Source organism: Cervus canadensis, chromosome 1 (genome assembly GCF_019320065.1).
Source record: "Cervus canadensis isolate Bull #8, Minnesota chromosome 1, ASM1932006v1, whole genome shotgun sequence".
Classification (NCBI taxonomy): domain Eukaryota; kingdom Metazoa; phylum Chordata; class Mammalia; order Artiodactyla; family Cervidae; genus Cervus; species Cervus canadensis.
This window is the reverse complement of record NC_057386.1, coordinates 87,080,570-87,224,748: the sequence shown is the minus strand read 5'-3', so window position 1 is coordinate 87,224,748 and position 144,179 is coordinate 87,080,570. Positions and strand designations below refer to the sequence as shown.

At 41.0% G+C, this 144,179-nt stretch overlaps 1 long non-coding RNA gene and 1 other non-coding gene across 2 annotated transcripts; both read right to left on the bottom strand.

The window, feature by feature from the left end:
* Nucleotides 1-56,913: 56,913 nt before the first annotated feature.
* LOC122452798 lies at nucleotides 56,914-101,659 on the bottom strand. Its single transcript, XR_006272853.1, has 3 exons — nucleotides 101,571-101,659; nucleotides 58,687-58,768; nucleotides 56,914-58,104 (listed from the first exon to the last, which is right to left on the bottom strand). It is a non-coding gene; the product is annotated as an uncharacterized LOC122452798 (long non-coding RNA).
* On the bottom strand, nucleotides 80,169-80,241 carry TRNAR-CCU. The gene has a single exon. It is a non-coding gene; the product is annotated as a tRNA-Arg (tRNA).
* Nucleotides 101,660-144,179: the final 42,520 nt, after the last annotated feature.

The window sequence follows — 144,179 nt, the reverse complement described above, 5'->3', positions numbered from 1 at the left end:
TCACCACCAGACACATCACCAACTGGGCATTGTTTCCACTTTGGCTCAGCCTCTTCATTCCTTTTGGAGCTATTTCTCCACTCTTCTCTAGTAGCATATTGGGCACCTCCCTACCTGGGGAGTTCATCTTTCAGTGTCATATCTTTTTGCCTTTTCATACTGTTCACATGACTTGCTCCTTATTCAAATATCTGGTCTTCCCTGTTGGCTCAGATGGTAAAGAATCTGCCTGCAGTGCAGGAGAGCCAGTTTCGATCCCTGGATTGGGAAGATCCCTTGGAGAAGGGAATGGCAACCTACTCCAGTATTATTGCCTGGAGAATTCCATGGGCAGAGGAGCCTGGCGGGCTACAGTCCATGGGGTCATGAAGAGTCGGACATTATTGAGCGACTAACACTTCACCTCATATCACCAACCTGGGGAGTTCATCTTTCACTGTCATATCTTTTTGCCTTTCATACTGTTCACATGAGTTGCTCCTTAGTCAAATGTCTGGTCAGGCCTTTCTTGACCACACTAACTAAAATAGCATTCCTCTATCTCTCTTACTCTCTCTTTATGTTCTGTGTTATTATTTTCTTTTTATTCAAAGTACTTTCCACTACCTAAAAGATACTTTGTTTGTTAAAAGTTGTATGATATCTCTCCTACTAGTAAGCTCCTTGAGCACACTGACCTTGTATATTTTTACTGAATCCCTATGCCTAGAACAGTATCTGGTAGGTGAGTTTATGTGAAATACTCTTTAAGGTGAATAAATGAATGCAGACATGGTCACCTGTACTTTGTACTTTGAAGATACAAATAGTCAACTTTAGAAAGCTTCACTTAAGCATCTTTGAATTTACAGTTTGCATATATGAAAAATTTGACTATTTTTCAGTCAGATCATTGTACTTCTAATTTTCCTTATCCCTCTTACTGATGTTGAAAAATTATTTCTTATTTTAATCTTAAATAGTGATACTGCAGCTGGTAACCCCATAGGCACATTTTTGAGAGAAAATGGATAACTTCTGTGAAACCCTTTGAGCTCCAAGAGAGATGATAACTACGTTCAAGATATTTGTATTGTCATAATTAATTAGTGTTATGCAAAAGTGAAAGAACCACACAGCCCAATCAGTGTCATGGGAATAAGACCACCCACCCGATTTTTTTTTTCAGTTACTTTTATTAGTTGGAGGCTAATTACTTCGCAACATTGCAGTGGGTTTTGTCATACATTGACATGAATCAGCCATGGAGTTACATGTATTCCCCATCCCGATCCCCCCTCCCACCTCCCTCTCCACCCGATTCCCCTGGGTCCTCCCAGTGCACCAGGCCCAAGCACCTGTCTCATGCATCCCACCTGGGCCGGTGGTCTGTTTCACCATAGATAATATACATGCTGTTCTCTCGAAACATCCCACCCTCGCCTTCTCCCACAGAGTTCAAAAGTCTGTTCTGTACATCTGTATCTCTTTTTCTGTTTTGCATATAGGGTTATCATTACCATCTTTCTACATTCCATATATATGTGTTAGTATGCTGTAATGTTCTTTATCTTTCTGGCTTACTTCACTCTGTATAATGGGCTCCAGTTTCATCCATCTCATTAGAACTGGTTCAAATGAATTCTTTTTAATGGCTGAGTAATATTCCATGGTGTATATGTACCACAGCTTCCTTATCCATTCGTCTGCTGATGGGCATCTAGGTTGCTCCCATGTCCTGGCTGTTATAAATAGTGCTGCGATGAACATTGGGGTGCACATGTCTCTTTCCGATCTGGTTTCCTCAGTGTGTATGCCCAAGAGTGGTATTGCTGGGTCATATGGCAGTTCTATTTCCAGTTTTTTAAGATATCTCCACACTGTTTTCCATAGTAGCTGTACTAGTTTGTATTCCCACCAACAGTGTAAGAGGGTTCCCTTTTCTCCACACCCTCTCCAGCATTTATTGCTTGTAGACTTTTGGATAGCAGCCATCCTGACTGGCGTGGAATGGTACCTCATTGTGGTTTTGATTTGCATTTCTCTGATAATGAGTGATGTTGAGAATCTTTTCATGTGTTTGTTAGCCATCTGTAAGTCTTCTTTGGAGAAATGTCTGTTTAGTTCTTTGGCCCATTTTTTGATTGGGTCATTTATTTTTCTGGAATTGAGCTTCAGGAGTTGCTTGTGTGTTTTTGAGATTAATCCTTTGTCTGTTGCTTCATTTGCTATTATTTCCCAATCTGAGGGCTGTCTTTTCACCTTACTTATAGTTTCCTTTGTAGTGCAAAAGCTTTTAAGTTTCATTAGGTCCCATTTGTTTATTTTTGCTTTTATTTCCAATATTCTGGGAGGTGGGTCATAGAGGATCCTGCTGTGATTCATGTCAGAGAGTGTTTTGCCTATGGTCTCCTCTAGGAGTTTTATAGTTTCTGGTCTTACATTTAGATCTTTAATCCATTTTGAGTTTATTTTTGTGTATACCACCCACCAGATTTATAGGAACTCAGATCCTATTAAATGAATTAAAATCATTCAAAATATTATACACGTGAGCATCCCACCATATGACAACTGAATTATTTTTTAGGTCCAGCACCATCTCTACACAGAGAAAGATTCACTTGTTATCTGTCTATATCGATGTGAGTGAAGCACTTAGTATATATTTGGTTTTTTTTTTTAAGCACAAAAGAAAAAAATCTTCATGGTGGCAATATTGTGTAAGGTTTGAAAGGGCAGTTTAGGGCAGCTCAGTGTGGAGCTCTTTGCTTTCTTTCGTCATTTGGCATTTGTATGGTTTAAGAGCTGGATAGAGGCTTCCTATCCTATACTGAGTGTGGTAGGCAGAATAATGGCCTCCAGAGTTGTCGTGTCCTGATCCTTGGAACCTGTGAATATGTTAGGTTACGTAGCAACAGGGAATTAATTCATATAAAATTAATATTGCTTATCAGCTGACCTTAAAATGGGCAAATTATTTTGAATGATTTGAGTGGGCCCACGGTAATCTGCCTGCAATACAGGAGACCTGGTTTCGATCTCTAGGTCAGGAAGGTCCCCTGAGGAATAAAAAGGCAACCCACTCCAGTATTCTTGCCTGGGAAATCCCATGGATAGAGGAGCCTGGCAGGCTATAGTCCATGGGGTCACAAGAATTGGACCTGACTTAGCAACTTAACCACCACCAAGGTAATCACAGCATCCTTAAAAGTGAAAGAGGAGGGCAGAAGAAAGTGTCGAATGTGGTCATGTGAGAACCAATGACCATTTTTTACTTTGAAGTGGAAGAGTATCATGAGCCAAACTCTAGGGCAGCCTCTAGAAGCTAGAAAAGGCAAGAAAGTGGATTCTCCCTTAGAGCCTCCAGAAAGGAATGCAGCCTTGGTTTTAGCCCAACCCTGGTTTTGATAGTTGATGAGATTCTATTTAAAGTACAGAATGAAGATGGCAATAGGACTCACCTATTTCTGACTTCCAGAACTGTAAGATAACAGATTTGTGTTTTTTAAGTCACTAAATTTGTTGTAATTTGTTAAAGAGTAGCAATAGGAAACTAATATACAAGGCTCATTCATATCCCTGTAAGACCCTCCTTTGGACCTACCCAGCATTATCTGCCTTTCCTGTTGTATTTCTGCTCTTCTGCTTCAGTGAGGTCGGTTTCCTCACTCATGATACACACATTCTCACTCTCTAGCTCACTCCCAAACTCATCCGTATGTGGGTTTCTATGATTGAGAAAGAACTTCTCCCTCTTGCTAGGATAAATCTGTGTGAACCTGGCTTGTTCTTCCCTTGACTACTAGATCAGCCTTGATGGCCCTAAATCTTCAGGTGCCCAGATGTTAAAAGTTTAAAGAAGATGAATTGAATTTCTGCCATGTACCAGTACTGTTGTCGTGAAGATGAAGAAGATTACAAGGCTTATTTTTAGGGACACACATGTTGACTAGCTGAAGAGAGATACACAGAAGCAATTAGGAAACAGCATGCCATATTCTTTAAATGAAATATGTTTGGAGTACTAAAGGAATGGAGGAAAAAGAATGACTAACTGCTTAATGGGGTAGATACAAGGGTCACAGATTGGATTTCATTAAAACTTCTCAGGTGAGGGAATGTGTGGGCTCACTCGTGAACGATGAGGCAGCAAACATATCCAAGGCCTCTGCTTCATTTATGAAATAGGCATATTCCATAAATATCAGACGAAATGTAAGATTATTTTGCTTTACTTTGGAAATAATAGTTGGCAAGTCCTAACTAAAGTACAGAGTAAAGATGGCAACCCAACCCCCAGAGACAGATCTGGAGCCTGGCAATGCTTTCAGGGGGCACCAGTAGAGCCTAGCCAGTTCAGCAGTCCTTGAATCTTTGTGTGTGCAGGCAGAGCAAGATTAATGTGGGCAAAGAAAGTGATTCCAACAACATTAACATACTGATTGCAGTTAAGTGCACTGCTTGTTCAACAAGTCTTCAGTAGACTAAAAAATATTTAATTAAAGTAATGGGAAATGGAAAACATCTCTTATTCATGATATTATAAAAATATGTTTCTCATGTCTTCAGCTAATAGTTCTGTGTTTATGATTCTCAAATATTTCTATCTCTAGTCATTAATTCTCACTTTTAGTCTAGTCCCTGATTGAAAACCCTTATAGGACATTTCTAATTAGAAGTTCTGTCATTAAATAAGTGTTTATATACCTAAAACCAAATTAATATTATCTAAGAGCCTGTGATCTTTTCCCAAATCTCAATTTCTTTTGTAGGTATCACTAATATTATAATCCTCAAGATTTTCTAAATTGAGAATGAGTTACAACAAAAAATTCTGGAATAGTTGTCAGAATTTTGGGGTTTTAGTTTAGATTCTGCTGCTCACATACATACTTTTGGTTCATTCACATAACCTTCAGGATCTATTTCCTCATGGGCAGAATGAAGGGCCTGGGCTGGAAGCTAGGTGACTCACTCATGTATTTAACAAATATATTTTCAGCATTGACAATGTGTTGGTCAGTCATTAGCAGAGCCTGCTGTGGGGATATGATTGACTGAGCTGGGCACAGATCCAGCATCATAGACCTGTTCTCTGAAAGACCCCTGCATCAGTCTTTCACTGTGTCCATTGATTCTGTCCTCAGGGTACGTCTGGGTGGGCTCTTGCTTCTGTCTCACTTTAGTCAGAGAGGGCTCTTACCATCTCGTGCTGAAGTGTCTGCCAGAGCACTTTCTTTGTCTCTTTGCATTCTCCCCACACTAACCCATGCTGCACAGTGTACTCTTAACAGATGACTCTCCTCCTCAAGAGTCTGATACCTCCTATTGCTTCTTATCGACAATGTCTTATTTTTCAGACTCTTGTCAAGGGTCCCTGTACTTTGTCCTTGACTGTGTGCTCAGTCACTAAGTTGTGTCTGACTCTTTGTGACTCAATGGACTATAGCCCACCAGGCTTCTCTGTCCATGGTATTTCCCAGGCAAGATTACTGGAGTGGGTTGCCATTTCCTTCTCCACGGGATTTTCCCTACCCAGGGATTGAACCTGCGGCTCTTACATTGCAGGCAGATTCTTTACCACTGAGTCACCTGGGAAAGTCTGTATGTACTTTGTCCTTACTTCATGTCTGCTTTTATCTCTCTTGTTCAACATGAAACCTAATTTTTGTTAGGCCAGTCTCATTCTTCACCAATCACAGCTCACACATACATCTCTGCACTTGGTGAGTCTCCCTCCTGAGACACTTCCTCCCACCTCACCTCTTGACTAATGGTGCTCCCTCAAGACTCAGTGAAAGTCCCAAATTCTCTAGGAAGTCTTCCCCAGAACCCACAAGCCACCATCTCCATTCTCTCATTTATTTTCCAAAACCCTTTAGTGTATATTTTTTGTATTTTGGACATTTGGCTACAGAATGTTATAGCATCCTCATGTGTAGGTCCTCAGCATGATAATATGCTTGGAAACTCTTTAAGCACAGGGACAGTCAGATGTTTTCTGTGGCCCAGCCCAGTTCAGGAACATAAGAGTCAAGGTTAAAACTGTTGTTGTTGTTCAGTCACCAAGTCATGTCCGACTCTTTGTGACCCCATGTGACCCCTGGCTGCAGCATGCCAGGCCTCCCTGTCCTTTACCATCTCCCTGTGTTTGCCCAAGTTCATGTCCATTGAATCTGTGATACCATCCAACCATCTCATCCTCTGTTGCTGTCTTCTCCTTCTGCCTTCAGTCTTTCTCAGAATCAGGGTCTTTTCCAATGTCATCTGTTCACATCAGGTGGCCAAAGTACTGGAGCTTCAGCTTCAGCATCGGGTTAAGACTATGAACTTGTAAATCTGGTGGCCTGAGCTCTTAAGGTGGCTTCACATTTTCCTGGCTGTGTGACCACAGGTGATTTACTTACCCTCGCTGAGCTTTCTGTTTTCTTATTTGCAAAACTGGGGCAACCATATTACCTGCCCCAGTTACTCACCAGTTAATGTGAGTAAAGGGTTTAGAACAGATCTTGGAATATAGTGAGTACTCAAGAAGTTTTAGCTATTATTATTTCATTGAATTATTGTTAGAATTAAATGGAATAACTTATGTAAAACCCTCAGCATAGTGCCCAGCCTGTAGTAAGTATTCAATTAAAATTAACTGTTGTTGTTATTATTCTTTTTAGCAGATGAGGGGGCTTTGTGGAAAAGAAAATAGCTATAGTCAAAATTGTTGTCAAATATTTAAAATTTATGAGGTACCATAATTTTTTATAGTTATAATCTCTATTTTTTAAAGATGAGGAAACTGGGGTTTAGAGAGGTTAAGTAACTTGACAAAGTCACACACCTAGAAAGTGATGAAGAAGATTAAATACCTGGGAAGCCCAACTGCAGAATCTGTACCTTTTAAACCAATATTCTTATGTTCCTGGTCCTGGACTAGGCAATTTAGGGGAAATTTTGATCTGTTAATGAAAATAAGCATGAAATTTGGATTTTCAGTTTGGATTTTCCTATTTCCCATCCTGGCCTTACCATCTGGGCAAGATATTTTATCCTTCAGAGATTATGTTTCCTTATCTGTAAGATGGAGATGGTAGTACCTCCTTCATATGATTGTAGTGGGAACTAAAAAAATAACATAAGTAAAGCTTCCAGCATAAGACCTGCACTTTAGTAGGTATTCAGGACATTTTGGACTCCTTCTTTCTCTCTCTTTTGAACATTTTAGCTAAAAGTTGTACATTTTAGTGCTTTTAATTAGTCTGTGATATGAATTAGAATGCAGCACAGCAACCAGATAAGCAACCCATGAGACTAGGCTTCTGTTGCCCTGACTTTGTGTTATAAATAACCAAACATGGCTGGTATTCTTGACATGTGAACACTTGGGCACAACTTATTCATGACCATTATCCAGGCAGTGTCCCTAACTAGATGGAGTTCTTTCTACAAATTGTGACACGTTCCAGCAGGGAAAGCCTTTTACCCAGCAGGTGGGGGTGGGTAAAGAATTTGAGACTGCCAATATAGTCTCAGTTGGGAATGCTCGGGTGTGCATGTGAGGAGCAGAGAATGCCGGCACTTTGAGCAAGCATTTCAGTAAGCCTTTTGAAGGTCATGTCCCTCTTTGATGAGTATGCCATGGGAATTTTCCAAGGATTGTTTTACTTTAGTCTTTGGACTGAGTTGGTGGCACACAATCTGTGGTTGAAAATAGCTTAAGTAATTAGGATGGAGAGAACACTAATGTCCCAAGATGTTAATAAAGCCAGCCACTAAGAATTCATAGGTAGGAATTCCCTTCCCAAACTTGATTCCTGGGGACAAGTTATATGATATATTTCAACAGTGAGTAAGAGAAAACATTAGTCTCTTGCATATGTTGTAACCTTCAAGTAGGCATTCCAGAGGCTATACTTTCCTTTTTTTCCTTTTAAAAATTTAATCAAGACGTGTTACCTTACACAGAGTGGATGATCCCCTGTGACTTCACTGCTCTCTCTCTCTCTCTCTCAGGAACAACTGCTGGCTGGCACAGTCAGCAAAGACAGCACCTTGGGTTTCCATGTGCTTCCCTGTTCTGTTTCCCGTCTGATCTCTTATTTCAAGGATCCTTCATAACAGAAGCCTATCTCATTTCATGGGATTAATTTAGGAATAAAATCATTTCCTAAATATATCCTGCATAATACTTTGCATCAACATATTTGAAATATTTCACATCTGTGATAGAATGAAAGCAGTTGATCATTAAGAATAAAACCTTCAACATTTCTACAGATGTGGTGATTTTTATCAGAGAGACTAGATTAAGCCAGTAGTGCTCTAAATGTAGATTCTGGCTCTACTGCTTATTAGATGTATTGTCTTAGGTGGGCTGTTTAACATATCTGAGCCTCTTAAGGCTATCATGAGGGTAAAATGAGATAATACATGTAAAACCATAGTGCAGTGCCTCTCAATAAAATCACCTATTTTAAGTACTGTTAATATCAGTATTACAGTGGTCTGCAAGGTTGGACTCTCCAAGTGGTAAATAAGATGGTACTTGAAAAGCCCCTTAGTACTTGAAATTGACTAAGCATATCCTTTTGAAGAAACTTGCTTACCTGTAAAGAAAATGGTTGGATTAAGAAGAATGGGATTATTTTTCTGCCATTTAAATGGGTAGGGGAACCACAAAGGGGAAAAGGAGTAGGAGAAATTGGTTGATGGTATTGTCATCTCTGTTAGTCTCTCAATTTGTCATCTAGTAAAAAGATGACATCATAAAAGAGAAAAATTTATGTTAGATTTGCTCAAGCACCTGCTTCTTCACAAAGTCTATGAGGATTCCATCTGTTTGTCCATCATTCATGCATCCATCCATCTAAATATTTATTGGGAAGAGAAGGGGACAACAGAGGATGAGATGGTTGGTTGGCATCACCAACTCAATGGACCTGAGTTTGAGTAAACACCAGGAGTTGGTGATGGACAGGGGAGCCTGGCATGCTGCCAGTCCATGGGGTCACAAAGAGTCAGACATGACTGAGCGATTGAACTGAACTGAACTATATTTCAGGGACTGAGTATTTTACTGAAGCTGCAAAGGGGTGAAAAGGGATGAAAGCCAAGTTTTATCCCTTAAGATATTTACAAACTGGTAGGGGGGACAGATATGAAAACAAATGGTTTTGGGACTTCCCTGGTGGTACAGTGGTTAAGAATCCATCTTCCATTGTAGGGGACATGGGTTCGCTCCCCAGTCTGGGAACTAAGATCCCACATACTTCAGGGCAGCTAACCCCTGTCAGTGTAACTAGAGAAGCCTGCACAGCACAGCAACTAAGCCCATATAGTCTAGAACCTGCACACTGCAACTGCTCGTGTGTAGCAACAAGAGAAGCCCCCGTGTGCTGCAACTAGAGAAAGCCTGTGTGTTGCAATGAAGAGACCACATGTTGCAACGAAGATCCAGCAGAACCAAAATAGATTTCAAAAAAGAAAGAAAGAAAACAAATGGTTTTAAGGCCTTTACAGAGTACGAGGGGAGAGGAATGTGAAAACAAATGATTTAAAAGAAAATAAAGATAAAGGAACATATGAAATAGCAAGGATACTTTTTTATTTGGCTTTTACTGAATTCTGAGCAGTTTGCAAGTGTCAGTGCATCATTGTAGTACTAACAGCATTTGAGTTATAAAAAGAAGATACTTCTACATGAAATGTACATATCTGTCACATGACACATTCTGACTTCAGGAATGAGAATAGGTAAAAATTTTGTACCTTGCCCTGAAGAGAATACAGAAATTGAAAGAATTTTTAAGGACTCTCTCAAAGCATCCTCAAATGTGCCTTTCTGTGGAGAGGCATGTAAAGATTTAGGAAAGGTCTTGCTGGGATTTAGCCTCCTAAAGTATCAAAGATGGCACCTCCTAATGGGTTAGGACTCAGTTGTTATCACAGAGGAGGGTGTCATTGAGCACAGAGCTGACAGTAGGTTGACTCTTGAGTGATAGGCCTGAATTCTCCAACATACCCAGCCCTAGTGAGTATTCCATGCCGGAGGCTAAAAGGAGCAGTGCAGGCCTCGTCATAGGTCCTTTACTTGCTTCTCCAAACAAGGGTCCTCCAAACCCAGTTCAGAAAGTCAGTGTCAGGAAGGATGAAACGATTTAGAGCTTTTCCATGAGAAGAGGCTGGGAAGAGCCATTGTTCCAAAGTCTGAGATAAATGAACTGCTGGATTCCTGCTGGGAGGTCACCAATGCCTGAAGATCACGTCTGATTATTTTTGTGAAAGCACATCTTTGTTGACTTCAAAATAAGTAAAACTTCAAAGGTGATAATCTAATAGTTGTGTCATTGGCTGCACCCTATGAGCTATGGACAGACACTGAAACAGGCAGGAATCGGGCAACTTTCTGGACCACAGATTAAACCTGTGAATGTGCTGCTGATTTCAGTGTGATAAGTGCACCAATAAAAAGCTCTCAAGTTTTCAGAAGCATGAGAGGCATGATGGATAAAACCAGGGGCTTTGGATAGCTACTTTTATTCCTTTATGTAGACGAATTAACTTGGGTAAATAACTTCTATGAGCCTATAAAAGCACTGAGAACATTTACTTTAGTGGTTGTGAATATTAAGCTATATGATATGGCCCAGAATAATGCCTGACGAAAATCACTGCAGACAGTGACTGCAGTCATGAAATTAAAAGATGCTTGCTCCTAGGAAGGAAAGATATGACAAACTTAGACAGAGAGACATCACTTTGCCAAAAAAGGTCTGCCTAGTCAAAGCTATGGTTTTCTCAGTAGTCATGTATGGATGGGAGAGGTAGACCATAAAGAAGACTGAGCACCGCAGAATCAATGCTTTTGAATTGTAGTGTTGGAGAAGACTCTTGAGAGTCCCTTGGGCATCAAGGAGATCAAACCCGTCAATCCTAAAGGAAATCAGTCCTGAATATTCATCGGAAGGACTGATGCTGAAGCTCCAATACTTTGGTAACCTAATATAAAGAGTCAACTCATTAGAAGAGACCTTAATGATGGGAAAGGTTGAAGACAAAAGAAGAGGGTGACAGAGGATAAGATGGTTAGATAGCATCACTGACTCAATGGACATGAATTTGAGCAAACTCTGGGAGAGAAGGACAAGGGAGCCTGGTGTGCTGCAGTCTCTGGGGTTGCAAAGATTCACACTTGACTTAGCAACTGAACAGCAACAACACAATGCCTGGCAAAGAGAAAAAGAAAAAGGATTTACTTCTAGATTTTTCTTGTTGGATATGGCAGCCAGCCATTAAGTAATTCTCCAATGATTCATTCTCAAGGTATAGCAATAGTGAACATTTATTGAATGTTTGCTATGTATCAGATACTATACTGGCTGCTTTACAATGTTATCTCATTCACTCCCTATAACAAGCCATTGAGTTAACAGTATTATCCCTGTTTTATAGATAAGGAAACTGAGCCTTAGAGAAGTTCAGTCGTTTACCTAAGTTCACAGGTTTACCTAAGTATTAGAGCTAGGATCCTCTGCTGGGTAGTCTGACTCTGGGGCACATGTATCCAGCCACGATATCATGGCATACATGGACTTGATAAGTGAGAATGCCTAGAGCTTGTGGCATTCTCTCCTGCACTGTGAGGACGGCTGTGGTCTGCCATCAAGAGAGCCCTGAAGGGAACATGCTACCATTCTGGGGTCTGGTGGTTGAGAGATTTGTGAACATTAGGCAAAGACTTAGAATTTCCACAGACTGGCAAGGAAGGGACTGTATTGTGTGGTTTGAAGTGTAGTGTGAATGGCGGGCAGAGTAAAGGTCATAGGAGGACTGGCTACTGTCACAAAAGTAGCAGCTGCTGTGTAACTAGAAAGGCTAGGGAAGGGTGGTGGTGTTGAGGTCCTTCACTATTCAAATTCATGAGGTAATGGGGTGATATCTATGATATCTCATGTGTATGCACAGGGTGATGGACTTTAGATTGTATGGTTTTTATCACTCCAATTGTTTTTAACGATATGAAGATTTTCTCCTTCTGACTGTATAAATGGATTGGTGAGGATGTTGGGTCTGGGGACTCAAGGAGGCTGTTTCACTCTGTGTAGTCTGAAGTTGTCACAGTCATCTCAAAGTGGTTGCTTTGATTGAAACACCCTTCTCAAACCTTTCTTATCATTTTGTAGTCCTAGCCTTTCGTTTGAGAAAAGAGAGTTTGTTTCTTTTCTTCAACTAGAGATTATTATAGCTGTGTTCAATGATATTAAGGATGTAACTTATCAGACAGATATTAATACTGCCAAATATTGGGTAGAATATGAAGGAACTGGAAGCCACAATCCTGTCCTCAGGGATATTTTAATTTCGATTAAAGAGAAAACCAAAACACCACTAGCAAAGCTTAATTGCAGTTTTAAGGATTAAGATTACATCTAGCAAAGTGGAGTTAATGCAACCCTTTATGAGGAAACTCATGAAATTTTACTGGAAAAATTATTTCAGCATTTACAGTTCTGAATACTTGACATTTGGATGTGAGCCTAACTGAATGCTTATGAACAGAGAATGATGGTTAATAACTATTTCTCCAAAGAAGGTTGAAATGTTTAGGAGGGATAAAACAAGGCCCTTTTAAAATTCAGCACATTTACTAATAGATGAGGGAATAGATAATATGGAGCACAAATAGTAATGGAAACCTTATTCATGATAAAGAAGAGCAAATGGTGCTGGGTTGCCTCTGTGTCAGCTCAGGGAAGTCATTTGATATCTTTGAACTCAGGTAAGAAATTTTTTAAAAAATTACTGAAAGATTATTTTCCATGCATTTACTAAGAGATTTACATATGCCATGTCATTTGGTTCTTACTATAATCCTATGAGGCCTTCACAGGTGGCGCTAGTGGTAAAGAACCCGCCTGCCAATACAGGAGACATAAGAGATGCAGGTTTGATCCCTGGGTGGGGAAAGGAAATGACAACCCACTCCAGTATTCTTGCCTGAAGAATCCCATGGACAGAGGAGCCTGGTGGGCTACAGTCCATAGGGTTGCAGAGTCAGACATGTCTGAAGTGACTTAGCATCCACGTGAGCGCATGCGCGCACACACACACACAGAATCCAATGAGGTAGATACTGTTACAGTCCACATTTTGAAATGAAAGCCCAGAGAGGTTAAGTAAGCTGCCCAAATTTGCAGCTACTAATTAACAAATCCAGAGATCAAACCCTGGAGTCTCTGACTCTGAAGCTGTTTTTGACCATTCCTCCCATATATTTTATGAGGATGGTGGTTGGGGAGTAATGTAGGATTATTACATTCAGCAAACCTCAGTGATAGGGTTCTACAATTATGAATATTGAGGATTTAATGTGATTTATCTGGAGGTGACTGAAGCTGTTTCTCTGGCCATGATTAATTCCCTCACAAATGCCCCACAGTTGCAGGTGTTAGAGTTGATGTCTTGAGCTCAGCCAGATGTGGTGAGTAGAGGAGACTCAGATCCAGAAGTGGGATCTGGTGAGGGACTATGATGATGCAGTCATGGGCTGTTTAGTCAACCATCTTTTCTCCTGTGTGCTGTGGTCTCTTCAACTCAGATGGATTAACTCTTTGGCCAGAAGTACTTCTCAGCCTCTGGTATTTCTTAACTCAATAGAATATTTTACAAGCTTCAAAAGTAGACTGCATAATCACCGTATCTCAAAATCAGTTCCCTGCCTCAGAGGCTACTGACAGGTTTGTTTACTTTTGGATTCTGTGGGTTAAGTACTGGAGCAAATAATTCTTAAAGAATTTTTTTATTTCATTCAGTGCTTTTCTGTCTCTCTCTGCCCTTCTGATTCTTCGCTCGTACCCTGTAACGTACTCCTTTCCTCCTCCTCGTTCTGGCCTTCTTTCCTGGTGACCTCTGAGAAATGCTGTTGAGTGATTTTGTCAGCACCATCTCATAACCCAGAGGTCTGTACTGAGTTGATTCCTCACAGCTTCTTGAGTGGAGATGTGCAGGAAAAGCTAAACATAGCGTGCTGGTCTTTGACTGGGGCTTCCGATCTACACACTTGAAACCAGCAATCCCTGGGCACTGTGGTTCTCGCTGGTATTCAGGCCTGAATACAAATCAGACCTCCATGTTCTTCAAGAAGTGTCAGCATTCATGAAAGTTGAATATAAGTGAGCTACTCTTATTTTTATAATTTCATTTAAATAATATAATTTATTATCATAAATTTACATGTTACTCTACTGCAAATTAAGCCATACCAGGCTTAGCTCCAAGCACAAAGTATATCCCTTGTGAATATGATCATTTTCATAGAGACTCTTAGGAGGGACATAGATTGTATTTTATATTTTAAGAAGTCATTTATTTTCAGAGAATTCTGGGACTCAACCACTGTGATTATTTGTCCAGTCTTCCCAAGATCCCACAAAGCAGGCAATGTTGGACTAGATGGGATAGTGCACTCCATTTATTTATTCACTGCATATTTATTGAATACCTCCCTGTTCCAGGCGCTGCTGTGTGTTAGAGCTGTGGGGAGAGTGGAAATGAACTGGGATTGCTGCCTTGACTGTAGAATGTGTCACTTGACTCCACACCAGAGAGCCCAGGTGGTCAGAAGTAAAACCGCTTAGCAATGGACACAAGGGAAAATGTCTTCTGGTGAAGCGGCTGATTTGACATTGAAGAGAAATTTATGACTGAAGCAAAACAGGGCCTGCAGACACTCCTGCTGATTTAGGGCCTCCTCCCTAGGGTTGCCTGCCCAGGGCAGCCTCCTACCCTTTAGAACTGGGGGTTATTTTAGGTGCCACCAACTGCAGGGCCACAAGAGGGTGCTTTCCTCCTTTCAGGTTATGCCTTTTGGAAATGCAACTCTTCACACATCTTAAAGCCAAGTTTCCTGGGTCTTGGCAAATTCGGTCTATTCAGTGTGGGCCAGCAGACTTGATTCTAGGGGAAGAGAAAGGTGTAGGTTTGGAAGTGTATGTTTGTTTATCTAATACCTGTTTCTTCCACTGAGCTGTGAGCTCTAGGACCGGGTCTTGACTTTTTGCTCATCCCTCTTTTCCTGTGTCTGGATTAAATTCTGGCACATACAAGGCCCTTAGTGAATATCTGTGCGTTTAAAAACCTGATCTCACTTCAAGTCTTACTTCTCAGTGATTTTCAACTTTTCTGTATATCAGAATCAGCCAAGGTCAGCTGGCCCTGGGATTCTCATTCAGTAGTCTGGGATAGGATTGGGAATGTGATTCCAGAAAGCTCTGTGGTATTCTGATTTGAGGACTGCTGTCCAGTTGTTCCTGCCCTGTACATAGAAATTTCATCTTGTTCCTCTGGACTTTGGAGCCTGTGGTTCCCCAGCTGCTTGAGTCTGGGCAACACATTTCTTTTTCTTAAACTTTTTATTTTGTATTGGGGTATAACCAGTTAACAATGTTGTGGTAGTTTCAGGTGAACAGTGAAGGGACTCAGCTATACATACGCATATGCAGCCATACATATCCATTCTCCCCCAGACTCCCTTCCCATCCAGGCTGCCACATGACATTGAGCAGAATTCCACGTGCTATACAGTGGGTCCTTAGTTCGTTATCCAGTTTGAATATAGCAGCACATTCCTTTTTCTTTAGCATGCCCCTGATATCCCTTCAGTATGACCAAATCTCCTCTCCTCTTCCTGTTCCTCTTCTCATGAGCATCCCTTCCTGTCATCCCATTCTATAGGAGAAGGAGATGTTCCAAGAAGCCTTCACCTGCTGGTCCAGGGAGGACACCTGGGAAGACACTTAAAACGTAAGAGCTTGGTTGCCACCCGCAGGATCAGCCTCTTTTGAAGGCTGGTGTTCAGGGCCATCACTGATGGATGATACCAACTTCAATTACACTTAAACATACACACTGATGCTGGAATAGATACCAACCTAAAGTTGATAAGAGCCCTTCCCTTATAACAGAGGCTGATAACATGGTCTCCTGAGAAGATATTTGTTCTATGTTTTTAAGAAGGAAATACATACGTATCATGATGCGTTTGGAGGAGAGTTAAGGGTTTTTTTTTTTGTTTAAACTGGAAAAACTTATTTGAAAAATATATGACAGAGAAGCAATTAACCTTTTTAATATAGAATAAGAAATTATGCTTCAATAAAAAACCAATTTTTATACATACTTAACAATGTTGAACCTCGTTCATAATTAATGGAACAGTTAAATGAGGTCTTATTTTCCCCCATCAGGTTGACAAAGATTAATAATAATATTAATCGTAAAAGAGGAGTCTTTTTGTTATATGGTTTGGCATTGCTAGAGTAGCACAGGTGGTACAAAGAGCTTGGGCCTTGGAGGCAGATGCCCCCGTACAGATGCCCCTAAACCTGAATGTCTACCTCATTTGGTGTATTTGTGGACAAATCAGTTAACCTCTTTGAGTCTTAACTTCCTTATGTACAAGGCTGGAGAGTGATGTTGCCTTTGTAAGGGTTCAAAACAAGCCTACCCCAGATGTTACACTTTTGCATGAGCATTATCTTGAGAGGCAATTGAGACTCTATGGTTCAAGAGAAACTATTGCTACTCCCTTTACTACCTAGAAGAATTTAAATTGGGCACTTATCCCAGAAAAGTTATTACTGAAGATAAATTTTTATCAAAACATACCCATCTATAGGCCGGACACACATCTAATCACCAAATTTCAGGCCCCCAACCCATTCTTTAGCTCAGGGTGGCACGTATACCTCATTTTACCTGTCTCTGACCTTCTCATGTACATGGGGTTCCTATACTAATGAAATTAAATTAGATTTTCTCCTGTTAATAATTTGCTTCATGTCAATTTAATTATTAGACCAACCAAAAGGGCCTAGAAAGGTAGAGGAAAAATTTTCTTCTTTCCCAACAACTTCACAGAGTTTTAAAATAGCCCACCTCTGGGCACAGTTGCTTTTAGTTAGTTAAAAGTCATCAGCTTATATTCAAATGTCACTATAAGCAATAGAGTTTGACACTTGTATTTGAAATTTTATTTTAAGGATTTTGTAGAGGAAGCTGTTTTGTCCATCATGCAGTGCTCCTCTCCACTGGAGAAATTCTTATTTGGTCTTAATATCAAGAAGTTTCACTTCTCCTGCTGTGCTTTAATCTTATGGATTTGGTGATTTGTATACCTGACTGGTTTTCCTTCTTTGAACTAGCTGCTAGAAAGCCTGGAGCCAAATGTGTGGTCCATCAGTTTCATACATCATTATGGTGTACAATCTTGGCCTCATACCTGGTTCCATTTATACACTGTCATTGTTTTGTTCTGTTTTTTAGATTTGCTCTCACTTTTCATTTATGTTATTGTGTTTTAAGTACTCTAAGCTGCTTTTTTAGCCTTTCTGAAAAGAGACAGGATAAAAAAGTCATCACTAAAAAAAGAAGTAAACACATTTAAAGCAGTTTTCACAGTGCCTAGCCAATAGTAGGTACGTAACATAAAAGTTAATTTTATATTTTCTTAAAAACAAGTCTAATTATCATTTGTGGACACAGATTGGCCCCTTGTGGATTATATTAGAAAGGATGTGGAAAAGTGATTTTTACCACAGACAAGTATCCCAAACTGGAAAGGTATTCCCACACTAGGTAATGGTAGGTATAACTCTAAAGCAAGCTGAGAGCCCAAATGGTCCAATCTCTGCATGGAGTCCCCTATAAGTAAGCCCAGCCTAGACCACAAATTATTTAAAAGTGATTTCAGTCTTTACTTGGGTCTCTCAAAGGACATGAAAGTGGCACTTGTTCTTATCCATCAGCTGCATATCATAAAATGTGACTTCTTTTCCTTTCCAGTTTTCTTTCACTTGCTACCACCCAGTGTATTCACTGACAACTAGATTTACCCTCTCTTACACCCACCTCCCAACTCTTTATTATGTAGACTGACCAAGCTTCTCTAATTAGAATTTTCCTTTTTTCTCACGCCTCTCTGGACTTCTTTCCCGCTACTCATTCTCTGATTCTATATTATAAAAGATTGATGAACTAGGCTGACAAAGACAATTCTTCTGCTTGCAGGTGGGTTGGGGAATTCTCACCTGTTAATAAATCTTCTCTGTCACCTAGGAAATAAAGGGTGATCAGTATGTGATACAGTCCATGGGGTCTCAAAGAGTTGGACACAAGTGAGTGACTAAACGCACGTGTGCACGCACGCACACACACACAGACACGCACACACACACAAAATGTGTGATAGAAGAAGGGAGAACTTTGGAATGTGGCTCTAGCTCAGGAATACATTCAGGCATGTTGGGGCAAAGGTCAGGGCTTAATTCTTCTGGTCCTGCCTTTACCAAGGCTTCCCTTGCCCAGAGTAAGGGACTTTATGACATCTGTAACTTGGAGGTAGAGTCATGATGCCCTTATGTTGGATGGAGTTGAAGCTGTTGGTGCAGAGTACAGGAATAATTTGTTGTTCAGTTGCAAAGTCGTGTCTGATTCTTTACAACCCCATGGATTGTAGCATACCAGGCTCCTCTGTCCATGGAGTTTCCAAGGCAAAAATACTGGGGTGGGTTGCCATTTCCGTCTCTAAGGGATCTTCCCAACCCAGGGATCGAACCTGTGTCTCCTGCATTGGCAGGCAGAATCTTTATTGCTGAGTCACCAGGGAAGCCCTAGAGGATAATGACGGGGGCAAATGATCTGTCCTCCTCTTGGTTTCCTGTGGACTGCGGGAATGGCCATCTAGGCTTGCCTCCCTCTGGGTGGGGTAAGCTGAGAGGACACAGTCTTAAATTCATTATACCCAGTTTGCTAATGCAAAATGAGGCAGCCATACACTAGTTACTTTCTTGCTCTGATAAATTCAGTCAATTTATTGTAAACCTATATGCTTATTTATCTTTCACATCAGCTTCAGGGTACCTAAAGTCTCTGATGTAAGGTTCACAGTAGAAGAGAACCAGAATGAGAGCTAGGCCAAGTCAAAAAATTGAGCCACAGAAATACTGACCCAGTATTGTGGTTAATTAGTTAATATGATTCCTTTCACATTCTTTTCTTCAGTGACTGTTTATTGAAAGCCAACTTGCCAGTTCTTCTAAATGCTGAGGACATTAAGATGATAGACCAATGGCCCCTGGTGTCCAGGAGCTATAGTGTAGATAGTAAGGGAGACCAGCCTAAGAAGGATAATCAGAAACATGGTGTTCAGTGCCACAATTGAGTTATAAATGAAATGTCTTAAGAACCCAGAAGAGGGAGAAAGACTAACTTGAGAGAGTCAGAGAGGAGGAAACACTGGAGTTGGGGTTTAAGGATAAGGAGTCATTTGCTAGGGCTTCCCTGGTAGCTCAGTCAGTTAAGTATCTGCCTGCAATACTGGAGACCTCGGTTCGATTCTTGGGTAAGGAAGATCCTCTGGAGAATGGATAGGCTACCCACTCCAGTATTCTTGGGCTTCCCTGGTGGCTCAGCTGGTAAAGAATCCACCTGCAATGTGGGAGATCTGGGTTCGATCCCTGAGTTGGGAAGACCACCTGGAGAAGGGAAAGGCTACCCACTACAGTATTCTGGCCTGGAGAAGTCCATGGACTATAAGTCCATGGGGTCGCAAAGAGTTGGACATGACTGAGTGACTTTCACACACACACACACACACACACACACACAGGCGTTTGTTCATTTGCCTCAATTATATTTACCTGATTTTAGTTTGATCACATGACCTTATTAATATTAGAAAACACTGTCTAGCCAAATGCAGTCTTAGCATTTGGTCTTTTGATTCTGCAGTTAGTGATAGACCAGAGTGGAATTCCTGGAATGTTCTTCTGAGCTAAAGAATTTGAAAGATGTCATACATAGTCAGAGACAAACCACATCCTTAGGGCTTAGCAGATAAATGCTCTGGGACTTTGTTAGTGAGGATTATGGGAGACTTTCACTTGGGCCACCCAGTATTTACTTCCTGTGGCAGTAACACCATGTAAAATATATGCCAGTCATATGGGAAACGGTGGCCACTTCAAGCGTGGATGGGGAGCTCTAGATCCAGGACAGATGGACAGAAGTTGCTGTTGCTTGGGATGTTGGGAATGATGGGGGCCCAGCACATACAGAAGGGATTTCCCTCCAGCAGGAGTAAGGTTATGGGGTCACAGCATGAAACTGAAGGTCTTGCTGAGCACTTGCTTCAGAATCACCTCCAGCAAGGGCAGCATGGTGGCACTCTCTCTCTTTGGCTTTCCTTAGCACAGCAACATATTTCTTTCCATTCTTTAGAAATAAATTCTGATTTACAGCTTTATATTTCTTTAGTGTCTGTTATCAAAGTGACCATTAAATACAGAGTTTTAGTGACTAAAACAGTTGGAGACCACAGCCAGACTGACAGCTTTAGGAGAGAGTTTATTTTCAATTTTTTTTTCCCTCCAGCTTGGCTTTAGCTTTACATTAGATTGTAATAATCATAACAAAGCTCCCCCCTACCTTTAGTTGAAAGCACATTGCGACCTGGACTCTTTCTGGGACTTTATTTATGGCAGAATTCCATACTATTTTAGAACTTTTATCTTCCAGGTTGTACAGCATTCTATGGGTCTCTGTTTTCTGTAGCATTTCAGAAACCAGTTCAAAACAACATGAATTTTCTAAGGTGCTAGAAGGATCTTTAGGAAAAGCAAATCTCCCCGCCTCCCCTACCCTGCCCCATTGTCTGCATTGATGTGGCTCTCATTGTGTTAATACTGGAATACACAGTAAAGTGGGTTAGTTAAGCTGTTGGTTCTGGAGCCTTATTATCTGGGTATATTTCTCAACTTAGCCATTTACTCACTGTGTGACCTTAGACCCCTTACTAAACAATTCTGTGTAGCAATTTTCCCAGCTGTGAAGACAGAACAATGGTAGTGTCAACCTCAGAGGAAGGTTTTATCAAGTTAATCCTCAAGGGAGGATTTATCAAGTTAAAAGTACTGAGAGCGCTTAGAACAGTTCTTTGCAGCAACAAGTGCTTAACTGTTAGCTGTTGTTATTAGCTCAAAAGCTAATGAAGTTATCTATAATGGATGAATGATACTGAATGGTCTAATAGTCATCAAATAATTCCACTCTGGTTGGTCTGCATGTACATGCTTGTTAATGGTACAGTTAGGAGATTTTAAACTCTAAACAACTATATTCAATTGGCAACTACTTAGAATTATAATTTCCTAGTAGCCTAGAGCATTGAGTTTGTACAAGTTGAGCTCTTCTTGAGAGTATCGGGATTGGAGTCAGACTGTCTAGTCAAATACCAGTTCTATTACTTATGTAGCCTCTTGATGGTTTGGTCCCCTCATCTGTATAATGGAGATAATTTCTCACAAGATTGTTGTAAGGATAATGAATATAAATGTTTGGAACATGTTCCAAATATTCACACAGTTGTCGAGGGGGAGGAGAGGAGGGATTGATGGATTGTGGGTCAGGTTTGTTTATGACTAGTTCCCTGGTAACAAGTGATCCGAGCTGGGGATTTGCTTAGGGCGGCAGGCATCTGACAGCAAAGGGGAAAGCACTCAGTCCTTTAAAACTTCAGGAATGTTGAGAGACATTACAAAACTCAGAAGGGCAAATGGCAGTTTGTTGCTGTCAGTATTATAAGTGTAAGGGTGGACACTTCAGTTCAGATGAATCATTCTGGATGTGTCCTGTCTCGTCCAAGAATTTCACTTGCATAAGATGGGGCGACATCAGCAGAGAAAAGAAAGCAAAGGACCCAGTCTTTCTTCTTACTCCTGGAAATAGTGACAGTGGCAGTGCTGTCTTGGGGTTTATTCACTGTTACAAATTTCTCAAACTGTGATGGGTATAAAACTCAAATATGGAACTTGTTTGAAGGCCGTCTTTCAGAGTCTCATCCACAGAACTTCAATAGGCTGTCGGCATAGCCTGGGAATCAGCTTGTTTTCAGACTCTCTAGGTGTTTCTGATGCAGGTGGTTAGACTACACTCTGAGAAAGATGCCTCTGGTGAGACTGGGCAGAGTGAATTCCCCTGCAGAAGGCGACTGCCCGTGCCTTGGCGTTTTCCCCAGCATGATGGTTTGCTTCTGGAACTCAGAAACAAAAAATCCAGTTTTGCTTAATTTTGAGCCAAAGCACTGTTTAATAACCAATGTTATTTGTTAATTGTTTCTCACAACACTGCACGGATGACAGTATTAATTCTGTTTGACACAAGAGGAATCAGGGACACAAGGAAGATTTCTTTAAGGGTGCAATGTGGTTTGGTGCAAGCATGAATTATGGGCAAACATTATACGGGTCCTTCAATTTGTCCCCAGCCATCTGGGTATTGCTAAACACATCTGTTCCTTCTCCTGGAGAGGATGTTCCAGTGCTGCCACACGATTTAAATTATGTCAAGAGAGAGGGTTCCATTTGTCCACTTCTCTGGTGCGTAGGGACGACTCCCCGGAGCCTTGGTTCGCCGGGACTGGTGTTTATTCAGTGCCTGGGTACTTAACTCTGAATTTTGATTTGGGCGTTTGCCAGGCATGATATTCTGCCAAGGCCTTCCCAGTCTGTTCTCTGCTGTTTTGCTCCTGAAGATTTACAGCTAATGAAGGGATAAAGAAAGGTCACGGCGAGAGGCGGCAGCATGTGGTAGTGACTCATGGTCTGGGCCTGGTGAGGAGCCAGTTTGGGTGGAACGCTCCACTAGCTGCTGCGCTTGTTTTCACGTGGCTCTCTGCCATGGCCCTGCAGGAAGCGGTTTCTCGCCTGTTGCCCGTCAGAGGGAAAGCCTGGTCATTCTCTCCATCCCTGTTGTTATGAACTCAGCTGAAGCCAATGAAGCCTGGTGGCCACTTGACAAAGAATCTTGTGGAGTAGGAGCTCAGGAGACAGTGGGATGGGCCAGTCCTGGAAAGGGTCAGGTCTTCAAGATTAGCCACAGATACTTGCCAGGTTGACTGTGGGACTGAAGGGAGTCAGAGATGCTGGGACTGGCAGGCAGGGTTTCTCAGCCTTGGCACTACTGACATTTTGGACCAGATAATTCTTTGTTGGGGGGAGAACTGTGCTGCACATCGTAGAATGGTTAGCAGCACCCCTGGCTGCTACCCACTAGATGTCAGTGGCACACCCCATGCTTCCCCTCTGCCTCCAATTAATGCAACCAGTAAAGTCTCTGGACATTGCCAAGTGCCCCCTGGAAGCAAAATAACCCCTGATTGAGGACCACTGTAGTCTCGTTGAATCCCAGGCATGGGACCAGTGTTAAGAAGATCCACTGCCCATCCTGTTTTCCTCATCCTTTTTCATTATCATCCCTAAAATTTATTGAGCACTCACCATGGGACACATACTTGATTTTGCATTTGTTATCTCATTTAATCCACACGACATCCCAGGATGAAGAAATTCTTATTGTTCCCATTTTGTGAAAAAGAAAACTGAAGTTTATAACAGTAACTTGCCCAAGGTCGCACAGCTGGTAGCTAGGGCTTACGCACAGGTTTAGGTGCCTCTTCCTCACCCTGTTGCCGTATGTAATGGAGCCATAATATGTGGGAAATGCTGAGATGCAGGGTAAAAGCTGACATGCAGCATAAAAAGGGGGCTACCGACCGGAGGTAGGACCTCCGCTTCAGGACTGGCATTCAGGGTTATAAACTGTAAACTCTGTGGAGATAATTAAGAGCTTGGATAAACTTGGCTACTATGTAGTTGATTCAGATAGAGATCCAGCTACTGGATGCAGGTCAGGGCTTGATCACAGCGGAGCCTCTGCCTGTGCCCAGCTGTTGTTTCCTGTCGCTGTCACTCCACCCCTGAGATAACGACATCTGATGGGATCCCAGTGTGCCTTTTTCATTTCAGGTACTGTCCGTAGGACCATGGTCTCCCACCCCAAACCCCAGTCCGTCCTTCTGCTTGAATCACTGCTGCTTCGGTTTAGCTCCAGCTGCCGAGTGCTGCTGAGTAACCAACATAAGAGGTTGCCCATCACCTCTGGTGCACTAAAGGTTCTATGACATGGCAACTGAAGCTGATGTGATCTCTGGTCTATGTAAAATAGTTGTGATTTGTGGGAACTGATAACTCTGAATTAAATACCAATAGTCAAGAGACAACTTTGGGAAGGTTTGCCGGGCAACAGTTGAGATTTTTAAAGGAAGGGTCAGGGCTTCTGGGGGTGTGCTTTCCTCAGTATTAGGGGTACCAGGTAGAGGTGTGGAAGATGTTATTTGAAACCAAAGTGAGCCTCTTCAGTGGGCCTTTAAAGTATATTTTACACTTAGTGGGGCAGAAGAGATTTTGGAATGCACAGTTGTTTTGTAGTCTGCTTGACACCTAGAACCAAATGGCCTTTGACGTTATCAGACAGCATTTGCTTCAACTACATGAACTTTTGCCCACATCCAGTCAACGTGTAAACTCATGTGTGATGTGAAAGCTGTGAGTATCTTTGCAGAGGGAGAATTCCAGCTGACTTGCAGAGGGCTTACCTGAGGCCGGCAATAGTGTAAGGGGTTCTTTTTCTTTTTGGCTGCACTGGGTCTTCCTTGCTTTTTTTTTGCAGGCTTTCTGTAGTTGCAGCAAGCGGGGGCTCCTCTTGGTTGGGGTGGGCAGTCTCCTCATTGCAGTGGCTTCTCTTGCTGTGGAGCACTGGCTTTAGGCACGTGGGCTTCAGCAGTTGCATCATGTGGGCTCAGCAGTTGCTGACTCATGGGCTCTAGTAGTTTTGGCTCACAGACTTAGTTGCTCCACAGCATGTGGAATCTTCCCAGAACAGGGATCGAACCAGTTTCCCCTGCCTGGCAAGATGGATTCTTATCCACTGAGCCACCAGGGAGTCCTGTTTGGGGACTTCTGCTGCCCTCGGGCCTGATGGGTGCTGATGTCCTGCCAAGCTTCCTCCATGTGTTAGAGTATACCTTGAACAGTCACCACACAGGCTTCAGCCTTCCTGCAAGACTGAAATCATCTCTGTGGTTGCCCTGTGTTCTAAATTCCCTCTGCCCTTCCCTGGTGGTCGTGCCCTTTCTAGAGGATATTGGGGTTGATACTTGGCTGGTTTAGTGAGGTGTCATGTGAGTATAGCAAGGCTGCTCACTGGAAACTTTTCTGCTTTTGCTCACTGTCTTGTTCCCTTTAACATATCTTTTAAATATTAGAAAAATAATACAAGTTTATTGAAGACAAATTAGAAAATGCAAATAAACAACACAGGAAAGGAAAAGAAAAATCACCTTTTAATCTTATAACTCAGATATAGCCTCTGTTAACATTTTGGATATGTTCTCATGTTTTTGTTTTGCTTTTTACAAAGGGAGGAGTTAGAAGAAATTGCCATAAGACTTGTGGCGTATTCTTAGTGGAATATTCAAAATGATGCTTAAATAAATCTTGATTTCTTGGCAAAGGGGTCCTGATAATTTTTGACAACATACGTGGTTTTAGAAATCTAAATAAGAAATGCCATATATTTTTCTCCTTGCTGATAAAGGGTGTATCTACAGGAGATAGTGTATGTGCGTGCATGTGTGTGTGTGTGTGTGTGTGTGTGCATGTATGTATGTAAATGGAATGTCTGTGGCTCCTGAAAAAGAAATTCTGTTGCTGGATTTGCTGACTCACTGCCAAGCCCTGCTGCAGGCAGGGAACAGATTCTGAGTTATTCAAGCCAAACATTTGGCCCTCATGTTTTATTGGCCACTGTGACAGACTTCTCCTCACACCTCACCTCCTCACGTCTTCCTTGTTGGCACGTGGACATATCTGGCATTTTGTTCATTTTGCCTCCTCATCCCCTCCTATTTCTTTCAGTTCCTCTTTAGCCTTTCTCAAATTTGTATCAGTACCACCACAGTTCCCTAGTGCACAATGTTAGAAATACCCAGACACTTCCTTCCTGAGGTCACTGCAGGAAATCACTGTCTCTTTCTAGGACCCTGTCTGTGCATGCTGTGCCTTTGCAAGGCGCCTGATGTAATGGAGGCTGGAAGACTGACCCTCATTTGTTCCCAGTCACTCATGGAGTGGTTCTCCGTTTCCTTTCCCAGCCCAAAGTAGATCAGGGCATCAAATGAACCCTAAGTTTTGTCGCACTCTGAGGTGGACAGGCTTGGTGAGATGAGGGAGAGGAACTGTACGGCTTCATTGGATGATTCCTTGCAACACTGAGTAGAAGATAGTTTTATACTGACTGGTATGACCAGTAATGCTGTCACTGAGAGGATGCATCTTAGGATCATAGATTTAAAAAGTTAAAAAAAGAAGTGTTTAGCTCTAGTTGGCACAGGGAATGATACTGTAGCTTCCTTGCCTTAACGGATCACGAGGTATGAAGGAGACTGCAATGACATGGGCTTTATAGGAAAAACTTGTTTTCTTGCTCTGTAGTGTTTTTCCCCCTCCCACAGCCAGTTTTTTGGTTTTGCTGTTGGATAATTTTGGAAAAGATCCTCAGCTAAAACAAGGCTATCACTAATTGCTTTCTAAGTCCTAATAATTGTCATTCTAAATTTTCATTCTATATGACAGATCATATAGCCACTCATTTATACCTTACAAAACCTCCGTGGGAGGATCAATCACCTCTATTTTACAGACATGGAAACAGAGTATATACTTTAAGAAACTTACCCAAGGTCACATAACTGGTCACCACAGCACCAGTATTCTGGCCAGGAGTCTGACTTCAGAGACTGCATTCTGCTCCACCTCCTCTTGCAATAAATCAGGTGGGAGACTCTGAGTTCCAGACAGAGCCTTACTGTGTTATCTCAGGCAAGTTAGTCACCTCTCTGGGCCTCAGTTTCTTCATTTAGCTAAAATATCCTGTGATGTTATGGATGCATTTATGCCATTCTCCTTCCCAACCCTTCAATTCTTGGAATGCAGGTCGGAGAGAGAAATGCAATTTGCCTCAGAAGAAATCCAGACTTGGTTTTGCATCCAGTGCTTCATTTGGTCTTGATTCCATTTCAACTGCAGGAGAGAGATGCTATTCTACAGTGGAGGGGAGGGGAGGTCTTTGTTATAAGCAGAGATGACTCCCTTGGGGCAGCTAATCTCATTGGACTAATCCTACTGTTATGAAGAAAGGTTCACTATAACTTTCACAAGAAAAGATTTGAGAGAGGGCAGTCCACAGAAATGGAGACAATTCTTCAGTCAGGAAGTGCACTATTCCATGTTTTCAATTTTTTACTCCACAGACCCGGGACATATTTAAAAGGAGAGACAATTTGGTTCTGAGGATGAAGCAGTGAATTGGCTGAGGGAAATGCCTTTTTCCTGCTGATTTGCCACATGTTCCCTATAAGTTATTTGACCATTTTAGACTTCTGTTTCTTTGGTGAGCTTGCTATGGTAAGGCCTGAAGAATCACCTCTGCAGATACTGACTTATGGTCTTGTTCAACCTCAGGAAGTTAGGTGTCTCAGCATCTCATCTGTCTGTAAGTCTGCCAGGGGTCCTGCTGCCCTGGTCCGTACTAGTTGAGCAGCATTTTCTGACTCCTGTGGTGGTCTGAGTTAATTCCAGCAGTGTGGGGATGGGAGTGTGCAGAGAGCCTGGTCTGAGTAGGAAAGCTGCTATAGACTGGAGCCACATAGTTTCCCTCCATGGTTCTTGTCCTGTCTGACGATGGCCTCAACTGAGATTGAGCTCTCTGTGTGACAATGGTGATAGCAAATATGGCGAATGGGAAAAAGCTTTTGACTTTGTAATGAGTCACCATAATCAATAAAATAGCTTACTTTATGACATAATGTGTGGGGGACTATGCGTACATTTGTAAAACTTGTTGGGTTCTAGCTGTTACACTAAACTTAAGACTGGCTTTCTAATTCTTTATCTCCTGGAACAAAATCCATCCCTCTTCACCTTTTACCATGAATATCATTCCCATTACCTATTGTCATGGTCTAGTTTTTAGGGGGGAGAAATTAAGCCTCAGTTTCTTCTCTCATTCTTTTTACAATGTCTTTGTTTTCTGACTTTTGTTCCGTGCACTGCCAGACTCACTCTTGTCTCTGCTTCTGACCTTTATAAGAATGTCTCAAGACTCAACTTCCATTAGGTGAGGTTATCATTCCATAAATGTCTAGGCAGTGTGCCTCGGAGGAGAGAAAATCTTTGCACTGACATTGGAGAAGCTGAGCACAGATACTGTGCTGAGGTGGAGTGGCAGGGGATTATGCCAGAAGGGAAGGTTGGCGTCAGATTGAGATAAGTCCCCTATGTCACACTGAAGGGGGTAGATTTTAAGCTATAAACAGCAAGAAGTTCACAGAAGGTTTAAACAGATCACACGCACATGCACACACACACACATACATCCCACACCACATGGATTCAAGACTTGCTTGATTACATTTAGTTTATAGTTCAGCACAAACATTTGATAAGCACCAGTTTTGCATCAGGCTCTGTAACAGGTGCTTGGGGTACAAAGATGCAGAAAGCATCATTCTTGCTTTCAGGGAGGAGACAGAACTACATCATGACATAACAGTATAAGAGGAGTTCAGATTAAGTGCTTAGTCATTTACACTGAGGAGGACAATTTTTAAGATTTAAATAAAAATACCTGTGATACTGGTGTGGGAAGAATAGAAATCGGCAAAGTATTAACTGTAAATTTCTATGCAGTGTTGGTTGTCTTCATTATCATGATGTCTCCTGCCAGTTTTGGTCCTTTTGATTTGTGAAACCTGGTATTTCACACTTTAGGAAATGCTACCCATTGGATTTCTTTCTAGGATTCAGTAGGTAACATCTATTTGAACAGAAAAAAATAAAATGAGAGTACTAAGGGAAGAAATCAGTTGGTGCCTGGCCAGATTTGATTTGTATACCATGAGCCCTTGCCTGTTTCCAAATATTCTGGGTAGATTGTTTGGAGATGGTCCCAGCTGAGACGTCTTATGAATAAAAAATGTTGCTATAATTAACGTCTTGCAGACTCAAGTTACCTTTTCCCAGTAATTCACTTGTTATTTATGCTTAGAGACATATATAATATCAAATTACCTAAGTGGAGAGGAGGAGGGTAGGAAAGAAAACCAAGCTCTGTTGTAAGGATCAGTTGTCAGAATACTGCTGACTTCATAAACCACTCAGGCTTTTTTATTCCAGGCAACACTTGATGTATTTATAGCCTTGAAATTTGGTTACCTATCACTTAGCTTATATGTGAGTCACTCATGAAATATATGCACAGAGACCAGATGTACTAATTGCAAAGCTAGAGCACAGGTGGGAGAGCCCTGTTAAGACCCCTGTTTTAACAACAGTGGCAAATTGTGGGGAAAAGGTCATTTATCATTAAATGACATTACGACTCAATGGCAGAGCTTTTGAGTCTGGATTTAGAGAGCTATTCAGCTTTGCTCCTGTCAAGCTGGGCTCCCTGTCTTGGAGTCACAGGTTTCTAGTTTGATGTGGTATGCTTGCTTCATGGAGTGAGAACCGCAGGGAGAGGATAGTGGTGGGGAGGATGGTAAGGGAGGTTACAGGAGAGGGAATAAAGAGTTGTTTGAGCAAAGTCACTTGTGGTAACTTAATTTGGCTTCAGAAATGACATTCTGACCTAGCTGTCAAGAATTGCTTTGCATTTATTTATATTTGAACTTCCAGATTATTCTTTTCCTGGAATGATTTTCCACTCCAGACTCTTACCTGGTGAAATATGATCCATCTCTCAAAATCCATCTCAAAAGTGACTTCCTTCATGGAAATACAAGTCTTACATTTTCTTTCAAGCATGTGCTAGTATATTACATTCAAGCTGAAGGTATTATATTTAGGAGGAAGAAAAACTTCAAGTTAAAAGTGAACACATTGTCTGGTATTTAACAAAGGTACATTTAAGGTTATTTCATTGATTATTTCTAAAGCTTTCTTCTGTGACTTGTGAAATTGTGGTTTCCACCTAGCATTAAGAGGAATGAATTAGTTACATTCAGGACAGATGGCATACTTTCCTCTCCCTGTGCTTGTCCTTATACAGAAAAAAAAAAAAAGAACCAGATGTTGGGGAATTTTCTTAAATGAAGTTATATATTCAGGAACCATCCAGACCTGGAACATTATTCACTCTACTCTGAATTTGGGTGCAGTGTTTTTTCTCTCGACTTTACTGAGTGGTCCATTTCAGTTGTGGAGACCTACTTTCGAAATGTTTTGGCAGCAGAGAAACTGAAAGTCAGATAAATTATTAAATTACAAACAGTGAGCCCCAGTATTTAAAATCAAACCTAACACAAACTAATGTTTTCATGCTGTTTAATAGATTCGCTCCAAGCCTCCTTTTGAAGGTTGAATGACGGCTAAGTGCACCTAACAGCTACAGAGGGAAAACTCCCCCTTGGCGTTTGAGACTTTTGTGGAGCTAGAGTCATATCTAGGCACAGGGAGGGTGAAATCCCTGCAGCTAGTGCTGATCACGGTTGCTGACAGGTCTTGGTAACTGTGCTTCGGAAGCTGCTGGCGATCACTGGGAAGGATGTGGAATTACGTGTGTGTTAGTTGCTCAGTCATGTCTGACTGTTTATGACCCTATGGGCTGTAGCCCACCAGGCTCCTCTGTCTAAGGAATTCTCCAGGCAAGAATGCTTCAGTGGGTTGCCATTCCCTTCTCCAGGGGATCTTCTTGACCCAGGGATTGAACCCTTGTCTCCCGCATTGTGGACAGATTTTTACTGTCGGAGCCATCAGGGAAGCCTGTGGAATTATGGTGTGCCCAACTCTAGAGCTTTTCAGTTGGAAAGATTCAGCCACATTCAGTCAGACAAAACATCCATTGTACTCTCCTCTGCCTTAATTCCTTCATTGTATACACAAAGACTTCATTTAAGAATGGCTGAAACTTGAGCTGTCATTCATTCATTTATTCATTCAAGAGAAAGTTATTGAATGCATATTATATTCTGGGTACTGTGTGAAGTGGAAAGAAATAAATAGGATCTTTTCCTACCAACCTCCTATCCTGTCCAGGCTGGTGTGGGATGAATTGTTCTTGGTGAGTTTATAGGAGGTCCTGGAGATTAGCAGCTTTTTCTAAGGTGCTCATGTATCATTTTAAAAACAATTAAAAAATATAAGTAAACTACGAACATGGTTTAAACTAAAAAAAAAAAAGTGTGAAAGGGTTACTATTGCAAAATTGCACCATCACACTCCTAACTTCTTAGAAACTGACACCTTTAACTATTTCTGCTTTTAGTTTGTTTGATGTTACCTTCATATCTCTAAAAGCACACTTACTATATGTTTATTATTTTTGGCAGCATTGCATGCTTGTGGGATCTTATTCCCCAAACCAGGGATCAGACCTTCACCCTCAGCAGTGAAAGCACAACATCCCAACCATTGGACCACTGTGGAATTTCCACTACATGTTTGTTTATTCATCTACTATAGACATTTTATAATGATACCCTAGCAAAATTACTGCTGAGAGGAGTTAGAGGGTAAAGGAAGTGTTTTTTAAAAAGGCAGGAAGGTATGGATATCCTCATCTTAGAAAGTAAATGGTCAAGAAATTAAGTCCGTCGTTGACTGACCAAGAAAAAGATTTAAGTACATTATTTTGAGTTACAAAAGTAACCTTTACAAGAACTAAAAATAGTAATATAATAGCATTACAAAAATAAAGAAAGATGAATGAACCAGAGTCTCATCTACCCTTTTATCAGGAATCAGCCTAAATTTACACCTATAATGTCAACCCTAAAGAAGACTTTATGCTCTTGAAGGACTGGGGTTTTTAGTTGATTTGTTTATGTGGGAAGAGAGATGGCTCTCTTTTTATGCAGACTTTCTTTACACCTCACCTTTTACACCTCCAAGTGGGTTTGCCCCCCTTCGAGGAGTTTGAGTTTTCATTTCACCTTAACTTGGAGCAAGTAAATCACTCGATAATCTTGTGCTGCTTCTCATTGTAGTTTCCTCCTCAAGGATTTTGCATCCCTGGGCTGGAATGGAATCAGGCAGAGCCCCAAGGTTTGTCTTTGACAAGCCTGAATCTTCTCCACAGAGGGAAATATCTGCTTTGATGCTCATTTTTGGGGGGCCTGAATCAATGTGTTTGGGATTATGGCTGGCTTTTGGGTTGCAGAAACAAGACTTGACCTGTTTTATTCAAAATTATATTCAAAATTATAATGAATATTTTTAGATCACATCTGATGAAGAAAACATTCAAAATATGCATACTCATGTAGAAATTACTTCAGACCAAATGTTAATTGATGGATCCATTCGTTCCATACAGCTAATCTTTATTGAATGCCTAATACTAGGAACTGATAATAAGAAAGAATAAGATACTTTCTCCAAGAGGAAGCCATAGCAGCTGTGGAGGCAGTGAATTACCTATACAGAGAATGATTATTACTATACCCGTTTGCTTTGCATTAGACAACTCCAGCATAGCTCTGTAGCCAAAGGTTTTTATAGCCAATGCTACCTGCCTGCTAAGTTGCTTCAGTCATGTCCGACTCTTTGAGACCCTGTGGACTGTATCCTCTGTCCATGGGGTTCGCCAGGCAAGAATACTAGAGTGGGTTGCCAATCCTTTCTCCTGGGGATCTTCCCAATCCAGGGATTGAACCTGAGTCACCTGCATTGCAGGCAGATTCTTTACCATTTGAGCCACCAGGAAAGCTCTTTATTTCCAGTATTTTCCTGTAAACAGGAGTTTTAAAAACATGACCAATCTGATATGTTTGCAAAGTGTAGGTTTGTTCATTTAGGTAGACCATTTCACAGCATGTGATTGTTTTGATCTATCACTATGTGTCCTACATCCTAAAAGAGACTAAAATGGATTGGCCTGTGTTTCCCACACTGGCAGCTTAGAACTACTACCGATATTGTACATTGTTGAGTTTGAAGTGTCAAAGAGAAAATTTTCATTTTAGAATTTAATCAATCATTCTTTATTTTTGCTCTAAGTGAAAGTGAAAGTTGCTCAGCTGTGTCCAACTCTTTGCGACCCCATGGACTATACACAGTCCATGGAATTCTCCAGGCCAGAATACTGGAGTGGGTAGCTGTTCCCTTCTCCAGGGATTCTTCCCAACCCAGGGATCAAACCCAGGTCTCCCACATTGTAGGTGGATTCTTTACCAGCTGAGCCAGTAGGGAATCCCAAGAGCTAAATATATACTATATTGCACACTTTTAGATCTCGCCACCTTCTGAACGGAGAAGGAAATGGCAGCCCACTCCAGTACTCTTGCCTGGAGAATCCCATGGACGGAGGAGCCTGGTGGGGTCGCACAGAGTCAGACACCACTGACGCGACTTAGCAGCAGCAGTAGCAGCAACTCCTTTCTGAAAACAACACAAAACCCTACTTTTTATTAATTAGCATGATAATCTTTCCAAAGGTGACTAGGAAATTGTTTTAGGTTAGTTCCTATTTAATATAGTTCCCTGAATGAATATTTATTTTGCAGTGTGAGATTTGCCTGTTTCTTATTAGAAGCCCAAGTGAGAATTCAGTGTGTGTGTGTGCATGTGTGTCTATGTGTGGTGGTGGTGGTGATGGTGGGGACATCCATTACTTTGAAATACGTCAGTATAACTCCTTATTCTTATTCATTATTATTCATTTGGTTCCTATTACAATATGAATAGGAGAACAACATTTATAGATCACTTAAAACATTTTACTAGAAGAAAGGGTACAAATTAGCCTACTTGAATCACTAGCTTTGCAGAGGAGAATGAGCAGAAGATATATTTAATCTTTCATCAAAGACTTTATTCGAAATTACTAATATACAGTTTCACTCAGAACACTGTGAAATGAGTTATTAGAACATTTAAACATGATCATCATTGTTTTTATTAGCAGCATTATTCCTTACTCCTTTTGTTAGAAAAACACCCTGTGGTGTGTGCAGATCTGTTTAATTGCAATGCTTTTATATTTTTCCTCAAATGTATTTGACTTATTTTATAAATATTTCAAGTATGTAATTGCTATTTTGCTTTAACAAAAGTCACAGATGTATTTAGATAATCTAAGGACTTAGAATCCATTTGCTCCCATGTCAGGTTTATAGGAGAGCTAAGTATGATTTGTTGACTTTATGACTTTATGGACTTTATGGACTAAAGGAAAGTCTCTCACCCCCATAACCCTCTGCTGTACATTTTCAGAATGAACACCTAAGAAATGTAGTGAAAGCTGTGATATCAGATAGACTTGGACTCCAAGCTCAGTTCTTTTACTGAATAATTGGGTAACCTTGGTCAAATCCTTTATCTTATTTTAGGCCCTGAAATGTTTTGCAGATATTATTGAATATGATAGTGTCAAACCTGCCAGACTAATATGAAGATAAATAGATAATATTAGGCACCTCACAGAGGGCCAGGCAAATAGTAAGTATTCAACACGTGAGATTTCTTTTCCTGTTAGCTTGTTTTAATTGATAAGAAGAGTCTCAAGGTACTGATCCCAATCAGCAGAGATTCATCTGCTTTCTAAAAAATTACTGGGACTAAGAACCCCTGATTTAACCTGGGACCATCTCTTCTCTTCTGTATGCTATGTGAAGAAGTATATCTTTATCCTCGTCCACCCTCATCTTTGTGGTTCAGCAGTGATCACAATAGCAAATATGAAGATGTAGTGGTTGTCTGGAATGGAGAAAAGTGGAGCCAGTGTAGAATCCAGGGCTTGACTAAGGGTGCAGGGAAGTTTGGATGAGGTGGACTGTCTGGGAATCCAGAAAAGCAGATGCCTTTGCAAGGCTATTCAAGTTGGGGATAGAGGGGACAGGGCAGAGAAGCAGGCAAAGGTATGGTCCTTCTTATTTGGGCAGAGGCAGCTATGTGTATCTTCAGAGAATCCATCCCACAGCCAGTGAATGTTATTTGCTCCCGGAGAGTATCTGGTAAATTATCCATGTTTTCGTCACTTCACTTTGTAGCTCCATGCCTGAACAGTGCTCACTGACACACTTTGAAGTGAAACTGGTTACTTCAATTAATGGTATAGTCTAGTGACTTCCCTTCCAGATACATCTTTCTTAAGGCTTTGTGCTGGAGAAGGTAAGCTGCAGGCATGAGCTCATGTGGTTTTCGTGTGCTGCTGTCCTGCTGTGGCTAAAGGGGTAGCTTTGTCTTAAATGCAGTGCCTTGAAAATGTGGGGTGTTCAGTGCTTTCTCTGGTATTGTTGCCCAGAGAATGAGTAGGTTGACTCTATTTGTTGTTATTTTCCCCTATACTACTTCCCTGGGCCAATTTGCAACCCACTCTAGAGGTGTGATGGAAATTGAAGCGGCAAGGCCAAATTTCCATTGACTGTCAGTCATTCTGACGCCTGGAGAAACCAAAAGCTGCCCTGGGGGTTTCTACCCACTCTGGACTGAGCTGAAAGGATCACCAGGCCTTCCTGGGAGTGGAAACCTTTTCTGCACCTCTCACAGAGCCCTGTGCACTGTCGAAACCACAAAATAATTGCTCAGTAAATGCTTTCTGGATGAATAAAAGTTTCTTTGAGACAGGCTCTTTTCGTATTTGCCTCTTACACTTGTCTGCTGTGCTTATCATTGTCATAATTGCCAATATCATCATTATAGTTGTAATCAGTAAGAAACATCTATCAGGTACTATGCTGCTGCTGCTAAGTTGCTTTAGTCATGTCCAACTCTGCGACCCCATAGACGGCAGCCCACCAGGTTCTGCCGTCCCTGGGATTCTCCAGGCAAGAACACTGGAGTGGGTTGCCATTTCCTTCTCCAATGCATGAAAGTGAAAAGTGAAAGTGAAGTCATTCAGTCGTGTCCGACTCTTTGCGACCCCATGGACTGCAGTCTACCAGGCTCCTCTGTCCATGGGATTTTCCAGGCAAGAGTACTGGAGTGAGGTGCCATTGCCTTCTCCCAAGTACTATGCAAGGTGTGGTAAAAAGGAAAATCTAACAACATACAATCTAAGTGGAATTTGCAGGGAGCAGGGTTGTTAGTTTTCAGTAATTAAGTCATGTCCAACTCTTTGCAACCCCATGGACTGCAGCACTCCAGGCACCTGTCTTCCACTATCTCAAGGAGTTTGCTCAAATTCATGTTCATTTAGTTGGTGATGCAATCTAACCATCTCATCATCTGCTGCCGCCTTCTCCTTTCACATTCAATATTTCCCAGCATCAGGATCTTTTCCAATGAGTCGGCTCTTTGCATCAGGTGGCCCAAGTATTGGAGCTTCACTGTTAGTCCTTCCAATGAATATTCAGGGTTGATTTTCTTTAGGATTGACTGGTTTGCTCTTCTTGCTGTCCAAGGGACTCAAGAGTCTTCTCCAGCATCACAGTTTGAAAGTATTGGTTCTACAACACTCAGCCTTCTTTAGGTCCAGTTCTCATATCCATACATGACTACTGAAAAAAGCATAGCTTTGACTATATCGACATTTGTTGGCAAAGTGATGTCTTCCGCTTTTTAATACACTGTCTAGGTTGTCATAACTTTCCTTTCAAGGAGCATGCGTGTGTATGTACTAAGTCACTTCAGTCACGTCTGACTCTTTGTGACCCTATGGATCATAGCCCACCAGGCTTCTCTGTCCATGGGATTCTCCAGGCAAGAATACTGGAGTGAGTTGCCATGCTCTCCTTCAGGGGATCTTCCCAATGCAGGGATCCAGCCAGTGTCTCTTATGTCTCCTGCATTGGCCATCAGGTTCTTTACCACTAGTGCCACCTGGGAAGCCCCTCCAAGGAGCAAGTGTCTTTTAATTCCATGGCTGCAGTCACCACCTGCAGTGAGTTTGGAGCCCAAGAAAAGAAAATCTGTCACTGCTTCCACTTTTCCCCCTTCTATTTGCCATGAAGTAATGGGACTGGATGCCTTGATCTTAGTTTTTTGAATATTGAGTTTCAATCCAGTTTTTTTCACCCTCCTCTTTCACCTTCATCAGGAAGCTCTTTAGTTCCTTTTTACTTTCTGCCATTTGAGTGGTATCATCTATGTATCTGAAGTTGTTATTGCTCCTGGAAATCTTGATTCCAGCTTGTGATTCATCCAGCCCAGCATTTAAGTTAAGTAAGCAGGTGACAATATACAGCTTTGTCATACTTCTTTCCCAATTTTGAGCCAGTCATTTATTTCATGTCCAGTTCTAACTGTTGCTTCTTGACGTGCATACATGTTTTTCAGGAGACAGGTAAGGTGGTCTGGTATTCCCATCTCTTTAAGAATTTTCCAATTTGTTGTGATCACACAGGCAAAGGCTTTAGCATAAAATTGAAGCAAAAGTAAATGTTACTCTGGAACTCCCTTGCTTTCCCCATGATCCAGTGAATGTTGACAATTTGATCTTTGCTTTCTCTGCCTTTTCTAAATCTTGTTTATATATCTGGAAGTCCTTGTTTCATGTACTGCTGAAGCCCAACTTGAAGGATTTTGAACATAACCTTGCTAGCATGTGAAATGAGCACAATTGTACAATAGTTTGAACATTGTTTGGCATTGCCCTTCTTTGGGATTGGAATGAAACCTGACCTTTTTTAAGTCCTTTGACCACTGCTGAGTTTTCCAAGTTTGCTGACATCTCGAGTACAGCACTTTATAGCATCATCTTTTAGGATTTGAAACAGCTTAGCTGGGATTCTATCATCTCTGCTAACTTTGTCTGTAGTAATGCTTCCTAAGGCCCACTAGACTTCTCATTCCAGGATGTCTGGCTCTTGATGAGTGATCACACCGTTGTGGTTATCCATGTCATTAAGACCTTTTTTTTTTTTTTTTTTAAATATTCCTCTGTGTATTCTTGCCACCTCTTCTTAATATCTTCTGCTTCTGTTAGGTCCTTACCATTTCTGTTCTTTATCATGCCCATCCTTACTTGAAATGTTCCCTTGATATCTCCAATTTTCTTGAAGAAATCCCTAGTCTTTCCCATTCTGTTGTTTTCTTCTATTTCTTTGCATTGTTATTTAAGAAGACTTTCTTATCTCTCCTTGCTATTGTCTGGAACTTTGCATCCAGTTGGGTTTATCTTTCCCTTTCTCCCTTGCATTTTGCTTCTCTTCTTTCCTCAGCTATTTGTAGAGTATCCTTGGACAAGTACTTCGCCTTCTTGTATTTCTTTTTCTTTGGGATGGTTTTGGTCACTGCCTACTATACAGTGTTTCAAACTTCCATCCATACTTCTTCAGGCTCTGTCTACCATATCTAATCACTTGAATCTATTTGTCACCTCCACTGTATAATCATAAGGGATTTGATTTAGGTTATACCTGAATGGTTAGTGGTTTTCCCTACTTTCTTCAATTTAAGTCTGAATTTTGCAATAAGGAGTTCATGATCTGAGCCACAATGAGCCCCAGGTCTTGTTTTTGCTGACTATATGGAGCTTCTCTATCTTTGGCTGCAAAGAATATAATCTGTCTGATTTTGATATTGGCCATTTGGTGATGTCCACGTGTAGAGTCATCTCTTGTGTTGTTGGAAAAGAGTGTTTACTATGGTCAGTGTGTTCCTTTGACAAAATTCTGTTGGCCTTTGTCCTGCTTCATTTTGTACTCCGAGGCCAAACTTACCTGTTATTCTGAGTGTCTCTTGACTTCCTATTTTTGCATCCCAATCTCCTATGATGGAAAGGACATCTTTTTTTTTTTTTTTTTTTGTAATATTTTTTGGTGTTGTAGGTCTTCATAGAACCAGTTAGCCTTGAGCCTTAACTGACTTTTCATTCCTAGAGCCTAGCACGGTTGAGGCACTGCAGGCTGTTGAATGGTACCTGCAGGTGTGAATGTGCAATAAGAACAGATGGGTGAAAATGCTATGAGAGCTAAAGAGTAAGCTTTTCCAATCCATTTTTCTTTCTTTGCATCAAACCACCTCCTTGGCACCTCGCATTGCACACCTGACGAACTCTGTTTTTGTTTAGTTTGGTAAAGGAATGCATATTGCCTCTCACTGCTTGGATCTGTTAAGGTGAGCTCAGAATGTGCTGCTGCTGTAACAGGATCTTGGCTGCCTTGAAATTTGCAGAGCGAAGAATTCTTTCAAATACTAGGAATAGATAAATACCCTGCTCCTGTTATTTCTCTATGTCCAGGACACCCACTAAAGTCAAGAGGAGCTAGGGGTTGGGGGTGGGGGGCGTGGAATAGGGGTTTTTGTTTGTTAATTTGAATTTTATTCTGTCATTTTACTCTGTAGGGTGATTCTGAAAGAGGAATGCATTTATAAAGCTATTAATAACCATATTTCTCCCCTAATCATTATGATTAAGTCGTTGATACTGCCAGGTGCCTGCAGCTTCCATCACAAAACCTTGAACAATTTTGCTTTGCCATTTGACTACACTTGAGATGCTCTGACTGACTCTGCCAGAGGAGTTGCTACTGATTTTCTTTCCTTCTTTGTTCAGTTGATTTAAATTCACACCGAAAACAGAGAGTAAAGTTTAAAATAATATTCTAAATCATAAAAGTCATTCTTCAGTTATGGAACAATAAGTCAGCTTTCCTTTTATTAGACTATTCCCAAAGGTTTTATGGTCAAAATGTCACAGCTTTTTTCCCCCCACATTTTCTCTTCTTCCATCTTGAGTATCTCATGATCCAATCATTCATTGCAGCCTGTGATTCCTGATATCTTATTCCCCACATTGTATTTTCTGCAACAATGTCCCATATCTCCACGGATTAACTGCTACTCTCCCCCAACCCCATCCCCTGCCACCAACAATATTCTGGTGTACATTTGGTAACATCACAGAGCTGGGCAGAGTACAGTCCCTGGAGAGAGCCTGCCTAGTTTTGAGGCCCAGCCCTACCATATACTAGCTTTTTGACACTGGCAAAGGAGAAGCCTCACCAAGCCTTCATTTCTTCATCTGAAAATTAGAATTATATAGCTATCACCTTGGTTGGTGATGAAGATGAAAACTTTCCCAGCACATTAAAAGTACTCATTGGAGCACTTTTGTTGCTTATGTGAAAGAGGAAAGCAGTCCTCAACATCCAGGAGCTGGACAGACACCAAGGGGTCTTAGTGCTCTCATGTTAAACAATTTCACAAACCATCAACATCAGACAAGGCCACTCTGTGACTGTAGAGGATTAAAGAAAGCAACAACAAGAAGACTACTGTGTAACCATGTTTGAACACCGACAAAATATGGATGTTGTCCAATCCACAGACATAACCAAACATTTCTTTATCCTGGCTAATGTGAGTGACTGTGGGTTCTTTAGCAATTACAGTTTCAACCTTGCTCTAGTCTTCCTTCTTTTTTGGAATGGTGGAGTGCTGTACAGCGCAGCATGTGACACTCCCCAGCCAGGGATAGAGCCCACAGCTCTAGCAGTGGAATCGCAGAATCTTAACCACCATACAACCAGGGAAGTCCTTGTCTTTCTAGATAAGATTTATTAAGATAGTCATAGAAGTACTCCCACTTCCTGGTAGCATCCAATCTAGAGGACAGCCTACTTCCTTAATCCCTCTCCCAAATTATCTAACAGAGCCCAAATTATGTAAGTCCTTTTTAACACTTTCTTATGAGATGCCCTGTGCTTCCTCACTGGTTGTGTTTTCCCCATAATCCTAACATATTCAACTATAGGTATATTTCTGGTGGTCTCTAGCTGGAGGGCTTTGACAGTATTCCTTTTGATAACCATGAGTCACAGGATTTAAACACATATAGCATAGAGCAATGAAAAGGACATTTGGGGACCTTGTGCAAATTATTTAATATCTGTTAGTTTTCCCATTTGTTGAAAGTGCGAGATTACGTTCATGAATTCTATGGTCCTTTTCAGCACCGGCATGCTGTGAGGTCTGTGTCAGATACTTACAACATTAGCAGTGCCATGGAACAAAAATAATTAACATAGGAATGCTCTCAAGCTTCCTGTCTTTCCTAGGTTGCCAAAGAGAATCCTGTAATTACCAACCTAATTTCTCCCTTCCTCCCACCTGTTTATGGAAAAGCTCTGCCTTTATGGGAGATAGGCTAATATGCTAAGAATAGGAGGAGAAAAAGGAAAGAAAACCACATAGTCTGGGGATGGAGGAGGATGTTTTCTGGGGATCACAGAGGCTGGTGGAGAGATTTAAACATCAAAAGGACGTGGATGAGAGAAGCATGGAAAAAAGGAAAGTACTATACAGATCATGTATGTAGATACTCTTTATTGCCTTTAAAAAGGAAGCACATAAATAATAGAATTGGTTACTAAATAATTTAGCTTGTTGAACTGTACTTCCTGAAGGGAGTGCTCCTCAGAAACTGAACCATGCGGGTCTCTGAGTTTGTTAGGGTTTAAGCAGTATATTTCTCATGTAGTCAGAGAAGCCACCAAACAGGAGGCCTCTTTCTCCTGGAGGGCTTGCCATTTTATAGCTAGTGAAGGAAATAATGACTTCCCAGGTGGCTCAGTGGTAAAAAAAAATCCACCTGTCAGTATAGGAGACGTGGGTTCGATCCCTGAGTTGGAAAGATCCCCTGGAGAAGTAAATGGAAACCTACTCCAGTATTCTTGCCTGGAGAATTCCATGGACAGAGGAGCCTGGTGGGCTAAAGTCCATGGGGTTGCAAAGAGTCAGACACAGCTAAGTGACTAAACCAGCACCACCCAAAGGAAGGAATAAGTTTTTTTGCCCATGTTTCCAGCAGGACCCAGGATTTAACCACATACAACTCCTCCTGATCTCCAATTAGAAGGCCTCACGGAGACCAGGTCTTGTGTAGATAATAAAATATGCTTAAACGGAGCTGGGTGGAAGGGGCAGAAATTAGTGTCATTAGCTGAAAGTTTCTCCTGGCAAGGTGTTCATGAGGTTTAGTTAACTAGAGCTTTTAATTTGCATGGAAACCAAAGGAACTCATCTTTGTCAGATCAAGTAGGGTAACCAGACATTCTGGTTTGCCCATGATTGTGGGGATGTGGGACTTCAGTGCTAAAATCAAGGATTCCTTGGCAAATTGTGGTTACCCTCATTAGCATTCTTTCTTCATTGGCTCAACTTGTTTTCCTTTCTTCATTCTGTTATAGGATTAATCCTTCTTTCTAACATGTTCCTTGTATACCAGATCTCTGCCAGTAATGGAGTCCCAGAACTGGAAGGGATCCTCAGATGTCATGAAGTCATCCTCTGCCTCCTGGTGGGTTTCATTTAAATGGTCCCTTCAGATCATCTTTTCCCAGTGACAGGCTGGGCAGGGCTGTCCACAGGTAATGAACAGGTCAATGTTATTTCTATAATTTTATAATCTTTGCTATTTGCTATTTGAATTTCTTACATCCTATCCAGGTGTTTTTTTTTTTTTTTCCCCCTAAAAAGTCGTTATGGGATTGGAAGAGAGGCATTGCTGCCCAGGTTTTTGTAAGGGAATTGTGAGGGTGTCCTGAGTTTAGAACTGTAGAGCTCTTATTTAGCAGCAATTGTGATTGAGATGGGGGAGCTTCCCAGGTGGCACTAAGTGTTAAAGAACCCACCTGCCAATGCAGGAGACTTAAAGAGATGTAAGTTCGATTCCTGGGTTGGAAAGATCCCTTGGGGGCATGGCAACCCACCCCAGCATTCCTGCCTGGAGAATCCCATGGAGAACGGAGCCTGGCGGGCTACAGTCTGTGGGGTCACAAAGAGTCAGACATGACTGAAGCAACTTAGCATGTATGATTTAGGGGAAATTACTGCTTTGTAATGGGACATTTAAATAAAAATTTCCAGGACTAGAGGTCTAAACAGGGTTCTGTGTTTAGTGGATTCCTCCAAATTGCTGTTATAACTCTAAGGAGATTGACTTGCCTGGTTCTTAGATGAGAAAGTTGCTGACATTTCAAATTCTACTAGTTTTACTTAGATTTGGCTGAATTTCAGTCCTTGGCTGGCTAATTCTTTATAGTGGGTTTTCTCTTATGTCTTATTCAGATATATGTATGTCTCAATAACTTGAGTTTCAGAAAGTGTGATCCATTTTGTATATATACAGCCCTTTTCTATCTTGGCCAGGGTAGATAATTTGTCTAATCTCAGTTGTTCAAACTGCTATTGAGTTCCAGTCATCTTCTCTTGGGTAAACTGCAGAGAACTGGTTCAAACACTCAGAAGAGAACTCTATTTGTCAAAATCTAGATCCCAAACCTTGGCTCAACTTAATACTTCAAGATATATACATATATATTTTGTTGTTGTTATTGGTATATAAATGATTTTGTCCCAAATTTATAACCAGTACATGTTCACTATAGTAAAATTTGTAAAATATAGAGAATAATAGGAAAAAGAGAAAAATTACCCTGATTCTACCCAGAGGCAGTGACTGATTTGGTGGGTATTTCTTTCTTTCCTACACAGCTTTGCTTGTTTTGCATATCACAGTATTGCACCCTTCTTTTTTTCCATGTGAATTATAACATAAGCTTTTCCCGCCTGTTTTACCATGGATTCTTTTTTAATAACATTTTTTGTGGTTGCTTAACATCCATGGAGTGCAGAGGCATTTCAGAAAGGACATGACTTAGTGGAGGAGACCACAACATACACATAGAGTCAGCTTTGAGCATGTTCCCAAATTAGTACGGCAGGGGTATGAAATCTATGGGCAGCAAGTTGTCCTCAGAGGGTGGGAGCAGTTGTAGCATATCTCAGCATGGCTTTTCTTGCTCTACACTGAACCAGATGAGGCACGTGGCTTCAGCAGATACTCTTCATAGAAGGTCTCTGGATCTGGAAGGTTCCACAACCCTTTCACCAATCTTTTGCATTCTTGGAAGAATATACATCAATAAGCTATACACTTTTGTTTAAGATAATTATTACTACACTGAACTTTCCTGGAACCAACATCAACAAGAATAAGTGATGTTCCTGCCTTGGAGGATATGTCAGTTACCAATTTATTGCCTCACAGTTGCAAATTTGTCTTTCATTGTCTTCTCTGAGAGAGTGGATAGTATAGTGTGTGTGCTCATTTGCATCCGACTCTTTGTGATCTCATGGACTGTAGCCCTCCAGGCTCCTCTGTCCATGGGATTTCCTAAGCAAGAATACTGGAGTGGATTGCCATTTCCTTCTCTGGGGGATCTTCTGACCCAGGGATCGAACCTGCATCTCTTGAGTCTTCTGCATTGGCAGGCAGATTCTTTACCACTGCACCACCTATGAGCCCTTTAAGTGTTTTTTTCTTTGCCAGGTGGCACCATGTTAAGCTTTGTCAGTAAACAATGCTTGAGAGACATTGCAGGAGGAAAGAATTTTCCTTTCCAGTCTGGCCTTTGCTCCCTAGGTAGGTTCCTGGAGTGATGTGGTTTCTCCAGCACTTGGCTCTGAGCAGCACCTATCATACATGGTAGCCAGCTGTACCCAGTGACCTGCATGTTACTCTTTCATCTCTTCTTAGGTGGTTTTGTCGTGAAATCCCTCTAGTGAAGCCATCTCCCTGTGAAGACCTTTCCCAACGCACTAGAGAAGGAATTTCCTGCAAGTTCCAGAAAGCAGATTTCCAGCATATTTGGTCAACATGACACCATCACTATTTCTCTACCGTTCATTCTGTCTGTGCGCTCTCCAGTGAAGTCTGGGTTGCAGCCCTGTTTGAGGAGAGGCTGAGATTGTTCCTTAGTTACTGTGTCTTAGCCATGGGGATTGTAGCTCCTCCTTAATTCCATATCCTTTAGAATTCCTTTTACTTCTTTGTGGCCACTTCCCTTTTACTCCAATCTGCTGATGTAGTTAGTAGTTCTTTATATTAAACATTCCTGTTAAATCACTACGTGTGCTCTTTCTCCTGATTAGACCTAGATTAATAAAGGGGAGGAAGCAGAGTGACAGCCAGAGTGTCTGTCTCTCCCTTTCTAGCATGATGGAGAGGCCATTTCCCTCATTAGTTACTCCTTGACTCAGCCTTCCTGAGCCCCATATTCCTCATCTGTAAAATAGTGTTAATGATATTAATAGTACTTGTCTCACAGAGTTCTTATGAGACTTACAAGAGATAATGCATATAAGTTATTTGAAATGTTGCCTGGCATGTAGTAAGTGTTCAGTGTATGTTATTTGTCATTATAGTTTAATCTCGGTAAATCTGTCATTGAGTTTGATTGGAGGACCGCAAGTACAAATTCAATTACTGACAAAAGCATATACCACAGTGTGCTTAACCGTTCCCATATGGTAGACATTTGGTTGTTTTTGCTATCTTATTATAATAAACAATGCCATCATGAACATCTTTATGTATAAAACCCATTTACTCTGGGATTATCTTTCTTTATGAGGGAATATGGACAGTCATTTATCCTTAGGGAAGTGCTTCATTAATATGAATTCTGGCCTGGCCCAATAAGGGAAGTAGAATTAGAAAGTATAGAATAAATCATGTTGAAGATCTCAGTGATTCTGAGATATCACCAGCTTCTCAAGAACCTCTTTATGACTGCTCCTTAACATGTAACAAAACTAAGATTTTCTTTTTGAGGAAATGCTAATAACTAATATTCAATAAGTAATCATAGTTCTTAAGATTTTTTTTTTGTTCTAAGTTAGATACCTTGAAGGTGCCCGTTCTCAGCCAATCAAATTAGTCAGTTTTATTAAAATGCCAAATGTTTTAGATCAAACAATTTGGGGATAGAATTTCAAGAATGACTTAATGTTGTGTGACCTTGGGCAATTTATTTTAGCTTTTGTGAGTCCTAGAAAAATTCTTTTGGCTTTTTTGAGATGCAGTTTCCTCAAAGTAAGATGGAGATAATCTCATATTAACCCATTAATTAATTCAGTTATTCAACAATAGATAGTTGTTGAATAACTATCTATTGAGCTTTTTTTCCTATGTGCCAGATACTGTTCTAGGTGCTTGGGGGTGCATCAGTAAAAAATAAAATCCTTGCCCCAAAGAATTTTATGATATAGTGGAGATGGTGAGAAGGAGGGGGACAGATAATAAATGATAAGCATGATGCTTAACTAAATTTTACAGCATGTTGAAAGATGGTAAATGCAGTGGAAAATATAGTCGAAAAATAAAGGAAGAGGAGAATTATGTGTACTTGGAAGAGTTGGGTTTTTTAAAGGATAGATAGGGTGGGCTTTATTGAGGTAACATTTGAGAAAAGTCTTGAAGGAGATAAGGCAGTTAGCTGTGTAGCTTTATGGGGAGAATTATTCTAGGTAAAGAGGAGTGTGTGGACAAAAGCTCTAAGGCAAGCATGTCAGGAATGTTTGGGGAATAGCAAGAACACTGTTGCTGAAGCAGAGTGAGTGAGAGGGAAAATGGTAGGAGGTGAAGTCAAAGAAGAACAGTGCCAGATCATTGTCAGAGCTTTGCTTTTTATACTGAATGAAATGGAGAGTCACCATGGGTAGCAGAATGAACATGATTAGACTTACATTTTGTTAAAATCACTCTGGCTTTTGAGTGAGAATAAACTCTGGGGGTTGAGGTTGCTATTGCAACCCTGTCTCCATCATTTTTCCTTCCACGTGGAGGAGACAACATGACAGTTGGAATCATGGGGCAGTGAGGGGGCTTGGAGAACCCCGCAGAAGTAAGGCCTGGGGTTGGGGAGGTATAGGCTGGTGGGCCAGCAGCTGAGAATATTGCAGAGAGGGTATGGTGTGGAGGTGGTAGGCAGAACTGGCCAGCATGGTGGGGGTGGGTCAATTATATTGAGCAAATTAGTAAATTAATTGTGCATGTAAGTAAATATAATGAGGATAATAGAAGCCAAGTTTCTCACTGCTGGAGAAGGAATTAATGAGCACAGAAAGGGGAGAGTCTAGAAAAAACTCTGGAGTGTTGATTCACTTGATCTCTTTCTCAACATAGTTATATAAGTATGTGTATCCATAAATACACATATACATCCCTCCTAGTTCTGTCAACTGAGAGGGCTTAGAAGCAATGGCATCTAGAAACTATGAGTATGATGAACAACCAGATACTGGTGTCTAAATAACCATCCTGCAATAAAAGAAGCTAGGGATCCATGGAGAAATGGCCAATGGCTGATTCCAAGATGGAGGCATGACCTGAAACATCTTATGTTGGAAAATAAGGAAATACTCAGTGAGTGATGGGGACATTTCAGAAGGACACAGGAGCTCCCACTGGCCAAATCAGGGACAACCTTAGCATTAAAAGAGGGATAATAGATCACAACTCATTGAATAAGTCAGGAATCCATGAATCCATACATATACATAAATAAATGAAAAGAGAAAGCTTGTCTTTCTTGTAGAATGCCAACTAATAAATGTAGCATGAATAATGTAAATAGAGAACTGTGATTTGGAAGCCTGAACAGATTTGGTTGATTTTGGCTGAAATAGGAAATCAGCTAAGGCTGAAGGGTGAAGATTCCATGAGGAACAGGGTATTTCAATATAATCTAGGAATAGCTCTTCATAAAATATCAAACAATTACCAAGACAAAGGAAGTGGAGAAACTTGGCAGATATCAATGTGGATAAGTGACCAAGGTTAACATCACCAGTGTTGTATGGATTGATGTTACATATCTTTTATACTTTTATGCCATGAAATTAAAAGGCTCTTGCTCCTTGGAAGAAAAGCTATGACAAACCTAGACAGTGTATTAAAAATAGAGACATCATTTTGCCAACAAAGGTCCATATAGTCAAAGCTATGGTTTTCCCAGTAGTTGTGTGCAGATGTGAGAGTTGGACCACAAAGAAGCCTGAGCACTGAAAAATTGATGCTTTTGAATTATAGTGCTGGAGAAGACTCTTGAGAGTTCCTCAGATAGCAAGGAAATCAGTCAGTCCTACAGGACGTCAACCCTGGGTATTCGTTGGAAGGACTGATGTTGAAGCTGAAGCTCCAATACTTTGGCCACCTGATGTGAAGAGCTGATTCACTGGAAAAGACCCTGATGCTGGGAAAGATTGAAGGCAGGAGGAGGAGAGGGTAACAGAGGATTAGATGGTTGTATGGCATCACCAACTCAGTGGACATGAGTTTGAGCAAACTCTGGGAGATAGTGAAGGACAGGGAAGCCTGGTGTGCTGCAATCCATGGGGTTGCAAAGAGTCCGACATGACTTAGTGACTAAACAACAACATCTTTTATACTCAGTGTATGTATCTCAGTGTGATGCACTGAGAAGAGCATGGCATTGCTTCTGTGGAATTCTTGCCAAGAATAAATTTCCTGAGCCTGATCATGAGGAAACATCAGACATTCCATGTTAGAATTTGCTATGGTCTAAATGTGTTCCTCCAAAATTCACATGCTGGAATCTCAATACCCAATGTTATGGCATTAGGAGGTGGGACCTTTGGGAGGTGCTTATGTCATAGGGGTGGAACCCTTCTGACCAAGATTAGTGCCTTGTAAGTGAGGCTCCAGAGAGATTCCTTAGCACCCTTCCATGATATGAGGACACAATGTGAAGATGTGTACTATGAACCATGAGAGGGCCCTCACCACGAAACATGACCATGCTGGTGCCTTGACCTTGGATTTCCCAGCCTCCGGAACTGTGAGAAAGAAATGTTTGTTGTTTTTAAGGTATCCAGTCAATGATATTTTGTTTTAACAGCCCTAATGAACTAAGAGGTTATCCTACAAAATGTACCATATGCTATGGAGTGTCTAGTATGTGAGAAATGGGGAAAAACTGAGGAATTGTTCTGGGTCAAAGGAGATATAGTATTGTAATAGCTAAACACAATATGTGTTCTTAAGAGGATCTTGGACTACAGAGGGAAAAGGAGCATTCTTGAGATAATTAATGAAATTTGAGTGAGATTGGGTGGTATAGTAGTATTGTCTCAGTGGAGCCTGGTGAGCTACAGTACATGGGGGGTCACAAAGAATCAGACATGACTTTGTGCACATACACACACACAATGTCAGTTTACTAATTCAAAGAGTTGTATGCTGGTTATATAGGAGAGCATTCTTGTTTTTGGAAAATACTTGTTACGGGGTGCTTTGAAGTGATAGGACTTACTCTAAAATAAAGTTCAGAATATTTTGTTAAAATTATTTCTAAATAGTTTTATTTCTAAGAGAAGGCTATTGGAGGTGAGAGATGATGGTGACTTAGACCAGGGAGGTGACAGTGGCATTGGTGGAAAATGGTCAGATTCTAGTTACAATTTGAAGGTAGAACCACAGGACTTCTTGGTGAATTTGACATATGTTATAAAAGAAAATCAGAGTACAAGAACGACTCCAAAATTTTTGGCTTGAGCACCTGAATGAATGGGATTACCATGAACTGACATACAAACTATGGGTTCATCAGGTTTTTTGTGGGGAGTTCCGTTTCGGATATGTTGAGTTTGAGATACTTGCCAGATTTCCCAAAAAAGATGTCAAAAAGGCAGTTAGATACAGAATCTGAAGTTCAAGACGAGATCTAGGCTAGAGATGGAAATTTGGGAGTTGGCAGTAAGTGTACAGTATTTAAAGTCAGTAAGGGATGAAATCACCAAGGGAGGGAATGTAGATTGAATAGAAAGAGGACGTTTCGCAGGACTGCTTGGCAGGGATTTTTCAGCCTAGGTAATCTCATTGGAAAATGGCTCCAAAATTTCTAGCTACAATTTGCCCTCAGTATTTGACAGATCCACATTCATAGATTCAAATATTTGAAACAAAATTCTAGAAAGTTCCAAAAAGCAAAGTTTGAATTTGCTGCACATGGCAACAATTTACATAGTATTTACATTGTATTTACAATGATTTACGTAGCATTTACATTATATTAGGTATTGTAAGAGTTCTCAAGAAAGTCTACAGAAGGTTGTGCATAGGTTATGTGTATGCCATTTTATATAAGGGACTTGAGCATCTGTGGATTTTGGTATTTGTAGGGAGTTGGTATACCAAGGACAACTGTATGTAAAATGCTCCAAATCCTAGCATTCTTTGTCCTCAAAGAGTTAACAATTCAACACATGAAAGTAGGATAAATAACATAAAAAATGATGATACTATAAGCATTAAATTTATATTATATTTACTGTGTCAGGCACAGTGCTAAGTGCTTTATATGGATTATCACATTTAATCTTCACCTTAACAATATGAGGAGGTAATAAGATTCTGCTTTTTTTTATATATATGAAAAAATTGAGTCTTAGAAGATTCAGATAATTTAAGACCTCAGAGCTAGTGAGGCTTGAAGTTCATACCCTTGTGCTCTAGCTACATTGCTTTTCATTTTAGTGACTGCACTGTCCTGCTTAATGACCAGGACAAGGGCAAAAAAGTCTATAATGGGGCTCTAGATTCCCCTTGACAGGTTGAAACAACCAAACCAAACCAACATACACACACACAATTTGTAGCTGATGATTTAAAGGATGTGAGAAAATTCCATCCCTCAGAGTGACTGCTCCTCAATTCCTGGGGGTGCCAGCCTTTGGAGGAGGGTTCCAGAAACTCTGGTGTGATGCCGGGAGGACTGTTGTTTAGTCACTGAGTCATGTCTGACTCTTTTGTGACCCCATGGATTGTAGCCCTCCAGGCTTCTCTGTCCATGGGGTTTCTCAGGCAAGAATTCTGGAGTGGGTTGCCATTTCCTTCTCCAGGGGATCTTCCCAACCCAGGGGTCAAACCGGCATCTCCTGTGTTAGCAGGCAGACTCTTTACCACTGTGCCACCAGGGCTTCCCTGATAGCTCAGTTGGTAAAGAATCTGCCTGCACTGCAGGAGACCCCGGTTTGATTCCTGGATTGGGAAGATCCCCTGGAGAAGGGATAGGTTACCCACTCCAGTATTCTTGGGCTTCCCTGGTGGCTCAGCTGGTAAAGAATCTGCCTGCAATGTGGGAGACCTGGGTTTGATCCTTGGGAAGGGAAGATCATCCCCTGGAGAAGGGAAAGGCTACCCACTCCAGTATTCTGGCCTGAAGAATTCCATGGACTGTGTAATTCATGGGGTTGCAAAGAGTCAGACACAACTGAATGACTTTCACTTTCACCAGGGAAGCCTTGGAGGGAGGGCTACAGGGCAGTAAACCCAAGTTTCTAAGAACAACAGTCCAACAATAGGCAGCAGAGAGACTCTTCTAGGCTCCCAAAAGAACCAGCTATTCCTGTGTTCTCAACACAACCAAGCCTGTGTTTTTAAGACTATATCTTTCCTGAAATTTCCTTCTTTTGGCTTGCTGTTATTTGCAACTTTTATAAGCTACTGAACCACATCAATGGTGTGAACAGTTTCAGAGCTTACATATTTCTTCTTGTAATCAATTTAGTCGATCTTGTAACTATAAAGAGTGAGATGGTAAATCCTGAGTTCCCATTCTGAGTCAGAATTTATGACAAGAACAGCGTGCTTGTGCCCAAACAGAACCATGCATGTATGGTAATATGGCACTTGAAATTTATGTACTTCCTTTTATCCAAGGAACAGAAAGTGCTTCGATAAAATGGATTAGGAGCCAACTGTCTTCAGCAGGCGACAAGAACAGTTCAAAATAAGACTGCAGAGGGAATCATTTAATTTCTGCAAGGCCAGGGTTCATATTAAACAAGCATGTTTCCCAATGTGTTACAGGAGTGGTTCCAGGAGACCACTGCCATTTCAACCCCTGCTTAGCAATGATGAATTTAACTGCATCTTTGCCCATCAGCTGTGTAATTGAAGAATTTCCTTCCTCACTGCTATTTGGAGCTGGTTGCCACACAGGACTAACTTCTGCTATTTGCTCAGGGTTTTAGTACTCATTCCTTTCTACCCACTACTTAGCTCTTCTCCTTAGTAGAGGCAACTCTATCATTTTCTTTGCTAGTTTTAAAAACTAGCCTTGTAAATAAGCCCACTTTAATTTACAACCCCACTATAAAATAAAACGACTTCTATATGTTACATATTTTAAAATGGCCATGGTGTGATAGTTCCTTGTATCTAGTCCCTATTCCTGCAGTGTAACAAATTACCCAAAATTTGTTGGGTACTCGGCACATTGTTGGGTACTCAGGCACATTGAGTGCCTGAAAACATTTATTATCTCCCAGTTTCTGTGGATCAGGAGTCCTGGTGTGCCTTGACTTGGCCCTCAGCTTCAGGGTCTCTCACAAAGCTTTAGTCAAGGTGTTACTCAGGGCTATGGTCAAACCCAGGCTTGAGCAGGGGAGAATTCCTTTCCTTCACATGGTTTTTGACAGGATTCCATTCCTCGTGCGCTGTTGGACTGAGGTCTTAGTTCCTCACAAGCTCCTGGTTGACGGTTTATCTCAGTCTCTGTACATGTGAGTGTCTCACAGGCGAGAGGGTGAGGGAGATGTCAGCAAGAAAGAGAGTGTTGGCAAGATGGAAGTCAGCCCTTTATATCTTAATCACAGAAGTGACCTCCCATCACCTCTTATTCTGTTAGTTCTGTTAAGCTACCAATTCATGCTTAAGTGTGGGGGATTACACAGGGCACTAAAAGCTGGGGGGGGGGGTGGTGGGCAGGATCATTGGAAACCATTTTATTTATTTATTTATTTTTATTTATTTTTATTAGTTGGAGGCTAATTACTTTACAGTATTGTAGTGGTTTTTGCCATACATTTTAAGCCATTTTAGAAGGCTGCCTACCATGGTCCTTCACATATCTTGTCTCACTTTATTCTCATAGTAATTTTCCAATGCATTTTTGGTCCTCCCATTTTATAGAAGGGGCAACAAGTTCTCTGATTCTCCTACCTGTACCTACTGACATTGAAATTCATTCTTAGTGACTCATAGTCTTTACTCATTTGTGTTTTTATTTCATGAATATGTAGAATTATAAGATATTTGGTATGCTACTGTGTTAGATAAGTTTATATTCTTGGTAGAATATAGGTGTATACAAGCATCCTAATAGTTCTTAAGCAAGTGTTTCTTAAAGAGAGCAGCTTTCCGTAAAGTATATTATAGTGCCTAATATATTGAGTTAGAGCAGCAGTAGATATTCATAATAATTATTAATCTATTAATTTTTTTCAAATATGTAACATATTTTTCAGATATATCTTTTGGTTTTTGAGTGTCTAGTACCCAATCACTGCTGTTTCAGAGTTGAAACACAGATGAGTAGTGGTTATGATATGAACAATGCCCCAGAAACTGAAATGGAGAATTTCATTCTAGTCCTATTTATAGCTCAACCTCAGTGTACAAAGTACATGGGAAAAAAAACCGTATGTAACTTGAGTTAGCTCCACATTAAATGCGTGAGTATCCACCCCAAGGCTCATCACTGTATTGCTGGTGATATAACATACAGAAATACTTTTATAAATTAAAAATGCCTATAAACATGAGATGAATCTTTAAAACCATCGACGCTGCTGCTTCCTTAACTCAGGGAGCCTACAATGTGCCGAGCCCTGTGCAAACTGCTTCTTAGAATGCTACTTGTTTAATCTTCCTCACAACTGCTCTAAAAAGCAAAATCAGAGCTAGCAGTTACTAGTTGTACAAAAAGGTTTCAATTCTGCTTGCTGAGATGCCTCTGGGGGTGCGTGAGTCCTTGGTGGCCAGAGAAGAAGAGCTCCAAGTGAACCCTCCCATACTGAGGGTTTTGAAAGGGGGGTTGTGCTCCCATCACCAAGACCCACACAGAAACAGACCTGTGCAAGCATGCTTTTCCTTTTTAGAAAGGTATAATGCTTTTTGAGATAACAGAAACACTCTGGGATTTGAAAGTTAGTGAAAGGAACGCCTCATGTAGGGTATTTCTTGGCTAACGGAAAGGTAGGAGTTCTCCCATGGGGCGTCATCTAACAGACTAGATGTAGCCTAGAGATGGTGATGCGGTCATCTCCCATCTATGCCGTTACTCTGAGGCCAAAGGGAAAAGCAAGCCCAGTTTAATAAAACTCAACAACAAGCATCTAGAGAATCAATAAATGTTGGTTGATGCCCACAGGGCAACTTGGAAGCAAAGTTACACCAACTGGAGGACCTTTTGCAGATAGTTAGTTTTGAACAGCAATCTAAGATGTATAAAAGCAGAAGTAGAAACGAGTGATGGCAGGAGCCCTGACTTGTGCCTTGAAATCATTAGTGTGCTGTTGTTGATTTGTGCTTTTTATGGTGTGGTCAAGAGGTCCCCATGATTCAATGCCTCTTTTTCCTACTACCTGCCTCTCTCAGAAAAAAAGTAAAACAAAGCAATACTAATTTATTCCTTAGAAGTTGCAGCCTCTAACGAAGCAGAGCAGGTAGGAAGTAGCTGCTGTAGTTTCTTTTACTTTTTTTCCTCCAAATATCCAGATTTCTAAGGGTTGAAAAAGCACAAACATAAAAACCTCATTAGAATTTTGGATTAAAGACAGCTATCTGTCTTGTTTCATTTTTGATATGCCAGCTGATAATTGGGCTATAGGCTGAGTCTAAAAATAACATACCGTACATTGAAATAATATTCCTTGGCTACATTTCCAAAGTGGTATTCTGGGACTTCTGTGCATTAATCCTGTAACAATAACAGGATTTGCGCTTTTAACTCCCTGGTGTAGCTTTGAAAATCTAGCCTAAAGCAGCTAATGTTGCTGCTGAAATCATCCTCTCACTATCCTTAGGGAAACGTGAAGATTAAAAAAATGACAACCCAACTGCTCAAACGACCTATACCTGGGAGAATAAGAGAAACAATCTATTTCTTCTCAGGAGCTGGACTGATCAATAAAAATATTTCAAAAGGACCATCATCCAATAAAGGCCTTAGAATTTGTATCCTACTTCAGAGCACCCACCCTGGATATTTCCAGTGTGACCATAGGACATTTCCCACAGGTAGAAGAGGCAGTGTAGTTGTTGAATAAGTGGAATTGAACTTGGTTGTGTGCATGAGCCCGTGTGTGTGTGTCTATAGAGGGAAGGAAGCTGTCATTATCGTGTATGTTTCTGGTAAACATTCTTTTGCCCTACAGAAACTGGGCGTATCCCAGAAATTAGGTAATGTTAATCACATCAACTGAAAAGAAAATGCATATCCTAAAATTTGCACACAGCTCTAAATTGAAGCTCTAACTGGCTCTAAATGGAAGTGGCTGGAGTTTTTCAATGATACCATTAATTGCATTTTATTAATTGAGAAAAGGGGCTTTTGTGTAGCCATGGTTGTGATGGGCTAGATTTAATCAGTGTAGGTACCACTAACAGGCTGGCAGTGCTTTCGGCCTGCAATGCCTTTGAAATTCTAAAATGGAAAAGGAGGCCAACACACTGAGCAATTATTTCGGAACAGATTGCCCGTTAACATTTCATAATATCACTAAAACACATCCTTTCTGGGATGGAGACTTGCTTTGTCTATGAACCTCCAAGAGGTGGCAGCACCCCACACTCTGTTGGCTGCTGCGTCCTCCAAACCGAGCTCACCACGGAGGTCTCATCATTGCGTCACCTGAAAGCCAGTTTGCAGGGTGGGGGTGGGGGGAGTGATAGAGGGGAGATACAGCATTTTGCATCCCAGTTCTTCCGGAGAGTTCAGGAAACATCTGCACAGATTGCTTTAAAAGGATTTGAAAAAGGTTTTTTCTTTTCTTTTTTTTTTCCCCTGAAATCTTCAGGCCTATGTGATATCTTCCTATGAAGACCACATGGGTGCACTTATGCGTTTCCTGGTTTGCTCCCTGAGGGAGGAAGAGTTTCAATTGTCAGGGATCCCCTGAGACCTCATTTTCAATTGCCTGTACTTGTCTTTATAAACACAGGAAGGTGGGATTAAGACAGCATCATCGACAATCATTTTTTGGAGCATGCATTTGTGCACAGCACTTAACACAGCGTTGAGAATGTGACGCTGTCCCCGGCTAGAACACTTCTCCTCTTCCCCAACCGTTCTCCCAGCCCCCTCCCTCATCTCATGCTAAAAATACTCCACAGAACAAATAGCCTTTGAGATAGCATGAAAACCTGCACAAATGAGCAATAGTATATAGCCTGACATGCAAAGTGTCAAATGCCTGAGAGGAAAAGCATCAGGTGACATGGGTAAAGGAGCTTTGGAGCTGGTCCAGACTGGCCGACGTCCAGGTGTCTGCAGAACCTGGCCCTCTGCTTGTGTGGTAGTTTGAGGGCAAGAACTGGGATGCACTGAGGGCGTTTTGCTGATGGGGTTATTGGCAGATACGGGGGACAGGACTCTTATGGGAAACTAGTTTACTGGAGGCCACAAGGAAGCTGAAACTGGGGACCCCAGCACAGCTCAGCCATGGGAGTTCCTGTCCCCACTTTAGCCATCATAGGGACTTGCTTATGTGTCCACCACAACTACAGCTACCAACTTGGCCTAGCTTTTAGTGCTGTGCATCTTGTCAGTAGCTTATTTCTTTGGTCTCAACTTTGGCACTCTCATACCCTCTGTCTCATAGTTCTCCTACATGACGTGTGCTCCCTGTATACATTTTTCCAGGTTCTGTTCCCACTGACAGCTCAAGGACCCTATTCCCTGTATTTCCCATTCAATTTCCAGAAACAGAAAGGAAGGGAGGGAGGGAAGGGAGGGAGGGAAGTGGGGGCAGGGGAGAGAGAGAGAGAAGAAGCGTCTCCTTGGCTTGACTACATAAGCACATGGTCTCTGTGTGGAGTGAGCTTTGGAGGCCTATCCACCTCGTGATAAATGAGCCAGATTGTGACTGGCAGTCCTTGAGTCATCTTTGTTAAAGATCTCCTTAGGGTGCTCCTCAGCCTGGACAGTAGGCACTGACATTCCTTTCAGGATGGCTGTAGATGTGAAAGGCACTGACTGATATTTTGTCCTTTCCTCCACACAAGGGAAGGAGTGGCATTGTTCTCTGAGGCCTGACAATGCTGGATGTCCTGTTGTCAGGGTACTGCTGCCCTGGTGGGTTACTCAAACTCTAGTAAAAGGTGAACTCTTCACCTCTTTTCTTCTTTGCAGGAATTCAGTCATGCAGCTTGGAGAATGATCTTAAGGGTGGTATTTTACATTCAATGTTCAATGATTCCGGAGACTTGGAGAAAGGGAAATAGAACCTTTATTTGAACCATGATGTCATGCGATTTTTGTACAGCACAGGTTTGTTTGGGCCAGGCTAAGGGAGGGGAGGGGAGTCGTTGAATTAGGTACCAGTCTCCTTGTTATAATCAAATTTTTCTTAATAAGATCTGGCTTATACTTTAATCCCAAGGCAGATTCTCGAGGGCTCCCTCTGGGTGCCATAACTTATGAGCAGTGAGGAGCTTACCTGTTTCCCAGTGAGTTGGCAGCACCCTTGCCTGTTACTGCCAGTCATCTGGAGCAGGGGTGAGGGGGGCGTGCAGGGTGTGATGGCCAGGTAGCTGCTACAGTTTACTGGTCTTGGGCCTTAGCCTTCCTCTAGTCTCTTCACTGTTACACTGAGGGCATGTGGCCAAACGAGGCAGGCCTCACAAAGCAGCTTATTTGCTTTTGGTTATAAACTGCCAAGAATTTAAGGAACTCTTTCTTCTGCTGCTATGTGCCTTGAGAGCCTGAGTATCCTCTCTGACTCTTCCAGTTGTACCAGTCTCAGCTGTAAGGTACTGACAGTACATTAACAGTGGATGTGAGGATAAAGTAGGGTGCAAACTACTGTTGGGTTTGTAGTGGTGATAGAGTTCCTTCAGCCCATCTATAGGGATTTTTATATACGGTGAATTTGGTCACTGATTGCACTGCTTCATGGCATCATGTTTATCATTACCTGAAGTTTTTTAAGAAAAAAATATGAGTTGATGTTTCCTGATGTTCAGTTTGAACTCACTAATTAGGTTGTAAGTTCCTTGAAAGAAAGAAAAGGCTTCTCTACTGCTAAGCATCTCCCACAATGTCAAACATCATCTTATATATAAAGAGTGGGCACTCAGTAGATACTTCTAATTTCAGGAGAGTTTTTGTTAGATCCTAAGAAGTCTAGATTCTTTCCAGTTATCCGTTTGGAAACCTGAAGGTACAGAATTGTTTTGACCGAATTCTACCTTCTCTTGATTGTTCAGAAAGAAGAACACCCTGGATAATGAGTTTTTAGCACTCAGAGTCCCAGGCCTCTGATGAGATTCAAAATGTCCAAGAATCTTCAGCTTTTGGCTTATTACTTTAAAAATCTTTATATGTTTATGTATTTATTTGACTCCACTGGGTCTTAGTTGCAGCATGTGGGATCTTTAGTTGGGGCATGCAACTGTTCATTGTGGCATGTGAGATCTAGTTTCCTGAAAGAAAAAGAAGTCACTCAGTCACGTCCGACTCTTTGCAAGTCCATGGACTATAGCCCTCCAGGCTCCTCTGCCCGTGCATGGAATTTTCCAGGCAAGGATACTGGCATGTGTTGCCATTTCCTTCTCCAGGGGATCTTCCCAACTCGGGAATCAAACCCAGGTCTCCCGCACTGCAGGCAGACTCTTTACCATCTGAGTCACCAGGGAAGCCCTTGACCAGGGATCAAATCTGGGTCACCTGCATTGGGAGCATGAGTTTTAGCCACTGGACCACCAGGGATCCCCACTAATTACTTTTAAATTTTCCTCTTAGTTAACTTCCTCTTTCACCAAACAATTCTCTCCTAGTAGGATAGGTGAAGTTATGCTGCAGTGAGGATAGCTTCCAAACTCAGGACAGATTCTGCCTGTCTGAGTGACCCTGGGTCCTAATAGCAGACAGCCTGTCATCTCAGCAGGCTCTGCGGGGGCTCTGTGGCAGAGGGAGTGAGAGTAGATAATTGTGCCCTAACTTTTAACTAAGTCTCCCCCTGCCCCACCCTCCCCGGGGCCCCTGGAAAGCAACACACTTTATACCTGATCATATTCATTGGCTAGTGCATGTCTTGTGGCCATGCTTATCTTCAGGGGGATGAAGAAGTTCAGTCCATCCTTGTGCCTGCAGGATAAGAGAACCAAACATGCCCGTGACCTCCTCGATGACCTACACAGCTCCTCAGAGGGCTTACAAGTTGCCGACTTCCAATTCATCCTTTATTGAGGCATGGAACCCTTGAGAATCACTAGAAACATTTTGGGTTTTTTTGGTTTCACAGGAATTAAAAATCAAAATAAATAATTTTTAAATTTTAAACTCATAATCAAGATGATTTATATCAATAAAAATTTAAATTTATTATGTAAGTATCATTTTTTAAATGTTTTTGGCTCAACTCAGTGATCAGAAGTAATCAGTGCACTCCTTTCTGAATGCCATCTGTAAATAGATGGCTGAGATAAGCAGTCCTCTGTGTTTATAGTTGCCAGGTCTGTTCTTGTTTCTGATGCTTCCTGTACCTCACAATCACTTGGAGGCCCAGCAGCTCAGACACCTCCGTAGAGCAGAGTCACTTTAAATTCATGGGCTGTGAGGTCCCACTCTTTATTTCTGCCCTATACCTGATTAGACTCTGTTGGTTGCACAATAAGACCCCAGGCTATTCAAAGAGCAGGCAGGAAGCTGACCTACTCACTCAGTTGTCCTGTTTCTCACTCCCCTCAATAATTCCCCTCCCTCCAAGGAATTAATTCTAACCATGAGAATATGAAGTTCATTCACCAGTGTAGTGAGTTTGGTATTCAGCTCTTTCAGTCCAAGTCAGTGGACTGTAACTCTGATGTGCGAGATAAGAGCCAACCATTACTTGACTGAAAGAGCCTTTGCGTTAGAGTCTAAAAGTTGTCAGTCTCGTGTTCAAGCTGTGTTGTCTTGTAAAAGTCACTTTGCCTCTCTGAACCTTCATTGGTGAGATTAGGATAATTATATTTACCTTCCAGGATGGAGTTTCCTGTCTATATAATGTAAATTTATATCTACCTCTCGGGGTCATGGGGATTTAAGTTATTTTGACAAAGACAATATCCGGGAAATATATAAGTATGTATATCCCAAGCGGGTAACTTCTTCCCTCCTTTTTTGCTTGCTAATTAAGAGTCATAAATAAAATGCTGACGAGCTGCAGTCTGCCGTCTGTGCTGTAGCTGGAGGGCTGTTTTGACTTTGCCTGACAAATGGCTAACCAGCCGCTCCCGCCATGCCCAACTCAAGTGTTCAGCACTGAGAAATCCAGCTACTGCCAACAGCATCTTATAAACTTGTCACTGTTTACTTACTCGGTGACAGTGTTTTTGTTCACTGATCATCCCTGAGATTTCACCCATCAGGGTGTGTCTGTTTCCCTCAAAATGCCATTTAAACACAATCATTTCCCAAACCACATAAAAGTACTGAAGATCCCTAAGTGAGACTTGGTGCCTTTACAGTTCATCCTCATTGCAATGCAGGTGGGGTGGAATGTCGTCTTTACAAAGCAGTAGCTAGATATACCTGGGACTTTATTCAATGGGCAGAAACTTCAGAATTGCTTCAGTATACTACTAGCCAAGATTCCCAGGTAACTGGTTCAGTGGTTTTGCAAGGTGATTGACGGCATGTTGGCAAATTGAAATGAGCCATGGTGGGAGTGTTTGTGCATATGTGCTAAGTCACATCAGTCGTGTCTGACTCTTTGTGACCCTATGGACTCTAGCCTGCCAGGCTTCTGTGTCCCTGGGATTCTCCAGGCAGGAATACTGGAGTGGGTTGCCATGCCCTCCTCCAGGGGATCTTCCAGACCCAGGGATCAAATCCGACTCTCTTACTTCTCTTGCATTGGCAGCCAGGTTCTTTACCACTAGCGTGGGAGTGTTTGCAGCATGAAAATTGGCAAACACTACAAAATCTGGCTTTTTCTCCTGGAGAGCTGGTTGCTAAACATTTACAAGCTCACCACTGTGCAGTATAACCAAGTCTTTGTGCACCTTGGTCAAACCCAGATATGACTGCGGATGTGAGAAAGGACACTACAAATCAGAAGTATAAATAAAACTGTGGAGGTGAGTTAAGGGAGAAGGAGTTAACTTTCTTGAGCCTGTACTGTGCGCCAGGGTCTAGTAGATGTAATCTAGATGATTAGGATTGATACATACCAGGAGGTGTTTAGCAAGTTAATGGAGCGGGCCTACCAGAAATGTATTCACATGGAGGAGAGAGAGACTCCCAGAGCCTGACTCAAACCTGGTCATAAGAGAGGAGGGACAATTCAAGGTACAGCAACGTCCTTTTCACTCAGGTTTCTATCCAGGCCCAGACTGAGACTGGTGGAGGCTGTTTTGGTGAGGGGGCTTAAGTAAAAGCTGTAAAGGCTGCTTCATCAAGACTATAGTACCAGGCAGTGTGTTTAGATTTGGCATCTTGTTTGTTCCAGGACCTTAGCTGCAGCAGTGTGGGGACAACAGATGCTCAGCTGACCCCCTGGAGCTCAGAGAGGTGGGCTTACTTGTGAGCACTTTTACAAGAGTACTTTGCAGAGGGCTACAGTGCTGAATGAGCAGATAGGGGCAAGAGTCAATAGAATTAATTCATGTGACCTCGTATGTACCTTAGCTGATAAGGCAAGGAGGAAGCTTGCTGGCACATATATTTTATCAGTGTATTCTCACAACAACCATATGAGAAAGGCATTATTATATTCATCTTATAAGAAGATGGAGAAACTAAGGATCAGAGAGCTTGATCAACTTGCCTGATATGATGCAGGAGGTGAGTAGAAGAAGGATTTCCCTGGTTGCCTAGTGGTTAAGACTCCACACTTTCACTGGAGGGGGCATGGGTTAAATCCCTGGTCGGGGAACTAAGATCCCATGTGCCAAAAAAAAAAAAAAAAAATAAGTGGAAGAGCTGAGATCCAAACGTGGCATTGTCTGACTTCAAACACCCCTGGGGTCCCCCTATGTCCTCCCTTTATCCCTTGTCTCTGGATATTCTTCTGTCCTGTCCTTCTTTCTGGTCTTGGGGAAAAAATTGTCTCTCTTCTCTCTAAGGTCAACCTTTTCATTTGTGTCTATGATTTCTGTACCCTCCCATTTTCTGCCCCAGAGTCTTTATAAAGCGCTCCCTTGCTCTGTTGTCCATCTTTGATCTGTCCCTAGCCACAGACTTCTTTCCCTCTATCACTTGAAGTGAGAGCCTGTATTGGTTCCTTCATCAGTCTTCTCTCTCTTAGCCTTTCAGCTGCATTTTACACAGTTCAGATTCTTCTTTATTCTTGAAACTCTCCACACTCAGCTTCTATGACTCGATTTTCTCTGCCCTCTGTTACTCCTCTGGCTACCTCTGGCTCTACTCCCTTTTTCTAATCCTTGAACTGTAGGCATTATTCTAAGAGTCTGGTGTTGGTTCTCTTCCTCTTCCTCAGTCTTTCCCCTTTGAAGTTCCCTTTGGCCTCAGCTCTCTACACAGAAAATCCCAAATCAATAATCCACAGGTCTGATTGGGAAATGAATAGAAATAACTTGACTGGGTCTCTAGGGCCAAGAGCAGTCTCTGGCATAGAGTGAGCACTCAATAAACAAACGGATTTCAGATGAAGAGGAACATTGTGAATGGAGCTTGAGCATATGTGAATTGATTTATTTGAAGGTTACCCCCTTTAAGCACTGAATTCATCAAAGTCAGGAACTGTGCCTTTCCCCTATTTTTGATTTCTGACCCAGCGTAATACATAATAGCTGTTCAATAAATGTCCCTTGAATGAATGAGTCCAAGCTTGCTAATAACTCAGCACAGAATTGTGGCAGTGCTTATATAGGAATTTAGACTTCATTCTATGTGCAGTGGGCTTGGAGCCATCCAAAGGTTTTTCTCATTTGAGTAACTCAATTGGAGCCGAGCTCTAGGATGACTCATCTGGCTGCAGTCAGTGTTCAGAGCCTTGCACCATCTTCCTCCCTTGCCCTTGCTATTCTATCTCTAATCCGTGGTCCAATCTGGTTGATTTTACTTAAGAAAATGGCTTTATGACTTGTGTCTGTGTTTTTGTTTCTATTCTCATGGCCACCTCCCAAGGTCAGCCCTAATTACCTCTCGTCTGGGTTTCAGTGCTGGTCACTCTCACTCCAGCCACTGTTCTGTATGCCACAGGCTTTGGCTATTCTACTAATGGTTGGCTCTGTGTTTGAAAAGAAAGAAAAAAAGAACAAAGCTGAATTGGTTCTGGGAAAGCAAGGATAAAGAGGACTAATATAACTCTCCATTTTCTGCCTTTAATCTTATAGGTCCTTTAAATCTGCTTACTGCTTTGGTTTTACCCTTGAATTGCCTGAGTGGATTTATCCCTTCATTGCTTCTTATAACAAAGACTAGGATTTCATCCCCACAATAAAGCCAAGTTGTAGGAAAAAGAGAGTGGACCATTGGAAAGGTTGCGCTTAACTATAATGTTAAAGAGAACAGAGGAAATGTTCTGTCTTTTCGAAAGGAAGAACAATCTTTTAGGAAAGGGAGGACAAGGGAAGGGAAAAAGTAAGAGATAGGGAGAAGATCTTTAGATAATAGATGAAGGGAAGAAAAAAAGAGAGAAGAGCTGAGCTTCTGTCATTTTTTCATAGGTAATTTTGGGTTAACAGGCCCTTTCTGAAAATACTTTTTTAGAACTTTGTGGGTCCAGAATTTACACTAGTAAAATTAGTGAGCTGGTGGGCTTTAGGGGACGTCTTTGGGGACTCCCACACTTAAAAAAATTAGGTCATTTTTATGCAAAGTGCGGCCTGCCTTCTGCAAGGAGTTAAATACAAAAATGACAATAAGTAGGAACTTTTTGGTATCTGTACATTGCCGCTGTGATGGGCTGAAGGTAGGTGGTATCAGCTGGAGGGAGCCAGTTACAGGCATCCCTTCCTATCTCTGTGGCTCAGTAACTTCAGATTGGTAGCTTGGAATCAGTCATGACAAGAAGTATTTTTATGTAACAAATAGGCAAATGCCACAGATCAGGACTCCTCCTCCCCCACACCCTGGGTGCTGAACATTTACCTGCTCACCACTGTCTAGCTGCCATATCCACACACCTGATCAGGGGACACTATTGAGTTGTTAAGTTTGCACAGTGAGTTGCTTGTGGCTGCTGCTGCCTACTTAGCAAGCATAGTAAGATCGTGTAGCCACCAGCCAAAGAATGGGGGAAAACTGGTTCTTCATCATGGGGAATTTGAGATGCACTGCCTTAGATCATCCTCAGCTTGTTCAAGCATTCCAGCAGAGGTCTTCATGATAATCACATGGAGTGGCCCACAGGTTTAGAAACCTGCTACTCCAGGTTGCTGGATCCAGGGCAGTATAGAGCAGCAGAGAAGTGGTATGTGAAATAGAGGAAGGTGTGTGTAATTAGTCTACCAGGGCCGCTATAACAGAAGACCATGGACTGGGTGTCCTAAACAACAGAAATGTATTCTCTAGCAGTTCTGGAGGCTGGAAGTCCAAGATCAAAGTGTGGGCATTCTCCCCTTGGCTTGCTGATTGCTGCCTTTTTGCCGTGTCCTTACGTGGTCTTTCCTCCGTGCATGAGCAGATCTGGTGTCTCTTCTTTTTCTTATAAGGACATTGGATCAAGGGCCCATCCTTTTGACCTTATTTAACCCAAATTACTTCTTTTAAGGCCCTGCCCCTAAATATAGTGACACAGGACGGTTAGAGCTTCATGAAATTCAGCTCGTGAATTTTAAGGGACGCAGTTCAGTCTGTGACAGCGTTGACTGTCAGTGTTGACTCTCTGGAATCATGTTGCATTCCAGTCAAGCACGGGGTAATGACATGAAACTGTCATTATGAGGAGACCTCAACTTCACTCTAGGGATATCTTCTTACTTCTCCTGGATGCAGCTTTCACTTACCAGCAATCTCCAACCTCACCAGGTGCTTCCCCTCTGTTGGTTCCCATCTCTCCCATCTAGTCTTCTCTGACTCCTCCTGCTTGGAGAGGAGTCTCCCTCACCTGACTCACCCTGGTGCTCTTGCTTGTATTGTTAAGTTGGTGATGAATCTTTGCATGCCTTTCCTGATATCATCTCAGTATATACACTGCATGTGTGTAGGGCCTGTCTACCCAGCTGGGTTGTAGGTACCTTGAGAAGTGGATATATCACTCTTCTTGACACCCCGCCTCCTCCATTCAGTGATTAATTAGCTGTGTGCCTTTTATAGACTAAGAAGTCGATGAATATTGCAGAGTTGATGTAGCTTTTCCTAAAACTGTTAAGGTCATCATACGCTCAGAGATGTACGTGGAATCAAATTCATAGCAGTAAGTACTGAGACTTTTCCCCTTTATTGTGGGTATCGAGCCAGAATTTTCCAGTAAATGCTCTTGCAATGTCATTTGTGGATATCATTGTTCCAGTGAGTTATTATGATTTTTAACTCCGACTCTGGCACAAAAGAAACCTGGGTTCGAGTTCTGGTTTTCTCAGTTACTGCTGTCTGGCTTTGAGTAAGTTATCTAAATTCTGTAAGGCTCGGTTTCTTCATCTGTAAATTACGAGTAATAATAATACCTTACTTCACAGAATGGTGACCAAGAAGTAAAAGAGACATAAGTAGCACTATGTGGATAGTGGATGTCCGTCATTAATATTACTCTGGTACACAGAGGAAAGAAAAGGTAGAAATCTTAACAGTAGATATCAGTCTGCACTCCTCAGAACTAGGAGTAACATGAAAAGAAAAACATTTGCACACCAAAAACATTTGACACCAGAGGGTCAGCTGTGCAAATAGCACATTTAATGCCTGATGCCAAGTGCTCTTGGATTAAGAATATTGTGAAGAATCCAGAAGGAACACTTTACTATCTATGACGTGTGTGCTAACTAACTTCAGTCATGTCTGACTCTGTGTGACTCCATGGACTGTAGCCCACCAGGCTCCTCTGTCCACGGGATTTCCCAGGCAAGAATACTGGAGTGGGTTGCTGTGCCCTCCTCCAGGGGATCGTCCCAATCCAGGGATTGAACCCATGTCTCTTAGGTCTCCTGCATTGTCAAGCAAGTTCTTTACCACTAGCGCCACCTGGATGGGTTGACTTCTAAGCAACCTTTGGCCTTCTTGTGTTGTCATCAACCCTTTTCCCAAGTCCCACTTCCTTTTGTAAAACATAAAACATCTTTGCCTACAAAGCACTGTGCATGTATGGAGTTCTGTTATTCTGGAGGCCATTGGGTTGCACAGGAAGTATAACATCATTAACTGGAGATAAGTCAGCATGACATTTGTCTTGAAGTTAAGAATAAAATAAAGTTAAGGGACTTTTCCTGCAGTCCAATGGTTGAAACTCTGCCTTCCAATGCAGAGGGCGTGGATTTGAGCCTTGGTCAGGGAACTAGGATCTTGCATGCCCCATGGTGTGGCCAAAATTTTTAAAAATTTAAAAAAGGCTTCCCTGGTGGTCCAGTGGCTAAGAATCCCTCTGCCAACACAGGGGACACAGGTTCGACCCCTGGTCTGGGAAGATCCCACATGCTTTGGAGCAGCTAAGCCTGTGTGCCACAGCTACCAAGCCACAAGAGAAGCCACCACAATGAGAGGCCCGCACACCACAATGAAGAGTAGCCCTTGCTTGGTGCAAGTAGAGAAAGCCTGAGTGCAGTGACTAAGACCTAGCACAGTCAAAAAAAAAAAAAAATTCAAAAAAACACTCTGTAGTCTAACTAAAACTTCTAAAGTTTCCAGAGAAAGCTTAGGTGGGAACACTCCTGTAGGGAGAGCATGAAGGCAGTGAGTGGAAAGACAGTGTGATTGTGTGCTTCTCTAGGCCAGCTGGTGCAAAGCAGAGGCCTCCAAAAGACACAGAGTGGCTTGTCAGCTTTTCTACATGTTCTAACAAGTTAGAGGTACATCCCAGAAGGTATACTGCAATATTAAAGTTCATTTATATACACTATAAAGTTTCCCCTGTGTGTCCTGCAGGCTGGGAAGTGTCCATGGGTCGATCCCTTTGTGAATTACATGGAGCTGACAGGGCTGAAACCCACAATGACCCAGATGAGGATTGAAGCTTGTGCTGAAAGAGTGGCTGCCGCCCCAAACATGTAAGTAAGTAATATTAATCACCACTGAGCAGAGTGGTGCAAAATTATTAAGGCTGCCTCCTGAAGAAACTTCTAATGCAGTGTGTAATGAAAATGTCAGGTGCGTGAGTTATTAGGCGCTGCCCTGCTGTTCTGAAGCACCAGGTATTTCTCTACCTGTTATCCAAGCAGCAGAGTCTTGTGAGGAAGGCAGTTGGGCCTGAGGAGAGCAGGCAGTTATTTGTGCTGAGAGGATCATAGAGTGAGTGACAACAGTGAAGCTAGCCTGAGGAGAGGGTGGCATATCTGTGGTGGAGATGACGTGAAGAGGGGCGTGTGGGGAAGACATGTGGGAGGACGACCCTGACTGATCTTTGACCACGCATAATGTCGTGACCCAAATCATCTGGCCCTGTGGATTTAAAACTTGTTCTCAGGGCAGCTCTCATTATTAGGAATTCAGATGGGATCATTGCAAAAAGAAATACATTTACAGTTATTTCTGTAGTCGTTCTAGAAATGCAAACTCAGTGTTCGGCATTTGTTTACATGTATTATTTATTTTGGACCTCGTAGAAGTTTGTATCTCTCCAACCTGTGTGTTGCTTATCTCAGCCAGATTCCTGGAGTCTCTCCGGCTTCCCCTCTTCTCTCAGTCGTGTCCAATCGTTGTCAAACGGCACTGAGCAAGTTAATCTTTCTTGGTCTCCACTTCCTTGAGCACTGCCTTTGTTGTGTTCCTTAGAGTCTGTCCTGTTTTCTCTTTGCCACTTTCCTTGCCTGTACTCTGTCTTGTCTAGACTTTCTTCTCTCTGGTCTCCCTCCTTCCATCTTTTCCCCTTTGACCTTCCCACCCAGAGCATAGCAGGAAGATAGCTAACACCATTTACTGGATGCTTTTTATGTGCTAAGCCTTGGGGGGGGCGGTGTGTGTTACGTATATCGTATCTAATGTTTCAGTAACCCTGGAAATGGTATTGTTACTTCCACTGTTCAGCTTGGGAGGTTCTATCCATATTGGCTAATGAGAGTCATGGCTAGAAATTATAACCTAGGGTTGGTGAACCTCACAGTTCACGCTCTTCCCAACATGTGCTGCTTTCTCTGCTTAGAAATCTTCAGTGGCTCCCATTGCCTAATTAGTAGATCAAATCAGGTTTTTGTTTTTTTTTTTTTTTTTCTTCTGAAGTCCAGGCTCTTCTATCTCAGCATTCAAGACCCTTTAAAAATTTAGTTTACTGTGTTTCTAGGCTCTCCTGTCAACCCCTGTCACACACCCTACTATTTAGCCAGAAAAAACGAATAGCCAAACAAACAAAAAGCCTATTTTTATTTACACCCATGTTTTCTTTCCTAAGTGCTTTTATACATGCTTTTTTTTTCTGCCTGCTGCAGAGACTCTGTCATTCCTTCCTCTGTGTAAGTAAGTGCTGCCCAAGCAAACCCTGAACAGAGTTTAGCTGGAGATCCATTTATTTTCTGGTTCACAAAGGGTATATTGGATCTTTATTAAATAGTCTAAAATGTTCTTTCAATAATGTTTTTCTTTAATATCTTTTTAAAAGACATTTAAAGTGAATCAGAAAGCAATTAAATGATTAATTGCTGCAGCCAGATTCTGCTGCCCTCAGCCCCTGTGGATGCTATCTGACCGATTAACCTCTGTTTCTGAGCTCTGTCTGATTGAAGAAGGCAATGACGGAAAACGCTTGGCCTATCACATGACTGATCTTTGCTGTCATGAGCCATCGTTTTCTAACTGCAAGCTTTCATTTTCAAAGTCCTGGCATGATTTCAGGAGCTGTAAACCCTCATGTGAGTAAGTGAGCAGTAAGAACTGGCAGTTTTTCAATCTCAAGTCTCCTCAGCTTTAAACCTACATTTAGCTGTGATTTTTTTTTTCCACCTTGAGTTGGGCATTCTTTTTGATAAATAAAATAGGGTAGAGGTGAATTCGACTGAGACAAATATGAGTTGGTCCAATTAGGGCTGACTTTAGAAAAAAACCACAGCTGCCCCAACATTAATTCCACAGTCAGGTTAGGAGGTGAGAGAGGAATAGTGAATATATGGGGTTCCTAATTTTCCTTCTACACCCAGGGCCACAGGGTGGGGAGCACTGAAAATGCAGCTGAAAATTATGAGTACGTTGATGCAGATGACCCATGTGCCAGTTCTGATGTCTTGGGGAAGGTCAAGGAGTAACTTCTCCAAGGTCTGACTCTGAATGGAAGAGCTTTGTGAGATATTAGGGAAGGAGAGATCATTGGAAATATTACTTTCCTAGTTATAATGCTTAAGTAGTTGGAATTCAATTTAATGCACAATTTAATTGTTTTTAGTGCATTTTTAGTGGACAGTGTGATTAATATTATTTACATTAAGGGTAATCTGAAAACAAAAATGTGAATATACAATGAAGGACTTCCTCAAAGATTTGTTCCTGCTTGATGGTTTTATTTTTAAATTTGTATACCAAGTGTTTTGTTATCCTCTTCTTATTTCTTAGCTTTTAAAACAAAGTAGCAAAAGGAGGATAGAGGAGGGAGAGAAGCTGTGCATACCACAAGACTGTTAAGTCGGCAATGTGATGAAAGCTAATTGTAATTTCATACTAAGGTTTTGATTCTGCATCTGTTTGTTGTTGTTGTTTTCTTCTCCTTTATCATCATATCTAGCAAATAATTATTGACCAGCCAGTGTCCTTATGGTACCATTTTAAGAAATTTGATATAAGAAATCCTATAAGGAAAAAACCATATTTTTGTTGTATGAATCTCTTTAAGAAGACAGTTGCAGACAGCCACAGAAATAGTAGTAGCTTACATTTATGGAGTCCTCACAATTTGCCAAGCCCTACTCTAAGTGCTTTGTATAGTATTAGCTCCTTTAAATCCCCCTCAACAACTGTGTGAGAATGGTACTATTATCCCTATTTTATAAGTAAGAAAACTGAGGCACAAGGAGATTAAATTATTCATCTACAGCCACACAGGTGACTGGATCCATAATTTGGGCCCTGTCAGTTTGAATCCAGAATAAAAAGATAAAATAAATATAACCATAATGAAACTAACATTGTTCTTTTTAGATTGCCTAAACTTGCTATCACCACCAGTGGACTCTGAATGGTGATTAGCATAGAGCTTGTAAGACTAGAAGAGGAATTGTTAGAGAAGAGAGATGGTGAAAGAGAGTGAAAAAAGTGAAGATGTTAGCAAAAGCACCTGTGTGAATTCCGAGGTAAGGATTCTAGGAGATGGTTGGCAGTACCCTCTGTGTGTGCTCAGCTGGGCCACAGCCTGGACTGGTGGGCAGGGAGGCCTGTGGGTCAAGGAGTGTGGCTCCTGACTGATTTTTATCACTCAGTATACTGCTTTCCTGTTTCTCTGCTGAGACAGGTAATTCCGACAGCTCGCCTTGCATTCCATTCCACCTGAAGCACTTGTAGATTTGTAGTTCACATCTCCTTCTGCAGAGCCAGAATGTGTTTCTCAGACCTCTTACTACCTCAGTACACTTAGGACAGGTCCACCATCCTTTGTCTAAACACAAGTGTTGCAGGAAGGGGGACCCCTTCCAGGGCCTGAAACTGGGCTCTTGTCTAACACTCGGAAATGAATTGTCCGAGGAGACACATACTGACAAAGCAAGAGATTTTATTGGGAAAGGGCACCCGGGTGGAGAGCAGTAGGTAAGGGAACCCAGGAGAACTGCTCTGCCGCGTGGCTCACATTCTTGGGTTTTATGGTGATGGGATTAGTTTCCGGGTGGTCTTTGGCCAATCATTCTAATTCAGTCTTTCCTGGTGGCGCACGCATCGCTCAGCCAAGATGGTTGCTAGCGAGAGGGATTCTGGGAAGTGGACGGACACGTAGTGTCTCCTCTCAACCTTTCCTGAACTCTTCCCGCTGGTGGTGGCTTATTAGTTCTGTATTCTTTATCAGGATCTCCTGTCATAAAACAACTCATGCAAATGGTTACTATGGTGCCTGGCCAGGGTGGGCGGTTTCAATCAGTGTGCTTCCTCTAACACAAGGAGCCAGATACGTGTAGAAAGCCAAAATTTTCTAGGTTTTAGAAAGGTAAAATGGTATTTGTCTCATATATTGCATGTTATTTCCAGTGGAGTCTGGATCAGCACCCCACACTCAAATATTTTATTTCCACCACAAAATGTATGTGAGTGAGACAAAGAATGACTATCCTCAGCTATATGTTAAGAAGGTCAGATTTGGCCACCAGACGAATTTTTGTGCCACATTTATGGAACAAACTTTTGGTTGCAGAGCTTTCTGGATTTTGGAATTGAGGTTGAGGAATATGGAATGTATGATCATCAATTCCTTCCACTCTAACTTGGCAAGAAGTTGACAAACCTGTTCTTGCATTTCCTACACTGGCTAGGAAGGGGTCTGACTTGGGCTGAGCCTGAAGAACCTCAGGAGGTCTCATCTTCTCATTCCAGGTTTTAGTTGGGAAGGCAGACAATCTGGAAATAGAGTCAATATCTATACACTCTATATTCCCTGCAGGTTTGGTGGACAAAAAGTAATAAAGAAAATACAAACTCAGGAAAGACAAGATTCGGGGGGTTTTTTTGTTTTTTTTTTTTTTAAAAACTTATTTTCGCTAGTTAAAAAAGCCTCTCCCCTTCTCTCTAAGGAATCACTTAGCTTAGCTTGGCGAACCACAGATTAAAGTACAATATAGTGAATATTATTAAAAAACAACCTGTAAAAATGCATTATCCTGAAGATTTAGCAGCTAATTTTCTGTTGCCTTTACTTCTTACATCATTTTTTTTTTTCTCTCAGTGTATAACCTTCCTTAAATTTTATGTCCTGTTCTCAAATTCCTCCTGGGTTTAATGACTAATCTCTATTTGTGTTACCCTGGTGAAGCCTATAGAAGTAAAATCATAAATTAATGGCATATGTTTGTAGCTGTAAACAGGGGACAGATTCAGAAATATACAAACACGCCAGGTACCCTATTTCCTAGAGCTGCAATGCTCAATTCCCAATTAACCTTGGATTTATAAGCCTAATCAAATGGCCCAGTCTGTTTCTGTTGAAAAGCTGTGCAATGTGTATAATCTTTCACCTGACCTAAATCTCTAGTAAACCTTGGAAAGTAAACTCCTTTGTGGAGCTAGTCACTTTGTTAGATGAAGCTATTGCCCCTTTCTCAGGCCCCAGGCTCCCATTTCATGTGCTGTAGGACAAGTGGCAAAGGGCAGTCTGTGGTGCTTTATGTAGGAGGACAGTCCTGACTGCTGACCCAGGTCTGTGATAGTAGGACTGTGCTGAGTCACTTGCACTTTGCCCCCAGGTCTTCCTTCCTTTCACAGAGGAGCCTGGTAAGCTACAGTCCGTAGGATCACAAAGAGTCGGACATGACTATGAAGGCCCCGCTTCATACTCAGCACATATACTAAAATTGGAGTATGAAGGCACACACGATATTTCAGTAAACTTTCTTTACAAATAGGGTGTGATTTTGGAAGATAATGGTACCAAATATTTATTCACCACCTCTCTGGGTCAGCCATGCATTCTTCTAAGCTCTCTCCACCTATGAACTCATTTAATCCTTTTAACAAGCAAAGAGAGAGTCAGGAAGTGTTATGATCTTCATCTTAGGATGCATAAGTTCCAAAAAAGCAAAACTTGAATTTTCCAGGTACCAGCAAGTATTTACATAGCTTTTACATTGTATTTACAACTATTTACATAGTAGTGACATTGTATTAGGTGTAAATGGCATAGTATTTGCATATAACCTACAGGTTATATGCAAATACTATGCCATTTTATGGGGCTTTCCTGATAACTCAGTTGGTAAAGCTCCCCACTCCAGTATTCTGGCCTAGAGAATTCCATGGACAGTGTAGTCCATGGGGTCTCAGGGTCAGACTCGACTGAGTGACTTTCACTTTACTTTTTTTGTGTGTGTGTGCCATTCATATGAGGGACTGGAGCATCCAGGATATTAGTATCTGTGGGGCCCTGGAACAGACCCTGGTGGATACTAAGGGACCACTGTATCAAGAAAGTATATAGATGCAAATACGTGTGGACTTTGGAGATTACATTTCAGGGTGAACTAGAGGCTGCTTCCTGGGCAAGACTAGATGGAAAGCTGATAAGGAGGAAGGTGGAGAATGCTATCCTGATCTAGGGTAGAGGAAGAAGTGATGAGAAAAGAAAGCTTGGTGTGGACGAAAAAGCTTATGACTGAGGAAAGTGATGAACAGAGCTTAAGTTAGGTACTGAAATGAGTAGTCACGCCCTGTGAATTGGATTGCTGAAAGTAGGGTTAGGGAAAAGTAGAAAAGAAATTGACTGAGTGAGGCAAGATCAGAGAACCAGAATAGTAACTTTTCATGGAAAATGGCCAGAGCTCAGAGGACCCAGGAAGAGATTCTCAAGGCTTTATGTAGGTAAAGTCCAGAGGAATAAAAAGCTAATGTGTAATTTAAAAAAAATAAAAGTTTATGAAGTTAGTAGATCTAAGAAAAGCAAAGAATTATGACAAAGCATTTTTATCAGGTACTTTGCCTTGCCCTCAACTAGGTGGATTCAAAACTGGTTGAGAGACCTTTCTCCAAGGTGCTTCTTGGTGGATTACTGTCAGCCTGGTGACCTTGCTCTTTATTTTATAAAGCTAATGCTCTGACAAAACTCTGACACTATGTGTCACCAAATGATGTTGATCTCATTTATCCTGTGTGTCCATTTCATCATTATCTAATTGGTTGTTAACATGGGTTCCTGGGTGAGCCTCAGGGGGTCCATGAATCCTCTAAAATTATGATAATAGGTTTCTACTCACATTTCTGTATCCCTTGCTAGACTATGAGCACCCTGAGGGGATAGGGCAAGTTGTAACTGGGAACAGAAGAGCAGTGTATGTATTAATCTATAATTGAGCCAAAATTCCCTCATTCATTCATTCAACCTTTTCTTGAGTATCTCTAACATGCTTATGAGTCAGCTACTGGGCACACAGGAAAGAGGGGTCAGAATAAATTAACAAAGAGCAAAATAATAATAATAATTATAATGTGATGTTTGATGTAGCCTGGAGGCTTGAGGTTATCTTCCTAGAGAGGACACTTTACTGTTTTGGGAAGGATAAATAAGAATCAGTTGGGTTGGTGGTCCAGCAGGAGAAGAGAAGGGCATTCCAGGAACAGAGGTGAGAAACAGCATACCTTCAGTGGTTAAATGCAAATTGTTTGGGGTGGCTGTGGCAAAGGGCATATTGTAGGGGCTGATGTAGACAGGGCTAGGTGGTGACAGGCCTTTTAGACCGTGTTAAGAATTTATATTTTATTCCCAAGGTCACTGGGGCCATTAGAAAATTGAAAGGGTGTGATATGATTGAATGTTTATTTTGGAAGAATTATATTAGCAGTAATGTGAAGAATGTAATAAGGGGCAAGATTGAGGTTTGGGAGTAGTTTTAGAAGGCTACTACAGTAATCGAAGTTAACAACACTGCCGTGCCATTACTTACTGCTCTTGTTGCTGACATTGACATTGGTGCTGTTTCTCTATCTATTGTTATTACCACAGCCACTAGTCCCACAGCAATAGTAAGGCTGATGGGGAGAAGGTGTGAGAAGCTGAAGAAGAGTCTGAGAACTGTAAGTGTGATGTTGTGATTTATAATAAGAAATATATATTTGGTCTTTGTCCTGTTTCTGGCACCTAGCTCCTAAAATCCTTGGAATTTTCCAAGTGATGAGAGCAGTGAAGGTATCTTGTTATGTTATTAACGAGTGACTTTTAGAAAGTTCCTGCAGGAACCTAAGGAGGGGAACCGCCTGCTAGGAGAACAAATCATGTGATTAGAGTGTTGGAACTTTCAGTCCTACCTCCTCCTCCCCAACCCCCAGCCCCTGGCCTCCAAGGAGGGGAGAGGGTTTGAAGATCGAGTTCAGTCACCAACGACCAATGATTTAATCAATCATGCCTCTGTACTGAAACTTCCATGAACCCCCAAAAAGGACCAGGTTGGGAGAGCTTCAGGTTGATGAACACCTGGAAGTTCAGGAAGAGTGGTGCTCTCAGAGAGCACGGAAGCTCCGTGTCCTTTTCCATACCTTGCCTATGCATCTCTTTCACCTGACATTCCTTAGTTATATCCTTTTATAATAAACTGATAATCTAGTAAGTGCAATGTTTCTGTTGAGTTCTGTGAGCTTTTCTAGCAAATTAATTGAACCCAAGGAAAGGGTTTTTGGAAATTCTGATTTATAGCTGATGAGTGAGAAGCACGAGTGACAAATTGGACTTGTGATTGGCATCTGAAGTTTGGATCTGGGGCAGTCTTGTAGGACCAAGTCCTAAACTTGTGGAATCTGGGGCTATGTCCAAGCAGATAGTGTCAGAACTGAGTTGTATTGTAGGAAGCACAGTGTCACAGAATTGCATGGTATGGGGAAAAAAGTGAACACATTGGGGTTGGGTACAGAATCAAAGTAAGGAAGGTAGAGGAACTCTGAGATGTAGAGGAGAATCAGGAGATAAGGACCTCCTAGGAGAAGATGGTGAGCACTAACAGGTGATGAGGAGAGGTGAAGGGACAAAAGAGTTCAACATGTGTTTGTATATTGATAAAGAAGTAGAGCTTTCTTTCCAGATGCTTCATTAACTTACTGTGATTTGACCAAGTTAACACTAGTGGAAAGCAGAGAGTGAAAGGGTTAATACTTTCTCCTGAGACTTTAGAGAGGTAGAGTTTCCCTGGTGGCTCAGACACTAAAGAATCTGCCTGCAATGCAGAAGACTCAGGTTCGATCCCTGGGTCAGGAAGATCTCCTGGAGTAGAAAATGGCTACCCACTCCAGTATTCTTGCCGGGGAAATCCCATGGACAGAGGAACCTGGTGGGCTACAGTCCATGAGGTTGTAAGAGTCAAACATGACTGAGTGAAACTAACATTCCCTTTATAGGCTTTCCTGGTATTTCAGATGGTAAAGAATCTGCCTGCCATGTAGGAGGCCTAGGTTTGATCCCTAGGTTGGGAAGATCCCCTGGAGAAGGAAATGGCAACCCACTCCAGTATTCTTGCCTAGAGAATCCCATGGACAAAGAAGCCTTGTGGGCTACGGTTACACAGAGTCGGACAGAACTGAAGTGACTTAGCATGCACAGAGGAGAATTGTGTCAATTCCTTGAGTGTTTGAGAAATACTTCAACTCCTGGCCAAGGACATGGGTCAGTGATGGGTGCCTGTTGTTGAGAATGATGCCCTTGGAGACTTCACCACAGAGGAAAAACTGGCTTGTTTAAATCTGTTCTCAGATAATAAAATACAGGCAAAGACAACCTGCAGAAATACTGCACCGTGATCAGAACATGTACTAGTTCACACCTGCTAGTTTCAGATACCCCTTATATATTCAAGTTAGCAGAAATGAAGTAAAAACAAAACTTGTCTTTCAGTCCTCCCCATGCATTTAAAAAATTGTTTCACCCTTGGTTCCTGCTGGGCAACAGCCCAGCAGTCCCAGTGGTGTATATTCAGTGGCAGGTAAGGTGACCACTTGTCTCAGGATCGGCCACCCCTCCCATTCTCTAAGTTCTAGGTGTACTTGGGGAGAGATGCAGCCCTGGCACTCCAACCTCTCACCTGATTTGAAGGGTCAAAGCATTTCAGAAATCAGGTCTCAGTGTTAAAACCCTCAAGTGAACTCTGATGGGCTTTATTGGCAGTCACTTCCCTGGAATGCTGATGAGGAGCAACCAGCTGGCCCACCCATGGTTAAAAAAAAACAAAAAGAACTTCTAAAAACGCACGAGCAGAACTATTTTGAATTATGAATAAGGAGATTAAGGAAACATTAGTTTTTGCTATATTTAAAGTATTTTACAAAGGAGAAGTTCCAAGGAGGAGCTGTGCCAAAGGGTACGCACAAAATTCAGAATCTCTTACTGTAAAATCCAGGCGCTCTCCTGGCATTTACAGAGACCTAGATAACAAATGTGTCCTCCTTGTTTCCTGTAATTGTTATAAAGAAAACAATCCCAGCATCAGTGGAATCTTCCTCAACGACCTCTGAAGTGTCATTTGTCAGTTGAGAGTAAGGCACATGCTTGAAGAAGTTTCAAGTAATTCTCATTTGCACTGGAGTACTTTAATCTTTAGTAAATCTGGGGATTGACCCTAGGTAAAGACAGGACTGGGCAGACTGAGCTTCCAGCTGACATAGCAACTTACCAGTCATGTGAGTGAGCCACCTCAGAGATGGGTCCTCAGGCCCAGGAGGGTCATCCCAGCCAACAGCTGACACATCTCTAGCAGAGATGACAGATTCCCACTGAGCCCTGCCCAAGTTGCAAATTCTGAGCACATTAAATGATTATTGTTTGGTTAAGTTATAAAGTTTTGGGGTGGTTTTTATACAGCAATAGGCAGTCGGGCAGGATGCCACACTCCTGGTTTACTTCCTGCCTCATTGTCACTTCTTCTTGGTCTCCTTTGATGATTCCTCCTCTCTCTGTCATTGTTTTCAGCTTTTATTATGGAAATTTTCACTCATACACAAAATGGTGAAGTATAATGAACCTCCATGTGCCCATTTTGCAGCTTCATAGTTACCTACTCAGATCCAATTTTATTTCATTGATGCTCCTACCCACTCCCCTCCATCCCAGCCCATTTATTATTAACCAGATTCTCAGACCATCTTTTTGATATCATATTCTCTTGGTAATCTCATGTTGACCCAAAGCTTTGAATTTCCTTCATAACTGAAGACTCAAATTTATTACCTACACTATATCGCTGTGGCTCAAAGCATGGCTTGTGATACTTCCATGCCTGAATTAAAATCATGGCTCATCCACAGACTGCCTTTGTGAGCTCAGTTACTTAATCTCTAATGCCTCAGTTACCCAGCCTGTGAAATAAGAGATGGAACTAAGCAGAACTCTGCAGGCCATCCTCCCTGCCCCCATAAGCACAAAAGCCCTTCCATGTCCCCTGCCTCCCCTGTTTTATTGAAAAGCTGAAGTCTTCCAGGCCTCTCTGAGTCACAAAAGTGCAGGCTCAAGCAGCTAATGATTAGGATAATAGAGTCTCAGACTCCGTGTTTGATGCGCGTGCCTGAGTTATTTTAGAGATATTTTAATTGCCACCAGAAGGAAAAAGTTAACTACATGTTGACCAGACTGTAGCTATGATAAAAGCTGCTACATCTTGAGCAGTACTGAATCTATGGCTAGCACAATTCCAAGAACTGGCCTTAGAGAATGAGATAAACCTATAGCTCATAACAATCTATATCTTTGTGGGCATCAGAATAATTGTAGCTTGTTCCACCCGTTTATGTAAATGGGCAACTACAACTGTCAGCAAAGAGATGCCACAAACCCACGTTGACATCTTCCACTCTAAGAATACAATGCCCTATATCAGCATGAAGTTACAGAAGATGAACCTTCGCCCATGATCCCGTAGAAATGGAATGGGGATCTGTGAGTAGCTTTGGGCAGGAAAGATGCTCTACTCATCTCTGGCCCTAGCACACCTTTCAGATCTTTCATTCGTGCATTACCTTGCCTAACCTGTTGGTTCTTTCTATAGATCAAAGAAGTAGAAATAAAGAATAAGTAATTTATAGATGACCAGATCTCCTCCCTAGCTTCAACTTCAGTAATCTCTTGAACAAACTGTGTGAACAAGCTGACATCTAAGGAAAGATCATAAGAAGTCGACAAACCTGCATGCAGTGGAGGATGGCTATGACTCTGACCCCCTATCTCAATGATTAACTGAGACTACTTCCCTTTTACTCTTTAAAAAAAATTTCATGACTGAGAAGAATCTCTGGAGGTGGTTTTGGGGGGACAGTGAATCCAACCTTTTCCCCAGATTGCCAACCTTATGATTAAGAGCAACTTTCCTTTCTACCAACAACTAGTATTGATTTTTGAGTGGTGAGTAGCTGGATCTGAATTTGGTAACAGTGATGATATTTCCTACTACCTCTTGGGATTGTTGTGAGGTCTAAATGAGTTAGCAAATGTAAAATACTTGTAGCAGTATATACGCATATACACCTATTGGCTTTATTGTATTTACGCATGTACACCTATTGTGTCTCTAGGCCAGACCTCTTGCCTGAACTCCAAGCTTATACAACCAGTGGCTTACTTGGCATCCTCACTTTGATGTCAAATAGACATCTCAAATTTATTATTCTAAAATCAAATTCCTGATCTATCCCTCAAAACGTCATGTAACCCCTCCCTTAGTCTTCTTCATCTCAGTTAATGGCATCTCCATCCTTCCATTTCCCTGGAAAAGGAAATGGCAACCCACTCCAGTATTCTTACCTGGAGAATCCCATGGACAGAGCCTGGCGGGCTACAGTCCATGGGGTTGCAAAGGGTCAGACACAACTGGGTGACTGAGCATGCATGCATGAACCCTTCCATTTGCTTAGCCTCAGATGCCATGATGTCATCCTTTCATATCTTACATCTTTCTTACTTTCATATCTTACATCATATCCTGTGGGCTTTGCTTTCAAAATATATTCAGAGCCTTTCACTATTATTACTCTTGTAGAATCATCTCTCACCTGCCATATTGCAATAGCGTTCTCATTGGTCTCGCTGCTTCCACTCTTCCTTCCCTCACCCTCCCTCAATGATCTACTCTCAATACCACAATCAGAATGACCCTTTAAAAAATTTAAGTCAGATCATGTCACTCTTTTGCTCAAAAGTCTCCAGTGGCTTCGAATATGATTCAAAGTGAACACCAAAGTCCTTACAACCCTCTCTGATCCCATCTCTATCTATACGCATTCATTTTTCTGCAGCCTCACTGGCCTCCTTTCTGTTTCTTGAACCTTCCAGGAGGGCTCCCACCACAGGTCTTTGCAATTCAGCTGTCCCTCTTCTCAAAATTCTCTTTGCTTGGATCTTCACAGCTAACTCTCTCACTTTCTTCAGTATTGGTTTAAATGTTACCTTCTCATTTAATGAACATTCTTCTCAGTCAGTTTGAGTCCTGGCCAACCATCCTACTCCCACCTTTAACACTCTCAGTTGCTCTTACTCTGCTCTACATTTCTCTTTTCCTTGGTATATATCACCTTCTAACATACTTTACAATGTGCTCATTGTTTTGTTTATCATTTATGCTTTGTCTTCGCCTATGAAAATGTGCCCATCATGAGGCCATCTGAATCTGTTGTTCGCTGCTGAATCCCAACACCTAGGACAGTGTCTGCCACAAAGCAGACACCAGATGGATAAAACAAATAGGTAGGTTGGTAGATAGAAAAATAAATTTGTGTTTATTGATTCAGTTTTTAATATTTATCTATTTATGTGGCTGCACTGGGCTTTGGTTGTGGCTCATGGAATCTTCATTGTGGCTGTGGGATCTTGTTCCCTGACCAGGGATTGAATCTGGGCCCCCTGCATTAGGAGCACAGAGTCTTAACCTCTAGACCACCAGGGAAGTCCCTAGATCTGTGTTTTAGAAATATCACTCAGGAAGAGTTTAGATAGTTCGGAGGCAAGAAAGAAAGGAAACTCTTTAAGATCTGTTCAAGAATCCTTGCAAGAATGAGAAACTGAGCTAGAAAAGAGGCAAGAAGAGCAATAAGTATTTCTTGGTAGAACCAATAGAAATGGATGGCAGTCTGTTTTGCAGGCAGAGAGAGAGCAACAAGGTTAAGTGGTAACTTTCAGATACTTTTCCCTTTATCCTTTGTTGTTCTTGACTGAGACCTCCCTGTAATAAAAAACAGATTAACAAGAGAAAACCAGACAGAAACTTAATAACGTGTATACCTCATGTATACCTGGGAGATGGCCAGGAAAACTGAGTAAATCTCTCTGAAATGGCCCAAGTCACCACCTGATATATCATCACCAGCTGAAGACAAAAGAAAGCTGTTAGGGAGTGGGGAGGTCAGTTATGGGAAGTTATCAGGAAAAGTAAGATAAACAAGGGTAAGGTTGTTATACAGAATTAAGTGTCCTTCTCCATTGCTAAGAGTTTTCTTGTGACTAGAGTCACAAGTTTCTAGAGTCATCCTTCTCTTTCTGGTACAGAGAGGGAAGTACCCTGACAAGTAGAGGTTTCCCTTACAAAAGAGTAAATTCTACATGTTTAGAAATTCTTCTATGTACATTTTTTTTCTAAAAAATAATCAGGTTAAAATAATATTTAAGCCAAAGAGGAATATTTAGGGATGGCCTATTCTGCTACCCTTCAATTGTCACCTCTTTTTGTTTCTGCTACTTGTAGTGATAAACTAATAGCAGGACTTTGACAAATAGTTGTGACTGACTGATAGGCTGAAACATATTTTAAAAATGAAAAAAAGTGGAAATTCCCTGGTGGTCCAGTGGTTAAGACTCAGTGCTTTCACTGCCAAGGATCAATCCCTGGTTGGCCAAAATAAATAAAAATGAGAAAAGTTTAGCTAATCACCTCACCCCCCAATAGCTGTTAATTATACCTGTGACACACTGCTAGATAACCCTCACTTCTCAATCCACTTCTCGCTTCTTCCATAGTGATAGAGTTTTAGCTGGATACATGGTCACTTGGTTAGAAACTATATTTCCCAGGTACCCTTGTGGTTGGATGAGGTCGAGTCACTGAAGTTGGCCCAAGTGATGAGAGTGGAAGTGATGTATGCCATTTCTAGAACTTTGCTTTAGAACAGTAGGCCAGTGATCCCATTTGATCCAGTCCCTTGTCCCTTAAGTGAAACAGGACTTTTTCATGACTCAGATTTTGTTTCAGGAAGGGAGACCCCTTTCAGAGTCCAAGAGGGGGCTCTTGTCTAACACTTCAAAATGAATTGTCTGAGGAGACACATGCTGACAGAGCAAGAGACTTTACTGGGAAAGGGTGTCCAGGAATAGAGCAGCAGGGTAATGGAACCCAGGAGAACTGCTCTGCCACATGACTTGCAGTCTTGGGTTTTATGGTGATGAGGTTAGTTTCTGGATTGTCTCTGACCAATCATTCTGACTCAGTGTCCTTCTGTGGTGCAGACATTGCTCAGCCAGGATGAATTCCAGTGAGAAGGATTCTGGGAGGTTGGTAGGACATATGGACTGGTATCTTCTCTCTCTTTTGACCGTTCCTGAAGTCTTCCTATTGGGGGAGGCTTATTAGTTCCACCTTCCTTACCAGGACTTCCTGTTGTAAGATAGCTCATGCAACTGACCACCGTCTTGCCTGGCCAGGGTGAGTGGTTTCAGTGTTTCCTTTAACAACTTGACCATGCAGATAAGGTAAAATGCCCTATTCAGGTGGAAAAAAATCCCCTTCTTTCTTTCTAGGTTCTTTGGTTCTAGATTCTGCTTTAAAATTGAATTGATATAGGACAGATTAATAGAAAAACAAAGGTTTAGACATGTAACTGTCACATACTTCCTGTATACATGGGAGATGCCCAGGAAAACTGAGTAACTCAGTGAAACGGCTGAAGTCATTGCCTTAAAAAACACCTCTTCAGCTAAAGACCAAAGAAGATCTGGGGAGTGGGGAATCAATGGTTACCTGGACAAGCACAGTAAAAAAAGGTTGTTATGCAGATTTGTTACCTTTTCCATTGTTAAAAATTTCTTACTTAGAGTCATTCTTTTTGGTAAGAGTGGGAGACACTTTTACAAATGGAGATTTCCCTTGTGAATGTAATTTTTTTTTACAAAAGACTAACTTGTACTCAATTTTCAGAGCTTCTGTCACATCTCAAGTTTTTAAAAAAATAACCAGCTTGAAATAATGAATATGCCAAGGAAGCATATTTTGGGGTGGCAAATCTGCTCCCCTTCAGCCCTATAGGATGGTGGAGAAATAAGATAAAAGGAACCTGTAGCCAGAGATACTCTGCCAATTACTTGGGAGAGAAATAAATGTCCATCTTCTCTAAACTTCAGTGTTTTGGGATCAGCTTAGCCTTTATCCCGATTAATACAACAGGTAAACTCAGTAGATGTCTTTGTTCCTTTGTTCCCCCATATTCAAAGGAAAGATGGGTACATAGAATTGAGAAGTTCTTGAAACACTAATAAAATTATTCTTTTAATTCTGGTCCTTGTGTTGGTAAATGCTTGTTCTCTGAATGTGATAAAGAATTACAGAATCATAAAATGAAAGCAGGATTTGAATCAGGACACTCAAGGTAACTTAATACTTTGATAAATACTGTGGTATTCACAGTGGGTTAATAATTTGGCACAGCAACAGATAGGCTTAATTTTTTTCCCATTGTATCTAGTTCTTTTCTTCTAGTTTCAATTATTTTTTTCTTCTTAATCTTTTTAGACATTCTTTTTAAAATAGGCTATACCAGATTATTTTACTATCTCAACTATTTGGGTGTGCTAATCCTCCAAAACTCTTTTGTCTGCTCACTCTTTCCCAAGGTAGATTATTTCTGTATATGCTTTGTGAGCTCATCTTCAGCTGCAGTGGTTTTTTCTATAAAGTCTTGCTTGCCCTAGAGGATGGTTTTGATTTTTTTTTTTGACACGTGCCAGTCTGGGACCGGTTTTTATGTTCATTTTCTCAATGTAAATGAGAACTTCTAAACTGGACATGGCACAAATCTGTGTTTTTTATTTTTCACCCAAATATTCTGGGAATAGAAACCCTCTTTTGTGTTCTTTGTCACTTCTCTGATGCTGAAAAACAGACATTTTTAGACCCTTTCACTTTGGACATTAAACTTTGTGAGTACCAGCTTTAGTTCAGAATTTCAGTTCTAACTTTCTGTCTCATATGAGCCCAAGGCCATATCTCCTGACACCTATCACAGCTAATATCCTAGCACTTAATGGACTGAGGTCTCTAGTTTTTAGTCCAGTCCCTTCTCTGGGCCACTGTTACTACTTCAACTTTATGTTTCTTTTTTATTTCTGATACTTGGGGTATCCTTTCTTTGAATCTCAGCTATGTTAAAAACATTGTTTGTTATATTATGTCAGTCATTTTTAGTCTGTAAGATGAAGGGGTTCTGTGTTGGCTTTGTTGGCCACATGCTGGCATGAGATGCCTTTAAGTACTTTTTAATATTTAGTTAGCAGAAAGACAGGTCTTTTTGTTTGTCTTTTTGTTCTTTGGTTTATCCCCGGCACCACGAACAGAACACAGCCTATAGAGATCATTCAGTGTATTTGTATTGAGTGAATGAATGAATGCTGGGTGGTGGGACTCAGCCTCTCCTGGACTTTCTAGTTCTGGATTCAAATATGCAAACCTCACCCTACAAAACAAGTCTGCTAGTCATCCCAATCTCACCTCATTAGAACACAGTTGAGGGCTTGTCTCTCATGACTTTGTCATAGCCCATGTCAATCTCTTTCTCTCACCTCCAGCAGCATTTAAGGCATTGCTTTCAGACACATTCAGTATATTCCCCAAGAGGAGGCCTGGTAAATATAATTTTCAATAACCTGGGGTTATATTTGCAGTGGAATTTGAGCTCCCGATCATGTTATAGTTCCTGGTTAAGGCTGTAGTTCTGGGCCTTACCTGGCTGGCCTGACCTGGCTTGTTCATCTCAGAATGGAAGAGGTCAAAGTCTTTCTATACCTTTGTTCATACACAGCTTTTGGAAAGGAAGTTTAACTTGTGGTCAACAGAATTAGTACTTTCCATGTGATTGTGAGAGCCGAGTCAAAAGATTTTTCACTAGGCAATTAGTGGCTCTCTGGAAACCTTGAAAAATGGGTTGGACTGGTCCTTAAGACTTTCTGCAACTTGAGAGTATTGCAACTACCCAGGTACTGAAGGGGTCAGAGTTCTCTTACTGCCATGTATATGAGGGTCTTTCACCTCTAATGAGCCCAAGTACTAGGTAAAATATTAAGCCAACAAGAAGGGCATATTTTACTGTGTTTTACATTTTATAGAGCTCTGTGTACCATTAACAGTGAGGCAGTCTTAGCTTTATATTGACTCTGCCACTTACTAACTTTATGCCTTTGGCAAGTCACTTGACCTCTTGGAATGTCAGTTTTTTCATCACAAAGAAACAATACTCATTTTATGAGGGTAGTTATGAAGATTAAATAATGTAATAGTAGTGAAATACTTAGCACAGAACCTTGGACTAATAGACACCCACTACATTCTAGGTATCTTTATTCCTATTTCCTTTCCTATCCAGGCTCAGTACTTGGACAAAGGGATAGGCTACCCACTCCCTTCTCCAGCATATCTTCCTGACCCAGGATTCGAACCAGGGTCTCCTGCATTGCAGGTGGATTCTTTACCAACTGAGCTATCAGGGAAGCCCCAATATGGCATAGAACTTCTATTTATTTATTTATTTGTCTGCGCCTTCGTTGTGGGATTTTTGATCTTCATTGCCGCATGTGGGATCTTTAGTTGTGGCATGCAAACTCTTAGTTGCAGCATGGGTGATCTAGTTCCTCCCTGGATTTTGAGCTTGGAGTCTTGGCCCCTGGACCAGCCAGGGAAGTCCCACAGAGAACTTCTTTTTAAACCTGGGAACCTCACTTCTCAAGAACCATGGACTTGAACCAGAAAGTTGTCTGTACACTAAAGTATTATTAATCAAATCCTATTTAAAATGTACAGAGGAGGTTTTTCAGTCTCCATTCCCTAAAAGTCACTGTGGATTAGGGTTAGGGGTTAGTGTTAGGGTTTAACTTGACTAGATCCAGAGGAAATGTACTATGATAACATGCAGATGCATCACTATTCCGTGGAAATATTGTCAGACTTCAGATTAAGGAGGGGTTAAGGAGAAAGGCATGATAGTTCCTGTTGAGAGTGATGGGAATGCTGATCCACTGGTTGAGGAGGAAGAGTAAGAGTAAGAGGAGTTTATGGGGCAGGGTGCAAGTTAAGGGGAAGAAACTCAACTGAGAACCTACTGGAGAAACATTAAAAACAGACAGGGGAAAAAAACAGTTATAGAGAAAGACAAGACAAAGTACTTAGGATAATAGCTGTCATTTCGAAAACTCCCTTTGGTTAAGCACCTGTTATGTAACAGGCCTAGGCCTAGATGCTTTATTAACACTTAACTTATCCTATTATTCTCCAATCAACTAGGTATTATTATGCCCAATATTGATGGGAAAATGGGAGCTTTGGAATATTACACTGACTTGGCTACTGAGTTGTGGAGTCAGAACTGGGATTCGGACACCAGTACCCATTTTCTTTCCATGAGGTATAAGTGCCCAGGACCACAAGAGACTCTTGCCATAAGGTCTCCAAATGCTGGTGAAAGGTTTTTACCTAAAACTGAGAAAAGAAGAATTAAAGTTGTGGAGAAATAACAATGGGTACCCTTCCTCAAACAGTATGCAAAGTTTGGTAGCCGACTTGCATCATGCTCTTGGGTATGATCTTAAATGTGGAGCTTGGCAGAAAGAGGAGGCTGGGAATAGTTCACTCACTGAAAGAGAAATAAAACACTTCTCTTTGATCCCTCTGAATGTTGGCAGAAGAAAATTATCCAAAGCACACAGTAGCAGGAACCAACCTGGGAGCTGTCATTTTACCACAGGGGTTTGCTATAAAGGAATCCTGTGGTGAATCTTGAAGAAAGTGTAAATAACATCCTTTCTCCAATTTATCTTTTTTATAAATCTGACTGTTTATGTCTTAGATTCTTTGAGAGTAAATTGAAACCATAAAGAAAAATTTAAAAATATTTACCAAATGTCTTGTTTATTTTGAACAATATTCAACATCATGAAATTATAGTGTTGAGAAGATCTCTGGATACCTCCTCAACATTCGTCATGATGACTTGATTTGTAACTGAAAATAAAGTGTTAATTGAAAAACAGTTTTTTGGCACATCATTTTTATTTTTAAAACTTAAAGTAAATTGGCAATCTGAATTTAGCAGTTTTTACCCTAGTAGGCCAGGAAACAATGTGATATATATTTAATCATAAAGAATGCCACCCAGTGGTAACTGTGGTACTGGGATTATGATTATGTTTTAATTCATTTTGTGCTGAAGGGCATGACCATTTACAGAGCCGTCCTATAAAACATGCCATGTACTAGTCACCTCATGTTATCAGCATCCTCCTGGAGGAATAGTGGATTTTCTTCCAGTTCACGCTGTGCAATCTCTTCGTCATGTGTGTGAACTTTGCAGGATGTCAAGTGCCCCATTAAAAATGAATGGAGCATGTGAGGGGCTTCTGCAAACCCTCTAATGATCTTCCCCTTTGAACAGACAGCATTTTATTGTGTAAATTACAAAACAGCACAGAGCCTGGCATAAAGAAATGGGGAAACTGGCATTAAACCAAGAAAAAACCTGGACCTCAGTCTAAGAACTCAGGAAACATTCAAATGTCATGACAGAATTGTTCCTTTGAGTTGCATAGGAATACAGACGGACTAGGAAATCCTTTATAATGTGGAGTTGGGTACAAGGTCTTACTCTCAGGTAGAACCCAAGTGAACATCATTGTTCTCACTGTTGGGCCTTGTTCTCTGTCTTCTCAATAGTATTATGATCCCCTTCCCCATACCTTCCCCCCTCCAGTCAGTCACAGTGTGGGAAAACCACCCCCTTCAGCAGTATCTCTTATCCGCTGTATTATTGATATCCCTAATACTTGATGTTGCTGTGTTTGTTTCTTTTCAGCTGAGCTTTCATAGTGTTCTCAGAAGTAGAGACTCAGTGTTAGAGGGTTCCCTAGAGAGCTTAAACCTCTTTTCTTTTTTTCCCCAACTTTATTGGTGTACAATTGACAAATAAAATTATAAGATTTTTTTAATTAAAAAATTAAAAAAATATTAATCTATTCATTTGACTGTGCCAGGACTTAGTTGTGGCATGCCAGATATTTATCTATGACTTGTGGGATCTAGTTCCGTGACCAGGGATTGAACCCAGGACTCCAGCATTAGGAGCACAGTCTTAGCCACTGGACCACCAGGAAAGTCCCTATAGAATGTTTAAAGTATACATCATGATGATTTGATAAACATAGATGTTGTGAAGGGATTCCCACCATGAAGTTAGTTAGCACATCCATCACCTCACATATTCATCTTTTTTCTGTGTGTGTGTGAGAACATTGAATCGGATATCGATTATATAATACAGTATATTAGGAACTTTAGCTACCATGTTTTATACTAGATCCTCAGACCTTATTCATCTTATACCTGAAAGTTTATACCCTTTTTCCAACTTCTCCCTATTTCAAACACCCTCACCCCGAGCCACTTTTCTGGCAACCACTTTTATACGATTTGTTTCTATGAGTTTGACTTTTTTTCCCTTGATGCCACATGGAAAAAAAAGTGATAACCATGTAGTGTTTGTCTTTTTCTGACTTATTTCACTTAGTATAATGTCCTCAAAGTCCATTCATGTTGTCACAAAGGGCAGTTTTTATTTTTTCTCAAATTTGAATAATATTCCATTGTCTATGTACCGTATCTTCTTTATGCACTTATCCATTGATGGACACTCAGGTTGTTTCCATGTCTTGACTATTACGAATAATGCTGCAGTGAACATAGGGGTGATATGTCTTTTTGAATTAGTGTTTTTATTTTCCTTGACTATGTATCCAGAAGTAGGATTGGTGTATCATGTGGTAGTTCTACTTTTTAAAAAAAATTATTTAATTTAATTAATTTATTTGGCTGCACCATGTCTTAGTTGTGGCAACGGGATCTTCTATCTTCATTGTGGCTTGCAGGATCTTCACCTGTGGCATGCAGATTATTAGTTCTGGCATGTGGGATCTAGTTCCCTGACCAGGGATCTAATCCAGGCCCCCTGCATTGGGAGCATGAAGTCTTAGCTACTGGACCACCAGGGAAGTCCATCTATTTGTTGTTGTTGTTGTTGAGGCAAGGAATACAAGTTTATTTGGAAAGCCAACTGGTCGGGAAGGTGGCAGACTAGGGTGTCAAAGTCAGTCAGTTCAGTCAGTTCAGTCACTCAGTCGTGTCCGACTCTTTGCGACCCCTTGAATCGCAGCATGCCAGACCTCCCTGTCCATCACAAACTCCTGGAGTTTACTCAGACTCATGCCCATCGAGTCGGTGATGCCATCCAGCCATCTCATCCTCTGTCATCCCCTTCTTCTCCTGCCCCCAATCCCTCCCAGCATCACGGTCTTTTCCAATCAGTCAACTCTTCGCATGAGGTGGCCAAAGTATTGGAGTTTCAGCTTCAGCATCAGTCCTTCCAGTGAACACCTAGCACTTATCTCCTTTAGGATGGGCTGGTTGGATCTCCTTGCAGTCCAAGGGACTCTCAAGAGTCTTCTCCAACACCACAGTTCAAAAGCATCAATTCTTCGGCACTCAGCTTTCTTCACAGTCCAACTCTCACATCCATACATGACCACTGGAAAAACTATAGCCTTGACTAGATGGACTTTTGTTGGCAAAGTAATGTCTCTGCTTTTTAATATGCTATCTAGGTTGGTCATAACTTTCCTTCCAAGGAGTAAGCATCTTTTAATTTCATGGCTGCAATCACCATCTGCAGTGATTCTGGAGTCCAGAAAAATAAAGTCTGACACTGTTTCCACTGTCTCCCCATCTATTTCCCATGAGGTGATGGGACCAGATGCCATGATCTTAGTTTTCTGAATGGTGTCAAAGTAACCATCTTCAAGTCCATCTATTTTTAATTTTTAGAGAAACTCTCATGCTGTTTTCCACAGTGGCTGTACCCACTTACATTCCCACCAACAGTGCATTGGGTTCCCTTACTGTACATCTCTTGTTGTTTCTTAACTTTTAAGAATAGCTATTCTAACAGATTTGAAGTGATATCCCACATTGTAGTTTTGATTTGCATTACCCTGATAATTAGTGATATTGAGTACTTTTCCTGTACTTTGTCATTTTTATGTCTCCTGTGGAAAAATGTCTATTCAGGTCCTCTACTCATTTTATTTATTTATTTTTTGCTATTGGATTATATGAGTTCTTTATATATTTTGGATATTAACCCCTTATCAGATAAGTGGTTTGCAAATATTTTCTCCCTTTTGGTAGGTTGCCTTTTTGTTTTGTTGATTTTCTTTGCTGTGTAGAAGCTTTTTAGTTTGATGCTGTCCTTGTTACTTATTTTTGCTTTTGTTGCCTTTACTTTTTGTGTCAAATCCACAAAATAATTGCCAAGATCCACGTGAGAGAGTTAAAACCCCTTTCAATAGCCTTCATCCAGTTGCCTGTGCTGACAGCAGCCTTAACCTACACCTGAGTGAATTTGTCTTCATGGCATTTTCTGGCTTTTCTGAGTCTGTGAAAGGGGTGGGACCATCTGTGATTAGCATAAAGAAAGCAGCATGATTTATGAAACATCTGATTCTTAGACAGTATCCCCAGGGTGGAGATAGCCTGGGGCTTATTGATTTTCATGACTTTCTGCTTATTTGGAAAAGGGTCTTTTTTGACATTATAATGGTTTCATAATTTCTATTTAAGGGTGTACATCTGGGTATATTATTGTTGTTGTTTTCATTTTAGATAGCAAGTAATATGAGTGAACAACATGGCTTTCATGCCATAAAATTGTTAGTTTATTAAAACTGTCATCTGGCACTTAGATTTGAATTATTTATATTTTTTTTTCATAAAGTGCTGACAGTGATAACAGGACCAGAACCATAGTCTGGTTTAGGAAGTTGATTGACTCCTTAGCTTTTCTTGCCCTTAGGGAAAGTTGCAGACAGCATTATCTTTATCATGACTTGTCACTTTATATTTACCGACTACTTACAGGTACATTACAACTACAGGAGTTAAAAAGAGAAGCAGTACACCTCTTTCCTTGTGCCTTTGGGTCAAAATGTGCCTAAATTCTGATAAAGGCTCACCTGTCAGAAGAGGCAGAATGTCAAGAGTCCATCCCAAGGAGTCATTTTATGGCTTCTTGATAGGATTAAGAATCCAATCCTAAAACTTCACAATATAACTGATTATACTTGGCCTACATAAGACTCAACTTGTATCTTGGCTTCTCATTAATCTCCTCTTCCTCCTTCAATCACTGGTACCTTCAAGTTATTTTTTTGGCTCTTTCCTTATTTGTCACATTTTAGCTTGACATCCTGGATACTCTATTCCTCTTCTGCTTCATCTACCCATTCAGGTGGATGAATCTGCTTCATTCAGGACCACTCACTATCTTCCTGGGCCACCAACTTTCTCCTGAGAGAAAGGACACAATTGACCCGCCAATCCTTCTCGTTCTCCATACTCTACACAGATTGTCACCCCAAACTTCACCAAAGCTATGTCCTTGGACACTGATTGGAATGAACAGCCTGCAACAAATAGGGAGATTTAGAAACAAATATAACTTTCCAGTGGAAGTTGAGGAATGATATTGTATCTGGGGCCCTTCTGTCTTTTTGTTTCCTTCATCATTGTGATCCAGAAATTTGCTTCTGCCAGCCCTGCTTCAGCCTGTTTCACAACTGCAAGGGAAAAAAGTCTGTGGAGAGGAGAGACCATTTCAACTAGGCGACATAGCCTGAGGATAGAAATAGAAGCGAAACCAAAGGTATGTTTGGTGAACTGGCTTGACTAGAGTTCATGTTTCAAGTTGGAGAGTTTCAAGTAGGAGGAAGATAAGCAAGATAAGACTATTAAAGACCATTATTAAATAACTTGGAACTTGATAGCTAGAAATCATTAGAGATATTTTTATGATATTACTGATTTTTAGATAATCATTTACTGAGTAAAGGGTGTAAAAATCTCTCCGTAATGATGGTAGAATGTTTTTTTCCCTTTTTCTCTCAATTATTGCTTTATTTAGAGACTGTGTTATTCATTGCCATGCAACTTGAGAACTATTATATCTTCCTTGTAAGTTGACTTTTATTATATAGTGATCTCTTACCTGGAATGATGAATTTTCCTTTAAATCTACTTTGTATGATATTTATACTGTAACATAAGTTTTTTCTTCCTTCTTTCCTTTTTTTCTTCCTTCCTTCCTTCCTTCTTTCCTTCTTTATTTCTTTTCCACAGAGTGAAATATTCTCTTTGGCTTTGGAACATCTTAGAGTTTTACCTCCTACTTTTCTGATCTATCCTCTCTGTGTCTTTCCTCTTTTCCCCTCCTCCTCCTGGTTACACAGAAAACCCAGGCCTTGTACATTTGTATACCTGGACATACATGCTAACTTGTGTTGCTAATTATTTTATCCTAAGAGAGTTTATCTTATGGTTTTAGCTGTGACCCTATCTTTGAAGCTAGATCTCGCATCTTCTCTCCAGTTTTGTGTTTCTGTCTCTCAGCCTACCTCTATTATCTTCCTCCCCAAAATGAACCTCTTCCCTATATCATCTACCCCATTATCTTTTTATCTTGGGCTTGGAGCCTTGGAATCATCTTCTTTTCTCCTTTATTCTCTATATTGTGCTGTCATAAATCCCTTGGTCCTGGAAGGAATGCTAACAGAATCTCAACAGTAAGTTCACAGGGGAGGAACAAAGCCAGAATCTGGGTGGATGGGTAACTAATAACTATAGTCTTACAGTTTATCTTCTGTAATTCTCTCTCTTATCCTCAATTTTTATTCCTTTGAAGCCCTGGATACAATAACTGTCCTGGAAAGTATTCCAGTCCAAGATTCCAAAATTCTTAATCAGAATCTTTTTGGTGAAAGTGACATTCAGTGAAAATCTCTAGCAACATTTCCCCTGATTGGAAAAGAATTGAGGATCAGACAAAGATTCTGGGAAGCCATGACTCCACAATGTGTAAAGCATGTGTTGATAGCTTATGAAAAGGGCTGGTGGGATGTGCCTGTCCCAGTGAGGATAACTTCTTCCTAATTAGACTGTTGTTTCCCAGTTCTCCCTGAACCCCATGATTAACTTTAAAAAAGAAAATAAGTTCTCCCTAGAAGATTTTCCTTTAATTTTCTCTTTTCTGTATGAGCAGCATGGATGAAAGAGTTCTGTGATTGAGATGAGATTCTCATCTAACTATTGGGCCATGGCAGCAGGTATTGAGCATCACTATTAGTTGCCATATAAGGAACCTAGTGGGGTTTGCAGTTTTAAATGTTATTGTTTTTCTCTATAGTAATATCCCTCTAATTCCCTTGGTTATCCTTTTCCAGTGATATAAAATGCTCTGACTTGTGTGAGAAGTCTCTAACCTTTAGAAACCCTCACTCAGCTTTCTTTTACTGGAGAATTGATTTTCATTCTGAGAAAATGCTCCTTCCTTTTACTGAATAGTGAACTGAGAGTCCTTAAGTAGAATGAAGGGAGATGGGAGTGGGCAGGTCAAATTTGCCATTCTGTCCTCCAGATGAATGAGGAATCTAGTTCTCTGGAATCTAGAGTTTCAGGGGTCTGCTGGAAAGGGAAAAGGCATTCCTTGGTTATTGTAACCTATTTAAACATTCTGTGGAAATTTCAGTCACTTGAGATTTTTCTAAGAAAAGAAAAAGAAAGTCTAAATATAATCCTAAAAGGCAGTTAACCTGACAACAAAGCACACCCAGTTGCAGAGGTTATTTCTCTGTAAATTGGTGAAATAGACAAAAATCTCCCCTGGTATTACTGGCTGTAGCTACTGCTATACTTTATTTCATGCTCTCTCTTCCTGGCAGCATCACTGGTCTTTTCCATCTGGGCTTCCCCAAACCTTATGCCTGGGGGCACACACATGCTCCTCCTCTTATCTGGAAAGCTCTGCTCCCTTCTCCCCAAGCTGTCTTCCCACCTGCCCTCAAAAAGCAGCTTGACGACACTTCACAGAGATAGCCTGAATGCTAGCTCTTCCATTTTGCCCTTGGTTCTTCCTCCCAACCTCTCAACTTTTAAAACCTGTTAGCAGTGTATCAGATCCATTGTGCTCTAATGGGGGACAGCAGGGGATGCTGGGCCAGGCTCTTTGACCAGTAACGGGGAGGGATTTCTCCTGATCTGCCCACACTCTGTCATCCAGTCGACCAGCAGAGGCTGGTGGTGAAGGCCAATCGTGGAACAACATGAGGCTCACCCCAGCTGAGCTGCACAGATGCAGCCTGCAGCAAGCAGTGTCGTACTTTCCTGTCCTTCATCTTTATGAATGTTTGACTTCATCTTTTCTCCCTGGTGGCAGGTGTTTCTATAGACTTTGTGCTTGCGTATATTAAAGAATGTTGCTTTGTTGAAAGAGGATAATAAGCAGCTAACATTATTGAAAACTTATAATCTTGTAGGCATTCTTATAAGCATTATTTAATGTGTATTAAATTCATTAACTTATTTAATCTTCCCAACAAATACTATGAGGTAGGTATTATTCCATTTTATAATTGGGTAAATTAAAGCCCAGAGAGATTCAGTTACTTTCCTAGGGCCACACAGCTCATAAATGCCAAAGCTCAAGCTCCTAACCCTGAGACTATGGTCACTCTAGACTTCAGAGTCATACAAGATATGCAGGGCTTAATAAACATTGACTGGACTTATGAGGAAGTTCAGTCATCTGATATCATCATTAAACTTGATTTGAAGAAGTGACTGAAAGTTTATAGAGCTTAGAAATTTAGCTCTAGATGAGACCTTAGGGTTCATGTCATCAGGGAACCTGAGGCCCTGGAGCAGTGAGATGAGTACTGTGTGCTTCATCTTGTTAGGTAGTTAGAATAGGGAAAAAGAGTCCAAAATGGTGGTGGCTAAAAGACCTGAAAGGGAAAGCCCGCGAAAATAGAACAAAGGAAGGTCCGAGAACCGGAGTGAGAACCTCAGGTAAAACCAACAACACTCCTGGCCGGCCCAATTTACATAAGACAGGCCCAGGGACAGAGAAACATATAAAAAGAGGAGCCAAAGCCCTCTTCTCTCCCTTTTTGCTCCCTCTCTCTCCCGTGCGATGGGGTGATCTTCTCTTCGCGTCTTTGGATCAACGTGCCCTCACACTTCGAAGATGGATTTTCCTGCTATTATCTAAATAAATAGAGCTGTAACACTGAGCTGTAACACTGATTTATTTAAGAGCTATAACACGGTCCGTTCGAGACCTGAGAGCTATAACACGGTCTGTCCTCCGAGAGCTGTGACCCGCCAGGGGGCTTTAATGTCCGTCACTCCAAATTTTTGTTGTGACGAGACAAAGAACTGAGGAGTATACACTCGCGTGACAATCTCATCTGACCCGGATCTTCCTGTCAAGGCTCCCAACAGGAGTGAACAGGGAGCGGTGCTTAGTTTGTGTGGTGTGTTCACAACATTCCAGGTGCCAGACAGAATTCCCAGGAAGTGGAAGTTTTGTCCCTTGAGGGTTTTATGTACTAGGACGTGGCTGTGGTTTTAGCATTTTAATTATTCAAATCATAAGAAGGTAAATATGTACAATATTTAAAACCTTTCTTATTTTATATAAAAGGGAAACTTTGGAAACTTAGATTTAGAGACTGACTTTTATTTAGAAATGTCATTGCATCTGACAAAGTTCACTATCTAAATCTGAAACTTTCAGAATTGTTTTAATAAAATTTGAAAAAGTAATTTGTCATACTGATCTATAAAAGTGTGAATTACTCTGGGGATTAGCAGGTGAGTTTCTGCAGTAATTAGGTGTGCCAGAAATAATTCCCTGCTTCCCTCCCCCTCTTCCTCCCTCCTTTTCTACATTTCCTTGCATTCGTCCTGGCCTCTCATGTCATTCTTCTGGGATTGTCTAATGTAATGAATTTCTCTTCCTCTACCCTGGAAAGTACCACTGTTTCCATTATCTCATGGAGCTATATGTGTGTGTGCATTTTGTTGATCTTGTAGTAGTTCAAAGAACTATAAAAACCTAAAATCAGGCTGGTAAAAAAAAAAAAAAAACCACCTAAAATCAGGAATGGCCACAGAAAGGGAATTTTAATGGAACAGTTTTTTTTTTCTTGACCTGAGGGTTAATCAGGATCCTTCTCTCCATAATTTTTCAACTTCTCCATTGCAACTTTTTTCCTAATCCATGAGTGCACTCTTTGGACTTTGATGAAATGTGAGGCTTTCTGGTGAAAAATGCAAATTGACCAGCAGTCATAAGCCCTGTGTTCAAGTCTCTGTTTTTCACTTGCCAGCTGGGGAAATGAGTCTTCACTAAGCCCTGTGTAAAATAGAGAGAGGAACATTTGCCCCACCTACCTCATCAGGGCTGCAGAGCATACCAAATTAGATAAAGAGAGTAGAAAAGTTTTGAACAAGTCTTAGGTTTTATTTTGAAGAAGGTGACAACTACTAGGTTTTGAGTGCCAGGAGCCAGGTGTTCTACATGCATTATTGTTATTTCTGCAACAAGCCTGAAATCTGTTTGCTTTTTTTTTATAGATGAGAAAAGTGAGGCTTGAGAGATAAAGTGAATTTCCCAAGATTACATCACAGTGGAAAATCACAGTGGAACCAATTTCTTCTATAACAAATTGTTTCCTTAATTAATGTAAGGCCTTTGTTCTGAGTTCCAGTTCTTGCAGATAAATAAACTATATATAAGTTTGGTCAGAAGTGTACTAACCGTAGGATGTACTGCTCTGCTTTGGGCCGTTTTAATTATAAGAAACCTTAGATTTCAGAGAGATTTTGGAGGAATCCAGGGACAGAAATTGAATTATAGTTGGGTTTAAAGGGAAGCTGTAATGGACCAAGGCCATTCTTGTCTCCCTCCTACTTCTTTCTCTGGCCTCACAAACAAAACATTCCTTTTTATGTTGCCTCCACCCTCTTCTCTATTGCCTGGCTCCCTTATAACTGCATGTATGTGGCCTATAATAAGGACTCCAGACCTCTTACATCATGGCACCTCTTGATATATCCAGTTAGCTTTTACCCCTACTGATAACTAAAAATTTCCCTAGAGTCTTTTAGTTCCGTTTCCTAAGGGGAGGAATTTAACTGGCCAGACTCATCTGTTTTACTCAGACTCCAGGTCATTGATTGCTGACAGGCCCATGAATTGGCTGCCTTTGTATTAGATGTCTTCCTTTGGTTATGTCCATTTAGGAAAAGTGGTAGGAAAAGTAGGAAAGGAGAGTTAATATGACAACTATATCACTTATATCTATTATAAGAAGGTATTTGTTTTTACAGTTCCTAATTTTTCCCAATCTTATTAAAATATAAAACTGACATATAATTTTAATATTTTACTGTTACATTTTAGCCTTTGCTCCTTTGTTCCAAAATACCCCTGCTTCTAACATATTCTCAATATTTGGATTCCAAGTGATTCAAACTTTAAGGTATGGACTCTAGGAAACACTGCAGCTTGTTTTCATCTTCTGAATCAGCATTACTTATGTTGGTTCTATAGTTACATCTATCATTCTTTATGTGTTTTTGAAGAAGATAGTAAAACATAGTACTTCAAAAGATCTTCTTTCTATTAATGGAAGCAATCATGTCCTCAAATTATTGCTGAATTATCTATAATTTAATGTAAAAGGTTATCAAAATAAGAAATGCAAGGATCTCTAAGCATTGTGAATGCATGGAAAGTGAAAAGAATGGTTCATTCTCTAGGAGGGTCTGCAGAATTTGGAACTGTGAACAGACCTTTAGATTTGCTTCCTTTTTCCCACACTTCCTGGTTTGTTTGGTTTTTTCCTCTTTGCTGTTGCTCTGCAAATGTATAATGTACACCTAAGCATAATGTGACTTTTTTTGGGTTAGATACAAATATCTATATATGTCAGTTTATATCAGTGATTCCAATCCTTTTAATCCTTTGACACATATAGAAAATTGTACAATTTGTACAGCACAGTAACATAAGATGGAATTGATTTGAAAATGTTCTATGTTGTTGTTTAGTCACTAAGTTGTGTCTGACTCTTTTGGACTTTAGCCCCCCAGGTTCCTCTGTCCATGGGATTTCCCTGGCAAGAATACTGGAGTGGGTTGCCATTTCCTTCTCCAGGGGATCTTCCTGATCGTGGGATCAAACCCAGGTCTCTTGCATTGACAGGTGGATTCTTTACCACTGAGCCACCAGGGAAGCCTGAAAATGTTTTGTAGGGTTTAGCAAAATATTTATTACACATTCTTCATTTTATATAATTATAGAAATATATAAAACATCAGATAAGACATTATTACATTTTATATGCCTAGTTAAAATGTTTTCACATTTTTATATGAGAAATGTTTTTTCATAAACATAAACTTTTTGTATCAGACTTTATATTAGAAATGACTATATACCATTCCTGACCAAGACTTATTAATAATGATCTCTTCTAATCTCTCCAAATTGTTGTTTTTAAAAAAAGCAATGAGAAACTTTGGCCAAATGACAAAAATTTACTTAAGACATTTAAAAAGCAATTCAGTTGAAATTACTTTGAAATCTTCTAAAGCTCTTTATTTCACTGACCAATGTAATGTTGAAATTTCTTATTCTAGCTCATGCTGCTGGGTTCTAGCTTGACTTTGCTCTCCCTCATTTACACCTGTTTTGCCTACTTTGTGGACCTCATATCCACTATTAGATACTAAAATTGAAGCTTTAAAGAGACTGCTTAGCCAGCCACCACAATTGTATAAGGTCAAACCTGTAACAAATCTATCATCTGTGTATATATGTATGTATCTCTCTATGATCTATCTAACAGTCAGTGTATCTATCCAGCTAGCTAGGTAGCTGATCTCCTAGTGGTTCTGCTTCAAGAATTGAACTGAGACTTTGGCAAAAGACAAATCTAAACAAAAATTCACATAATGAGTGGTTTAAAATTCACTATGCAAATGAGGAGAAGGCAATGGCAACCCACTCCAGTACTCTTGCCTGGAAAATCCCATGGACAGAGGAGCCTGGTAGGCTGCAGTCCATGGGATCCTGAAGAGTCAGACACAACTGAGCGACTTCACTTTCACTTTTCACTTTCATGCATTGGAGAAGGAAATGGCAACCCACTCCAGTGTTCTTGCCTGGAGAATCCCAGGGACGGGGGAGCCTGGTGGGCTGCCGTCTATGGGGTCACACAGAGTCAGACATGACTGAAGTGACTTAGCAGCAGTATGCAAATGAACTGTAGAGCAGTTACTTGCCTCTAGCTTGGCAATTACTCAAGTGCACACTGCAGCCATGAAATTAAAAGACGCTGACTCCTTGGAAGGAAAGTTATGACCAACCTAGACAGCATATTGAAAAGCAGAGACATTGCTTTGCCAACAAAGATCCATCTAGTCACAGCTATGGTTTTTCCAGTAGTCATGTATGGATGTGAGAGTTGGATTATAAAGAAAGCTGAGTGCCAAAGAATTGATGCTTTTGAACTGTGGTGTTGGAGAAGACTCTTGAGAGTCCCTTGGACTGCAAGGAGATCCAACCAGTCCATCCTAAAGGAGATCAGTCCTTGGTGTTCATTGGAAGGATTGATGCTGCAGGTGAAACTCCAATACTTTGGCCACCTGATGTGAAGAGCTGACTCATCTGAAAAGACCCTGATGCTGGCAAGGATTGAAGGCAGGAGGAGAAGGGAATGACAGAGGATGAGATGGTTGGATGGCATCACCGACTCAATGGACATGAGTTTGAGTAAACTGCGGGAATTGGTGATGGACAGGGAGGCCTGATGTGCTGTGGTCCATGGGGTCACAGAGTCAGACATGACTGAGCCACTGAACTGAACTGAACTGAACATTAGTCACAAACAGACAGAAGCATTGGTGGTGGATTAAAGATTGCTATGAATTCTTTGACACTCTTCCCATTGAGAAGTGGGGTCTGTTTTTTCTTTCATTGAATATGGGCTGGCCAGTGACTTCTGTGACCAATTGAGCTGGAAAGAGTAATGCTATATCATTTCCAGGCCTATTCTCTAAAAGGATTTGGCAGCTTCTAACCATGTTACATCCCCTAACTATGTAAAGGTTAGGGGATGGAGGAAATAGGGAGATGCTGGTCAAAGTATACAAGTCTTCAATTATAAGATGAATAAGTTCCGAGGATCTCATGTACATCATGATAACTCTAGTTAATAATACTGTATTGTATACTCGAAATTTGCCAAGAGAGTAGATTTTAAGTATTCTGAGAGCAAAGGCAGCTGATTAGCACAATAATAATGACTAACTCAAAGTTTTGAAAGAATAGAATTAAATAAGTAATAAAAGACATAAGATGGGAAAGGGTGATCAAGCAGATAAAAAATTAGTAAGAATTTAGAAAATTTGAGCAACACAATTAAGAAGTTTGATTTAATTCAGAGCTAGTAACAGATGTGCTGGGTACCCTGGAATGCCAAGTATCAATTACAGATATTGATCCCCTTGGCCCTCAAGACAGACTGGCAAGGCCTGCCAGCAGCCCCAAGCTATGAGAAACCACAGCCAAAATTCCTTGGAGGAAGGCTGGAGCAGAATAAGGTTTGACAGGGAGCCCTATGATCCCTGGAGAAGCTGAGCACAATGAACAACTTGGAGCACTCACTGCTCTGCTATAGGCAGTTTGCACGACCAGCATGCTCTCCCAGCTAGAGGTGTACTTCAGCAGCCACAGCAGGGCAAGTCTGTCTCCTGGGAACAAAGGGCCAGTGGAGCTTCAGGAGAGTTGGTGTTCTAGGTGCCCAACAAAGAAGAGATTGCCGGATCATATGGTAAAAGTATTTTTAGTTTTTTTAAAGGACCTCCATCTTGCTTTCCATAGTAGCTGCACCAATTTATACTACCACCGACAGTGTAGGCTGGTTCCTTTTTCTCCATTATAATGGTTTATTTTATGTATCCAACTTGACTGGGCTGCAGAATGCCCAGATAGCTGGTAAAACCTTATTTCCAGGTGTGACTGTGGGGGTTGTCTTTGGTAGAGATTAGCATTTCAGATAGTTAGACTGAGTAAAAAAGATCATCTTCACAATGCGGGTGGGCATCATCCAATCATTGAGGGCCTGATTAAAATAAACAGGTGAAAGAAGAGTGAATGTTCTCTTTATGCTTGAGCTGAGACAGCCATTTTCTTTTGTGCTCAGACATCAGTGGTCCTGGTTTTGGAGCTTTTAAATTCTGACCATGACTTTATACATCAGTCCCCCACTCTCAGGCCTTTGAATTTGGGCTGAATTATGTATACCACTAGTTTTCCTGATTTTCCAGCTTGCAGATGGTGGATCTTGAGACTTCTGTAATAAATTTCTTCTTATTTTGCTCTCTCTCTCTGTATGTGTGTGTGTGTGTGGTTCTGTTTATTTGGAGAACTCTGACTAAAACATGCTTGGTTTTTTGTTTCTTTGGTGTGCCTCAGGATCTTAGTTCCCATCCAGGGATCAAGTCAGGCTGCAGCAGTGAAATTGCTGAGTCCTAACCTCTAGACCATCAGGAAATTCCCAATACATACTTGTTTAAATTTATCCACATTTTAAATTCCCACTATATGCTTATTTAATTTATCTGATTACCCTTGTTCTTTGCATTGCACTTCTTTACTTTTTGGCTAAAGTTTCTTCTTCGTGAGTATATACTTAGTATTTTTTTCAATAAAGGTCCACAGATTTAGACTTTTAAAATATGCCTTTTTGTCACTTATTTAAGATCTTTATGCAGAAAGAAATGAAAAGACTGGCAACCAGAGGCCAGAACTATGTATCACAACTCATTTCCTCATACATACATTTTATAAGTTCTTGTTTATATGTGAATACGGGTTTCCCTTCCACCCTTATGCAAACATTTACCCCTTCCAAGAATTACTTTAGGATCCACAAAGAAGGGAGGGCTAGTACTCACAAATAAATTTCAAAAGACAGTCAACTATACACTGTCAAAACAAGAGGGCTGAAAGAGTTCAAATATATATATATATATATATATATACATATGTACATAAAGAGATTCAAATATACCTTTTAAAAGAAGGAGGTTCAGAAACTGCTCTGGTGGTTCAGTGGTTAAGACTTTATGTTCCCACTGGAGGTGTGAGGGTTTGATCCCTGGTTGAGGACAGAAAAAAAAAAAGAGGGGGTTCTTTGTTATGAAGAAATAGAGGAATATGGTATTGAAGGTCTGTAAAGGGGTCATGATAGTGGTCCAAGTGAATAGAACATTAGAATATTTTTGACAGTTCAATTTTTAACTTTTAGGGATCATAGCATAAAGTTTGGTCAGTTATGAAGGTGCTAATTTCTTTTTTTTTCCCCAATTATTTTTATTAGTTGAAGGCTAATTACAATATTGTAATGGTTTTTGCCGTACATTGACATGAATCAGCCATGGATTTACATATGTTCCCCATCCTGAACCCCCCTCCCACCTCCCTCCCCATCCCATTCCTCTGGGTCATCCCAGTGTACCAGCCCCGAGCACTTGTCTCATGCATCCAACCTGGACTGGTGATCTGTTTCACACTTGATAATATACATGTTTTGATGCTGTTCTCTCAGATCATCCCACCCTCGCCTTCTCCCATAGAGTCCAAAAGTCTGTTCTATACATCTGTGTCTCTTTTTCTGTCTTGCATATAGGGTTATCGTTGCCATCTTTCTAAATTCCATATATATGCATTAGTATACTGTATAGGTCTTTATCTTTCTGGCTTACTTCACTCTGTATAATGGGCTCCAGTTTCATCCACCTCATTAGAGCTGATTCAAATGAATTCTTTTTAATGACTGAGTAACATTCCATTGTGTACCACAGCTTTCTTATCCAGTCGTCTGCTGACGGGCATCTAGGTTGCTTCCATGTCCTGGCTATTATAAATAGTGCTGCGATGAACATTGGGGTACATGTGTCTCTTTCAGATCTGGTTTCCTCGGTGTGTATGCCCAGGAGTGGGATTGCTAGGTCATATGGCAGTTCTATTTCCAGTTTTTTAAGAAATTGGAGGTGCTAATTTCATCATTATCTGTGAGCAGTAAACTTTCTTGGTCTTAAAAGATATATATTTATTTCACCTTCACTTTTTAATGAGAATTTAGCTTGGCATTGAATTCTGTGTTTATGATTATTTTTGCATAGCATTTTGAGGTCTCTTATTTGCCTTTGAATTGCTGAAGTTTTATTATGTTGTGGCTAACTTTGGAATTAGTTTAACTTATTCTTCTCAGAACTTATTATTATTGAACTTCAGGATTCAAGTTTTTTAGTCATGTATGTAAAAGTTCAGCCATTATCTTTAAAATTTTTTAAAAGTATCCTATTTTCCCTATTTTCTACTTTTTGAATTAAATATATATTAGACTTCCTCATTCCATCTTCCATGTCTCTTAATCTTTCATGTTTTCCAGATCTTTATGTCCTTGTGCCTTCTTGATAATTTCCTCAAATCTGTTTTCCAGTTTATGAACTTCCTTGCTGTTTCAAACTGCTCTTTAACCCTTCCATATACAGTTTTAATTTCCTTGACATCTCCCTGTACTGATGGATGGATTTTTGCTTAGACTGCCCTTTCACATAGGGTATAATCCTTTAAGTGTTGTAACATTTATGCAGTGTTCTCAGTTCCATCTTTGTCCATATGGTCTCGTGCCCACGCTATGTCCTCACACAAGCATGAAATTCCAAGCACTTAGGTGAATAGATCAATAATAAACTTTCCATCACTATAATACAGCTACATCATGAACAGACACTTTGAAACTTTGCTCTGTTTTCAATTACCTCTTTGTTTCTGGTGCCTGTAGATTTTTCTTTCTTTCTTGAGAGCTTAGCTATGAATTTAAAACATTTAAAAATTATGTTTTATACAGCATTTCTAGGTTTTTATAGTGAGGTTTATCTTAGTCTACATTTTGCTAGAACAGAAAGTCTTGAGTAATACTTTAATAATGAAGGGAAAAAATTCTCATTATTTGTTTTAAAAAGAAAATGACAATATGTGTTGTTGATCTGGCACCAGGACAAATTACTCACACAACACAAGCCAAAAAGGTTGGCTCTGTCTGTGTTTTAAAGCATGATGGTAGATCCCAAAGCTATCCTACATCTGCATCTTTGTGGCCACATAGTTTACCATCAGAGAGCATGAACAATTACATGATGGGTTTACTGTCAGTCCTTGTGAAGTAACTCGTCATAGTGAGTATCAGAATTTTGAGTTCTAGTCATTGGCTCTACCACTGACCCAAAAGGTCAGGTGGCCAGGACCTAACTATTTATTAAATGATTTATAATATTAATTAATTAGATGTCATTAATACCCCAAGAAAAGAATTGTGAATCACCTACTATGCCAAATCCTAAAGATACGGAAGAGAAGCTGATAAAAGTTGCTGCTCTCAAGGAATTTCCAGTTCAATAGTAGGAGACTGGCTCTTGGAATCAGTTATTATGTAAGTTCACATGGACTTTTGTCAAGGTGCAAAGGACTGGGTGGCCAGTTGAATCTTGACAGTAGAGGTGATAATCAGAAAAGTTCTGAGTGTAAGAGAGAAGAGAGTTGGAGGCTATTGCTCTTGCGATCAGAGATCTATAGAAGGATATTTGAGGATACTGGCTCCTCAGTGAGCATGCTCAATGCCTCTGGAGAATGGATACAAATGAACAGACTTCCGATATCCTTTCCTGGGTATCAGGAGACTTAGAGAGATATCTGCAAAATGTTCGAGACTGCTGAAGAGCTGCCCTACAGGACCCAGGGGGTCTTGCCCTTCTCCAACCATTCAATAAATAGCACTCAGCGGAGATTCTGGCTGAGGAGACTTGTTTTCAAAACAACAGCTCTGAGCCAGCCTACTTAAGTAGTTCCATATGTTTCTCCAGAGAGTTTATGGATTGTGGCCTTTGGAATTCTTTTGTTTATCACTGGGAATCCAAGCCCTGAAAGCTGCTAACCAGCCATGAGGTTTGCCGGTTATACAAGCTGTTGGACCTCTTAAGGACTTTGACATAAAGACCACTTTCCGTGGAATAAGAATTAGTGGTTTAAAAAGAGTGCACTTAACAGTATCATGTAAATATCAGTTTCTGTATGCCTTTACTGGCCAGACTTTTTTTTTTAAACTGGTCTGTGCTTGCTTGTGTGTGCCTTTAAGGCCCTTAAAGGGAAATCTGAGCAGAGCCTTCAGAGACTTATAATCAGAGAGGTCTTTTTTTAAAAAAAAAATGAATGACTATCTTCAGCAGATCTAAAACTGGGACAGAGCAATGGAACCTTCCCTAAGATGGGCCTCTTTCCCCCAAAAGATGGGGATCCAAGGCACAGTCCTTGAAGACACTGAGTACTCATCCTTCCTCTGGGCAACTTTCCCTTCTTTGCCTGCCCCACCCCCACCAATACCCAGCTTGTAGTGACATTCTTCTACCCTTTACCCATCTAATACCAAACACATGGGGGATCTATCCTGTTTCCAGGAAAGAGGTTTCCATGGATTTCCCCAGCAGCCTTAATAATAGCTGCTATTTATTGAGCACTTTGTGCAAAGCACTGTACTCTTTTTATACTTCATCCCCTTTAATCCTCACAATAGCCCAATGAGATGGGTGCTATAATTATTCCTCATTTTACAGATAAGGAAATCGAAGCTCAGGGAGTCTGAGCAGTTTGCTTAAAGTTACTTAATACCTACATTAGCCTCCTACTTATAATTCCACTATGAGTGGCAGAGATGGGACATGAATTCAGGATGCCTGACTCAAAGCTCTTATCCACTATGCTAGATACCTTCCCACTCTCTTAGGAAAGTTCTTTCAACTTGATCTCTAAGCCTCCATTCCAGCTTGGAAATGCTATGGCTCTTTTCAAATGTCAGTTGTGTTGTGATCCATGCTGTTTTTTTTTTTTTTCCCCTCCATATAAAACAGTGCAGAAAAAGAGGCTGGTCATCTCCCTTCACAAAACAGTCTTTCACACATTTGAAATTATCCATGGTTCAATATAGAAGCTTCTTCACAGAGTGAACTGGCGTGGCTGGTGCTGAAGGATAACATCTTAGCAAGGCAGGTCTGAGCCCTTGCAGCTCTGCCTGGTACATATTTCTTAGGGCTGACAGGTGAGTCAGCAGAAGTGAACAGACAATATACCATGTTTGGTTTTAACATGATGAGTCAGCCCCAGAATGTGGCCAGCTTCAGGGTAGCCCCCTGAAGTTTTAACAGAATATTAATTGCCCTGTCACTTCCCGTTCCACACAGCTGGGTGGGATTGCTACCAGCCTCACTGTTGAGAAGTTACACATTTCAACCCAGCCCAGAAAGATTTCCTGTGGTGGGTGAAATGACAACATGCACAAAGGTCAAACTCCAGATGTGGAAATCTGACTTTTTTTCCTCTTGGGGAAAACATTGCCTCCTTACAGTCTCAGATGATATTTAGTATGGGTTTAAGGCCAAAGTCTACCGAAAGATCCAAGTTCCTCTAACCTGGAGGATAGTTGTCTGTTTCATGTAAATTTGTCTAAGAGTCTGAGACCACCTATTAGATTCCTGAACTGAAGGATCAGAGGAAGAGAGAGGTGTTTAGGCATTTCTGAGTGAGGGGATCCAATGGAGAAGCTGCTGCTTGCTTCTGGAAGTTGGAATGTACTGTAAGAGGAAGAATGGGTTATTTCTGGACTGATACCTTGAGTGGATAGAAATGCCAGGAGGTGGTGGTAAGAATACACGGTAATATGGTAGGGAGTTTATCATTCATTTGGTCATTGATCTGTTTATTCCACAAAAATTCCTATCAGGTTTGCAAAGTTCATCCATATTATATTGAAAGAGGAAAAGAACATGTAGCTTCTTAATTTTTTGTGTATTAATTAAAATCATGTTCCTCCCAAGTTTCCACCACTGGATTCCAAGGTGGGAATGAAATTTTAGTTCAGTTTGGTAAACTTAGTCCAATATTACAATCAGGGTAAACACTCAGCTTCCTTTCATCTTCCGTATTTCTTCTCCTCACCTCTGCTCCTTGGCAAGTTGATCTCTGGGTATAGAGCTGGCAATGGATGGAATCTGTGGCTCATAGATGTTGTGACACTATCAAGCAGAATAAGGAGCCTTTCCAGTTGTCGCTGGTCACTGGCAGAAAAGTTGATGTGATCTGCTTCCTGGATGGGGAATCACTGAAGAATGTGGCATTCTTTGATGGACTGGCATTCATCCTTGGAGCCCTGGTCATGAAGTCCATTCCTGTGGTGGTAAGGAGGGGCTGCTTTTGTTCTGACCCTGAGCCCTTGCTGCTTCACTAGCACTCTCTGCTGGGGACGTAGGGAAGGGAATTAGCTTTCAGATGAGATTTGTCAGTGAACTTTTGTACCAGTGATGCATCGTAACAAAATACCATTGAGCCCCAGGGGCATACAGCAGTGAACATTCATTTAGTTCAGAAGTTAGCAGTCTTTTTCCTTAAGGGGCCAGACAGTAAATATTTTAGGCTTCATAGGCTGTGCAGTCTCTGTCACAGATACACAATTCTGCCCTTGTAGTGCAAAAGCAGCCATGAACAATATATAAACAAATGCATGTGTCTGTGTTCCAATAAAACTCTATTTATGGAACTGAAATTTGAACTTCATGTAATATTCAGACTATAAAATATTATTTAACATGTTATGAAATGTTATTTTATTTTTTTTAAACCATGAAATTGAATGGCCTGTGATTATTTTTTTTCCACGGGCCACACAAAAACAGGTGGTGGGTGATTTGGCCCATGGACCGTAATTGGCTGACACCTGATTTAGCTCATGACTCTTCTTTGCATTGGGCTTGATTTCTCTGGGCTGCACTTGTTCATGAATCTGTGGTCATTTGTGAGTTGGCTCAGCAACTCTGCTGATTTAGGTGGGGCTCATTTACTTGTCTAAGGATTGGTGGGCTACTCTAGGATAGCCTTGGCTGTGTGGCAACCATGACAACTTGGCTCTGCTACATGAATAGCCAGCAAGTTAGTCTGAACATGTTCTGACAGAAATGGCAGACACACACGAGTACAAGTGGAAATGTGCAAGCACATTTTTTAGAGCCTCTGCCTGAATTATGTTTGCTAACACCCCTTTGGCTAGAGCAAGTCCCCTGTCTGATCCCAGTGTCAGGGGTAAGGCAGAAAATTCAACTCAAAGCATGAGGGCACTGCCAAGGTACATGACAAAAATGAATACAATGAATACATGAATACAATCAATACCAAAAGACCTAAATTGGGAGGAATTTTTAAAATATTCTACTTGTGATCTCTTCCTTTAGGTGTCAAGATAGACCAGGGTATGAATGTAAGAGACATAAATGGGAGACATAGGCTTGTGAAACAAATAAGTGTGATAAGAGAGGATAGAATGTGTGCAAAAGTGTAGAAGCATGAAAGAGCTGTCTATCTATCTCTTGGACTCCAAGGAGATCAAACTAGTCAGTCCTAAAGAAAATCAATCCTGCATATTCATTGGAAGGACTATTGTTGGAGCTGAGACTCCAATACTTTGGCCACCTGATGCAAAGAGCCGGCTCACTGGAAAAGACCCTGCTGCTGGGAAAGACTGAAGGTCAAAGGACAAGGGGGTGACAGAGGGTGAGATGATTAGATAGTATCATTGACTCTATGGACATGAATTTGAGCAACTCCAGGAGATAATGGAAGACAGAGGAGCCTGGTGTGCTAGAGTCCATGGAGTTGCAGAGTCGGACACAACTTAGCTACTGAACAACAACATCTGTCTATCTTCTATCTAAGATGATATGGGTCTTCTTTCCTTCCTTCTCTCTGATTTTTCCCTCCTTTCTTTTTTAAAAATATATTTGAATTGGGTGAAAGGGGAAAGTGGTGCTTCAAACTTTCCCCTTACAAACTCTGACTAAAGTCCTTGGTATCATGGAAAATTCCTTGATTTGTTTTGTGAAGGTTGGCTGTACCCCCAGATTCCACTATTTCAAAATAGAGATGTGTGTATATGGCTTAGGTTTTGTGTAAGGACTATGGAAGTTTCAGGTATAAAACATAATGTGCAGTCTTCCTAGGTTCCCAGTAGCAAAATAGAAAACTAGGTCTATTTGTTATAGAACTTTAAGCTGTAGTGTTCTTGTAATTACAGATGTGCCTTTGAAGCTTATTGCAGTAAATTTGAGACCTTACAATTTAAAGTGAAAATCAAATATATTTGGAATTAAATATCATAGCTTTCAGAGTGGAATATTTTTAAAAGCATAAAAACCAAAAAGGTTCTGTATTTATATTAGCTAAATGTTAATGGTTTGCCCTTTTCCTTATCTCCTAAGTCCTGCTGTCCAAGTGCCCTTGATTCTTTGGTTAGAATCAATGATGTCATCTAAAAGGAATGTTTGGAGGCTCTTTCCTACCTCCACCCAAGTATTTCACATGGCATTAGCTTAACTAGGAAAACAGGCTTTGAAACCAAGTTAGAAAAGAATGATTATTTGTGTTTTGATTTTATATTTTGCTTCTTTCCCCTCTAGATTGTCTAGTTTAAAAAGGAACTTTCATCATCCTTGAAGTTTCATGTTGGTCAGATATTTTGTCCTGGTAATTTCCCCTCATTTTTTTCACATTACATTAACAAAGGAAACACAAAAGGGTCTGAAATAAATCTTGCATCACTTTGCCGACAAAGGTTCATGTAGTCAAAGCTATGGTTTTTCCAGTAGTCATGTATGATAGTGAGAGTTGGACCGAAAAGAAGGCTGAGCACTGAAGAATTGATGCTTTCGAACTGTGATGCTGGAGAAGACTCTTGAGAGTCCCTTAGACTGCAAGGAGACCAAACTGGTCAATCCTAAAGGAAATCAACCCTGAATACTCATTGGAAGGACTGATGCTGAAGCTGAAGCTCTAGTCCTTTGGCCATCTGATGGGAAGAGTGACTCATTGGAAAAGACCCTGATGCTGGGAAAGATTGAAGGCAAAAGAAGAAGAGGGCAGCAGATGATGAGATGGTTAGATAGCATTACTGACTCTATCTTTACCTGCACATTCTGTCCCTCGATCTGCCCAAGGCACTTATGTCTCTGGGCCTTTGCTCTTCCCAGCTGAAATGTTCTTTTCCCAGAAGTTTCCCTCGCTGCTTTCTTTTCAACATGCAGGTCTAATATGTAGTCTTTAGAGAGTCCTTTTTGGACTATCCTAACAGAAGCAATAGTACTTTTCTTCCCCCATCACTCTGTCCTGTTTTAATAATTATTTTATTTTCTTCTTAGCACTTAAAACTCTTCAAAATACTTTTGTGTTTATTGTCTGGCTGTTACTAGCATATAAACTTCAAGCTAGTGGAGGTGATGGAATTCCAGCTGAGCTATTTCAAGTCCTAAAAGATGATGCTATTAAAATGCTGCACTCAATATGCCAGCAAATTTGGAAAACTTAGCAGTGGCCACACAACTGGAAAAGGTCAGTTTTCATTCCAATCCCAAAGAAGGACAATGCCAAAGAATGTTCAAACTACCACACAATTGCACTCATTTCAATGCTAGCAAGGTCATGCTCAAAATTCTCCAAGCCAGGCTTCAACAGTATGTGAACTGAGAACTTCCAGATGTACAAGCTGGATTTAGAAAAGGCAGAGGAACCACAGATCAAATTGCCAACACTTGTTGGATCATAGAAAAAGCAAGAGAGTTCCAGAGAAACATCTACTTCCGCTTCATTGACTGCTAAAACTTTTGACTATGTGGATCACAACAAACTGTGAAAAATTCTTAAAGAGGTGGGAGTACCAGACCACCTTACCTGCCTCCTGAGAAACCTGTATGCAGGTCAAGAAGCAACAGTTAGAGCTGGACAAGGAACAATGGACTGGTTGCAAATTGGGAAAGGAGTCTGTCAAGGCTGTATATTGTCACCCTGTTTATTTAACTTATGTGCAGAGTAGATCATGTGAAATGCCAGTCTGGATGAAGTTCAAGCTGGAATCAAGATTGCCAGGAGAAATATCAGTAACCTCAGATATGCAGGTGACACCACCCGTATGGCAGAAAGTGAAGAGGAACTAAAGAGCCTCTCAATGAAGATAAAAGAGGAGAGTGAAAAAGTTGGCTTACAACTCAACATTAAAAAAATGACGATTATGGCATCTGGTTCTGTCATTTCCTTGCAAATAGATGGAGAAACAGTGGAAACAGTGACAGACTATTTTCTTGGGCTCCAAAATCACTGTAGATGGTGACTGCAGCCATGAAATTAAAAGACACCTGCTCTTTAGAATAAAAGCTATGACAAACATAGATAGCATGTTAAAACCAGAGACGTCCCTTGGCCAACAAAGGTCCATATAGCCAAAGCTACAGTTTTTCCAGTAGTCATGTGTGGGTGTGAGAGTTGGGCCATATAGAAGATTGAGTGCCCAAAAATTGATGTTGTTAAACTGTGTTGTTGGAGAAGACTCTTGAGAGTCCCTTGCACAGCAAGAAGATCAAACTAGTCAATCCTAAAGGAAATCAACCTTGAATATTCATTGGAAGGACTGATGCTGAAGCTGAAACGCCAATCCTTTGGTCACCTGGTGCCAAGAGTTGACCCTTTGGAAAAGACCCTTTTGCTGGGAAAGATAGAAGGCAGGAGGAGAAGGGGACAGTAGAAGATGAGGTGGTTGGATGGCATCACCAACTCAATGGACATGAGTTTGAGAGCAAGTTCCAGGAGTTGGTAAAGGACAGGGAAACCTGGCGTGCTGCAGTCCATGGAGTCAAAAAGAGTCAGATATGACTGAACGGCTGAACAACAATAACAGCAAAACTTCATGAGAACTTGATTTTGTCTGTTCATTTTGGTATGCCTGGCACATAGAAGGTGCTTAGTACAATGTGAGTAAGCAATAAATATTTGCCAAATTAATGAAAAAACACTAATGGGGACTTCTCTGTTGGTTCAGTGGCTAAGACTCCCAGATCCAATGCAGGAGGGCTGGGTTTGATCCCTGGTCAGGGAACTAGATCCCAAAGTCTGCAATTAAATGATCCCACATGCTGCAACAAAGACTTGGCACAGCCACAGAAATATACACATGAAAAAAAAACTAACAAAAAAACACTAATGACAGAGGATTTATCTTGATGATCTTAGTTTTCTTTTTAAAGCCTGCAGTGGGTGTTGAATTCTCCCAGGTACAGATGCCTTTCTCTTACTTGTAGCTCTTAAGAAGCAGGTCCATATTACTAAGCCCCGGTTCCTTCTAACTCATGCTCTTATCTTCTCTTCACCAGCATTACATCCATCAAACATCCATCTCACTTCCATTATAAGCCAGGCACTCTTCTAGGCCCTGGGGATATAGGCATAAATAAAGCACACCTAAACACCTGCTTTCATGCAGCTTAAGTCCTATGTATTTGGCCTATGTTTACCTTTGTCCCTACACCACACAAATGTGAGGGAATCAGCTCTATACCGCAGTCGTGTCAATGGGAATTAGTCTCAATAGTGCACTTTGTTTTTCAGTCGCTAAGTTGTGTCTGACTCTTTGTGACTCCATGGACTGCAGCACGCCAGGCTTCTCTGTCCTTCACTATGTCCTAGAGTTTGCTCAAACTCATGTCCGCTGAGTCAGTGATGCCATCCAACCATCTCATCCTCTGTTGCCCCCTTCTCCTCCTGCCTTTCTCTTTCCTAGCATTAGGGTCTTTTCCAATGAGTTGACTCTTGTCATCAGATGGCCAAAGGACTGGAGCTTCAGCTTCAGCTTCAGTCCTTCCAATGGGTATTCAGGGTTGATTTCCTTTAGGATTGACTGGTTTGATCTCCTTGCTGTCCAAGGGACTCTCAGGAGTCTTCTCCAACACTACAGTTCGAAAGCATCAATTCTTGGACTCTAAGCCTTCTTTATGGTCCAACTCTCACATCCATACAGTGCATAAGTTTCCCTTGTTTATCAGAAATGTGAGGGATTCCCAACTGGATTGCTTGCTTGACTCATAAAGGAGCAAGTGAGACAGCCTGGGCCAGCGTAGTACCAAGATGGCCTTAAGAATGGGGTGGGGTGCAGGCAGCAGAACAACAGGTCTGCTTGGCATGAATGCATGGGCTCGTGCTGGCAGCTTTATCAGAGCTGTTTAGGAAGTATGTGTGTGTGTGTGTGTGTGTGTGTGTGTGTGTGTGTTAGTCATTCAGTCATGTCCAATTCTTTGCAGTCCCATGGACTGTAGCCTCCCAGGCTCCTCTGTCTGTGGAATTCTCCAGGCAAGAATAATGGAGTAGGTTGTCATTCCCTTCTCCAGGTGATCTTCCTGACCCAAGAATCAAACCTGTGTCTGCTGCATTGCAGGCAGATTCTTTACCATCTGAGCCACCAGGGAAGCCCTTAAGAAGTATAGGTGAACTTAATTAGAGCTTGGGAGCACAGAACAACCCATGGGTGCAGCATCTACTTCCCACTCAAAGGGTTTCATCTGGCCAGAGCTGTTGTCCTTGATTTGTCTTTGTTGTCTGTGGGCTTAGCTGTTTTCTAAACCTGAAATTATAGTGAGTTCACTAGTAACACTGTTAGAGACCACTTTTAATTAGAAAACTCCTGTGCAGTCCAAGTAAACTAAATTGTGAGGCTAGAGCTTTTGTCTCAAAGAACAGCTAACTGCCAGGCTAGCATCTAACTGAAAAAAACAAAACAAAAAAAACCCCACCATATTTAGAATCATTTCATTGTCTTAAAGAGTCAAGTTGTTTTCTCTACAAAAAAAAAAAACCAAAACAAAGAGAGTCCTTCGCTTGACAATATCCTTTAAGGCTGCCATTCTGTCTAGCGTGAATGACAGGGTGGTGGAGTCCTCAGAGGTCAGAAGACAGGACATTCCAAAGCCCAGACTTGCCAGCACTCCCTTTTCTTGTGCACAGGCCAACTCTTATCACCTCCCCCACCCTCCTCCCTCCCTGTCCTTGTAACCTCACTGCTTGGCAAGTTCAATGTGATCTTAAGGGCCCGGTGAAGTGATGTTCTGGAATTTAGGGCGGATTAGATGTGTATTCCCAGATGGGCTGCTTCTTGTAAGTGATCAAGCCTCTTGATATTTTAAGTATTTGCCATCTCTCTTGAGACTGAGCAGATTAATGATGAAAGGAGGGTTTCCCCACCCCCTCTCCTCATCCATTGAACTTCCTGCTGTGAGAGTTCTTCCTCCATATTTGTCACATCACAGTCGCTTTCACATAGAAGGCATTTGTTTTTCAAGGCCCAGGGACAACACTCTTTTTCTTTTCCCTGCTAAGGCTGACATATACTTCCTCTTTTTTTTTTTTTTTATCAGTTGGAGGCTAATTACTTTACAATATCGTAGTGGGTTTTGCCATACATTGACATGAATCAGCCATGGATTTACATGTGTTCCCCATCCTGAACCCCGCTCCCACCTCCCTCCCTATCCCATCCCTCTGGGTCATCCCAGTGCACCAGCCCCGAGCACTTGTCTCATGTATCCAACCTGGGCTGGTGATCTGTTTCACACTTGATAGTAAACATGTTTTGATGCTGTTCTCTCAGATCATCCCACCCTCCCCTTCTCCCATAGAGTCCAAAAGTCTGTTCTATACATCTGTGTCTCTTTTTCTGTTTTGCATATAAGGTTATCGTTACCATCTTTCTAAATTCCATATATATGCATTAGTATACTGTATTGGTGTTTTTCTTTCTGGCTTACTTCACTCTGTGTAATGGGCTCCAGTTTTATCCACCTCATTAGAACTGATTCAAATGAATTCTTTTTAATGGCTGAGTAATATTCCATTGTGTATATGTACCACAGCTTTCTTATCCATCTGTCTGCTGATGGGCATCTAGGTTGCTTCCATTTCCTGGCTATTATAATCAGTGCTGCAGTGAACACTGGGGTACACGTGTCTTTCAGTTCTGGTTTCCTTGATGTGTATGCCCAGGAGTGGTATTGCTGGGTCATATGGCAGTTCTATTTCCAGTTTTTTAAGGAATCTCCACACTGTTCTCCACAGTGGCTGTACTAGTTTGCATTCCCACCAACAGTGTAAGAGGGTTCCCTTTTCTCCACACCCTCTCCAGCATTTATTGCTTATAGACTTTTGGATAGCAGCCATTCTGACTGGCGTGTAGTGGTACCTCATTGTGGTTTTGATTTGCATTTCTCTGATAATGAGTGATGTTGAGCATCTTTTCATGTTTATTAGCCATATGTATGTCTTCTTTGGAGAAATATCTGTTTAGATCTTTGGCCCATTTTTTGATTGGGTCATTTATTTTTCTGGAATTGAGCTGCAGGAGCTGCTTGTATATTTTTGAGATTAATCCTTTGTCTGTTTCTTCGTTTGCTATTATTTTCTCCTATTCTGAAGGCTGTCTTTTCACTTTGCTTATAGCTTCCTTTGTTGTGCAAAAGCTTTTAAGTTTCATTAGGTCCCATTTGTTTATTTTTGCTTTTATTTCCAATATTCTGGGAGGTGGGTCATAGAGGATCTTGCTGTGATTTATGTCAGAGAGTGTTTTGTCTATGTTCTCCTCTAGGAGTTTTATAGTTTCTGGTCTGACATTTAGATCTTTAAACCATTTTGAGTTTATTTTTGTGTATGGTGTAAGAAAGTGTTCTAATTTCATTCTTTTACAAGTGGTTGACCAGTTTTCCCAGCACCACTTGTTAAAGAGGTTGTCTTTTTTCCATTGTATATTCTTGCTTCCTTTGTCGAAGATAAGGTGTCCATAGGTATGTGGATTTATCTCTGGGCTTTCTATTTTGTTCCATTGATCTATATTTCTGTCTTTGTGCCAGTACCATACTGTCTTGAAGATTGTGGCTTTGTAGTAGAGCCTGAAGTCAGGCAGTTGATTCCTCCAGTTCCATTCTTCTTTCTCAATATTGTTTTGGCTCTTTGAGGTTTTTTTGTATTTCCATACAAATTGTGAAATTATTTGTTCTAGTTCTGTGAAGAATACTGTTGGTAGCTTGATAGGGATTGCATTGAATCTATAGATTACTTGGGTAGTATACTCATTTTCACAATATTGATTCTTCCAATCCATGAACACAGTATATTTCTCCATCTGTTTGTGTCCTCTTTGATTTCTTTCATCAGTGTTTTATAGTTTTCTATGTATAGGTCTTTTGTATATACTTCCTCTTATAGGTAGAGTTGTCCTTAGTATCACTATGCCCTTCTGACCCTTATGTATGAAAATTGATGCTTTCTAGTAAGCTCTTTCACCTTGCAATTTTTTAGGTTACCTCTGAATAGTCCATTATAAATATAACAAAAGGAACAGTATATGTGATTATATTAGTTTTAGAAGGACAGGTTCATAGCTTGCAGCTGGAGACACTAAATTTGCCTTAAGTTTGTTGTGCTTTTTAAATAACTGCTGAGATGTCTCATATAGAGTCTAAGTTCAGTTTATTGAGTGCCTAAGAATTTGGCTGTGGAGCATTATTTTAAAATCATCAGTTCAGTTCAGTTCAATTGCTCAGTCGTGTCCGACTCTTTGTGACCCCATGAATCGCAGCTCGCCAGGCCTCCCTGTCCATCACAAACTCCCGGGGTTTACTCAAACTCATGTCCATCAAGTCGGTGATCCCATCCAGCCATCTCATCCTCTGTCGTCCCCTTCTCCTCCTGCCCACAATCCCTCCCAGCATCAGGGTCTTTTCCAATGAGTCAACTCTTCGCATGGGGTGGCCAAAGCACTGGAGTTTCAGCTTCAGCATCAGTCCTTCCAATGAACCCCCAGGACTGATCTCCTTTAGGATGGACTGGTTGGATCTCCTTGCAGTCCAAGGGACTCTCAAGAGTCTTCTCCAACACCACAGTTCAAAAGCATCAATTTTTCGGCCCTCAGCTTTCTTCACAGTCCAACTCTCACATCCATACATGACCACTGGAAAAACCATAGCCTTGACTAGATGGACCTTTGTTGGCAAAGTAATGTCTCTGCTTTTTAATATGCTATCTAGGTTGGTCATAACTTTCCTTCCAAGGAGTAAGTGTCTTTTAATTTCATGGCTACAGTCACCATCTGCAGTGATTTTGGAGCCCTCAAAAATAAAGTCTGACACTGCTTCCACTGTTTCCCCATCTATTTCCCATGAAGTGATCATAGCTTTGTATAATTTTAGTTACTTGATTATATTCATGTAAGAGTCTCCTTTCCTCTTTGTAGATGCTCTTTAGGGTCTTTTTTGGTTCTAAACATTTTGATTCCAAATAGTTTGCATTTGGGGTTTGTATGGATCATTTTTAGTCTGTGGAAATCCTGAGGTGTAAGAATGGCTGTTTCTTTGTTCATCTTTAAGGTGGTTTGCTTGTGGGTGTTTTCCCACCTCCTGAGGAGTGATAATTGAGTTATCACTCTGTTATTTAAGGCCATTCATTTAAGGGTAGTCCTTTTTGTAGGTGATTACTCAAAATCTGTCAACTGCCACCAAAATACAATACACTGTCACACTTTACTTCAGAGTAGGGGTCTGCTCAATTGCTTCTTGTAAAAGTTTCTGAGATCTGAGCTTTCCCTGTCATTTCTTGGTCTTACAAATTGAAGTTTTTATTTAATCACAGGAACTTCATGGGAAAACAGCATTATGTGAAATATTCATTCATCACAGTAATGGTGTGATTGAGGAATCTCAGCAGCTGCCCTAAATCCACGGTTGTGAGAATACAATTAAAATTTTAATGTGTTTTGTGAAACACTTTTCTGTAGTGCTCAGCTTTCAAAGTAATGAGGAACTGTACATGGTGCTTAAGTATTAATATAAACTCCTACTTGAAGCCCTGTTGTAAGTTTAATGATGAGAAAACATCTTTTTTTCTTTGACAAATTCAAACATATTGACCTTATGGATTTTGATAGTTGCTGAAATTCCTAGGTTTAGTCTCAAAGTAAATCAGAATATTGAATGCAAAGATTCTCAAAAGTTTGTATGGATAAGAATCCTCTGGTAAACTTATTAAAAATGCAGTTTTGGCTCAATTGCTGATGACTTTTAGGTAGCACAATGATTTTGACTATTATGAACAGCTGTGAATGTTTTAGGTTGGGTCATTGTGGTGAACATATGTATGTGTTTCTGTGGGGCTGGGAGTGAAATTTTGGCATCATCAGTTAGCCACATATTCGGTGTTAGTAGAATACTGACTCATTTGAAAAAACCCTGATGCTGGGGAAGATTGAAGGTGGGAGGAGAAGGGGATGACAGAGGATGAGATGGTTGGATGGCATCACTGACTCAATGGAAATGAGTTTGAATAAACCCTGGGAGTTGGCGATGGACAGGGAGGCCTGGCATGCTGCAGTCCATGGGTCGCAAAGAGTTGGACACGACTGAGCAACTGAACTGAACTGAACTGAGAATACTGACAAAGAGGGTTCCAAAGTGATTGTACCAATTTATAGTCCCTCTTTTGGCTGTTGTTCCACAGCCTTACCAACACTTGGTATTTCCTGTTTTAATTTTAACCATTCTGGTGGTTATATACAGGTATTTCATTGTCATTTACATTTAAGTTCAATGAGTAAACAGTTTTTGGTATAATCACACAGTGGAATACCATTCAGCCAAAGAGAATGAACAGTCTACAGTTACATGCAACAATATGGATGAATCTCATAAATATAATTGATAAAGGAAACCAGACAGAAAAGAATGCATACTGTACGATTCCACTTATAGACTTCAAAAAAATCAAAACCTCAGATGAAACTAATCTGTGGCCTTAGAAGTTAAGATAATGGTTAACCCTGAGGTGGGGAAATAGGTTGTGAGTGAAAAGGAGCAGAAGGGGACCATATTGGTGATATTCTGGTTCTTGATCTGAGAGCTGGTCTTTGAGACAGGTTTAGTTGTGAAACTTCAGCAAGGTACCCATTTATAGTGAGTCTACTCGTCTTTATGTATAATAAACTTTTTATTAAAAACATTTATAGACTACAGACTTTCAGGCCCTTATGATGAAAAGTATGTTCCTTTGATGGGGCCAGGGGCTTTGCATGCTTAAGAATCACATAAGTGTTTGGGAGGCAGGTGACCTCAAAGTGCACTCTGAGAAACATTGGTGAAGGAGTTCAGAACAAGGCTGTCCCAGATGTGCCACTTTGACATGTACCCTGTTCTGAGCTAAAGGCAATCCACACCCAGCAGATTTTATATTTTACCTCTCCCTTCATTGTCTAAAAGAAACTAGGTAGAGGGCCTGGTCTAGGAAGAGATCTGTTACCACAGATAACTACATAGAATATGGGCTGGGTGTGGTAAGCAGGGGGTGAGCACAGCTGAGCTGGAGATCCAGTTCCTCCCTGTCTCACTGTGTTTGCTTGGAGTATTTGTTACCAAACATTTGGACTTCCCATCTTGCAAAGAATTGATTTTTTTTCCCCCTTGAAGGGCCAGATCCCTACCCCCTTCTCCTTGGCTCTGAATGGCATATATGCCTCAACTGCTTAACTGCTTGTGGGTCTCATATTCTTATGGGGCCCTTGTACATAAGTAGTTAAATTGGTTTTTCTCCTGTTAAGCTGTCCTATATTAATTCGATTATTAGATCAACCAAAGAACCCAGAAGAGTAGAGGAAAAATTTTTATTCCCTCTACATTGGTAATTACATTCAGTGCAGCGATTTTGAAAGCATTCATCAGCCCTTCAAAATAATTTAATCAGCTGCTTTGTACATTGCAGTTATTTTAGATCATTTCAGACCCCCACCCCCACCCCTGGCCACCTTTCATCTTCTGAGAGTGAATCAATCCTGGAAAATGAAAACACCGAGTGAGCTTCATGTGGGAAAGAGCTGCAGCTTATACTTGATGTGGAAAGGACAATCAAGTGAGAAATAAATCCATTAGGTGGGAAGGAAAAAACCCCATCAACTGCTGGAATCATAGAAACTCTCTCTGGGAGGAGGACTGATCATTTCTGATGAAAGCCCATTTCATTTATTTAGCCAAGAGTGATAAAGTATGTCTGTGTCTGAGGCATTTGGTGGAGGCTCTGTAAAAACTAGGTTAAGGACTCAATCAAAATCTCTTCCAATTACATGAGGGAGGAAGCTTAGAATGCAAATAACTATAAAGCTATTGCTTGTTGTGACTAAAAAGTCCCCCACATGGTAAGGCCTGAATCAGTTTTCATTTCATCACTAAGGGGAAAAACAGAGCTACCAGACACAATTACAGGCAAGTTTTTAAGGGGAACAAAAGGAGTGGGAAAAAACCATCACTCAGTGCTTGTTTAGAGCTTGCTCTATCCACCAAGTCCTGAGAAAGAAAATGTTCTCAAATGTCAAGAGGGAAGTGGTTCTTAACCAATTAAAAAAATCCTCAGCTTTTAAAGGGGCCATTATTCTCTGTGGAAATATGAGAGTATAGACAATATTACCTACAGGCAAGCTGATATTAAGCTGGTATTCACTGATGTGACTGTACCACTTATTTAAAAAAATTGAAATACTTTCCTGCCTGTTGTAGGATTCCTTGAGAGCCCCCCTCCACTTCCACACTTCCTGGCTCCTCTAGACCCCTGGACAGTACAGCAACTAAGGAGTTGATGTTGGATGGTCCTGGAACTGCCAACTCTCTTCAGCCCTAAGCTACCTCAGAGGTCTTTGCTCTGTGATAATACCTGTGAAGAAGTAGCCTTGTTTGAGAGGGTAGGCTGAGGGACCCTATCCATGGTCCTCTCCTTCTCTTTAGGCTTTCACTGACCTCCCTCCTGCAATGCTACTTCCCTTGTAATTTGTCATTCTTTAGCAATTCCTCACTAAAGTTATATTCTTAGGCAATGACGGATCAATAATTGAAAATGTAGATATTTTGTCATTAGATTAACCTTTGATTCTGTCAGTCTTAGATATCCAACAGCTTACTGATTCATTCACTCACTCACTCTCTCACTCTCTCACTCATTCAGCAAACATCTGTGGAATGTCTGCTACAAGCCAGGCATTGTGTTTACCAGTAAGACTCCATCCTCAGCCTAAAACTAACCTCACAGTCTGGTGGGGGTGACCAACCCATACATAGATAATTTTGGTGTAGTAACAGAGCTATGCAGAAGTATGACAGGAACAAAGATTATGAAGAACTGGACATGGAACAACAGACTGGTTCCAAATAGGAAAAGGAGTACGTCAAGGCTGTGTATTGTCACCCTGCTTATTTAACTTATATGCAGAGTACATCATGAGAAATGCTGGGCTGAATGAAGCACAAGCTGGAATCAAGATTGCCAGGAGAAATATCAATAATCTCAGATATGCAGATGACACCACTTTTATGGCAGAAAGTGGAGAGGAACTAAAAAGCCTCTTGATGAAAGTGAAAGCAGAGAGTGAAAAAGTTGGCTTAGAACTCAACATTCAGAAAACTAAGATCATGGCATCTGGTCCCATCACTTCATGGGAAATAGATGGGGAAACAGCAGAAAACAGTGTTGGACTTTATTTTTTGGTGGCTCCAAAATCACTGCAGATGGTGATTGCAGCCATGAAATTAAAAGACACTTACTCCTTGGAAGGAAAGTTATGACCAACCTAGATAGCATATTAAAAAACATTACTTTGCCAACAAAGGTGCATCTAATCAAGGCTATGGTTTTTTCAGTGGTCATGTATGGATGTGAGAGTTGGACTGTGAAGAAAGCTGAGTGCTGAAAAACTGATGCTTTTGAACTGTGGTGTTGGAGAAGACTCTTGAGAGTCCCTTGGACTGCAGGGAGATCCAACCAGTCCATCCTAAAGGAAATCAGTCCTGGGTGTTCATTGGAAGGACTGATGCTAAAGCTGAAACTCCAATACTTTGGCCACCCCATGCGAAGAGTTGACTCATTGGAAAAGACCCTGATGCTGGGAGGGATTGTGGGCAGGAGGAGAAGGGGACGACAGAGGATGAGATGGCTGGATGGGATCACCGACTTGATGGACATGAGTTTGAGTAAACCCCGGGAGTTTGTGATGGACAGGGAGGCCTGGCGTGCTGCGATTCATGGGGTCGCAAAGAGTCGGACACAACTGAGCGACTGAACTGAACTGAACTGAACCATCTAAGAAAACCTGAGATGGGTCAAGGACGACTTCCTGGAATAGAGAGGGTTTGAGCCTGGTCTTAATAGAAGAATAGAAATTAGGTGGTGGATGAGGATACACAATAGAGGAAATTTTGGACAGAGGACTGTATGAATAAGTGAGAAAGATGGTATGTGCAGGCAACATAGTGTAAAGTGTGAGAATAAAGTTGGTAGGAAGTGAGACCTAAGAGGAAGGTGGGGTCAGGAACACTGCCAAGGAGTTGAGATTTGATTCTGTAAGTCAGAGGCTTTTTGACTCACCAGGCATAACTAAATAATGTGTTACTAATAATAAAGTGTTAGTTTTGTGATGGCTTTACTCCTTTAAAAACTTAAATTAGAGCAAATTCAAGGTTATCCCCATAATATAGTGACTCTCTCCCACTGGCATTCCATATGCTTTTTTGAGAAAGAGAGAAAGAAAGGGATCAAGCTAGGGCTAGGAGCCAGGGCTTGAGAATAACTCTCTGCTCACCTCATCCAAGCAGCAAGCTAGCTCATGGCATTAACGACTCGCCTCTGCATTTTACCTTCTTATCAAGATTTTGGGGCGTCATCAAATATGGGTACATCCAGAGGACAGTGCACCTCCATATGTGTATGTTACCCATTTTGTTGGTCATGAGAGAACTGTGGACACTGAGAATTCAAAGTTGTGGAAGGTTCCCCATGCTGTGGGCTCACATGCATTTTATGGCAATTCCTCTGGCTTCACAGAGCAGTGATTGGACATCTGTGGGCAAGGAAATCTCAGCCACACACTCCCAAAGTAGTTACTTTTCATGTAAATTATATATGTTTACTGCTGTTCTAATGTTGTGCCCATTTAAGAACATCCTCCAAAATGGAAAGTGTAAAAGGATAAGAAAATAAGATTAAAACATTTAGAATAATGAGAATAATTTTTATTTTATTTACTTATAAAAAATCTCATGATTGAATATGTCTATTTTTTTAATCTTGGTTTATACTTGTGATACTATGATTTGTAGGTCTTGCACTAACTTTATCTCAGTTTTGGTTTTAATGGCTGATGTAGTGGAAAAGGCCTCATAAAGTGATGTTGACCCTAGAAGAAGTACACTTCCCAAGTCATGAGACTCAGTTCTAGTTCTATCTAGAAATTACTTAATCATTTTGTTGAAATTCAAGTCAGTAAATTTCCTTTATCCCTGGTATCAATCAATTGTTCTTGTAAGCTAATTGGCATGGATATGTATTTTTCATAGTGTTAACAGCTTCAATTTTTAAACCTCTTTTTAAAAATCATAAAAATAACAAAAAAAATCATAAAAATAGGTTAATAAATTCTGTGTCTATCCCAGATCTTTAAAATGTTCTGTACAAATGTTCGTATACATGATGCCTTTATATTATTTTGGCAATAGCACCACAAAATTATGGAAACATTTCCAAACATCCTTTTCAAATTTCTCTTCAGTAGAAGAGTTTCTTTTGAAAAGCAGTTGTTCTTTTTTTCTTCTGTTCTCATTCATTGTCAAACTGTTATCTTTATTTTGAAGGCACTACATGATTTTTGTTTATTTGCTTTTGTTTTTGTTTTCAGAAACAACTGGGAGATAGTGTACTGATATCATCAAAGAAAAGGGCAGCAAATGTAAGCTATTTGTCTTTTTGTAAAAGAAAAAACATGCCTCTTATTTCAGTTTGGCAGTTTGAAAATTGTCCTCATTGGATGTTGGAATGGGTGAGAGGAAGGAGTCCAGAACAAATTCTGAACTTTCCAGTGTGGTTGCCTGAATGTGGTGTCACCAGATGAGGTAGATGAAGGAGAGGATGAGAGCCAGTTCAGGAAGATAATGAGACAGCAGTGGATCTTTGAGCTTGCTGAATTCAGATGCCTAGAGGACTTTCTGCTCTTGTTTCATGCCCAACTCATCCTTGGCTTTATGCCCAAAGTTCCTTTTCCTCTGTTTGCCTATGTTGGTGGCACCACCATCTCCCAGTCAGTTAATACCACAAACTTTTGAACCATATGTGACTCGTCCTTTCGTTTTCACCTGTATTCACTATGTAACTAAGATCTTTCTTTTGTCATTTGTTCACGCTATACATACATTTATTGAGCACCTGATAAGTGCCAGGGGCTTCCCGCATAGCTCAGTCGGTAAAGCATCTGCCTTCTATGTGGGAGACCTGGGTTGGAAAAGTTCCCCTGGAGGAGGAAATGGCAGCCCACTCCAGTATTCTTGCCTGGAAAATCCCATGGACAGAGGAACATGGCAGGCTACAGTTCATGTGATCACAAGAGTCGGACACGACTTAGCGCTTCCTTTCTTTCTAAGTGCCAGGTACTGAGTTAAGCCCTGAGGATATGTGTGAAGGAAACAGATAAGGTCCTTGCTCTCATGGAGCTTATATTCTGTCTTCGGAAGATAGATAATAAACAAGTATGTAAGCATATAAATCAGAAAATTATTGGTAAGTGCTCAGAAGAGAATTAAAGTAAGTGATGTAATCCTGCCTGGGTGGTTGCTATAGAGGAGCTCTCCAGGAGTTACCATTTAGGGTGCGTCTGGAAGTCCATGTACTAGCCATAGGGGAAGGAGCTTTCCAGGCAGAAGGACTCAAGCCCTGGATGAGCTCCGGGAGGTCCAGGCACAGAAGGCTAGTGTAGCTGGGGCTTGGTGGCAGTGGGGTTATCCTGATAGTCATGACTTTTTTAAATCTCTGCTACTTGGTTCCTGTGCTCCATCATCTCATATGTGGCCTACTGTATGATGCCCTCTAATTTCTCCCTGCTTTCACTCTCTTCTCCAAAGTATTTTTCATATGGATGTCTAATTAGCCTGGAATTTTCACATCATTCTGCCATGGTAAAAAGGCCTTCAGTAGTTGAGGAGTAGCTGGCTGACCTTTGGAGGTCAAAAAAAGCAGTTCTGCACTTGGGGTGTTTGCTGCCTGTGAGATTTCCCAGCAGCCTTGGAAGGAAATGGTGTTTGTCTCTTGTCACCCTCTAGTATTTAACCACCTGTGTGTTCATTTTCCAGTGGTTTTGTTGTTGTTTAGTTGCTAAGTTGTGTCTGACTCTTTATCAACCTCATGGACTGTAGCCCTCCAAGCTCCTCTGTCCATGGGATTTCCCAGGCACGAATACTGGAGTGAGTTGCCATATCCTTCTCCAGGGAATCTTGCTGACCCAGAGATCGAACCCATGTCTCCTGCATTGGCAGGTGGATCCTTTATCACTGAACCACCATGGAAGCCATTTCTAGTGGCTTAAACAACACAAATTTATCCTTTTACTGTTCTAGGAGTCAGAAGTCTGAAATGGCCTTACTGGGACAACATTGATATGCCAGCAGGGCTGTATTCCTTTTTGGAGGCTCTGTTTCCTTGTCTTTTTTCAGCTTCTAGAGGTCTCCCACATTCCTTAGGTTGTGGCCTCTTCTTGCATCTTCAAAACCAGCAGGGTAGCTTCTTCCAATCTCTCACTGACTCCGACCTTCACTCTCTCACTTCCTACTTCTACTTGTAAGGACTTATAAGTGATTACACTGGATAGGATGAAAATGAACTCTCAAAGTGAACTCATCTCAAAGTGAACTCATTGATAACCTTGTTTCTCCCTTATCATGTCACATAATGTATTCACAAGTATCAGGGATTAGGATATGGACATCTTTAGGGGTCATTATTTTGCCTATGACACCAAGCTTTATTAGATATCTGTGAGTCAAGGGGACTTCCTACAAATGGAAAACCCACTAAGACTAAGAGAAGGCCTGTCGTGGGACTCTGATTGCTTCGGTTCTGTACACATAGTGGAGCTATGCCCATCAACGGAGCAGGATTGTTACATTTTCCTGCAAGGGCAACTGAATATGGGATGATGAGAGTAACAGCCGTTGCTATTAACAAAGATCACTGACCTTTAAGGTACCTCCTAACCCTGAGAGTTTATGATCTTCCTATTTGATGAAATGACACCCAAATGAGAATGCACTTGGAAGGTGTGGTTATGGAAATAGAGGAAATCATTAGATAGCATAAGTTCTAAACTCTCAGAAGATTTATTATTAAGATTTATTTTAGTGAACACATCTGTCTTCCCCACACTTGGGTTATATATAGGTGAAGAGGTACCAGAATGTTCCTCAGTGAGACATTCTTCTACTCTCTTCAACCTCTAAATTATGTATATATTCTAAGAAAACTATTCTTTGGCAGGAAATCCAAGTGAACTGCCATTACATTGATTTCCGTTGGACAGTGATCATATGTCCTGAGTTTATGGAAAAGTTATTGCATATAATTTTATTCTCCTCAATAAAGGATTAATTAAATATATAACTAAGCTCAGTTAATTTTATACCTTGGTAAGACTTTTCATACTAATAACTTCACAAATTAAAACAAGATACTCTGTCTTAATCCATCTTAATTTCAGTTTGAGGAAGTGTAGTCAATATGTCTTCCTAGTGGTGGAATTTTTTGCCTGAATAATTATATTGCTACAAAACATTCTTAGTATAGCTAGAGACAAACAAGACTTACTTCTAGGCTTTTTGTATAAGCGACAAATTGGTATTTGGTAATACATTTACTTTGAAAATAGGTAAAAGGAAGAAATGTTAAGAACAATGATATCTAATATATATTAAACACCTGACATAATTTAGACACTGTACTAAGTGCTTTACACATATGGCACTTAGGTTTCAATCTTAAAAATGGAGTATCTTCTCCTTACCTTTATTATGGATAGAGAGGCTGAGACACTTAGAGCAATGTTTCCTAATAATGTATAAAGCTAGAAAGGGGATAATTGATATTTGGATTAATTCACTACCTCCTAAAACTGCTTTAACCCTAAACCTTTCTTCATCTAAGCTCCTCAAGGAGGAGGAGAGACTTTGGAATTTAGGTGAGTTTTAACAGGGAGGAGGTTGGGATAACTGGGATGGGAAGGCCAACATAGCTGAGGTGGGATTATAGTGGTGTTCTAAATGGATAGGAACTGGACTGCAGAGAGAACCTATGAGAATTTCTCACCAGATCAGGATCTAGGGACCTCTGTGTCTGGGATCAGAGATCTTGCTTTGGCATCTTTTGTGATGAAGACCTGATCTGCCACTCCAATCTGACTCATTTCAGAAAATAGCTCACCCTCCTCCCAGCCACTCAAACCTTAGCTTGGAGTCATCTATACTTCCTCTCCTTTTTTCCCTCCTCAAATCCTACTCAACCAGCAAGTTCTGATTGTCCTACTTTAAAATATATCTAGAATCTGGACTCTCCTGTCCATCCTAATAACCACCACCTTCCTTGGTCCAAAGATTCATCTATTCTCGCTCTCCTGAACTGACATAACAACTCCCCAAAGGGCTGCCCTGCTTTCCCTCCTGCTTTCCTAAAATTCTACCATAAAGTCAACTTTTAAAAACATAAATCAGATGATGTCTTTGTCTCTCCTCCTAATCTTCCTTGACATAGCCCTACTGCATTTAGAATAAAATCCCAATCCTTTAAAAGGGCATACAAGGCCCTTGGGTGAGCTGGATTTTGTCCCTTCTCTGAAGCCCTCTGGGATCCTGTATGTCCTTTCCCATCTCAGGACCAATGTAGAACCTGGGTTCCCTCAGCTGGGATCACCTTTTTCCTTAGATATTTGACATTATCTCTTTAAAGAAGCCTCAGGTAAGCACACCTTCACATGTGCCTCTCAAATACTCTATCATATCACTCTTTACATTCTTTTTTTTTGTTCAGCAGTCATTCCAAACTATTATTATTTTATTTGCAAATTGGTTGGTCTTTATCTCTTCTATTGGAGGGCTAGAGCTCATCTGTATTAATTCTCAGTGTCTGACAAATTAGGAGTGCATTAAATATCTGATAAAGATATGAAAGAATGCATCTTAGAGATGTTTTTATTATTAAGTCCTTAAGCTGGTGCGTATTAGGGGACACATTTTGTTTTGAAGTGTCTGCTCAGCTCATAATAACCCTTTTAACTGGGTTTCCAAATTTGGAGAAAATGGCCCCAGCACCATTTGGTTGAATATAACCTTAATCTCCAGCCTCATATCCAATCTCTGGTAGATTGGCTAGCTGACCCAAGCTGGGTAAACCAAAACTGCAACCCTTGCAATTTGGAATTAGGACTCAGAGTAATACATTGGACTGTGCTGTGTATCTTCAGGAGACCTGAGCGGTCATAAGTTCTGCTCTAGGGATCAGAGAAGGCTCGTGAGCAAACACAGAGGAGACTGAGTCAGTGTGCAAAGAAAAACTGTGACATGAGGAACAGGAAGAGAGTCTGGATGACTTTCCAGGTTCTGATTCCAATATCTTCTTGCTGCCCAGCTGACCCTCTGCCCTTGAATTCAGGAAAATATCAGCCGTCTACCCTTCAAATTGGAGCTTCCCAGTGGTGCAATGGTAAAGAAAATGCCTACCAATGCGAGAGATGTGGGTTCGATCCCTGGGTTCGGAAGATTCCCTAGAGAAGGAAATGGCAACCTACTCCAGTAATTCCAGAGGAACATGGCAGGCTACAGTTCATGTGAGTCACAAAAGAGTCAGATATGACCGAGCGACTTAGCACACACACACACACCCCCTTAGAGTGCCATCCTCCCATATGTAAAGTCAGTGTGGTGAGAATTTAACACTTCGGGAAAACAAATTTGCCATTACCATGTTGGTTCTGCTTCAGCACATGCTGCCCTATGTTTTTACCTTATATGATGATAGATGACATGCTTTCAGCTAGAAACTGCATAAGTGAGAAGGTTTCTAGAAGAAGCAAAGGGAAAAAAAAAAGCAGTGAGAGCCCAGCATCTTCATGGCATCCCTTGTAAGGAGAGAGTAAGGCAGTGTCTGAAAGCAGGAGGTGTGAGAGATGGAAAAGCAAGAGCTGTAGCAAATAGCAGGGAGCTGTGTGGGCGCAGTAAGTAGGGCTGCTGAGAACTAGGGGACTTGTCGAACATGAAAGGTATAGTTGCAAGATAGGAGTTTAGGAGTAGCAGAGTGAATCTCCTCAGGTGGTGGAGCATTATGCTGAAATCAATCTTCACAACAGAAGACAGTCAGCAAAAATGAAATATCCTCTTGAAACCAGAGGTTTAAAGTATAGTAGGCTGCTCCACTGTTAGTAACAAATCAATACCAACTCTGTTTAATACCACACAATCCCTTCTTAGCCTGACCTCATTACACCTGATACTAATGAGGGACTAGCATCCAATGGTCAAGGCTCGGAGTTTAATGTTGTTACAATCACACCAATTCAAAAGGCCTTTATCAGCAAAAGCATGGGGGAGGAAAACATCAAGCTCTCAGCAATGCAGCCAGCTGTAAAGTATCTCTCAATGAGTTCACCAACGTGTGAACCTCAAAAGCCCAGCAGGATCTACTTATATTTGAAGATTATTTAGGCATCTGCTGCAGAGAGGAACTGCCTCTGAAAATGGTGCCTCTGACGGGTTACTTGTGTGGCAAACCCCAGAACACGAAGCTCTCCAGAGTAACTTTCATTCTTATGAGAGTCTGCATCTCAGCTTGGAGTGTCATTTCTCCTGCCGGGGGTGTCTGGACAGCTTGGGGAGAGCAAGTGGACTCTAAGGACACCGAAGAGTTGAACATTAGTTACTTTTGTACAGATCAACAGACAACCTGCTACTTCCATGACAAATGCTTTTTAAACCCAAGGTAAGAGTGATACACACAGTTCACGTGTGCTTACAAGGGCATGAGTAAAAATACCCTGGGACTCTTCAACTTGGGGGAACTCTGCATCTATGGCTGCATCCAGGCCCTGCTGGAGTAAATGGCCATGAAACTTAGCTGAAGGAAGTTTCTTTGCCAAAAAAGAGAGGTTTCTAAGACCTAGAGCAGTGTTTCCCAAACTGATTTCAACAGGGTGTTAGTATATGTGAGGAGATAAAAGGATTACATGGATAATGCTTGTGAGATACTGAATTAAACAAGTTAAATTAAAATTTAAAATGTATGTATGTGTTAATAACTTTCATGCATAACAAAAATCTATATAAAAACATATGATGTGTGCGTGTATGCTAAGTTGCTTTAGTCGTGTCCAGCTCTGTGAGACCCTAGGAATTGTAGCCCGCCAGGCTCCTCTGTCCACGGGGATTCTCCAGGCAAGAGTACTGGAGTGGGTTGCCGTGCCCTCCTGTGAGTAGCAATAAAAAACCATCTTAATAAATGCAATGTTACCAGTCCCATCAATCCACCTGGGTGCCTGTATCTGATTGTGTCCTTCTCTCTCCCCATGTAACCAGTTTTCTGAATTTTGTGTTTGAGTTTTGCTTTTCATCTGGTTCAACTATATATGTATATGTCCTTAAATAATGTAATTTAAAATTTTATATGTTTTTGAATTATCTTTTTATCAATAGCCTACTGTAGACATTTTTCTGAGATATGCTCTTCTTTCAACTATGTTCCTGGTTTTTATAGGCATTGATATGCACAACTGTAGTTGTTTTCATTGTTATTATCTGTTCTGTGAATATCCCACAATTTTACCATTCTCTTTTTTATGGATATCATGTTGCTTACAGTGTTTGCTGTTACAAACAATGGAGTTGTGAACTTTCTTGAACATGGTTCCTGGGGCACATGTGCAAGAATTTCTCTAGGGTACTTATCTAAGAATAGAATTTACTGGATATAAGAGTTGGCACTTTAACTTTGTAGGATAAACCAATCAAAGTGATGGTTACAATTTTTATTCACTCCAGACTGAATTCATTGCTGTGTATCCTCGTCAACACTTGGTAATGTCAGACTTAATTTTTTTTTTTTTTTTTTTGCCTATTTCGTTGTGATTACAGTTCTCATTTCTCTTACTTGTGAGTTTAATCATCTTTCCATGTTTATTGATCATTTCACTCTCATCTTCTATAAATGCTGTCTATGTTCTTACTCAGTTTCTAATTAAATTGTTTTTTCCTTATGAATTTGTAGGAGTTCTTTCTGCATTCTTCATTGGAATTCTTAATTATACGTTTGTAAATTTCTTCTCCCTATCTGTGTTTCAAGTTTTTACTTTCTTAAAGGTACCTTTTTGTGAAGAGAAGTTTTATATTTTAATACAGATGGATTTATTAATCTTCTGTTACAGTTGTGCTTCCAGGGTCTAATTTAAGAAGTATTTCTCTACCCAAAGGTTATAAAGATGCTGTCCTTAATATTATAAATTTTTGCTTTTCACATTTAAACTAATCTGTTTTTTAATGAATGGATTTCTTTCCTCAGGACTTTTCTCAGTTGTGGACCTCCCTGAAAGGAGACAGAATGCAACATTTCCCTGTTGAAATTTGGCCTTGGATTTATTTTTCAGAAGCCTCTTTAGGAATGCCTTGGAACACACTTTGAGAACCATTGCTCTGTAGATAGAAAGAAATGAAGCCCACTTTCTTCCTACAGTCTTGACCAGTTCTGGAACCTAGATCAACTGTGGGGTCACTTCCTTGTGATTTGCTTTCCTTAGTTTGAAAATAATGACCTTACTGCCTCAGCTAAAATGTAAAAAGCAATAAACTAATATGTGTCAAAAACACTAGAGTAAAAACATTAGTATGCTGAAATGGATAAAAGTCATTTTGAATATTCACCATCCTCTTTCTTCACCCCATGCCTGTCACTGGGGACAGGAGTATTATGTAGGAGGTTCCTGCCTGCTGGATTCTCCCCTAGGCTTTCCTGTGGAGAATCTGGGGAATGGCTGGGTGGTAGGAGGACAAAGAGGCTGAAATGATGAATCTGATGAAGAGCTTGAGGGGAGGGGTGGTTCACAGGGGTTTGGGGCACAGACAAGCTTTGATTCCTGCCTATTGGAGAGATGTTGGGGGAAGATTTGAGAGGGGGAAGTTTATAGAGCAAGAGGCTCAAAACAACCATGGAGTATGAGAGAACTGGAGAGACGTGTTAAGGGACTGTACAAAATGGTGCTGTGAATAATAAAGTAGATCTCTTTCAATGCCCTTGAAGAGGTACAAGAAAATATCAGAATAACTTTAAGTTGCTGGGTTTCTTTTATTGCAATGCCACACTAAGGCTTACTAATTTGGGTCACAGATATGATAAGATTCTTTTACTCATGTGATTTCATTTGATCATAACAATAATACAGTGAGGTGGGTAGGTAAAACATTACTTATCCCCATTTCATCTCTGAGAATACTGACTTAGAGACGTCAAGTGACCAAGTCTAAATTTGAGAGTGGTTAGATAAGATTCAAATTCAGAACTCATATAGGGAGTGTCTGTGTCTTTCTACCATACCGTACCGCATGTAGGGAAGACAGATGTGGTTGCTCTTGGATAAAATAGTTGTGCAAAAACTAACCACTTCCAAATAAAATGACTACTTTCTATTATTTGGGTTTCATGATCATAGTTTCTTAAGAAATGCCACCATTTCTTAAAAAATGCTACTCAAAGATTACTGCAAAGTACCTGTATCTTACATAATTTTGTAAGATTATTTTAACCCAGTGTTTCTCAAGTTTAGCTCACATAAAGATGACTTTGCTTAAGTAAGTGGACTCTCCATTAGTAATAGGAGTATCTTATTCATAAATTCATAAGCATATAGTTCATATATATATATAGTTTTTCTGTATATTCCTGAGAAAATAATGGCAGAATGGCAATAGAGGAGGCAACTTAACTTTTGTGTTCAACAAGATTAAAGAGTTAACCATCCCTAGGGAAATAAGCCCCCTAACAATTCAGTGAAATACGATAAGATGTTCTCATTTGCTGAGAAATGTATACTACTTAACACCACGGTCGAGAGGATCTCACTCCATTTCACAAAATACATATGTATGTTAATGTGTACTTTCAAGTGGCTAAAAAGGGGCCATCTTAAAACTTGAGGTTAATATAACTATTTCTTGGTGTTGCAAGGATGATAGAATATTTCAGGTGCTGGAGATATTTCAAGAAATTGTTATTTTATTAACAAAGTCTCTCTTACTCCTGGCAATTAATTTTCAGCAGTTTCAGCTGAAGTTAATAGCATTTTTTTTTTTTCCTTAACTGAGATTTTTTTTTCTCTTCAATAATGCATTGGGAGTCCTATCGTAGCCCCATCTTGGCTGCAGTGTGCAGTTGTTCTGTGCATCATTTCTTCCAGTGATTGAAATAAACGTGGACATGTACCCCAGCACATAATATATAAAGTCAGATCTGTGGCCCCAATATGATAGCAACAAAAAGTGATTAATAGTTTGTTGTAATGAGGCAACTGGCATTTAATAAGTTATTGATTTTTCTCAGCATCTTACTAAAATGATGTGGAATGTGAAAAAAAAACCCTCTATTCATATAAGGCAGTATTGATTAAGTATGAATTCATACATCGGGATTCTAGATGCCTTGTTATCTCAGGGCCAGTGCATATTACCTGATTAATATCGACAGTACTGTGCTCATCAGTGAATTCCCAAGGCATCGTTTTTTGGTCAAGGAAGAATGAAGTGTTCAGTGTGACCCTGAAATCACTTTGTAGCAGATCCAGAGAAAGGTTGTTGATGATTCAGAGCAAGTGGCTGCAGATTTAATTTGTTGAGCTGGATTTAATTTGTTCCAGTTGTTTCAGTGTTGTAGTTATGCTTAGAAGATGTTTCCTATTGATATTCTTTTACTTCATTATTTTCATGCACATTTTTCTTTGCCCAATAAATTCCTTCTCTATTTTCTATATGGCAAACTTCTAGTCATCCTTCAGGACCCCACTCAAAAGTCACCTCCAGGACCCTGTTCTTGGTTCCCAGAAGATTTTGTTCTCTTGGATCCTCCTTCCACCCTTTGTTGTATATAAGTCTTCAATGCAGAGGGATAATACAAGTAATTGTGGGTTTGTTTCTTTTTTTTTTTAACTGTGCTGGGTCTTCATTGCTTTTGCATGGGCTTTTTCTAGTTGTGGAGTGTGGGCTTTTCACTGAGGTGGAGTCTCTTTCTGTGGAGCACAGGCTCTAGGCACGCAGGCTTCAGTAGTTGTGGTGCACGGGCCTAGTTGCTCCATGGCATGTGACATCTTCCTGGACCAGGGATCGAACCCATGTCCCCTATATTGGCAGGCGGATTCTCATCCACTGAGCCACCAGCAAAGTCCAGTAATTATGTTTTATATCTGCTCCCTATTAAACCATGAACGTCTTTTGGACAGGGAAGTAAATTTTCTATGGTGATTTGTTTGCCCGGATAATTCCCAGTATCCAAGAAGAAAATATTAATACACAGCTGGCTATGTGTAAATACTTGCTGCTGTTCCACAGTGGGTAGGTGTCTCTTCACAATACCAGAAATGGAAACTCCTTGTTCCATAGGATTTGAATGAGCTTTATACTACCTTGGAATTTGGGAGATAACAGGTATCACTGTGGCAAGTATCTTTATTACTCCTACTACCACCACTACTTATGGAGTGCACTGTGCTCAACACTTTAAACATAGAATCTCAGTTTCTCAGTATGAAGCAAGGTGATTTATTAAGTTCTCCATTTTAAAGATAAAGCAAGGCTTAATACTTTCCCAAAGGTCACATCACTAATAAGTGGTGAATCAGAGAATCAAATCAAGGTCTCTCTGACCCCATAGCCCGTGTCTACAGTGTGACTTGAGACACTCTGGTAAAGGTTAATCCAAACCAGGAACCCAAAGTTCCACCATTAGAGATTAACTTCATTTTGAGTCTTGTAGGCTTTACAGGGGGCAGCCATGGTAGGACAGGAAAACATACTCAAATAGAGTATTCCAGGGAACATTTCATGCAAAAATGGGCTCAATAAAGGACAGAAATGGTAGAGACCTAACAGAAGCAGAAGATATTAAGAAGAGGTGGCAAGAATACACAGAAGAACTGTACAAAAAAGATCTTCATGACCCTGATAATCACAATGGTGTGATCACTTACCTAGAGCCAGACATCCTAGAATGTGAAGTCAAGTGGGCCTTAGAAAGCATCACTATGAACAAAGCTAGTGGATGTGATGGAATTCCAGTTGAGCTATTTCAAATCCTGAAAGATGATGCTGTGAAAGTGCTGCACTCAATATGCCAGGAAATATGGAAAACTCAGCAGTGGCCATAGGACTGGAAAAGGTCCGTTTTCATTTCAGTCCCTAAGAAAGGCAATGCCAAAGAATGCTCAAACTACTGCACAATTGTACTCATCTCACACGCTAGTAAAGTAATGCTCAAAATTCTCCAAGCCAGGCTTCAGCAATACGTGAACCGAGAACTTCCAGATGTTCAAGCTGGTTTTGGAAAAGGCAGAGGAACCAGAGATCAAATTACCAATATCCGCTGGATCATCGAAAAAGCAAGAGAGTTCCAAGAAAAACATCTATTTCTGCTTTATTGACTACGCCAAAGCCTTTGACTGTGTGGATCATAATAAACTGTGGAAAATTCTGAAGGAGATGGGAATACCAGACCACCTGACCTGCCTCTTGAGAAACCTGTATGCAGGTCAGGAAGCAACAGTTAGAACTGAACAAGGAACAACAGACTGGTTCCAAATAGGAAAAGGAGTACGTCAAGGCTGTGTATTGTCACCCTGCTTATTTAACTTATATGCGGAGTACATCATGAGAAACGCTGGGCTGAATGAAGCACAAGCTGGAATCAAGATTGCCAGGAGAAATATCAATAATCTCAGATATGCAGATGACACCATACTTATGGCAGAAAGTGAAAAGGAACTAAAAAGCCTCTTGATGAAAGTGAAAGCAGAGAGTGAAAAAGTTGGCTTAAAGCTCAACATTCAGAAAACTAAGATCATGGCATCTGGTCCCGTCACATCATGGGAAATAGATGGGGAGACAGTGGAAACAGGGTCAGACTTTATTTTTGGTGGCTCCAAAATCACTGCAGATGGTGATTGCAGCCATGAAATTAAAAGATGCTTACTCCTTGGAAGGAAAGTTATGACCAACCTAGATAGCATATTAAAAAGCAGAGACATTACTTTGCCAACAAAGGTCCGTCTGGTCAAGGCTATGGTTTTTCCAGTGGTCGTGTATGGATGTGAGAGTTGGACTGTGAAGAAACTGAGCGCCAAAAAATTCATGCTTTTGAACTGTGGTGTTGGAGAAGACTCTTGAGAGTCCCTTGGACTGCAAGGAGATCCAACCAGTCTATCCTAATGGAGATAAGTCCTGGGTGTTCATTGGACGGACTGATGCTGAAGCTGAAACTCCAATACTTTGGCCACCTCATGCGAAGAGTTGACTCATTGGAAAAGACCCTGATGCTGGGAGGGATTGTGGGCAGGAGGAGAAGGGGACGACAGAGGATGAGATGGCTGGATGGGATCACCGACTCGATGGGCCTGAGTTTGAGTAGACTCTGGGAGTTTGTGATTGACAGGGAGACCTGGCGTGCTGTGATTCGTGGGGTCGCAGGGAGTCGGACACGACTGAGCGACTGAACTGAACTGAATAGATTGGAAATAGTTGGTGAACTGTAACATATTAAATTCCTGCCAACTAATTCTAATTTGCAAGGAGATCCAACCAGTCTATCCTAAAGGAAATCAGTCCTGACTGTTCATTGAAAGGACTGATGTTGAAGCTGAAACTTCAATACTTTGGCCACCTCATGCGAAGAGCTGAGTCATTTGAAAAGACCCTGATGCTGCAGAAGATTGAGGGCAGGAGGAGAAGGGGATGACAGAGGATGAGATGGCTGGATGGCATCACGAACTCAATGGACATGTGTTTGGGTGGACTCTGGGAGCTGGTGATGGACAGGGAAGCCTGGCATGCTGCAGTCCATGGCATCGCAAAGAGTCGGAAATGACTGAGCAACTGAAGTGAACTAATTTCTCAAGATGGGTCAGTCAACAACTAGAAAACAGCTTTCCCTTTAGCGGTATTTTACATGGGAAAGAGAATACAGAAAAGGGAGTCAGAGAGGATCTGAAAGGATAGCAGAGGTGCTAAAGACTAAAGGGAGTGGGGGAGGGACTCCTTTTGGCTTTTATAAAGGCTCTGACCACCACTGAGATAATGGTCTTACTTCAAGTAGATCAAAATAGAATGGGAAATGCAATACCCATCTAAAGCATAGTATTGGTTTCCTTTTGCTGCTGTTATAATTTGTGGCTTAGAACAACATAAATTTACCCACTTATCATTCTGGAGATTTCCTTCTGGAGGCTTCTAGGAAAGAAGCTATTTCCTTGCATTTTCCAGCTTTTAGAGACCACCTGAATTCCTTAGCCTGTGATCTCTCTTTCCGTCCTCAAAGCCAGCAGCATGACTTCTCTGACAAACTCTAGCCCTCACTTTCATGCTCCCTCATTCACTTAAGGACCTTTGTGATTATTTTGGGCCACCTGGATAACACTGGATTATCTCTCCACTCAAAACCTGTAACTTAATCATATCTACAAAATCTCTTTTGCCATGTAGGGTTCCATATTTACAGATTCTGCAGATTAGGAGGTAGATGTCTCTGGGGTACACTATTCTGCCTCCCACAAATGTGTTGGAGTGGAGATGAGAGAGCAGGAGAAGGGTTCCAATCTTGATGCTACCATTGAGAAGTCATGTACCTTGGGGCAAATCTCAGCCTTCCTGGGCTATTGCTTCCTTTACCTAACTGCTGGGAGACATGGCTCTGGCTAATTAAAAGCCAGACTTGTTTTTACACACCTGCAAATGATAACATAGTATTTATTTAAGGCCACTGCTGAACATGTCATTAGTCCTTCTAATGGTGTTTCTGCAGGTTCTCAGCTGATTTCTGCTCACCATCCAATATTTACTTACACCTTGCCTACAGAGCCTGTAAATTTTCAATTTCTCATTTTAAATAGGGAGCTCCAATTCTGTAGTGTGGTCGATACATTAAATATCCACAGCCAAATTGCTTAACGCCCAGGTTTTCATCCCCTTGAAATTAAAGCTTTTAAAACACCCGGACTCCATGCTGGCTGAATGACACACAGACTTTCTAGCAGCTCTCAGGGGCAGGCGATACTGGTTCCTGTCAAGTTCTAAATCTGGATGCTTTTTTATAGTGGAACAACTAAAAGGAATTGCTTCCTTATGATATATAACCACTACTTATTATAGACTGATCCATTTTGTAGCAGGGAGGTGGCAGGCAGGGGGCTGGAGGAAGAACAAGAACCAATCTTAGACCTGAGAGAAAGTAACCTTCTAATTGCCTTTTCCATGACAGCATCATAAGCTTCTTTATGGCAGCTTTATTTCACAGTGACCTGCCACACTGCTTTAATTTTTCTGGTGTCACTCATGCAGGTTTAAAAAATGATTGGTTTTATGGCTTTTATTTGGGAATTTGTCAAGGTTTTACATTTGTGGAAGCCTTGAAGCGGTGGCCTAATAGTTCATAATTTGGTGTTTAAAAGATATTGGTGGGTAGCCTGCTTGTGCCCACAGGTGCCTATAGTGATCACATCCTTATGCCTAGCGGGGAAATCTCCATAATTTCTTTTATGCTACAGTAAACCTTTGCTGTCAGAAAATGCCATTCCAGGTTCCAGCGGGTTCCTGGCATCCTGAGATGGGAGAAAAGCCTTTCAAGCTTCATGATCAGGTTGATATTTAAACCTAATTCCCATAAAATGTACTTCAGGTGTTAGTAAACCCAGACTTGGGTCAGCGTATTCTGGCCAGCCAGATTTACGCACTCTTTTTTTTTTATGACTCACAGTCTGGAAATGAAAAGCACTGGACTCTGAATTCTCTCTAGCTCTCTTGCTCTCTCTCTCTCCGTAGGATCTCAAAACCCCTAACAGATGTTTTTAAAAGCTTCACTTTTGAAGGCTGTCTTGGCCTCCTGCCACTGTGTATACTTTAAGGTTTAATGAAAATTGGTGCCTCCCGAGCTCTCCTCCTAAGGGGGAAAGCAGCTCCTCTCTGGTGAACTTGCTCATTCTTGCTCAGAAGGAACACACGGGGCTGGTGAGGTCGTGTGTAAACACGCAGCACACACCTGCTCTGTCCCTGGCTCCTTTCTTTCCTGGCTGCCTGGGTTGCCTCAGTCCGGTGCATACCTGCTGGTGTTTATCACAGTTGGTGTTTCTCCCCCTCCAGTGCGCCTCCGCATAGCCGGTGCTTATTTGAGCAGTGGGCGATCTTTCTGAAGTGACCTCCGCGGGCCAGGAGATTTATGGTGGCGTTAGCTTTCATTATGTGTGGAGGCTGCCTCGTGAGCTCACTGCGTCGCTGTCAGAGGAAGAGCAGAACACTTCCCAGAATAAGCCTCCAGTATTATCTTTGAACATATGTTCTTGATTAAACGAGAAGAGGAAAGTCTCTCCGTTTTTCCCATTTGGAGGTTAAAGTGGAGGGTTTGTCTAAAAACAGATTGCAGTAAATTGTGGGTTTATTTGAACAGTATGTCAACATTATTTACTCATGGAAAAAAAAATTTCAAATTGATAGGTTTCTTTTAATTACCTCATCCTGAAAGCTGCTCTCCACAAACAGAAAATATTTCAGAAGCCATTTGGATAAGTCTGGAAATGTTGAATTACTGGAAACCTGCCGAGAATAATACCTTTGAAAATGTTTCCGTCGTTCTGAGTATAAGAAAACTTGATTAGGAAACAGCTTGTCACTGAGCAAACCGGTATTGCCTTCTGTGATCTTGATAGCCTCCTGGTAAAAGATGGCTTGCAAGATTCTTGCCTAATGATGATCATGCCATCCTGAAAAACAGGTACCTTTCTGGAGCTAGGGTTTTACTGTCCGTCACTCAGACCACAGTGGCCTTGTTTAACCCCACTATGATAATATCTTTTTCTTGGGTTCTGTCCAGAAAACACAAAAGCTCAATGAAAAAAGGTTCAGTAATTGAGTGAGTGCTGGGCAAGTCCAAAGCACTCTTCTTGCAAATCCAGGCCAAAGCACATTTTATAGACAATGTCCTTTGACTTCATTGCTTGGTCCTGACTAGATGAAAAGATGATCTGATAGATACAGCCATTCCCAGGGCCCAAATCTATTTAGTGGGTGAGGGAGGTAGTTGAGGGGAAGAGAGGACAAGGAGACTCACGTGCCAGTCACTCATATACACATACACCCCGGGCTCATGTCCTTCTGTGACATCCTTTCAAAACTGCTTCTGATGTTTGCTTTCTGTGTGTGTGTGTGTACGGGACTGTGGAGTGGTGGCAGGGGCTCTGTATGTGAGAGGTTGGGGTGAATTTGGGGCCAGCATATCATGATTTACCCTGGGCCTCAAGTCCTTTGCGCACATCCCATACTGCGGGCAATGTTCCATGCAACAGCATATTGTGTTGCATTTACCTCTTGGGAAACCTGTACGCAGAGTTTCTCAGTAAGAGTATTTCATCTGAAATGGACATATGCAGGGCTGACTCCAGGACTGCTGTGTGTGCTGGTACAGTTGTCTGGTTGTTAAATATTAATATCACTACCAGTTGGTCAACCACTGCCTGAGATCCACAGCCAGGTACCAAGTGTGATTGGGCACTGGAGCCTCGCCACCCTGGGTGTATGTGTAGTTGTCTTGGCCTGAGCTTCAGAGAGGCTTCCCTGCGCCTGCCTAGACCCTCAAGGCAGCCAGAACATTGAACTCCTTTGGACCCAGTTTGGGTCTGTGTGGAGGAGGTCCGATAGAAAGAGACTTGCCAGGGCAGTGCTCCCAGTCATACCAACAAAATTCACTTTGTAAGAGAAGTTTTGAGTCATTTGGGACATCAAAGGGTCTTTCTTCCTACCCTTGCAACTCTTTTCCTCCACATATCGGTGTGAAGTCCTGAAGCCTTCACCGCGGAGACCAGTTCAAGGACGGAAGATGTAATTCTAGCCCCAGCTCAAACACTTAATACTCCATGACCTTGGGCAAGGGACTTAACCTCCCCACACTGCAGTTTTCTCATCTGCAGAGTGTTGATATTGGCCTCGATTCCTTCCAGCTGTAACAACAAATGATTTTTAGTCCTAAATTTCTGTTTACCAGCCCATTCACCCACCCCAAGTGGAATATCAATGGCTATTCCATTTATGCTTCAAGGAAAAAAAGAAAAATAACATCAGCTGCTAACAAATAATGTTTAAACATGAGTTAAGGTAAGAATGATGCCAAGTGCTCGATGCAGCCTGAAAGAGGGAGTTGACCAGCGCAGGAGATGGCTGGCTTGCTCCACCCTTGCTCGCCGCATCATCAGCACAGGTGAGCACTCGACGAGCTCAGCTGATGGAGCTTCATTTCTTTTTTTATCCCCCAATTATTTTTATTAGTTGGAGGCTAATTATAATATTGTAGTGGTTTTTGCCATACATTGACATGAATCAGCCATAGATTTACATGTGTTCCCCATCCTGAACCCCCCTCTCACCTCCCTCCCCATCCCATCCCTCTGGGTCATCCCAGTGCACCAGCCCCAAGCACTTGTCTCATGCATCCAACCTGGACTGGCGATCTGTTTCACACTTGATAATATACATATTTTGATGCTCTCAGATCATCCCACCCTCAGATGGCTAACAAACACATGAAAAAGATGCTCAACATCGCTCATTATCAGGAAATGCAAATCAAAACCACAATGAGGTACCACTACATGCCAGTCAGAATGGCTGCTATCCAAAAGTCTACAAGCAATAAATGCTGGAGAGGGTGTGGAGAAAAGGGAACCCTCTTACACTGTTGGTGGGAATGCAAACTAGTACAGCCACTATGGAGAACAGTGTGGAGATTCCTTAAAAAACTGGAAATAGAACTGCCACATGACCCAGTAATCCCACTCCTGGGCATACACACTGAGGAAACCAGATCTGAAAGAGACACATGCACCCCAGTGTTCATCGCAGCACTGTTTATAATAGCCAGGACATGGAAGCAACCTAGATGCCCATGAGCTTCATGTTAATAGAGCCCCAGCCACTGATACAGTTCCCGCTCCACCTGGCTAAGGTCATCTTATCTCGTGGTGCTACCCTAGCAACCACTTGAAAAATGTGCATTGTGGTTCATGCCAATGTGCAAAGGGCCCCTAGAAAGTATGTAGATGTGTCAATGCAAATTCATTATGAAAAGGAAAAATAATCTCAACAGACAAGCAATAATGTCATATACTTGACATAGAGGGGCATTGTGTCAATGGGATTAGCATTGTTTTTTATGTCTCATTTTGAGTATTGCAGTTCTAAGTTATACATCATGGCATTTCTTTTTGATTTTAAAGAAGTTTTCGGTCTTTTAACTGTTGATTTTTTTTTTTAATATGTTTGGCGTATTTTGAGATGGGGGAGAGGAGGTTAAGGTTCCACCTTTTATTTTAGACTATCACTTATAACTTCACAGCCAAAATACAGAAGTTCATTTTGTAGATTTTTTTTAAAATCAACCTATTCCCTCCATAGAAACTATCATAAATCATATAACATAGTCATCAATGAGGATTACTAGGACCAAAATACCATGATAGTTACTCTTATCTGCTCTTGGGAAGGTTGTTATTTTATGCTTGTTAAGGACAGAAGCATTTATAGATTTGTGTGTGAGTCTGTGGCTTTCTGAAAAGTATGAGTTCTGGCCCGGGCCATATGTCTAAGGGCTTCAGTGTCGTGGTGTCGATAGACAAGGGTTGTGGTGGTTTTGGGGTCACCCTTGTTGTTTTTTTAGGAAAGTAACTTTTAAATCTAGATTCTCATCTCATATCTCTGTTTCACTTTGGCTTCCTCTCTGTCCCCATAAACAAAACTCCTACCAGGCTTGAACTCCAGCTTGATTTTAGGAATCACAGACAGCTTTTTTCACAAGCAACACTGCAGACACTTAATGAAAGAATTTAAGCTGAGAAATTTAGTACTCTTGAATTAGGACATCCTGGGATTTGTCCCTGTTCAACATGCTCCTTAATTTAAAAGCTAAAAAACTGATCAGTGTCACCTCCAGATGCACATACTAAATTCAGGATCTAAAAACAGCTGCCTAAGTACAACACACACAAGTACAGTATGAATGGGTTGATGTTCCTTCAGCAGTTTAACCTGTCAGTATCTCATGCTGAGGGTTTGTCATTGTTGTGATAGCATTTTAGGTTTGAAACTGACTTTCCTGTAGTGCCGAACTTATCAGCCATCCTTTGCCCATCCTCCTTCCTGTGTATGTAAAAGAACCTGCAAGACCCCTTGGTGAATCGAAGCCTGGTCCACCAAGGCTTAGCAGTGAAGGAAGAATCTGTACCTTGGGGAGGGACAGCCAGGTGTTATGGCAAACATTTGTTCTCAAGACTCCCCTTCCACTTAGGGATTTCTTAGTATGGTGGTGTCACCATGTTCATCCCCTTCAGACATTCCTCCTCCACTAATTCTCAGGACCAAGAGTGGACTTAATTCTCCTCTCCTTAATTCTCTAAAGCACAGTGTGGCTGTGACCAAACTGTAACATTTAAACAAATTTTAAGGTACCAAAAACTTGGGGTAACAAAAGAGAAATAAATACTAAGAGTTACATGAAAACAAATGATCTAGTTTGCAAGATTCATCTCTCTGCCTTGTTTCTGCCTCATTTGGAGAAAAGCTTCTCTCTCTACCACCTGGTGGTGGCCTCTGGCCAGGTCTCCAAGAGAGAAGACTATTCCCTTCCCACCTATGTCAGGATTTCTCTTTCCAGTCAGAGACCTTTTTCTCTTGGATGACAGATACTGGCAATGTCCATCCTTATTCTATGGCCTCTACAAGATAAGAATGAACCTGGCTTGGCCCAGAAGCTTTATGAGACCTACAGAAGGGTGAGGTGTGTTTATGTCTGGACAATGTAGGAAAATCAGGACCAACCCCCAAATTCTTTCTTATAATAATGATTATGACCCTTTTGTGTTTACAGCATACTTGCCAGTATTAGAATTTTTGTCAGTACACTTGAAAAAAATGGAAAATTAGCAAGTCAACAGTCTTTATAGAATAATAACTTCCATGATATAACAGCTCTTATTGGTCACTAAAAGTTGGACACGACTGAGCTGCTAACACACACATTGGTTGTGTTTTATCACTTCTGTTGAATAGGACAATGTGTTGATCTGACTTATTCTCTTTGAGCCTCTAATGACAAAGTTCTCCCTTGTTCCAGTGAATATTTTTTTGTTTGTTTATTTTGGTTTAATGTTATCAATGCCTTATGTCCAATCCTAGCAAGTTATCCTCCATCCTAAAGGAGATCAGTCCTGAGTGTTCATTGAAAGGACTGATGTTGAAGCTGAAACTCCAATACTTTGGCCACCTGATGAGAAGAGCTGACTGTTTTGAAAAGGCCCTGATGCTGGGAAAGATTGAAGGCAGGCAGAGAAGGGGATGACAGAGAATGAGATGGTAGGATGGCGTCACCGACTCAATGGATGTGAGTTTGAGTAGACTCCAGGAGTTGGTGATGGACAGGAAGGCCCGGCATGCTGTGGTCCATGGGGTCATGAAGAGTTGGACACGACTGAGCAACTGAACTGAACAAGTTATCCATTTGTTCTACATCATGTTGCTTCTGTCCATCTAATGGACATCATAATAATAGCCTTCATACTTGGATGTAGCCAAAAGAATATTTTCGCATCATTTAAAATGTATTAGTA